The sequence below is a fragment of the Thermobia domestica genome, chromosome 11, assembly GCF_964235325.1.
Source record: "Thermobia domestica chromosome 11, izTheDome1.hap1.1, whole genome shotgun sequence".
Classification (NCBI taxonomy): domain Eukaryota; kingdom Metazoa; phylum Arthropoda; class Insecta; order Zygentoma; family Lepismatidae; genus Thermobia; species Thermobia domestica.
This window is the reverse complement of record NC_137464.1, coordinates 20,576,957-20,699,739: the sequence shown is the minus strand read 5'-3', so window position 1 is coordinate 20,699,739 and position 122,783 is coordinate 20,576,957. Positions and strand designations below refer to the sequence as shown.

Genomic DNA, 122,783 nt, shown 5'->3' with positions numbered 1-122,783 from the left:
ATGACGGACGAGAAACTAACCACGTCATAATGTTTCTCTTCCCCCCCAACATTGACCCCAATCGACTTTGGATCGACTGCATTTACAGTTTCTTAATATTTAGCCGATCCAGACTTTGTATTTCACTTTAAAAAACATCATCTTTCAATTATTTCGGACATTTTCCAATATGGTGAACGAAAAAGTTGTGGGAATTTAGTATATCATTTAGATAATCTTTGCCAACATCGACGTAAAATTTCAACTTGTTAATAATTACTCCCTAAGTCCAATAAAATTTTAAATCGGTTTGACGGTAATTTTCGAAATTTTAGAATTGAATGCTAAATATTTCTAAAAGTATGCGTTTTATGAAAACTGTTTATGTATAAAAAAATATTGTGTTATCTATGTTCTATAAAATAACATTAAATTTATCTCTTCTTATGTTCAACCAATCGAAGATACTGCTATTTTATCTGAGTATAGTTCATTTGACACTTCCAGGGGCCATTTTCCAATATGGGGGGCGAAGGTCAGGTGGGATTTCAGGGGACTTTTAGTATGTTGTTTGTAACATAATTCCCAGCATCTGTACCAATTCTCAGTTTGTTACTAATTTGTTCCTTACTTTTGGAGTGCACTAGACTCTTCCTTTTTGATTTAACATATTTTACCTGTACATTTCCCGAAAATGTCGCGCATATTCGCCACCATTTGTTTAAAAAATATAACACTATTTTACAAAAACCAGAAATATTTCCAAACAAAGAATCAACTATGGGTTTAAGAATCTGTTAAAACTATACTACGTAACTACGAACCAAAAAGGAACACTTTTTTTTAAAAGTAAATTTTGTGTCCCGTTTGCATTTTGTTTCTGAAAAAAATGGACAGTCCGTTGAAAACCGTACGTCTGGTCACGCTATCCTAATCTTTTTGTTTTCATGAGGTAAGAATTATTATCTTTAAGATCATCCATGAGTGTAATAAGGAAGGTGTTTAGTACATTGTTATAAAACTTGATATTATCGCTGTATATTTATCCAGTAATATAATTTCAAGAACTCGCATATCTAACAAGTTAAAAATAAATGCACAGAAAGAACTTATTTACAAAGAAACAAAGTATAATCACTGTCTAGAAAGAACTCATAACTTATTTGTCCAAAACAAACAAACAAAAAAATTACAAACTAAAATACTACCTGTTTTACATTATACTTTTGTGACGAATCGTTTTAATTTTTATTTAGACTTACCACATTTATGTCAAGTTTTGATTAAGATCAACTTTAAAAACTGGAATTCATTTTTGTTTCAGAGCTTCCTGGGTTCATCCGACAAGGATTCCTTAACGGTTTTCCCGCAAGTTGGAAGGATTTATTTAAACGGTGGTTGAAGACATTGCAGCCAGGTACGCTACTGAACAAGTTTTTGTTTTGTCCTGAAGATAGAAGCAACAAAAAACTTAGGAGTGTCACGTGTCAGACTTCTTTGTTTAAAAGTTACACTGTTCTTTATTGTTCTTTAGGGGGGACGTTGCCTCAGTGGTAGAGCGTTTACCTCTGATGTGTGGGTCTTCGGTTCGATCCCCGGTCAACAAGTTTATGATGGACAAATCGTGTCCGTGGGGATTTTCGGGGTACTCCCGTTTCGTCCTCATTTCTGATTATGCAGATTTAATGCGGCGCTTCGAGGAAACGGGAAGTGTAAAGAATCGTCGAATTCTTGGGCGACCAAAGTCATCAACTACGCCGAAAAACAGCTTGACGTTGCATTATCCTTCGTTGAAAATCCTCACCTGAGCACCCGTAAAGGTGCTCAACAACATATCAGTCGTATGGCTGTCCACAGAACTTTGAAGGCAATCAAGTTCCACACGTACAAAATTCATCTGACACAAGAGTTAAATGAAGATGACTTCGACCGTCGTATGGAATTTTGTGAACAGATGAGGCGCATTGATGACAATCCTAACTTTCTCACTAGAATTGTTTTTTCAGACGAAGTCACTTTCGAATTAACCGGTCACGTTAACTCCTTCAGTGTGGGTGGCGAGTTAACTCGTGTCTTCAAAACGCACTTGCTGTGCGGATGGCGTATATATACGCTTTGATTTTGCTTTGGCTATTTTGTATTGCGTATGGCGAATATACTTGCCCATAGTATGAGTAATGTTATCCTGACAATATTTAGCGAGTTTGCGCTCAGCTTTTTTCGATTGTTGCTTAATTAAAAGAAGAAGAGGAAAAAGAAAGAAATTAAAATAGAGTTTGTGCTTCGTCAAATACAGTTTTCATTCTTTGTTTTGTTTGAGAGCAGACAGCACAGTAATGGCTTCAAAACGATATTTCAGCGATGCTGACATCAAGGAAGAGTTATTAATTAGTGATTCTGATGTAAGTGATTTAGAATCAACATCCAAAGTTCTCAAAAAAAAAAAAAAAAAAAAAAAAAAAAAAAAAAAAAAAAAAAAACTACACTTTTTACAGCGGTTCGCAACTGAAAATTACGCACTGAAGGGGTTAAGAGACATAACTGTAGATTTTGGGCTGACAGCGATCCTCATTGGTCGGTTGAAGCACATACCCAATACCCTCAAAAATTGAATGTCTGGGTGGGAGTGATGAACACCTCTATAGTTGGACCACTTTTCATTGACGGGAATTTGAATGCTGGGAAGTATGAAGATATGCTGCGGAACAACGCAATTAAAGACACTCTAGCGGATAACTTAGTCGAAACGTGGTTCCAGCAAGATGGTGCGGGCCCGCACTATGGTGTAAATGTTAGGCAATTTCTGAATGAGCAATTCCCCTAAAGGTGGATTGACAGAAGAGGTGAAATTGAGTGGCCAGCTCGTTCTCCTGACTTGTCACCACTGGACTATTTTCTCTGGGGACATTTGAAGAATCGTGTGTACGAAAGGAAGCCTACCAACTTAGATGAGCTTCGGCAAAGTATTATTGACGAAATTGCACTCATTGAATCCAATGTCATTAGGGCTGCTGTAGATGGATTCTATCATCGAATAGGGAATTGTCAAATCGAACAATGTTCGCAGTTTGAGCACTTACTATAACACACTGGTTACTGGCGAATATCGTAGGCACCAACAAGCACCCCGACAGTGAGAGGCCCGGAGGGAATGTACATTCACGTAGCTGTTCCTAGCACTACAAGTAGTTAATTTATCGCCTGTTGCTATATCTGATATACACATTAGGCCTTTCCACTTCAATATGAATTTTTAATTTTAAACTTTAGTTGTTTCTGATTATTTCCTGATACGGTGACTAGAATAAAATATTTTCGATAACAATTCGGCGTATCTTTTGGTATCTTTTGATCGGAAGCGCATTTCGTGCATTACAGCGATAAAACATAGTTTTGCCACTACAGTGTCATCTCTGAAGAACGCAAAAGAACTTTTGATATAAAAGTTGTATATTTGTGTGCTTTCCATCTGAATCTGCAATCATAACTGCGGGGTCCTATTTCAAATTTCCAAATTGCCTCCTCTGTCTCACTACAATGTATCCAGAAGTTTTCATTTGCACACACGCACTTTAGGGATCAAACATATTAGACCCATATACTGTATTTTTGTTTAATTTCATGTCCAGATGCGTATTTCTCGAGATATTTTCCTATCCCAATCTTTCTGCTGCGTTACTGAATAAAACAAATTTTTCGCGATTACAGTGCCATCTGTCAAGAATACACAAAAATGTTTCAAGTAAAAGTTACGTATTTTTGTGTGTAGCATTTGAATCTGCACTGAAACCTGGGGGGTCCCATTTAAACTTTTCAAGTTGCCCCCCCTCTGCCCCCTTAGAGGGCACCCGGGTGAATTCTTGTTCCACCCTGAAATGAAATTTAAAGATATATTTGCCACGTGTTTTTGTATTTCATGATACTACGCGTATTTCTCGTGATACGACGTATATATAGGGCGTTTCAAAACAACACCGACAACATTTAGAAGGTGATTCCTGACATCAAGATAAGACGAAAAGTATAGGCCAACCTGGGTCCACAAATGCTTCCTTTCGGAGTTATAGACTGCCGAAAACATGAAAAAATGAACTTTTAAGATCCATAGCTTCAAAACTATGGGACCTACCGTAGTCGGGCCAAAACTTCAGTTAGGAACTAATATGTGTCCTGTCCAAATATCCATGTTTCAGAATCCTAAGGTATTTCTGTAACATTTTTTATAGAGATAGTTGGTGAGTACTTCAGATTATATTCCCGTAGCCAAACTCCCTCTATAAAAATATTTGCGTGAGTACCTTAGGATTCTGAAACATGAATTTTTGGATAGCCAGGGTGTCTATCGGTCACGAAAGTCACGAATGTCACGAAAAAGTCACGAAATCAGAATACGGTCATGAAAGTCACGAAATTTAGCTTTTGGGTCACGATTTTTTTTAACTGTGCAAATGTAAGTACAGATTGAAAAAAAAAAATGTTGTATAAAACGTCAAAATTCAGCACCAAAAATGTCTATGGTCGGCTTTAGACGCTACCAAATCGCAAGCAAAATACGTTTCTATCGCATGGATGAAAATTCGGCCTAATTCGCATCCAAATTCGCTCTTGAAAATGTTAGAAAATTTTATGATTTGGTAAAGAAAAGGTCACGAAAAAGTAACGAAATTTCATTTTGGAATTTTAATAGACACCCTGATAGCGCACATTTTAGTTCCTAAATGAACTCTTGACCCGATTGCGGTAGGTCCCATAGTTTTGGGGCTATTCACCTTCAAAGTTAATTTTTTCATGTTTTCGGCAGCCTGTAACTCCGAAAGGAAGCACTTGTGCACCCAGGTTGGTATATACTTTTTGTCTTATCTTGGTGTCAGGAATCAACTCCCAAACGTTGTCGGTGTTGTTTTGAAACACTATATATATATATATATATATATATATAAATCAGATTTGAATGCCCCGTCGTCCACGGAGTTGACACGAGAAGACGGTGTCACGAGAGATTGCAATTTTCTAGAGATACATAATCTACATTGATTTGAATACTGTTTTGATCACAATGCAGAACGTATTTCTTTTTGAGCTACGTACTCAAATCATCGTACTCAAATCAATGAAGATCATCGTACTCAAATCGATTTATTCTTTCTAAGGTTATTGACAAAATATCTTATAGAGTAATGAGTGCATTTTTTGCTATTGTTTGTAGTTTCATTGTTATTCACTTGCTCTGTTTGACAGTCACACAATGCTTTCCAGTGGTGAAGGTGCGGAATGTTGCATGCAGTAAATCTATAAGCAGTGTGAATAATATTGAAACCCAACCCTCTAAACCTTCCCAAAGTTTGATGGAATCTCACCATGTAATGCATGAAAACAACTTTAATATGGTGGAGGCAGATCGAGTTCTAGGTGGTGGTGAAACAGGTATAATTTATTTTATATTTCCTTTTTTATGTTTTACGTTAGTTCACTTTGTAATATAATTATATGTGGTATCATAACTATATATACTTGCTCACTTTATTTTTCTGTCGATTGCAACAGAATGACAGCATGCTTTCAACATGAACACAGACATTCTTGACCAGTTTCTTTAATTAAAAATTACAGATTTTCCTGTAATGAGTGTAGTTAAACCTTTGAAGCCTGCAGACCGATACTTTACTTAGCAGTTGCTCTTAGAAAAATACCTCTTTCTGCTATGTTTTGATATTTTGTAGCACTATTTGCAACATAATCTTGTCGGGGGAGAAGAAGTTCATTCCATTCCTAGATAGTTGCTCATAGTATGTGGTAATGCACGTAACATGAGCAAGCTAGAGCCAAGACTAAAACCCGGTAAAGCGTCAGAAATCCGCGCTCAAGTTCATGTTTGCTGTTTTCAAGTGCAAAGACAAAATATTGGCTGCCATCTCTGTCGATGACGGGAAAACAATGACATTACATATCTATGTGACTAAATCTTTGTCCTTAATGTCACGAGTTTGCGATATCGACCTTCTATTCTTTACAAGACTGGTTCCTCCACCACGACAGCATCTGGGCACATCGGTCTGCTCAAACCATTTAATGTAGTTTTGTATTTCAGAGATCCAGCTTCTGCAGGCACCGTCTTACTCACCGTACTTCCTCCCTATGATTTTCAGCTTTCAACAAAGATCAAAGCCACCGTGCGTTGCAAATGTGAAGTTCCTTTATTAATACATTCTGTATCGTTATAATTAAACTGATATTGGTTTGAATGCACTGAGAATTGTTTGAAAAGATTTAGGATTATTGGCTTCTACAGTGTTCTAGAAAATAAATTGAGAGTGAATGATTATTTTTTTTTTTTTTATCATTGTGAAGAAGTTTCAATTCCAAATGCTTACAATAGTCTTTACACATTACCTTACAGGTACGGGCAAAACAAGCCCAACTTCGAAACCTGCTCCCGAACCGGAATTTAAAGTTCCAGGTAAACCGGTGAGGCCGAGAGGCAGGCCATTAGCTAAACAGAAACGACAATCAGCAGAGAAGCCTATAACGCCAAGTGCGTCGCCTTCTTCAGGGAAGAGAAGCAAAGAAACCTCTTTCTCTCAGGTATTTGAATTAATTGTATTTTCTGTTTCGTATCTAATATGTTTTATGATTAAAGTTAATCTCACTGAACCTTTGTTGTTGTTTTTTAAAATTTATTTTACTTTATATTTTGTTGTTTTGTGCTTCTTTTAATTGTGAGAATTGTATTCGTTTCTTTCCTTTTCTTCGAGCAAGGCCGCCCATAGATTTCGTTAGCCCCCTACTGTTACCTACTCTGGTTTTATGAAAATAGCAATGTAACAAATTCAAAAGTCGCTAAATTCATGTATTATCAAATGAGAAGCACAGTGGCTCAGTGGTAGAGCGCTTACCTCTGGTGTGTAGGATCCCTGGTTCGATCCCCGGCTTAGTAAGTTTGTAGTGGATATCATCATGTCCGTGGGTTTTCTCGCGGAGTATTCCCGTTTCCTCCCAGACTTTCATTCCACCGATTCTTCCATTATCATTCATCCGCCTTCCGTAGGCTAAAGGGCATAATCGTGGGACGTTAAACGGAAGGCTGTATTATCAATGGACTAAACTTTATTCTTGTCAGGGAAAGGTATTTAGACGGTCCCCTAAATCCATATTTTTAAAACTAATTTTATTTTATTTTATCTTTAAAAAATTGTATCACTATTGAGAATTTCATACCTGAAAAAGTCAAAATTGATTATTAAAGACTTGAAAAAAAGCGATATTTTCACACGTTGCCTCCTCCTCCTTTCTTGTGGGCGACCCTGTTGCCAGAATATAATTCCCGTCTATAGTTCAGACACAAATCTCGCTATAATGACCAATTACAATCTAAAGAATGCAGACGTTGGCTGCACTGGACAGCTCTAACATAGAGCAGAGATTGCATTTTTTCTCAATAAACTCTGTCCCAGTGTAGGGATTATTTTGTATTGTTTTCAATTTGTTTTGTAAGTTGACCTGAAGCCTGTGTTTCAGTAACAATCTTTTTTTAATAGGCTGGAAAAGAAGCAGTGAAGGTATTGAAAAATTGGTGTCCGGTGCTAAATTCTGACAGGAATCTTTGTTTAAAAGGAGACGTAATGAAGTGAGTACATTGTAATTTTTTTTTATTTAGTATTAAGGCTCTATTTTAGGTTAGAAACCAACCAACAGATCTCAGTATTATTTGGATTATCTAAATTTTTATCTATCTAGGAATTTACAACTAATTGTAAAATCTATCCATTCGATTAAGTTATTGGCAAAGGAACAGTGTCTGAATAAAGATGATTGTACGTGTTTGTATTGCTATAGAAATTTCATGTCGATTAATTATCATGTTAGTATTCGTCGTAACTAAGCATCTTAATATCTTAGAAATCCAAAAGTTGATTGCCGCAGAAATAGAATTTTTCTGTACCAAGTAAATGTAGTCGGGGCTATTACCCTTCTTAAAATTTATATTATTCTTCCATCTTGGTCTATCCAAAAATCTTTTTTTAAGGCTTCTGAACTAAAACTATAATATCCCATGTGCCTTTGCATTATGAGCACGTGTTCTGATTGAGTATCACTATTTCAAATTCATATGAGCGATGTATCCTGTTTCTGTTCGTCTTACAGTTTCATATATTTTACTCCTCGTTGCTCGCTCTTTAAAATAAGAAAGATGTGCTAATCATCTCGAAACTTACTCGGAAATACGTTTCCGTGACCGTGGGTCGACAAAACTCTATATTAGTCAATTTTCAGAAAATAAATGTTTATTGTAAAACATATAACTAACTCTATGGCTTATGAAACTCGAAGGTTCAATGCCACGTTCACAAAAACTCTCCACTGACTTCTATCCTTAGCCAACTGGATCCAGTTTCTACTTTCTACTCCTCTAAGAGATCCCTCTTAATATTGTCTTCCCATCTGCGCCTAGGTCTTCCTAATGGTCGTTTTCCGATTGGACTTCCAGTTGAAACTTTGAAAGCGTTCGTACTTTCTTCCATTCTGGCTATATGACCTGCCCACCTAAGTCTCCTAAATTTGATTACCCTAACAGTGTTTGGTAAATTGTGTAGTTCCTCGTTATAAAGTTTCCACCATTCCCAATTCCTATTCTTCGTGGGTCCGAATATTCATTTCAGGATCTTGTTCTCAAACACTTTCAAGTCCATGTTCTTCCCTCAGAGTAAGCGACCATATTTCGCAACCATACAGAACAACAGGCGTGATTATCGTTTTATATATCTTAAACTTCAAATATATTTTATACAGGATGTTTCAAAACAACATCGACAACGTTTGGGAGCTGATTCCTGACACCAAGATAAGACAAAAAGTATAGACCAACCTGGATGCACAAATGCGTCCTTTCGGAATTATAGGCTGCTGAAAACATGAATGAAAAAAAAAAAAAAAAAAAACTTTAAAGGTCCATAGCTCCAAAACTATGGGGCCTACCGTAATCGGATCAAGAGTTCACTTAGGAACTAATATGTGCCCTATCCAAAAATACATGTTTCATAATCCTGCGGTACTTCTGTAACAATTTTTATAGAGGCAGTTTGGCTACGGGCATATAATCTGAAGTACTCACCAACTACCCCTATGCTGTAGAAGTACTACAGGATTCTGAGACTTGGATATTTGGTTAGAGCACGTACTAGTTCCTAAGTGAAGTCTCAACTCGACTACGGTAGGTTCCAGTTTTGGTGCTATGGAGCTTTAAAATAATTTTTTTTCATGTTTTCGGCAGCCTATAACTCTGAAAGGAAGCATTTGTGCGCCCAGGTTGGTCTATTCTTTTTGTCTTATCTTGGTGTGGGGAATAACCTCCCAAACGTTTTGAAACACCCTGTAGATATATTATAAATATTATAATAAAACATATTTTAGAAATATTACTAAATGAACTGATAAGATGCATATCTATTAATGAAATACGGACCTTGAACACCCCTTGGAATAAATTAATCATACGGGTGCTTAAGTTTAGTAGAATTCAAGTTTAGTGTTTCATTATTAAATGTTTATAGTGTAATGAAACCATAAACTAAAAATTAAAAAATCATCATTTTTATTCATAAAAATGGCAATTTAGTAGGTGAAAATGGAACGAAGGTTTTTGTAATATCTTAACTGTTGGATACGTGCATGACATTATTTTTAAAAATTACAAGGATAGTATTTGTAATCAAGAAAATTGTTGGAAGGAGAAGCGAAATAGTTAAGAATTACCTGTAGTTAAATAACAATGTATTTTAATAATAATTAACATTTAGATAAAATTACGAAAAAGACAAAAGCAAACCTCAAAGTAAATTAAAGTTTAAAAATACTTATTTTTACATTATTAGACAACAAGAAAATTTTGTCCAAAAAAAATTTAATTAGGACTTTCGTAAAATTTTGTAAATTTTTATATTGGCTTTTGGCAAAGTAAAAAGAAAAAATAATTAAAGCAAACAAGGACAATAGTCCATATAAAATAACCAAGTTTGCAATGATTCCGCATTCTGCATTTTGGATTCTGCATCCAGCATCGAAATGGAAGAATCCATACAAAATTACAAGAATTATATTGTTACAAAATATCCACTATACGACTATTGTAAGTCAGTTATTTCATTAATAAAATATTGTCACTTGTGACTAAAAAATTGCAACCCTTCGTTAATTTCACTCTTTTAATTTCATTTAAAAATTCACTGTTCCTTTAGTTATTAATTTAATATTATTTTAATTTAATCATTATTTCTTTATAATTCTTTTTTTTTTTTTTTTTTTTTTTTTTTTTTGACTTATGGTACAATAGATAATATTATACTTGTTTCTAATACAGTAACTGTAATTATTTACGTATTATTTCGTATTGCATGAATGAAAACCATTTGTACAATTTAAAAAATATTGTATAAAATAAATATCTGTCGAAGTTTGGAATACGCGCACTCTCATTACAATGTTTGTAAATCCAGCATACTAGTAATCTCCAAAACTCTACTGTATTGGTTAACATTCCGTTTTCCCGCCTAGAACGATAGATTTAGGATTAGGATTTAGATTTCTGGGCTTTCGACATCTAAGGTCATTTAGCCCTTCAAGTTGTGAGGGATGACGTCCCTCGGCGAGCACACAATTCGGGGAAAGGGAAGGAAGAAAGGATTGGGGAAGGAAGGAAACGGCCTGGGACCTATAAGTTAGGTACCACCCTGGCATTTGCCTGGTGTGAATGGGAAAAACCTAATTCAGGGTGGCTGGCCTGAAAAATCGTTTTTACACTTTTTCGACCGAGTGCCCCCACCGGGAATCGAACTCGGGACCGCTCGCACCTAGAACGATAGCTGTAAGTATATTTTGCAACATATATATCCGTTTGCCATTAGTTAGTAAAGTGATACAAATGTTCCTCTAAAGGAAAATGGTTTGAATTCATTGAGAATATTCCATGTCTGGCTTAATAAGTCAATATTGCAGTTTAAACTGCTATTTTATGAGATATATCTTGGAATTTGTTGGAAAGGAATGGAGAACAGACTCCTGTCTGTTCATGGTCTGAACTTCAGTGCGAGCCATGAATAAAGACAGCGTGTAACCTTGTTGAATGCCATGTCTCATCACAATATAAACCTGGAGTGATGCTATATTGTTTCGACATTGGTGGTAAGATCCCCTTGTCAACATTTGGTCATAAGCACAGTAGTAATTCTTATAAAAAAGAAAATATTAACTTTCATTAGAAAGTTAATTCTTAAGCATTTTGTATATGTAATTTCGGAAATAGTATGTTCCACAGAAATAGGGTCTAGCTAATATGTTTCACTGTACTTTGGTTTCTTATTTTTACTACTTGTAACTGTTGAATGTAAATTTCCAGTTTAAATGGATCAATTGAATCGGAATGCTGGGTGACGTCAGAAATCATTGAGAGACTGACGGAAACTCTCGTTATGTCGAAGCTTGAAGTAAAGTACAACTTGAAAGGAATTATAAGTGATATCGAAGGTATGTATTTTTTTAAATAGATTTATTCTTTTAAGCCTTAGTTAATAACCCACCAATGTAGATGGTAATATTAATTTGAGAGATCGTAGAAATTATACGAATATTTGACCACTTTGTAATTGTATAAACTGGTGTCAAATCCTACCGGCACTGCTGCATTGAATGCGTTTTTTTATGCTTTACACCTCTTTCGAGCGAATATTTTGTAAATTTTAGATATAAAAAATATTCCCTGGAAAATTCCCAGAAATAGGAAAATTAAAGGTTTTTATTTGCAACAATCTTCTGTCAAGGGCAGCATTTTTGAGCTATAGGAAGTTAGAATTCTTGTGTGTAAGTAAATATTTGTGTAATATGGTAAAAGCCATAATTACTCAGCGCATGCATGTATTTATTTTTTGTGATTCTAATTCTCTAGTTTTCCACTCCAGCTCCTATTTCCAGTTTTTCCATAATTACTTATATATATATATATACAGGGGTTGGACAAAAAAATCTAAAACGTTTGCAAAAGTGTGAAATTCATATCTAGTATGGTGTGGGGCCTCCTTTTGCGTCCAAAACAGCGTGACGATCCGGCGTGAAATGGACGTATACAACTCCTGAATCGTGGTGTGTGGATTTTTGTACCATTGTTCCCCCAAAACATTCTCCAGTTCCGTAAGGGATGCTGGTGGAGGGTAATGAGACCGAACACGCCTTTCTAACTCAGACCACAATGGCTCAATGATGTTCAGACCTGGTGATTGTGGAACCCTGGGGAGGTGTGATAGCTTCTGGTCATGCTCCTCAAACCATGATTTCACCGTTTTTACAGCGTGACAGGGTGCCAAATCATCTTGGTAGATGCCATCACCATCAGGGAACAATATTTGAGCCTTGGGTAGAACCTGGTCCCCAAAATGGCCTCATACGCCTTAGCATTCATCATTCCATGCAGGGCTATGATGGGACCTGCAGAAAACCACGATATCGCTGCCCATACTGTAACAGAACCACCCCCATGCTTTACAGTTGGGAGCAGACAGTCTGTATCATAGACCTGCGACGGTGTTTTCCATACGTAAATACGACCGGTTGTTGGAAACAAGGTGAAGGAAGGTCGATTCATCGGACCACATTACCTGTTTCCACTGCTCATGAGTCCGCGCCTTGTGGTCCTTGCACCACTGGATACGCCTCTTCGCATTTACTGCTGTGACCAGGGGTTTGGCGATAGCGGCCCTGCCATGAATGTTCATTTTATGAAGTTCCCGTCCCACTGTTTTCGATGAAACCGGGTTCTGTAGGCCGGAATTGAGTTCAGACATAATTTTCATTGCAGTGGTCTTCTTTTTAGCTACTACAATCCGTTTTAATGCCCTCCGGTCCCTATCTGACAGGATTGTCTTTCGACCACTGTTGTGCTTTGCAGACGTCGTTTGCACATGAATTGTGTATGTCCTCGTGACATTGGACACAGTGCCTTTCGATACCCCCACAATGTTCGTCACTGTTGTAACTGAAGCTCCAACCAGACGGACACCAACGATCATGCCTCTTTGGGAGTCTGTCAGGTAGCCCATTTTACCGTACCACTTTCACACCACGACACTCACAGGTGAACTGGTTACTGCTGACGGAAGATGAAGGTCCACATGACACATTGAAAAAAAAAAAAAAAAAAAAAAAAAAAAAAGATCGGCAACCGCAACACGTGTTTTACAGTGGAGGGCCAAACGTACATGTCCTGTATGAAGTGGTTTTAAATTTTTTGTCTATCCCCTGTATATATCCTAGCTGAAAACACCCATTCTTCACATGGGTAAGATAAAATATCTGTGTAACCAAACTGAACAACGAAAAAAAAATATCGGTCATTTTCTATTACTTTTACATATCCCGGTAAACGCCCCCTGATATCTGTTTCGATTTTTTTTAAATGCCTCTGGCCCTCAGCCAATGGGGGCTGTATTTGGAAGTGAACGCCTATGGGAGTATCACCATTCATCTCAGCGACCGCGAAAACATTGGATTTGACACTAATATCGGTCATTTTCTACTACTTTTACATGTCCCGGTAAACGCCTCCCCCCCCCCCCCGTGGTTCAAATTTTGAAGAAAGAAAAAAAAAAGCTTCGTCTTGGTCTGATGCCTAGACCAAGGTACCCGTTTTTCGTAACTTTCTGATATCGCTGGTTTTCGTCGTGGTTAGAATTGACTGAGAGATGTATGCCACATTCCCTTTATTTGACTCTTTTTCTCTATCTAATTTATTTTCCTCTCTCTTTCTTTCGTTTTTGTCTCAGCCGCACCTCGACAAACCACGAATTCACCCATACCTATACCCTCGCCAAACCCGGGGCTGGGAAGCGGTGGTCGGGGATATAAGTACCGTAAAATAAAAATAAAAGCGTGTACTTGTAATTAAACATAGACATGCACAACAAGTTAAAGATTAATTTCACGTGCAAATGACTAAACCTAATTTAAAGTGTATTACACATGTAATGGCATTTAGCAATAATAGATATATTACATTTAAAGTAATAATAAAATGTCAGACAGACGATTCTCTACCTTATGACGTTCACGGCCGTGTTTAATTTTAATTTGAAAAGTTCGTGGTGGCTTCGTAACAATAATTAATTCGAACCAAGTTCTACTCACAGTGGTCTTCGACCGGTCAATTAATCCAATGTAATCGCCGTCCTGGCGTCGAGTCCCGGCTGGATACCAAGGCTCAGGAAAGGTTCCACAAGTGGTGATTCGGGCTCGTTCGTGCTGATCTGCTTACAGTCACACCGTGACTATTCTATAGTTCCAATCGTGGGAAATCCAAATACCACACAATCACTTAACACAGAGGTGTATAGACGACTCGCCAAGCCTACGAAACAGGCGTCACATAACGTACAATATTGCCAATCATAACACTGCCAACAAAAGATAAATATGCTCTCTTTAATTTCGAGTTTCCTTTATATATAGGAATCGTAACTTAATTTTTAATTGTTAAGATAATTTTGATGCTCGACCCGTCTGAGGAGCCCGCTTGATACACTTCTTATAAATAAAGCACTTTTCAAGCGCACGGACGTCAATAGTGCGGCGTTAAGCAACGCAGAGGCGCGAAACAGCTTAAGATGGCACACCCGACTTACGTTCAGGGGCGGCCTACAGAGCAACGATCAACACGAATCGTGCGTCAACGCGAGCAGAAACACCACTGGAGAAGAGTCCCGAAAATCAGACACAAAGAAACAGTCACCAAAAATGCTGCGATCACGTGATCAGTTCCTCTGCCGTTTAACTATATACAGCCGTAGAGTCGAAACTAGGCTTACTAACACATATACAAAAACATACCAAACTAGTGAAAGAAGCTTCGAGATTATTCCTTCATATACAAGGCTCGGTTAATAAAGTTCAAAATTAACAATGTCTTTTCCAATCTCTTCCAAATTTGATAAAATGAACTTGGGGTCAGTGACATTTCTTTCCACTCGTCTGGTCCCCAGGCCACACGCACACAAACAGATAAACAAACAGAAGTTCGGAAAGACCTTTAAAAATATTGCAGCTAAACGAATAGTATTACGAAGTAACAAAGAATCATTTCAAAGAGTAATGTTGTATGTTTTTTTTTTTCATTGCAAAAGTGTTATATGTAGTTCCATATTACATCGCTAGGTGGTGTCATGATCAATATAGCGCAATCTGGAGCTGAAAAGGCTTTCTGGATGCTAGAATTTGACAAAATAAAGAGTGCAACGGATGACCAACAAAAACGGAAGCACGAAAAAACAGCACCAACCAGGAAGGTAATCTGCAATTGGCATGTAAAGTGTTTTGTGTGCCAAGAAGAGAAGCGGCCGGCCAGGTGTAAGTGCGAATGACATTGAACGAGTGAAAGAAACTTTCACAAGGAGTCGCAAGAAAATCTAGAAGCAGAGCTCTACATGAGTTGGAATGTCAACAATGACTATGTGGCGTGTTTTGCGTAAAAAATAAATATGAAACCGTACACACACTACAGTTAGTACAAAAGTTATATCCTAAGGAAAAAAGGCCAATGATTAAAATTTTACTGTGCATTGCAGGTCAAATATGATGATTTTGTAAATTTGATATTTTTTTCGGACGAGGCGACATTTCGTACAAATGGGAAAGTAAACAGACACATAGTAATATTTGGGGAACAGAGAGCCCACATAATATTATTGAACACGAGCAAGTTTTTTCCAAAGGTTAATGTTTTTTATGCGATGTCTTACAAGAAACTTTATGGGCCTTTCTTTTTTGAAGAACTGTAACTGGAGACTCCTTCGTTCAAATGTTGCGGAACTGGTTAATGCCATTGTTGCACACTAAATCAGAGACCTTTGTCTTTCAATTAGATGGACGTTCCCCATTTTCACTGTGATGTGATGGCATATCTGAACGCAGAGCCAACTGGTCGTGGTGGAGCAGCCAATGAATGTGTGCTAACATGGCCTCCTAGGTCCCTGGATATTATCCCTTGTAATTTTTTATGGGATTATGTATAGGGCCTTGTATATCTCCCTGGGGAACTCAAAAGGAAAATTGAACAAGTAACAGCCACAGACTCGGAAGACATGTTGGGCCGTGTATGGCAAGAGTTCAATTGTCGCGTCGGGTTACACATTGTTCCCACATAGAGTGTTTGTAAAGTAGGTGCTATTGAAAAAAAAAAAAAAGTTTGTCTTTAAAATGGTATACTTAATAATGCCACTTATTTGGCTACATTAATATCTTTTAAAGTGTCCCCGGAGTTTTGTTACATACTATATATATATATATATATACGGGTTATTTTTTTAAGTGAGGTCCGATTGTCAATTAGAAGAAAAACTAGTAAAGATATTGCCATACTTTTTTTGTTATTTCCTCTGTATACATTAAACTATTTTTCTACATAGTTACCAAGTTACCATGTTTGCTTAAACATTCCTTTCATAGCGTTCGACAAGTTTTTGTATGCTCACATCGTAGGAATTACTGGTTTGTGACCGAAGCCAATCTTTAACCGTTGTTTTTACTTATTCATCGGTGTCAAACCGCTAACCAGCGAGAAGCTGCTTCAGGTAAGAGAACAGATGATAATCATTCGGCGCAAGATCCATGCTTGATGGTGGGTGTTCCAGTAGCTACCATTCAAAAGATCTAATTAACTCATGAGTTTGAGCATCAGAATAAGGGCGCGCATTGTTATGCAGCAACAAAACACCAGATGTCATTAGGCCATGACGTTTATTCTGTGTAGCACGCTGAAGTTTTTTTTTTTCTTTCTTTCTTTTCAAGATTGCGCAGTACGCAACTGAGTTGATCGTTGTTCCTCGTGGTATAAACTCAACTAACAGGACACATGGTGATTCCATAATCTTGCTTGTAGACATTGTTTGGCTTTCGCTTTGACTGGGGATGTCGTGTGTCGCCATTCTATTGATTGCCGCTTCGATGGTGGGTCATGTGGAAAACCCATGTTTCATCCTCTGTGACAGTGTGATCCCACGGCTGATCTCCGTTCTCATTGTAACATTTCAGAAAGGCCAAAGCATAAGCCAGTGTCACTTTTTTTGTGTTCCTCAGTAAGCAGTCTGGGGCCCCATCACGCCACAGTTTTCGGTACTTCAAACTTTCAGAAACGATTGTATATAGCACCGACTGTGTGTGTGTGTAGAAATTCCAATGACAACGTGGAAATGGTGCAGCGTCGGTTCTCGTGGATTTTTGCGTTAACTGCACGCATTAACTCGTCTATAATTACCTGATCGCGGTTCATCATGAACATTAACCCACCTGTACTGACATATTCCTTACAGCCCAAGCCGTTTGGGTGGATTTTCTCGGGGCTCTCCCGTTCCTCCCACTTTATTCGTTCCACCGTTGCTTTCATTTCTCATCATCACCGTCTCCTTCAGCCTAGCCGGCATAACCGTGGGACGTAAACTGAAAGATTTCCCTTCCTTGCAGTCCAAAATCGAATCACAGACCTTATTTCACTCTTGGCGGGATGCTTAATTTGACGAAACATTTCAGCTGCCCACACTGAACCATACATATCAATGCTACGATTGCAACTGATGTCGCCTCATGCCAAACTCATGCTAGGAGACAGCGCGCGTGCGCTTTTCAACAGAAACAACAAACGAAGTCAATAGCTGCAGTGAAAACAAGGGTTGAAGATTGGCTTTAGTCGCAGGTTGGTGATTTTTACGAATAGGCATACAACAACTTGTCGAACACTATGATACATGTTTAAATAAACAACATAATAAGTATGTAGAAAAATAACTTAATGTGTACAGAGGAAATAAGCACAAATGTATGGCATTGTCTTGACTAGTTTTGTTTCTATTAATCAAAGATCATCCGAGAATTGGTTAACAGAAAGGTAGTTGTGTTCCATCATGACAATGCGCGGCTACACACATCTTTAATGACTCGGAACAAATTGACGGAACTTGGTTGGGAAGTTTTGATGCATCCACTCTATAGCCCGGACCTTGCACCGTCTGACTACCATTTGTTTCGGTCTCTGCAAAACGCTCTTGCTGGTTAAAAAATTGGCCGACCGAAGGGCCGCTGAAAATCATTTGGCCAAATTTATCGACGACATACCACAGAAGTTCTGCACTGATGGAATTATGAAGCTACTCGAAAAATGGCTAAAGGTCATAGATAATAATGGTCAATATGTACTTGATTAAAATTTATTTTCAATAAAGAAATTTTTTGTTCAAAAAATGTACCAAAAAACTGAGGAGACTTCTTATATGACCTTAGGTATATAATATAACTGGCTATCCCTACTGTACTGGTATATTGGCCCTGCCAATAGCTTTAGATTAATGAAGTAGAATGTGTCTTCGAGCAGAACCCTTAGTCATGATATCCAATAAAGGAACAGCAGAGTTTTCATATCTCAGTATTTATTATTATTTCTTTATGTAATAATTCCACATCACATTGTAAGTAAATTAAGGCATGGAAGGACGCAGCTTTTATATCAGATTCTTTGTAAGTGGACTTAAGTAAAAATGATGATACATATTGTTTACTATAAAATATTCCTGTATTAAAGGAAGTTCCCTTATTTGCTTTTTATGTTTCTAGGATTGCCAGAGTACGTCAGTCAGGAATTCCATTTTGGGTTTCCTCCTAATTGGAAGGAGATTGTAAGAAAATGGCAAATGGAGTTTGATGATAGAGATGTTTCACAACTTTCAAATACTAAAATTGATGATTGTGGTATGTATCAAATAGAATATGAGTAGTAGAAATTCAAATTTGTAATTGTATGGTGGGTTACTCGTGATTAAACATTGAACTTAGCCTTATAATACGTATCGACTTTAAAATATGGAAAATTTAGATAATAACTTCTACCATCATCGGTGGAGTTGGATTTTCGATTGTTTTGCAAATACCACCGATCAAGGAAGAAGTTACTATGAACAATTCTGATAATTAAAAGATAAAGTAATTTTTTGTTAATATGATTACATACTTGCCTAAGTATAATTATCAGCAGTCCAGAACTAAGTCTTATATTAATCTTTGGTATTTATTTTCTAAATTGTTAACCTTTTCTGACCTGAATTTTGTTTTGGAAATTAAATTTTTTACTTCAATAGATTATATGTTGAACTTGCGAAACCTTACACAGCTCCCATCCGTTGGCAAAAGCTAGAACTACGACGCACGAGACAACTTGGAATCATTCCGCACGATATATGCGCTGTGTAAGCCAAAAAAAGTTTGTATTTAGGGGTTCCTAGATCGAACCCAGGACAAATGAGTTTGTAGTGGACAACAAAGTGTCCGTGTTTTTTTGAGGTTCTTCCATTTCCTTCCACATTCTCGTTCCGCCAATTCTTTCGTTATCATCTGTCTCATTTAACTTTCACTAATCATCTGTCTCATTTAACTTTCACTAATCATCTGTCTCATTTAACTTTCACTAATCATCTGTCTCATTTAACTTTCACTAATCATCTGTCTCATTTAACTTTCACTAATCATCTGTCTCATTTAACTTTCACTAATCATCTGTCTCATTTAGCTTTTACTAATCATCTGTCTCATTTAACTTTCACTAATCATCTGTCTCATTTAGCTTTGACTAATCATCCGTCTCATTTAGCTTTGACTAATCATCTGTCTCATTTAGCTTTGACTAATCATCTGCCTCATTTAACTTTCACTAATCATCTGTCTCATTTAGCTTTGACTAATCATCCGTCTCATTTAGCTTTGACTAATCATCTGTCTCATTTAGCTTTTACTAATCATCTGTCTCATTTAACTTTCACTAATCATCTGTCTCATTTAACTTTCACTAATCATCTGTCTCATTTAACTTTCATCAATCATCTGTCTCATTTAGCTTTCATCAATCATCTGTCTCATTTAGCTTTCACTAATCATCTGTCTCATTTAGTTTTCACTAATCATCTGTCTCATTTAGCTTTCATCAATCATCTGTCTCATTTAACTTTCACTAATCATCTGTCTCATTTAGCTTTCATCAATCATGTCTCATTTAGCTTTGACTAATCATCTGACTCGCTTAGTTTTCACTAATCATCTGTCTCATTTAGCTTTCACTAATCATCTGTCTCATTTAACTTTCACTAATCATCTGTCTCATTTAACTTTCACTAATCATCTGTCTCATTTAGCTTTCACTAATCATATCTGTCTTATTTAGCCTACGGGACATAACTATGGAATGTAAAACTAGAAACTTCATTTCATTAATTTTTCTGGAGAAAGAAGAAAATTTTTCAACATTCTTTCGTATTATCGATTATGAACAATGTTATGAATGGCGAAATGAATTCAACATTGATTTTGATCAGCTATTTTCGTAGCATAAAACAACCTGAACACTGGGGTAGAGAAATTTGATTTTTTTTTAACATTAAAATATTGATAGCACATGAACTAACCATAGTTATCGGATATTGATGATTTTTATGCGTTGAGGTAGAGAAAGTTCAATCGATTTTTTTTATCATTAAAATATTGATTGAGCTTTTCTGTTTCAAGTGTGCCTGACGCTGTTGTCAATGTTTGTTTTCTCGTACTTCCCTTGAAGAAGGAGGAACAAGTTGTTTTGGCCGAGATCTTTCAATATTTGGATATGGACAAGGTTGCCAGATTGACTGACTTTCCTGTGCACCAAGACCAAACGACTGAGTGACATATTGGCAAGACAGCTGAAGTCACTCACTTCTTTCCCCGAAGAAAGGGAAGGTTTCTTCCGTAAGAGGGTTGTCGAGAGTGGGGCCGAAGTAAGTTTCACATATTTTCCGAGGGCACACTTGAAATAGAAACGCTCTAGCAGCTAAACTAACCATATATTGATGATTTTTATGCGTTTGCTTTTCATTTTCAGCTGAGATGTTGGAGGCTGTTACATGTAAGAGAAAAAGCATCCGGGTGGATGATCTTGTTGAGAAGGGTCTGTTATCTGTCAGCTCACGAGGAAGAATTCGTGTTCCTCCTTTAAAATCCTGGTTAGGTAGGTATCTTTCAATTTCTGCTAAAAGCAAATTTAGTGGCTGAGCAGTCTGTAAGTAGTCTGACAGTGTGCCAAAGATGTTATATAGGATTAAGTTTCTAACTTATTGGAACGGGTGGTAGGTCAAGCCAATACTTACTGATGTCGAAGGCTGTACGAGATGATGTGTAACATTTTCACAAGAATTGAATAGCCCTATTCAACAGAGAAACTCATACATCGTACACTAGCATCACAGGAACACAAAAACCGTTATACCAACAACCAAAATATTTACTAAAGAAAGGGAGAAAAATCTATTTTCTTATCATTTTATTGGAAAACTTGACCATTTATATTCTATCCAGTCTTAGTAAGTTTCACCTGTGCGATCAAGGGTTGTAAAAATTTTCATTTTAGTTTAAGAGCTTATGTGTTGTCAATAACGGGTCAGACGGACCGGGTGAAAAAGTTCCTGGTCAATACTCCGTTCTTTAAAATACTACTAACCAAAAAGAAAAAAAATGTGTGTAGATATATATATATTATTACAACACTTAGAAAAATGGGCATATAAAATAAATTACTTACAAACAAAACAACACAATACTAAAGTATACACTATAAGTATGATTACGAAACCTGCTTTTAGATACATATTAAATACTCAAATAAATTAAAATAATAATAATAATAATAATTAAAACCTCAAACGCCCAGCAAAGCTTATTTTTACCTACGGTTTCGAGATACAACTCGCCCCGTCGTCAGTGTAACCAGTTACGGCTCACTGTTAAACGAAATTAATATGGAAGAAATTTTCATTATGATAAATCCTTAAAATTAAATGTAAGAGAGCTAAATCTTTGTAAGAATTTTTCACTCTTTCAATTTTGTGAAGGAATATTATCGAGATGTAATACTCTTATATTTCGTTATCTTGTTAAGAATTTGCCGTAAATAATTGATAAACTAAAGACAAGTCGCATGATCTTTGTAATTGGAAAATTGTCAATAGTTCTTTAATAATAATAATAATAATAACGATAATCGGGAGCAATACACGCCGGCAATTTTCCGTCACAGAATTGGAAAACTACAAACCATCAGATCCTTTTCATTTTCAGAATTAATCACACTGAGAAGTTCTCTAACATGAAATTCGTTTCGCATCGAGACTTTACCAGTTACCCAGAGGAAGGGGCGAGATGTGGCCAGAAGCGATATGATAAGACAAGGTTTTAATAGATCTTTGAGATAGATCAGTATTTATTTATTTATTTATTCATTTGTGTACACTATGATCATTTTCCTAAACACTTTATTAGACATAAAGGGGAAGAAGTAGGAAGAAAAGAAGGACAAGAATTTTAGAAAGAAAAAAAAAAGGATAAACAAATTGCGATCTTGGCCAATAATTAGTTTTTGGATCAGGGGCCACAAAATTTTTGAACGGCCTCTTAAATCGAGTTTTCGAATTTTCTACGGAATAAGCACATCATACTGAGTTAACTGAAAGTTTGGACTTTGCTACACTGTATGTAGTTCTCCAGGCCTACAAAAAATGTTTTGTTGATATATATTGAATCTTTTAGACCAATTTGATCAGGGGCCACAAAATCTTTGAATAACCCCTAAATCGAGTTTTCTTATTTTCTACGGAATAAGCACATCATCCTGAGTTAAGTGATAGTTTGGGTTTGGCTACAGTATATGTAGTTCTCCAGATATAAGGTCTACAAGAAAATTTTGATTGAAATATAATGGGTCTTTTGATCCAAAAAGTTAAAGACCAAATGAATAACTGTGAACTGTCCAGGTTGGTCTCATACTGGAATGCAGTTACCAATAAAATATTTCATCTAATATTTGTAGTCTCAAAGTATAAGGAAGTGTTTTAACAAAAGAGACACTGACCAAAGCTTAAAACTTTACTTTATTTTAAATTATAATTTGTAACTGTTTCGGATATCTAGCATATCCTTCTTCAGACACGATCGAAATTAATGAAAATACAGACATATATATAAATGTTGTTATGACAGACGGTTAAAGAATTTAAACTCTGTCATAACAACATTTATATATATGTCTGTATTTTCATTAATTTCGATCGTGTCTGAAGAAGGATATGCTAGATATCTGAAACAGTTACAAATTATAATTTAAAATAAAGTAAAGTTTTAAGCTTTGGTCAGTGTCTCTTTTGTTAAAACAATTAATCCAAAGCCATGAATAGTCTTAATAAGGAAGTGGTTAAAAGTATGACATTCAGATGTAAAGCAAAATGCCGTCTCCAAGGGGAATCACTAAATGAAAAACGTCTGTAGATGCTAGACGAAATATTAGAAGATAAAACCGTTCTGTCAGAACATTGGTTCCCAACCATGTTTATCTGACGCTGTCTTATTGAACTCAGCATACTTCACACCCTCTCCTTTCTCTCCTTGGTCTGACTCCTTTTCCTTTTGCGATTTTAGATGCAGCGGTGAATTCTCAAATCTTCAATAATAATAATAATAACAGTAATTCTCACCAATTTATTCCTAGCAAAACTTCTGCATATCATTGTGGTGCAGTATTATTTTTTTTATTTTTATTTATTTTTGCCAGTTGTGTTCTTAATGAAACTACATTTCTTATTCAATAGTTGTTGTGTTTGTACGGTGTTTAAGTTGACATTTTTTTCGTACAACATTCGTAAATTTGTAATTACGAGTGTAGTTTAATTCTATCAGCACCCCCTCCTTTTCCTCCGCCCCACCAGGTTGGGAAACAGTGCGTTAGAGGGTAGTAAGAGCTCTGAAGCACATTACTATCAGCGGAAGTTAATTTGGTTCTCTAAGTATTTTTCTTATATTTTAAATATTTCAGCCAGGTAGGATTTTGACTCCAGAGCTGTTGTGTAGTTACATGATTAACACAACTGATCCCAGATTACATTCCGCCGATCGCAAATTTTATTTTATTTTATTTTATTTATTTATTTATTTATTTTTTTGACCTAACATCGTGAGGCAGTTGGGCAGCTACTTGATTTAAGAGTTATCGAATTCTGATCTAGGAAGCCTGAAATATTGATGTTTACATACGATGCTCTAACCAAGTGTCATACGGCTGGCCGTTAGCTGTCTAATGCGCCATTGTTCTTCATGGGCTCCATTCCAGGTTCTTTTAGATTTGTTTAGTTTAGTTTACAAGGGCTGTTCAGAAAGTCTCGAGCGATTTGGCCTGTCGCGGTAGTGGGCGGGGCTAGAGTCGCCATTTTGGTGTCAGAACGTTGCCACACTCAGTACGTATCCAACTGTGGTAGCGTGAGGACTGTGACACTCTTACTGTGTTTTCTGTGACGTGTTTAAATGTGCGCTGCAATAGAAAATCCCGCCTCTTGCGAGGTGCGTTCTGGGATTAGATTTTTGTTGGCAATAAACCCAAGCCAATTGAAATTCGTCGCCAACTGTATGAAGTGTACGGACATGGCCCAGTAAAGGCACGTCCACACACGGCCAAGCGTACCCAAGAGCTCTTGGATGGTTTTGGATGGGAGGTGTTCGATCACCCACCATATAGCCCGGATTTGGCGCAGACCACTATCAACTCCTCCCAGCGATGAATACATGGCTCGCTATACAATGGTTTGATATTGACGCCGAACTGCATGCCGGTATAAACCAGTGGTTGAAATCACAGGTGGCAGATTTCTACCGCGATGGTATTGAAAAACATGAGCCACGGTATAAGTGCCTTAATTTGCATGGCAATTATGTGGAAAAATAGCTTAAGAGTGTACCTTTCACATTTATATAATACAGTTTGGTTTGTTCATTCTTATACTTAAATCACGTCTGTTAAGTTCTGGATAACCCTTGTATTGTGTTGTCTTTATTCATTAATTTATTGTGCAGTTCTCAAAGCGGATTATAGGAGCCAATGATTCAGTGATAGAGCACTCAGCTGGGGTGTGGGGGTTCTTGGTTCGATCCCACCTCTTGCCAGGTGGACCTTGTGGTGGACAGACATTGTGTTGGGTTTTCTTAGGATTCTTCCGTTTCTTCCACTTTAATCGTTCCACTATTGCGTTCATTACCACTACCGTCTCCCTTCGTCTCGAAGCATAATCGTAAGGTTAACTTAAAGTTTATTATTATTATCTCACAAGAGACTTCAATATGTCATATCTCAATTTCATGTAATTGTAATATGTTTGTGCAAGTACAACAGTTCTCTTTTAAGAATATCGTTTCCACTAAAATTATTTAAAAATATTTATTACAGGTGAGAAGCTAAAGATTCAAGAAGGGAAAGTGGTATATTCTGCTGCAAAATTAATAGACCCAATGATTACTAGCCATAGTCTTACTTCACGTAAACCAACACTGGTTCAGCTGATGGTAAGTATATTTCTTGTTTATTTATTGTGTAAATATCGAGTCAATGATGTTAAGTGTATTCGAAAAATGTTTTTGAATATTTGGCAGTGAAAGCTCATAATCAAAGTGTTAGCAGGTGTATGGATTATCGAAAAATATAATCAGCGGCGGTGAAAGCTCATAATCAAGAAGTGTTAGCAGGTGTACAACTTTTGTATTTTTCTAATGTTGAGGTCGGATCCACGATTGAATACGGAGTCTTTTTGAAATTAGCACTGCAACTAGGAAAACCAAGTCGTTTTGTTTCTTGACTAGAGCTGAGGTTATACACTTATTGGACTCGTGGTGAAATAGTAAGTACGTGTTGCTACGAATATACTTTTTTTTTCCCCATATTTGTCAATGCATGAATTTATACGATGGGTTGTGTAAGATACAATGGTAACTTCAGTACTTGGAAACAAATGTAAAGGCTGAATTACAAAACAAGAATATTTAAGGTAATTAGAATTGAGTTTTGAAATATGCAAAGTCTTTTACTGTTTTTGTAAGTCATTTTGAAGAAGAATATTGAACTAAAACTATAATAACGAACAAAAATTTAATAAATTATTTTAACGTAGTCTGTGACAAAATCAATAAGTATAGTTTTTGAGTAAAATTACCGTTTTGTAATAGATAGTATTACCTCTTAGTGAGATTGAGCTCCCTCGTGGCTAAGCGGTTAGCATACACGTTTGACATGGGTTCGATTCCCGGCGGGAGCTCATGTGGTTCGGATTCCACGTTAATCAGTTGGTCCACGTCTCATATAGCCTCGCTGCTGAAAGAAACGCTAAACTTTAAAATCAGGTCAACTCAACTCTTCGTGAGATTTGTGAAAAACGTTTACTATTTGCACAACCACTCTCATGAATTCTAATTATCATTCTACTCACAGATTTGTGTAATTTCTAAATTTTTATAGTTGCAAGCTTTCGACTCTCCCCTGGAGTCTTGGTGACGGAGGTTAAAAACATGAAGAAAAAGAATAGAAACATCAAGGAATAAAAAAAGGAACCGACTTACTGTACAAAAAACACGTTGTCCAGTGTCACCGAACTCCAAATGAAATGAAGCGAACTAAAGTAATGCGGAGCGCGCCCTTCCAGTTCCTTGTTGGAAGGTTGCCAACTCATGTTATTATTTTTATTGCCTTGCCAATGTTGTGAAAATTTTGTGATTACCGCCTCCCACTCAATTTAAGAGTTATTACACGGATCCCAATGAAAAATCGGGTATTTACAAAATAAAATGCAGTTGCCAAGAGAGTTATATAGGTAAAACAAAAAGAAATTTAAAAGTCCGAGTAAAGGAACACATTAGATATTCAAAAGCGAAAAATCCGGTGACAAGTTTATTGAAATATTTAAGAGAAGGGTAACACGGGGTAGAAGATTCAAAAGTTCTATTTGGAGCTAGAAATGAAGTAGAGAGACTGGTTTTTGAAAGTTTATTTATTCATTTCAAACAACCAAAATTAAATCTAGATAAGGAATGTTTGAGTGACGAATGGGAGGTGGTAATTACAAATATTTCACAACATTGGCATGGCAATAAAAATAACAATATGCGTTGGCAATCTTCCAACAAGAAGCAGGAAAGGCACGCAAAGTGACTCTGCCATAGTTTAGTTCTCTTCACCTCATTTGGAGATCTCTGACGCACTGGACAGTGTGTTTTTGTATAACACAGTTCTTCCCTTTATAAGTCCGTTCGTTCTTATTCCTTGATGTTTCTATTCTTTTTCTTCCTGTTTTTAACCTCCGTGAGCAAGACTTTAGGGGAGAGACGAAAGCTTGGAACTATAAAAATTGAGGAATTACAGAAAATCTGTAAGTAGAATAATGTTTACTATTTGTTTGAAATTTCATTAAAACTCAATCTGAAATCTCGCAAATTTGTAATTCGTTTTGTAATTTGTGTACCGAGTAAATACATAATCTCAAGATCAGGCATGTAGTCAGTACTCTCGCTGCTCACATCACATCTCCTGAGATTCAACCAAGGATGCTATTAGTCATAACATATTATTAGTTCTGTAATTTTCTACAGTTTAAGAAAATTATATGGTTGAAATTTAAAATTCATATTTTTATGACCTTACAGTTACCTTCGTGTTTGATTCGATAAAATTTGTGTGCTAATTACAAACTCTTCTCGTAGAATCATTATAAGATCCTCAAAAATTTTACAGTGATGGTATGTATGATCGAATCTGATTATTCCCATCTCTTCTGTTTTGGAATTCTTCATAGCGTTCAACTTCAGTATCTTTCATTAGTTCATTTAACCTCAGAAAGCATGAAACACAATTTTTTTTTTTATATTTCTAATTTAACACATGGCTCTTTTTTCCTATGTATTTTCAGGAGAAAGAAACTCAAAACAGAGTGAGAGATCAAAGCATTCTTTCTGTGACTATGGATTCTGCAGGAAAGGTATATTTTGTCCAGTGCTCTTATGTGCATGTTGTTGTTTTAGTATGGACACAAGTGTCACTATCTTTTATGTACAATCCACTCAAAAGGTGCATATATGCTCACTTCATTTCTCTTGTTAATTTTTTTCGGAATTAGCATATAGCCTTTTTATTGTCGTAAAGATATGAGGTATAAGAAGAAAAGAGTAGATCTTAATCGCTTTATTGCCTGGTATGGTCAGTACCCTCGAAGTAGTTCCCTTCAGCATTCACATGCTTCTGAATTTGCTTACTCCACTATTGATAACAATACTGGAAGTCATTTTCGGGAGCGGATTAAGGGCGGAGCCAATGGAGCCCAGGCTCAGGGGGCCCCCAAAAATCCCTCTCTTTAATATTATAATATAGCAATCAACTTATTATATTATAGGCTTCAGATCCATGCTGATTTTTTTCCCCCGCTCGCTACACTCACCGTATCGCTTCAGTCTTCTTCCACTAGCGTCTTCACGGTACTCATTTTGTGAGGCCTATATTACAAACCAAATTATTAGCTTGTAGTGACAATTTTCCTATTCAAATCAATTTGGGCTCTGAGATACTAAAAAGTCATTTCCTAACAACATGTCTTGGGAAAAATTACTTAACACGCGAAAAGCGTGATGAAATTTTCTCCCATTAATTTTGAAACGTACAATTGCTATCTTGTTTATCAAAAGATAATTCTGAAGAATTCCTTTTATTCATGTGTTGATATTCAATATCCTAGCCTTAGGTGAAATTAAATCCTCTCTAATCATTGATATCTGCGAAGCAGAATCTAATACAGCATCAGCATTCTTATCTGTAATCAATAATGGCATTAAGATCACATTTAATGGCATGGAGCATATTAAAATATTACAACATAGTTCTCGGTGTTTCGATAAGCCTATGAGGCTGTGGAAAACAGCAAAGGAAATTTATGCGCTGGAATTATTCGTAACATAGGACCCCCTTGAAATAGTCGGCTCCAGGGCCCCAAAAGCCTTAATCCGCCCCTGGTCATTTTATGTGAGTTCACATAGGAGATATGCCGTTCCCAACTTGATTTTTTCAACTGGGGCAAAACGTTTCCATTTAGGACAAAGTTTAGTCTTGGAAAAAGAGTGTCACATGGTGCCGAATTCGGCGAATATGGAGATGTTCCATGATAGTATTGTTTTTACGCACAAATAATTATCTGACAGGCAGAACCCATGTTGTAGTGCAGAATCTATAAATTTTTCCATAATTGAGGTCTTTCTTATTTTTTTATTTATTTATTTTTTTATTTTATTTTATTATTATATTATTATTATTATTATTATTATTATTATTATTATTATTATTTTTGCATAATCTGATCGAAATCTCAATAAAGTTATGCTAATTGGCTGTCACCTCAATAAGAACCTACTCAAACATACACTTGTATGAATGTAAGAGAACATAAACAGCATTGCCTTAAATTTTGAGCGTGACATGCATGTTTTTTTCGTCTGGGGAACCAATGCATTTTTACTAAATGTATAGCTGCTTGGTCCCCCGGTTATAGGTAGGAATCTCTGTTTCGTTGAAGATGATTACAGATTCCCAACATGTTTGAGAGTTTTCTCGTGATCATATGATTAGCGTGCGCGTCTTTTGCGCGGGAGATCCGGGGTCAATTCCCGGCGGGGTATTGTATGGTTCAAATTCTACGTTAATCTGTAGGTTCACGTAGGAATTCCAGTATTGCCTCACTGCTGAAAGTGACGCTAAACTCAAATCAAAAAACACTCGCTGCTGGTCTAGTGGCTAGCTCTTGCGGCTTTCGTGCACACGGCGCCAGGTTCAATTCCCGGTGGGAGATCACAAAAATTTAATTTTAGAATCATTTTCTTTAATTAATCATCCGTCTCCTTGAGCCTAATGCGTATAACGCGGACGATTAAAAAAAAGTTATAATATGTCCGCACAGAATTCTTGAATCACTCATTTTGATCAGGCAAGAGATTTTTCGGCACAACCTTAGTACAGACTTTTCCTCATTTTAATTCTTCAGTGGTAACCACGAACAGATTCCCTGTTCAGGTTCAGTAGTTCAACCACTGCACGTACACTTAATCTTCGCTAACTTCTGATTACTTCGCGTACTCTATTAATGTTTGTGTCAGTAGCTAAAAACTGCAGCCTGCCTGAACAATCATTATGTTCAACGCTTCTTTTCTCCTCCGAGAAACGTTTATGTCATTGAAAGACCTGTACTCTGGACATACAAGGATCACCGTATGCCTTGATCAGCATTCGAAATATTTCAGTTTGCAGCTTTTGTAGTTTGGCAAGAAACTCAGTGTTATTCTTTTATTCCGCTTTCAAACTAGTCATTTTCCAACACAGCACTGTTCCAAGTATACCCGGAATGACGTCTCACCCGGAACTGCTAAGGTCGGGGCAGTTCAAACTACATGCAAACGGGGGGAAGAGATGGTACACTTTAACACAACACTAACCAATTTACTGCAACTGTTTCCATTTATGACGTATAAATTCAACTCTTTCTTCTTATCACAGCTCGTATTTCTATTGTCTTTAACATACAGTAAATTATCGAAAATCGATTTATCCATTCTGAAGATGTTAACACAAAATTTTCTCGGAAACTGCATGGATGAGTGCTTTTGAGTCGATTGTAAACAAGAATAAACTTGAGATAATTGAGCTGTGAGCTTTGAAATAATTGAGCTGTGATCTGTTTTTATGATTATTGATTAGTTTAGTGCTTTTTGCGAAACTTGTCGTAAGAATAATATCTGCTTATTCATATATTTTTTTACACTATTCTAGCTGAACATTTGCTTTGTACACAGCGCATCATTCACATATGAGCATGAAACTCCTTGTCATTCCTCACAACATCTGTACATGTCCCTTTACAGACATAAGTGAAGGACGCCTTGATAAAAATCGGCAAGGGATATCATAAAGGGGAGATTTTTCGATTACTTTTTTCAATATCTCGCACTGTTTGCAAGATTAAGCCTACTTCCCAGTTGGAGATTCTAATTCATAAATGATCAGTGTTTTCCTTCTTCTTGCATGCAGTATGTAATAAGCAAATACATTACATGCACAATTAATTATAATGTTAGTGATATATCGTGTTCTCTGGGCAAAACACTCCAAACAATAAAGATTCATAAATATAATTATGTGGGCGAATGGGAGGATGATCCAAATTAACAAAAAAATGGCTACTTACTAATGAATCCTCTCTTGGAATCCTTCCAAGAGAGGATTCATTGATAAGTAGCCAATTTTTTGTTAATAAAGATTCATCTTAGACTGGAGAAATGATTATCCGTTTTTCACTATCATTTGGCTATGAAACAAACGCCTGAGATATATACAACCCCTATATACAAATATGCGATGTTGGAATGCATAACTCCTAGGATATGATGCTTTATTTTTAAAAAATTTCAACACTTCCAATGTGCCCCTAAAAAATATAATAAAGAAGAAACAGCCATGTTTTTCTTAATCAATTAGAACTAAACAATCTACACAAAATTTGGAATCGATCAGTAAAAATGGCACGAATTTGCGTTCATTCACCAAAATGAAAATTAATTCTTACGGCCGACGTTTATGTCGGCTATGCTAAAGAAGACGGTGATGATGACAAATGAATGCAATGATGGAATGAATAAAGTGGTATGAAACGGGAAGACCCCAAGAAAACCTATGAACACGGTATTTGTTCACCACACAGCCCACTTGGCGCGAGCTGGGATCGAACCAGGGATTCCACGCACCAGAGATGAACGCTCTGCTATTGAGCCACCGCGTCCTCTATGTTCATACAGCAGTCCTGGCCTAAATGCACGTGGATGCTTTTTACAGTTAGATGTGTTGGTATAATGTCCCTGATTGAAGTCATTAAGGAAATTTACGTGTAATTGTGTTCTCCGTAGTGTACTTCTGTATGATCTTGGTTAAGAGCATACTACCTTTGATTGATGGGGGCATCCCAGCCTGTTTTCTGAACGTGTACAGATGATCGTAATCCATTCATTGGTTATGTTACAGAGAATGCTTTGTCACCGGAGTTGAAAACGGACATTTCAGTCACACCAATTCAGTCTACCAAGTTAAAGATCCCATTGATCTGATGATATACTTAATTACTACAGTGTTTTCTAAAGTAGAAATATTATGAATATTTGTTCTGTATTTTCAGTGTCTGATACGAAGGGCATCTAGAAAGTAAGTTCTGATAGACTGTAAAATGAAAGACAAACATCAGAAGAAAGTGATTTTTTGCAATGGAGTTAGTGATACATAACTTACTTATCAACATATACATACACTATCCTTGTTGAGGTACTTTTCGTAACACGAACCAGCTTTTGTACGCCGGTGTCAAAGAATTGTGCTCCCAAGGGCTGGAATCAGAATATCATAACCGTCTGCAATTCAGCTGCACTGTCGAATTGTCCAGTCAGAAAATTGCTTCAAATGGAGGAAAGGAACGAGTGGAAATCACTGGGTGCGAGATCAAGGCTGTAGGACGAGGTAATGTAGGACACTCATGTTTCGTCCCCAGTGACAGTGCGATCGAGGAACTGATCACCTTTCTGATGGTAATGCAGCAGAAAGGCCAACGTGGACGTTAGGCGTTTCTTCTGCTTCGCTGTCCGTTGTTTAATAACCTATCACGCACACAACTTACGAAACTGCAGTTGTTGGGTGGCGATTTTATGCAGCAGGAAATGGGAGATGTATGGAAACTCTCGTAAGAGTTTGGACATTGTGAACCATAGGTTCTACAGAATTGCTAGTTGTACATTTTCCATCAATTCAGGCGTAACAACGGATAGTCGACCATTACGATGTTCGTAGTACACATTGGTGCGGTCTGCTGTGAATTGTTTGCAGTATTGCTAATCATGCCTTCACTCATGGCATCCAATCTAACACTACTACCGATTTATCTCTGACACTGGCAGTTTCGTAGCGTGAAGAAACCTGATTACTGTGTGTACTTCACTCTCGGCGGGAGACTATGTGCGCAGCAATGTTAACTGTACCATGATTCCCTAACTACTGATTCCACATCATTATGCTCGCTCCAGGTTATGGTTATGTGTTTCTGTTCCACTACTGTGCAAGTACGTTCGGTTGTGACCATATATGCCGTCTGGGAGCACTTTCAGAACTTATTTTCTGGATGTGCCATGTAGGTAGGAGTGTTGGAATAACAAGAGAAATCATTGGCGTGGACGAAAACTGATCTTTCATACGAGGGTCACTACGAAAGTTTTGAGATGTGAAATAACTTACATACTTAAAATCAATTTAACACTTACATTTTCTCAAAGTATTCACCATTACACTTACACTGTATACACTTTTGCATCCTCGAAAACCACTTTTGGAAGCAGTGTTGCCAGTCTTTTGCTTCAAGTGTTGAAAGTTCATTCTCATAAGCCACTACAGCTTCTTCAGGGCTGCAAAATCTTTTCCCACGCATGCGATCTTTGATCCTGAGGAACAGAAAAAATCACACGGGGTCAGGTCAGGGCTATACGGCGGATGAGTCATAAGTTTGACCTCCGTAGATTCTAAAAACTGAATTGTGATGTTGGCCGTGTGTGCGAACGCGTTGTCATGATGAAGCAGGATCCCACGCAATCCAGTTCTTGGACGCCGTTCCCGAAGCTTCTGAAACACTTTTGTTAGGCAAACAGTGTTGTACCACTGAGCAGTAACAGTCCTTTGTTCTTCAAGTGGAACAGTTGCAGCATGGCCAGATTTGGAGAGGAAAGTTGCGAACATCTTCTTCCCCACATTTCGCGGTCGCTTGGAAGCATTTGTTCATACCATTCCACACGCATGCGCTTCTGCTGTTCACTCAAAGTGTGAGGCACCCAACGAGATGAAACCTTCCTGAGCCGAAGATGATCATGAAGAATTTTTGTTACTGCTGGCGATCCAATGTTCACTGTAGATTCAATGTCCTTGAAAGTTGTTCGGGGATTTTCTCGAATCATTTGTTCCACAGCGGCAATGTTTTCACCTGACACAGGTGTTGCCGGACGTCCAGCTCTCTCTTCATCTTTAAGCGATGTCCGGCCTCTTTTGAATTCACCAAATCACTGAAAAATTGTAACACGGGAAGGAGCAAGGTCCCAAATGCCCCCTGCAAACGGTCAGGGCTTTGTGTCTCGTTCAAACTACTTTTGAAATCGTAAAGGATCATTGCCCGAAAATGTTCCTTTTCGAGCTCCATTCTAGACAGCCGAATACTGCTCACATCAACAAACAAGTGAAGGCGATACGGCCACGCCGATAAGCGATGCGAGTTGAAACTTGCTTCGCTTCTTCGCTCTGGATACCACTACCGAACGCAATTGTTGGAATTCAAATACTGTGCCACAACAATGCGTATCTCAAAACTTTTGTAGTGACCCTCGTATGTTGGGCAAGTGATCTGCAAATTATGATTTTATTATTCAGTAATTATTTGCAGAGGCAAGCTATTATAATGAATATTTCGATTGATGTACATATAGTATATACCAGCAAATAAATTATTTTATTTTCATTTAATATGAGTAAGCGGACCCCCGCTTGCCCTAGTGGCTAGCACGTTTGCCTTCGATGTGCGTGGTCCCGGGTTCGATTCCCGGTGGGGGTACAGTTGAACGAAAAGAGTAGTTTTCTGATTCCACTGTAATCAGTAGGTCCACGTCTCCCTTAGCCACCCAGGTATAATCGTGGGACGTTAAACTCAAAATAGACAAAATACGAGTAAGCATGGAACAGAGCACCAAAACAAAAGAAAGTAGGGTTTGTCGCTGGTTATTCAGTTGATAGAGCATCCATTCAGCAAATAGAAGATTCAATTTCGAGTCAAGTTCAGTGATCAGATTTTTCATTTACTTTGATATTCCTCCGTATTTGTAATGCATAAGAAGTTACATTTCTTCATTTTTAATAATTTACTGCTTATAAACACAACCTTGAATCTATCTTTATTTTGTTCATAAGAATATGGAAGGACCTTCACAAGCAAGAAGAGTCACCAGAAAACGTCCTGCTCCAATGGAATTAAAAAAGAAAGCAAAAGAAACAAAAACTGATGGTGCTAATTTACAGAAATCGAAGATCGGAGGCCAGGAGATCGATCTCTGTGATGAATTGAGAGATGAAACAAGCGGGAATAGTTCTCAAGCTTTGAAGGTAAGTTCTAATTTATTTTATTTATTTATTTATTTATTTATTTTTTTAAATTTTCATTTCCCTCAAAGACAATCTTTACGATCAGCAGCGTGTGAGTCATTGATATTTTTGTATTTGTCAGTATTATCTACGAGCACCATAGTTAAAGTGTGTTTCTGCAGTTCGATGCGCGCGATACCTTTCGTAAATTTCCAATTTTGATAAAACTTTGTGCGTTTTTTATTTTTATTTATTTATTATTATATTTAGTTTTAGATCAAAGATTTCGTAGCGTAAATATATAAAAATCAAAATAATAGCTTCTTAGGAGCATTTTTAGAATTTATATATACTGGGATAGTACATGGAGATATTTATCTTTCGGATCACGAACAGCGCATCATCAGTATGTAGAGATTTACAGAGCATCCAATAGTATGTCACTCATTGGCTATTTTGGAACTTTTGGTGGAAGAACAGGTAACTAGGGTAGTTGGAGAGGGTTTCAGAGAAAGGGTGAAAACAATTGATTGAAAAATAGCTGGAGAAAATAATATTTCCAAATTTCGGGCTGTGTTTATACGAAGTAAAATCGAAAAGATTCTAATGAATATGGATCGATAAACGCATCCTTTCATATCAAAAAGCTGCCGCAAATTAAAAAAAAATCAATTTTTTAATTACCCTAGCTCAAGATCTAGCTGAAGTAGCCTGAAAATTTGTATAATTGAAGCGAAACCTGTACTATTCTGTTCGGTCAGCATTTGTGTGTCTGCCCGTCTGTTCCACGATAATTCTTGGGGAACGTACCCCATTTTAATGAAAGTTTGTGTATGTCTTCCTGTAACTTGCAGAAGTAACTATTATGCGAGGTTGCAATAATCAAAGATAAAAGAAGTTAAAATGTAGTAAACTGTATTCCTATATTGTACAGGGTGTCTATCGGTCAAGAAAGTCACGAATATCGCGAAAGAGTCACGAAATCAGAAAACGGTCATAAAAGTTACGAAAAAGTCACGAAATTTAGCTTTTGGGTCATGATTTTTTTTTAACTGTGCAAACGTAAGTACAGATTGGAAAATTTTGTTCTGTAAAACGTCAAAATTCACCACCAAAATGTTTATGGTCGGCTTTAGACGCTACCAAATCGCAAACAAAGTACGTTTCTATCACATGGATGAATATTCGGCCTAATTTGCACCCAAATCCGCTCTTGAAAATTCGCACCCAAATGCGCTCTCGGTAAAGCAAATGTCACGAAAAAGTCACGAAATTTCATTTTGGAATTTTTGTAGACACCCTGTTGTAAGTTTGAACATACACATGCAAAACAATTTTCCAATATAAACAACGTAAAATTATTGATTATGACAGAGGTAGTGTATAGGGCATTCTGATTAAAATTAGTTTTTTGAAATTTTCAACAAGCTGAACACAAGTTTTTGTTTAATTTTGAGGAAATACATCTTTATGGTTTGTATTGAGAAGAAATATTGAAAGTGGAAAAAATGATAAAAGTGTTTTGTTTAATTGTAGAATATATAAGACAAATGCGATCCGAACAAGGCATGTTCTACAGAGAATCGAATCTAATTTTGCATTACAGACAGAGGTTTTCCACCAAGGGGCTGCGGTGGCTCAGTGGTAGAGCGTTCACTTCTGGTGCATGGGGTCCTTGGTTCGATCCTAGCTCGCGCCAAATGAGCTTTGTGGTGAACAAACACGGCGTGCTTGGTTTTCTCGGGGTGCTCCCGTTTCCTCCCACTTCCTTCATTCCACCATTTCATTCATTTGTCATAATTACGGTCTCTAGTCTAGCCGACATAACCGTGGGACATAAAATTTAAAGATTTCATTTTGTTTCTCACCAAACTTAAAATGCGTAACTTCTTTTGTAGTAACCTATATATCTGTTCAATGAGGTCCCTTTAACCCGAGAAGCTCCAGTGATATACTTAATTACTACAACATTTTCTAAAGTAGAAATATTATGAGTATTTGTCTTGTATGTTTAGTATCTAGTATATAGGAGCGTTGGAGTAACTCAGAAAGATCTGGTGGTTCGGCTGGCCTGAGCGGAAATCCGATCTTCCATATGTCGAGTAGATGTTGTACAGATTGTGATTTTATTACTAAGCAATTATTTGTAGAGGTAGGCAATTATGGTGAATAGTTTGATTGATGTATAGTACGAGGGGGAGTCCAAAATAAGTTTCCCCAGGAGGACAGGGGTGGGGATGCAAGACCAAAAATAGCATGTGACATTAAAGATCAAACGTACCTTTATTTTTCCAGATAAGTACCACGTACATTGAGACCGGACTATTTTGTCATACCGGACTATAAGCTTCAAAAACCGTCCTTGAAAAATTCAGGGCTCAGCAAACGGAAGAAATGTCGAACAGCTTCTGTGACTTCATTAATGCTTCCAAAGCGCCTGCCGTCGAGAGTCGTCTTCAAAGCCGGAAACAGATGGAAGTCGTTGGGTGCGAGATCAGGACTGTATGGTGGATGGGCAAGGCACTCCCACCAAAGAGTTGCAATATGGTTTTGCGTCGTCGTCGGCGCTGAGTGTGGTCTCGCATTGTCATTCTTTCATAGCGGGCAACCGTTCGCACTTCCTCCTTTGACCACGTCTTCTATCCATAGCTACGAGAGTCAGACTGAGAGACTCGTCTTTACTTTGTGCAGGCGCTGCGACAGCGTCATCTGCAGGATCGCGGGCGAACGATACTTACTTGTGGCCGGGTGTGCTGCGCGTGCAACCGCTATCTTGCCCCCCCCTTCCATTGCTGTTCGCTTTCCTGGGAGAGGAGAAACTTACTTTCGGACTTCCTCACGTATATACCAACATTTAAATTGTTCTATTTACATTTAATACTTGTAGACGTGGAACAAAACACCGAAAACAAAAGAAAGCAGGGTTAAGCATTGGTAGTTCAGTTGGTAGAGCAATCACGTAGGAAGTAAAAGATTGATCTAGTCATTACCAGTAATTAGATTTTTTAGTTATTCTACTTGCTTCATTTTTGTATTGCATAGAAAGGTAAATTTCTTCTGTAATAATTAACTGCTTATAAACACAATTGTAAACCTATCTTCATTTCGTTTATAAGAATACGGAAGGACCTTCACAAGCGAAAGGAATTAACAGAAAACGTTCCGCTCCGGTGGAATTAACAAGAAAAGCAAAACAAACGAAAACTGATGGTGCTAGTTCAAAGGATTCGAATATGCGAGGCCAGGAGATCGATCACCGTGATGAATTGAGGGATATAGGAAGAGGAAATAGCTCGGAAACTCTAAAGGTGAGTTCTTGTAATTCTTTCTGTTCCATTTTTCCCTCGAAGACAGTCTTGTTAACTTATTTCCAGTCATTATTATAAGTTAAAATGCATTTCCAGTCGTCTGTTTTTAGTATTCCTAAGAGCGCTACAGTTTATGAAGTGCACATCTTCCGTTCAGTGTGTAGTGCATTTTTGTCTCCATTTCGCGACAGTTTCATAAATTTCCAGTTTTGATTAAGCTGTGTGTGTTTTCCTTGATGTTTCCTAATCTCGTGACTGTGTTTGTGACGAACCATTCGACGGATCTCGATCAAATTTCGACATAGATGAGATTCGGCCCTGGGATGGCTTTTATCATTTTACTTTGATGGTGCAACTTCGGGTTGGAGGGGGGATATATAAAAATGATGGAAAATCACTGATATTAGTTCCAAATCCATAGTTTCCGGAGTCGCTAAGATGAAAAGTAACACTTCCGATGCCCTTTTAATCCAAATTCAGCTCCACAGATTAGGGGAGGGGATAAATATATACACTCATGTGCAAAACTTAAGAATAATGTGGGAATACATAGACAGCAGTTTTGGAGAGCATGGAAAATGCATATAATTTATCCTATTACACACGCCTGACTGCGTAACACGGCTCCCGATGTTGTCGCTTGGTGATGCTGTATACACCCATTGAACAACGCTGTTTCAACTCGCAAGCACTTGTGTTCGAGACGTTAGAGACTTGTGAGTCAAAGCTTCATTACTTGACATAGTGCCAGTGTACGTGTAGAAGAATGGCGCAGAGAGACCATATTGATAGACCATACGCGTGGAAGAATCATCGGGCGACTCGAGAGGGGTCAGAACCAGATGGACGCGTCTCGTGAATTGGGTGTCCCACAAAGTGTCTTCTCGAGGATCTGGCGACGATTCCAAAGGGGTGAAAATGTTTTTCGGAGGTTCGGCGGAGGTCGTCCAAGGAGCACCAGTGACCAGGAAGACCGTTACGTCTAACTACCAGGCGCAACAGGCACAGCACCGCCTCAGATATCTCTAGGGACCTTGCAGCTGCTACAGGAACGTCAGTGTCAAGATTTACAGTGTACAGACGGTTAGCTGAGGGACACTTGTATGCCAGAAGACCAGCAAGGTGTGTTCCATTGACCCCACAGCAAAGAAGAGCTCGGTTGAATTGATCCAGAGTACATCACGCATGGACCCCGGAACAATGGCGTCATGTCCTGTTCACAGATAAATCCAGGTTCAGTCTCACCAGTGATTCTCGACGTGTGTTCATCTGGAGAGAACCAGGAACACGGTTCTTTCCAGCTAACATGACTGCTGTAGACTAGTACAGGGGCGGCGGAGTTATGGTATGGGGTGGGTTCATCCTGGGGTCCCGTACACCTCAGCATGTCTTCCCACGTGGTACCGTCGCTGGTGCAATGTATCGGGATGACATCTTGGACCAATACGTTCATCTGTTTCAGAGCGCACTGGGTCCTGATTTCATTCTAATGGATGATAACGCATGTCTCCATCGCGCTGCCATAGTGGATGAGTACCTTGAGCACCAGGATATCAGGCGATTCGATTGGCCCAGTTGCTCACCGGGCTTGAACCCCATCGAGCATGCGTGGGACATGCACGTCTTCAAATGGCTCCAAGATCCATTCCTGAGCTTCGAAAGGCACTTGTAAAGGAATGGAAAAACATACCCCAGCCACTTCTTGATGATCTCATTCTCAGCATGCAATCACGTTGCGGTGCATATGTTGCAGTGCGGGGTGATCACACACACACTATTGATGTCCTGTATCTTACGCTTAACCCTCGAAAACCACATTGGTCTATTTCCGAATTTTCCCGTGCCCATGCATTTTCGTGTCTGTTGCCCATCCTGTGCATTCTCTTCCAGTGTTTTCGGACTGTATCCATTTGCAATTCCACATTCCAATAATATTTGGCTGATTCACCATTCTCTGAGTGCAATAAATCATGCAAATAGCATTATTCTTAAGTTTTGCACATGAGTATATATGAGTATATATATATATATATATATATATATATATATATATATATATATATATATATATATATATATATATATGTAAAATCTAATAAACATGGGTCGAAAAATGTCTCCTTTCAGAGTTATGAACCTCCGAATATTAGAAAAATTACGTTTCAAAACGCCCTGGCGTAAGAACTATAAGACCTATCCCAAGCGGTTTAAGGAATTATACAGGAACTAATGTGCGCTCTGTCTAAATATCCATGTTTTACCATCCTCCGTTATCGGCGAAACGAACTGTAAAAAGGAATTTGAGGTATAGGAATACTCCTTTAAGTATTAATAATGCGTTGGTTTCGCTGGTACCGGTAAATTCTAAAACATGGATATTTACACAGAGCGCATACTGGTTCCTGTGTAATTCCTTAAACCGCTTGGGATAGACTATAAAGTTTCTAAGCCAGGGCGTTTTGAAACGTGATTTTTCGAGTATTCGGCGGTTTATAACTCTGAAAGGAGACGTTTTTCGACCCATGTTTATTAGAACTTTTTTTTTTCATTTCATATAAGGAATCACCCCCCAAAGTTTTTCAGTGTTGTTACCTTCCGCCCTGTATATATATAAATGATCGAAAATGACCGATATCAAAGAGCGCTACAGTAATAGTAAAAAGTGACTAACCAACGCAACATATTACCAATTTTTCTTATTTTAACCTAGTGTAGCGGGTAACGTACTATAGTCTGGTCTATTAGTTAGAATCAAAGAGAAGACTTGAAAAATAAAAAAAAAAAATAATAAAATTTTAGGAGCGTCATGTCTGTCTTCGAGCGAAAAGGAAACATGGTTGACAAATTGAAGAAAAATTAAAAATTTACATATGGTTCTGCTCAGGTTGCAAAAATTGTTAAAAAAAAAACTGAAAATAATAGTGCAGTATTCGAGTGTGATTGTGTATCAGTATTTTTTCGCACCATTCGAAAGACAAAGACTAAATCCTATTAAAGTTCAAACTTCAAATGTCATTTGGCGGTGACCTCGAAAGTCACCAGAGGCACCGCCGCGCAGTTAAATATATAAACACGTGTGTTAGCAGCAGAATCAAAATGTAATTTGTATTACTGTTTTATATGTAGGAAAATGAAGCAACAACCACCTCCGACGTGAAAGTAAAGACCAGAAATCAGCGAACAAAAAACAGTGAAACCAACAAAAGAAGAAAGCAAAACATGAGGGCTGCAGCTAAAGAACAAATCGTGAACAGGAGTGAAGTACGTTACTGTTATTATTATTAGATTTAGAACAAAGATTTCTTAGCGCAATTTTATAAAAATCAAAACAGTAAGTTCTTAGGTATATTTTGTTTATAATGGATATACCGAAAGCTGGAAACATTTAGCTTCCGAATCACGAATAGATCCTCGTCAACGTGTGGGGAGATTTATAAAGCATACAATGGTTGCCACTCGTTTCGCCTTTTGGGTATTTTGACGGAAGAACAAGTATGTAGGGTTACTTTTAAAATAAAAGAAGATAATCAGATGGTTAACTGTTGAAATATTGGGTATATGACCAGTTGTAGCAGTTGAAAATGAATAGCACCTAACTTGTATCATATAAGTTAGTGACAACACATATAGGTATCTTCTTCCAAATTACTTTATTTCTATTCGTCTGCGCGACTATTTCTACTCCTACAGTTTCTTAACAACGCTGAAGACTTTCTACAAACCTTACTTCTTTCGCAAGAGGATTGGTTGGTTTTGGATTTAACGTTCTTTCACCAGCGGGGCTATATGAGACGAAACCTACTAATTAACGTGAAATCCAAACTAAATGAGCTCCGCCGGGAATCGAACCCGGGTCTCCCACGCCAAAAGCGCGTACGGTAACAGCTTAACCACGAAGGAGCTCTTCTTTTACAAGAGAATACACACTCATTCACAATTCTATTATTTTTCAGAACTATCTACGTTACAACTGTAATTATTGCAGCTCAATATTTAACTGTTACTACAGAATATCAGTCCCTCAAACAAGTAGAGTGTGTGCCTAATTCGTAATACATTTTCTGTGCCTATCAACTAAGTTCTACACTGAACACTCTCTCCCTGTTACATCAAAGAAAATACGCTTTTCAAAAAAGAAAGGAAGAAAAAAATAAGATTTCTTTGTTAATTTTCAATTTTCTATTCTCTTTCCTTTTCTCCTTTCTTTCTTCTTAGTATAGCCACTTCGTGCTGAAGTTCTTCATGCTTCTTCAACTAGGCAAGCAGGACCCCACTTTTGTCCTATGGAAGTTCACAACTGTTCGCATAAGATAACTGTTCAAGCTCAGAATTACTTTTTGAAATACCAGACGTGATTTTAACGATCTTTTTGGCCGCTTTCCTTGTTAACTTTGCGTTTATTTTTAATGATCAGGACAGAGGTTTCACTTTTTCTGTTTGTTCGTTCAGACTCTTGTATTTGGTTTAAATTATCTTGTAGTTGGTGTATCAAAAAAAAAAAAAAAAAAAAATCGTGTTTCCATACTTCACTTTGATTTTCTTATATGGAAACTATATGTTGGGATACCTTGTTCTCATCGAAAATATTCTCAGGAATTCAATGCTATGTTTGTTTTTCCTTTATCACTTACCATAACGAAGTTATGACTGTTTTGGTTTTCACAACGTCAATCACATACCACACATTTTTCCCAATTAAAGGATGTGTTCGATATGTTGCCCATTCCGTTGAATTGTCAGTATTTTTCCCCCCATTCATCAAAAACCGTTCTCAAAGTGCTTTCAGGTATGCTTGCACACGCATTTGTTATGCGTACCTTTAGGGGACTGAAGTCAGGAGAACGTGGTAGCCACTTCAGAGTAGCACGTCTACCGAATAACGAGTTGGGAAATTGCACATCCAAATACGTATTCACGAATACAATTTCCATCATGCGGAGGGGCACTATTTTTTTAGAAGACAAGGAATATCCCACCTTCATGTAAGTGAGATGGCAAGATATCTTCTTCCGACATTCGACGATACTCAATTGCTCTTAAGGTACCATTGATAAACAAAGAGCTCACAACACGGGTCCCCCACACACCCCATCATGCCACTTTTTCCAGGAATGGCAGCAGATGCTTTACACCAAAGGGGGTTTGTGTCCAACTAGTAGCGAACATTCTGTTTGTTCACCTCACCAGAAACGTCAAAATTAGCCTCATCTGTGAGTAGGCGAAAGGGGGATTTTGGCGTATTTGCTCTATTGCCATTTCGCGAATTCCAAACGCCAATCGGCATCATCCTCTAGCAGGTGCTGATGACAAACGACGAGTACTTCTATTCAGACTCTAGCTAAATGCTGCCAACACTGCTTTTGACGTTTTTCGTCAGTCGCCGTGCATAGCCTGCCCGATTTTGATTTGTTGGCCACGGATTTTGTTTCCCTGAATTTCGTGATCCACTTGCTTACTGTTGTATGGCTAATGGATGTCCTGTCTGAGTGACAGTTGTGAAAATCATCAGCAGTGACCTTTGTGCTTCGCTCTCCTGACATCAAAATTATCTCAGAGCATACTGCCTACATCACAGCCATGTTATCTTAGTCACCTGAAACGGTACCGAGAAAACAAAAACAGTCATAACTTCGTTATGATAAGTGATAAAGCAAAAACAAACATAGTATCGAATTCCTGAGAAAATTTCAGATGAGAACAATTTTCCCCCACCTGTGTTACTAGGTAACAGTGTTACTTTTGCAGTTCTTTTAAAATCTTGCCTTTTATCTGGGAATTCTACACTTTTGAACCACCCTGTATATATACACACAGACTGAACCATTTATTCTGATATGCCCTTGTAACTTTTAAACTAATAGACAAAAAACACTGAAATTTTTGTACCATGCAGATATCGGCAAGGGGACACTGCTTGCTATAGTGTGTAACATTACCAGACTAACAGTGTTGCCAGTCCAACATTTTTTTCAAATGGTACTACGGCAAGTTATTACAGATTTCAAATCAACATGTTAAACGAAAACTTACAATATCGGATTTATTCAGTGTAAACCTGTTGCCTAAATTTCGTAGGGTCAGTATGGATCTTGAGTTAGCATTATTGATTCATGCTCCACTTAAGTTCTCTTGATTGATTGATCGACTGATTGGAGTTAACGCCTCTTCATAGCACCAAGGATATATGTGACAGGTCCTACACCTTAACGTGCGATCTCATCCCACTACTCGGATTTGTATCTGAGGCAGTCTTTCTCCCTCTTTCCTTCCATTGTGGATCAAAAGGGACAGATTATTTTATTTTATTTATTTATTTTTAACAATTAGGCACAGGATTCCATTTTCTAGCTGAAAATTCGACATCACAATACAAATGAATACCAAAGGGCTTCAAGTGTACATTTTCATTCTTATGTATAATAGTTTGCAACAATAACGTTTGTATACATTTGTGTACATCCAGCTTTAGGGCAAAAAGTGCTTTTAGATATTGATCTAGCTAGAAGAAAAAAGAAAGAGAAAAACAAAGTTAGTTTAAAATGTACTGATTAATATTAATTTTGTTTGTTGATTATTCGAAGTTTGAATGTTGACTTTTTTATTTTACTCGTTGTTATTGCAACGAATTACGGTATCTATATACTTATTTATTTGTGGTAATGAAGATATAATAGAACGCTTTAATACAAGGACACGTATAAGTTTACAGTTGTGTCTAAGACAAATATTTATAATATATTGGATACTCAAGCTACTTCAGTTAATGTGTAGTTATTTATACAGTAAATAGTGTTGAATAGTGGGAATTTTAACTATTCCAAAAGTGAAATTAAAGAACTTTGGGCAAAATAAGGTTGTTATAAATTCCTTTAATTTGTTTTCTTAGTATCATTCTTTCTCGTGATACTGACAGCTTAGCTAGCGAAAATATTTGATAGTTGATATATGTATTTTAAATTCATTAGTTTTATTGTAGTTGAAATTATATGGAGTATCATTTAAGGCACATGCAGTTTATTACATTTAACTGATTCTCTGTATGTAATATGTAATTAATGTGGTATGTATTATTAATAAGCTATTTTTAAATTCAGGTGCAGAATACTGATCACCCTCAAGATGATGCTTCAAGCACGAGAGACATCTTGGAATCCGGTCCTCCGTCTCCTAAAACAGGTACCAGATTTCGAACATATGATTAGTTCTTATAAACTTGAAGGAATAAGGAAATTGATGACCTATTTGCAGAGTGCTTTAGTTTATCAGGACAATTATTTCGGTTGCATTTTTACAATCACCCGCAAACCCATTTCAAAAATCGATGGGAATCCAAAAACTTTATTTCATTGCTTGTGCGTGTACAACTACTGCCATTGGTGTGTAATGTATGATTCTGAATTTATACAGTAGTTCTTAATAGGATTAAAATTAAAATTATCATGAGATTATTAATAATAGAAGTAAAAATGGTTTGGCAACGTCGATGTTTCGGAACAGGGCTTTTTATACATGTTACCTTTTACTAGTGTACGTAATTGTGTGTGAGGAGGGAGAAGGGGGTCTACTTATCTTGGTTTTTACAGTAATTATTTCTATTTCTTTTATTATTATTATTATTATTATTATTATTATTATTATTATTATTATTATTATTATTGTGTAAATTGAGAATCATACATTACACACCAACGATAGTAACTGTGCAAGGAGAGAAGTAACCTGGATTCAAGTAGGCTTCTGCAGATGGTTGCAGACTGTAATAAAACCACTGCGCAAATTGGTTAGCAATTTCTTTAGTTTTTCATTTATTAAATGATGCGCACTGCATGAACACTTAGTGGTACTTATTTCATTTGGCTACCTTTAGTTAAAATAGAAAGGAACATATATTGTATATATATATATATATATATATATATATATATATATATATATATACGTAATCTGGTCAAAAGCATGGTGGAAGAAAGTCATTTTTGTTTACTTTTTTGATTTAAATCGATTTTTTTATTTAAATCAGATATTTCTCCTCGTAAAATACAAGTCGCGAACTGATCAAAAAACATTAGGAATTAGTATTAAATGTTAATCATGCCATTTAAGTGAAAGTATTGGGGTTGAATTTTGAATTAATCCCCAATCGTTAACGTGTTTCAATCCCAAACAATGTTTCTTAAACATTAAGGAAAAAGAACAGCAACGTTTATCAACATGACACTTTTTTTTTTCACAAGAGTTACTGATATTTGTCAGGGGTATATTTTAAAAAAATCGGAACTAGTTATTATTACACGAAATACTTAAATTTCGCCTAAAGTTAAACAACCTAAAAAAATTAAGTTTCGGAGAGGGGATCGGGTTCCTTTAAATACTCCCCTGTTATCTGGGAACAAACAAACAGACGCGCACACAAAAGAATTTTCGTCTTAAATGTCCATGGCGATTTTCCCGTTGGAATAGTTAAACGATTTAAAAACCCTATGTTACGAAGAGAAGAAAGGAGGATTCTTCCGTTACCCCTTAAAACGGAAAATGAAATGAAATCTGTGAGTTTTACGTCCCACGGTTATGCCGGTTAGGCTAAAGGAGACGGTGATCATGAGTAATGAATGAAATGGTGGAATGAAGAAAGTGGGAGAAAACGGGAGAACCCCGAGAAAACCCACGCACACGGTGTTTGTCCACCACAAAGTTCACTTGGCAGGGGCTGGGATCGAACGCGGGACCCCAAGCACCAGAGGTGAACGCTCTACCACTGAGCCACCGCCCCCCCCCCTTAAAACGGAATTTTCCCTCATCCTCTGCATGACACTTGTTTACATACTGTGCTGTACATATATTTGAGTGTCATTGTATTACGATTATTATCTTCTATAATCAAAGTAACAGAACAGACGGGATTTCACTTATTTTCACTTTAAATTAATTTATTTCGGATTTTGATTTAAATCAATCTACCCTGGTCAAAAGTTCTGTCTCAGTGTTAGCACACCATAAAAATGAAACGAAGTATGAAGGGAAAGAAATGTGTAATGTAAGTGTAAATGTAAATATATAAAGTGTAAGTATTAAATCAATGAGTATAGTATTTATTCAAAATTTCGTCCCTTTGCCTGGACACAACAAAACGACGCGGCCAATCATCAATGGTAGCACGCACCACATTCATGTCTATGTCAGTCACTGCTTTCACTATAGCAGATTTCAAGCGGTCCGTAGACATGTAAGGTTGAGCACATACCTTCTTCTCCAAATAAGACCCAATCTTATAGTCGAGAGGATTTAAGTCTGGACTTGACGAGTGCCATTCTTCGGTGGTGATGAATGCAATTTTCTTGCACGAAGCCATTTCTACGACGTCTTCGCTTTGTGGACTGGTGCTGATTCTTGTTGGAACACCTAAGGCTTATTTTTTAACATAGTGGTGCCAAGGGATTTCATCATATTGTCGAGAATGTCCTTGTATACTTTGGCCTCCATTTTCATACTTCCTTTGACAAAAATGGACGTCAGTGGGGTCCAGGTATGGCACACTCAGTCAAACCATCACTGATGCAGGGTAATGGCGTCGCTGAACTCGGGAAAATTGTTCAGATGCTGCAGCACTGGTTGTAGCATACATTCTATCATTCTGCCTGTTGAAGTGTTCTTCAACTGAAAATTTCCTGATCTATGAACAAACTTTGTCAATGCGTGTTATCCGCGTACTGCTGCAGGAGCAACTTTGATCTGTCACGTCGCATTCTCATCAAGCGCTGATTTAACAGCTGTCCTGTCCTGCGATAGGTATGCAGTCTTAGGTCTTCATTGATCAACCAGTTTATGCTGCCAGATTTCGAACGATTCTTGCTTTCGCTGCCTTATTGACACCTGGTGGCCCAACAGAGCGAGGTCTACTAGTGGGAAGTTTATTCTCGACAGACGATGTTTCATTATAGTGCTGTATGGGGCGATAAACGATTTTCTGTGCAACCTTCAGTTTTTGCAGTAAATTAAAGGTGGTTGTTGGAGAGTGTCCGCACTCGATCTTCACTCTGCAAGAAACTAAGGACAACAATGGTGTTGTAAATTCAACCAAAATTATGGTTTCACAACAATGCTAGATTATTTTTATATACAGTTTCTAATTACTGACATTTTTCGTACATGTTTGGAACGTAGCTCGGCAATTTAAAAATAAATCGTTTGCAGTACAGTAGAAAAATAAATCCTTTCAACAGACTGTATTTGCTTTACATCAATGACCTGGTGAACCACCACAGAACAGTTGTAGGTCGAACTTGATTTTTTTTTTTTTTTTTTTTTCATCTGTCCACAATAAATTTTCAGTTTTTAATACTCATGTTCCTGTTGCATTAGTTTTGCTTTTAGTACACTCAGAATGTGAATTACGGAAGTTTACAGCGAATAAATGCATCCTTGAGTGATATTTATTTCTTGACACAAGTGAATATTCTCCTCATCGCCCTACTAATATGAATACTGAGTACAGTATTTCAATATTCACCTAAATTTACATTTATAACTAGAATACTGCATCAATTACTACATGAGCTACGGCCAAATAATCATGTTCCATCGGTGTCCGCTATTCAGAGGGTTTACTCAGTTATATTTGCATGGTTCCATGATATTAATCAAATTAAACAAGTGACAGACGTAACAGGTTTTACTGTAAAAACGTAATATTTGATACAAGAATCAAGCTGAAGATTTGATTTTTTTAAGCGTTTTTGAGAACATGGAGAAACGCACAAGTCATTATCATAAATCGTACAGATAAATATATTCTTTCCTCGCTCTCTTACCATTTTTCTGATTCCTCCTCTCAGAAAACATAACACTCCTTGTCAGCACAACCTTTTTGTCAGGTTTTGGAGGTACTTTGTCTGGGAAGTGCCTACATGTCAGTCGTTCTATCTTCTAAAATCCACCTGGTTGGGCAAACTCATTATCATTACTGAATGTGCGACGCATTTCCCACTAAAACACAGAGAGCAATTCATGCACCCTCTACCATCTGTTGTTAACAGTCTGAACTACAAGAACCAAGGGATAGTTACAGAACAATTTCAGTCGCAAATTGACGGCTCAGAGGTTTAGAGACTAACACGGGATGTACTTGAACCTGAACCCACAAAGTAGGTGAGATGTATATATTTCCTGAAAGCTTGGGTCAAGGTAAGATCAAAATTGGTTACCAAAATTGGGGAGGTCTCAAGCATTCCGCTTGAGGGCAGCACGTTACTTATTTTTATTAACACCTTTAAGCGTGTCTTAAAGTCCGTTGTAACCCCGAAAAACCTGAAACAGTGAGACAGATATGAAAACAGAAAAACATGTCTTTCATCATTTCAAAAGTATAACGTATCAAAGTAAAAGAAATTGTCCCAGGGTTCCCCACAAGGTCTCAGACGGGGTCCAACTCCAAATTTTTAAATGGAAACGGGGATCAACTTGCACATCGTATGAAAGTTGGTGTTAAATAAAAGAAAATAATTCAAGTCGCGACTCTCTACGATAAGCCTATGCAAAATAGCGGTGGGTCAAAATATCAACACAATCTTCATTGCAAAGTATATGGCCACTCGTATGTATCTGAAACGGTGGAATAGGTGTAGAAACAAAAACACGGATATGCCATTATTTCAAAAGTATAATGATTCAAAGTTAAAAAAAAAAAAAAAAAAAAAAAAAAAAAAAATTGTTGAAATAGGAAGGAAAATTGAGACCTCCCCAATTTTGGGAACCGGTTTTGATCTTACCTTGACCCAAGCTTTCAAGAAATATACACATTACCCCCACTTTGTGGGTTCAGGTTCAAGTACATTCCGCATAAGATAAATATAGAGCCGAATATACACGGTCATAACGCTGATGCCAAAAGGAGCATCGTCATGTATACATGATAGTAGCGCTATAAGTGTTAAAAATACTGTTATGTTCAAGTTTTTGTTTCTACCATTAACTACTTTAAGATACCTCAATTGGCTTGTTATTTACACGTGATATATCTAATTTATTATTTTAAGTGGTTAATAGTTTTAAATGTTTATATTTATATATATATCCTCTCCTCTTCGGTCCTTATTTATAATTTCTGTATTTGTTTCCATCTATAGAATTGGCGCGCATGCATGTGGTGGGAAGTAACGAGTTACAGTGTTGACAGTGTCGGGGGTCTATGTCTCCTGTAGGCGACATTGGGACTCAGTGAGTTAAAAATGTCTCCTACTGTGGTTATGTCTCGTACAGGAGACGCGGGGACCGAAGAGGTTATGTATAGGATGATGCTTATTTTTTTGACTTACGAGTTTTTTGGCTTCATCTCCTAAAATGTTTCTATATCAGTCAAAATAACCCATGAGAAAAACTAGCTCAATTGAATAATATATTAAATGGTACCACAAGCAATCTCAAATTTTCAATATATACACAATATGAGGCCTTGTAAGTTTGCAAAGATTGTGAGCTAACAAACAGATATTATGAAGGTAAAAATTATTAAATGATTAGAGATAAGTTGAAAATACCGTCAAATGTGTGTTTGTGGTGAAAAGCACTCCAAAACTTGTCACATGACCCTTTCCTATTGAAAGATTGGGACCTGAATCCAAGATGGTGGTCTTCAAGATGGCCGCCATGATAATACTATAGAATAATAGATGCGATTCTTCCTTCATTACCCCTATCCAAGATGTGGTGTCACTTTATCTAGCCATTCCAAACTTACAACGTACCTCTGCTTCATATTGTACAGACCGCAGTAAAAATCTTGCAACATGGGCATGAAAGTATATTGTGAAACGAAGAAGTCCTTTGCTCCAAAATAAGTGTGCAGGAGAGGACGCCAAGGTTTCTCCTGGCGTGATTCGTGCCACTTAGACGTTATGTTGATTCCCTGCGCTGTTAGGCATAGTTTCACAATGAACTTACATGCTCATGTTGCAGGTTTTTTGCTGCGGACTGTACATTATAAATATATTCAAAATTAAAGGTCGCTTGAGACACCGTTAAGCTAATTCTTCTCATGGATTACTTTGGCCTGATATAGAACTATTTTAGGAGCTGTGATTCAAAATAACTCGTAAGTCGAAACATAAGGACGATCCTAAGAGTATATATATATGAGCACTGAGTTTTCACATAAAGAACACAGTTTTTTTTTTTTTTTTTTAAGTTGATATTATTTTTTGTTTAAGTTCGTCTATCTACTAATGAAAGTTAATTGTGAATATAAAATGTTGATAAAGTTGAATGTTTAATAAAAATACGTTACATTAGTATTTAGGAGTGCTCAGAGAGAAATCATTCAGATTTGCGGGACAAATCAAAAATAAAATATTCAAAACATTTAAATCAACTAAAAAAAAAAAAAAAAAAATCCATAGAAAGTGTATAGTTTATGGATGAACTATACACAGTAAGCAAGACCATGCCCGAAAAGGGGCAAGTATTGTCGGTCAGAAGCACTGTATATGTTTAAAAATAGACATTGCTTTTAGGCGGAGATTTGGATAAAAATAGTCGAAAATGCTCCTTTTTACCCTATGAAGGATAAATACCACTCGACCAAATTTTTGCGAGGATACATGCTAAGAAGGAAGGTGTACAGCAAATTCTATAAATATTTTAGTGAATTTTGTCGAGTTTCAAACTAAGAAAATGTGAACAGTCTCCCATTCGAAAAAAATAGAATAGAACATAGTAAGAGACAAGCAAAAAGGCTAATTCCGCAAAAAAATAGCAATTTTCTTTTACATATAAAAAGTGCTTTCTTCAGCTTACTTAAAATTCAAAGAGGATTTTAAAACATGAAGGAGAACTTGGAAAGGAAGGGGAAAAAAAGATTAAAAGAATTAAGAAAACACAAATCTTCTGTCTAAAATTAAACAAATGCGAATAGTCACTCACTGCTGTTGTTCATTTTTTTTCCCCTTCAAATGGCAAAAGTATGCAATAAAAAGATTGCTCCAAATCATATTTATTTCTCCCCTATCTAAATTAAGTATAGGTTTCTCTTTATGGACATAATATGATTCTTTGATTTTTCGTTCCGTTGCTGTTTTAGCTTTCTCAATTAAAGATTAATCTGCAATGTTATGGTTATAATCTCTAAGATGCGTTGCCCGACCCGACAACTGTTGCAGGCTCCAAGATTTTGATGTACAAATGTGTTCAGTTATTCTAGTGCGAATATTCCTTTTTGTTTAACCCATATATACTTTATCACACTGACATTTTACCCGATAGACGCCACTGCTATTTTTTGCGGTGAATATTAGCCTTTTTGCTTGTTTCTTACTAAATATCATCACCGCTCGCAATTCAGTGAAACCTCTGAATAACGGGCATCAATGGGACATGAATTTTTGTCCGTTACAGAGAGGTTACAGAAATGTAATTTCTGAAAACGGTAATTGTATGCAGTAATATACATTATGTATGAGCGTAAATACGTAAAATTCAAAATGAAAAAACTCTATTTAGTACATATTTGAATTACGCAAAGAGATGAAGGAGAAATTCATTTCTGATAAATAAGATTAGATATATTACTGGGAGATATGTTAATATATTCGTATACTGCAATCGCCTGAACTTTCTGTTTAGCGAAAAAGGCATGCTTTTTCCTCTACAAGGGTAATAAAATTCATTAGCAAGTGCCCTCTGAGAACCCTCAGTACGGTTGTGGAAGAAACGTGTGTGTTTGTGTACTGACGCGGTATCTTCGTTGCCGAAATGGATGAAAAGGCAAGTTATTGGGAGTGCATATGTTTATTGACCCAGTCACAGTCACAAAGAATATCCTCTTAGAGAAAGTAAAAAAGGAAGCCGGGAAAACTCCAACCCAGACTTGTTCCAGTATCATAAGAAAAATGTTGCTTTTCCAAAAAAAAGTAAGAGAGGAAACATTGTTCGTTGAAAATGTAAAACAATGTTTGTTTTATCATCTATGAAATTGTCGGGAAACATGCAAGGCCAAGAGCAAAAAGGATTAAATTTGTTAGGGAAGGGAAGATATTTCGCATAGAATTCTTAGCCATACGACTGCCCCTGCATGAGTGTTATTGAAGATTTTCTAGGATTTCCACTAGAAAGCAGTTTCTTGCGGGCAGAAAAAAAAAAAAAAAAAAGAACGATTTCAAGTTCAGCTTGAAGCGGTTCTGGTTCACCAGGTCTAGACTCATGATAGATACACTTGTGGGGAAAAAAAACTTTTCTGTTTACTATAATATATCGCAGAACTGAGAATAAATCCTGTCCGTTATGAAGAGGATATTGGAACGTTTGGGGAAGAAATCAACTGTCCGCGTCCGTATCTGAGAGTGTCCGTAAAAGGGAGGGTTTTGTTCTGTAAGAGAACATATATATTTTTGCTGGGACATAAAAATCTGTCAGTATTATAGAGGTGTCCGTTAAGGGATATTTCACTGTATTGTGATATTGTGATAGAATAGAACATATGCATATAGGATCTTATTATTGTTGTTGTTGTTCAGAATTACTTTCCATTATCCTTACGACATTTCCTTGTGAATCACTCAGAATTCAAACAAGCTTTAGGCAAAGGTATTTACCTTTTACATTGTTCTGTGGGACAGTAGAAGAAAATTAAAATGGAAGATGGTTTTGTGTAACAGTGTAAAATAAGAATGAAAGATAGTGATAGAAATAAAGTTTTAGGAATTATATGAAGATAGTAACGAACCTTGTAGTACTGGTGTTGGGGGGTGAGAATCAAGTAAATAAAGATGTCAAAAGGTTAAATTATCGGAGGACGAATCTGAAAACGTCATTAGTAACAGAAAATGGAAAAGGAAATAAGGTAGAATTTGGAGAAAGAAAGTAAGATAGATATGTTTCTATATGATATGAAATATTGTACACGAAACAGAAGAATTACCGAGAAACTGTATACTGATGGTGATGATTTAGTTGAAAATAAAGCAAACATACAAAGATGTGAGGTTAGAACAATAAGTTTCATATCGCATGAGTGCAATATTTCAGGTATTTAATAGATTAGAGCAGCCTTTCCCAGCCTGGGGTCCGCAAACCAATCTGAGGAAGGCACACACAGTGGTGAGAAATACACCGTTTTAAGTTAAATGATCGAATTAATAATGACATGTCAATTTGCGTGATAAGTGGTATTCGATCTACAGGAATTTGCCTAGACTCCATTCTTTTCTGATAGAGACAAAAAGCGTGTAGAGACTGATGTACGTGTTTGTAAAATATCTTGAAAGGAAAATCCTCTTTGACATAATACGCGACTCGAAAAGGCCCATTCTTTCATTTGTCAAAAACCCTTGACTAAGCTGTTTTCTTTGGTTTATTTATACAGGGTTTTTAACAGCGTTTGGGAGGTGATTTCTGACACCATGATAAGACAAAAAGTTTAGACCAACCTGGGTGCACAAATGCTTCCTTTCGGAGTTATAGGCTGCCGAAAACATAAAAAAATGAAGTTTAAAGGCCCATAGCTCCAAAACTATGGGACCTGCCGTATTGGAGTCAAGACTTTACTTAGAAACTTATATGTGCCCTATCCAGATATCCATGTTTCAGAATCCTGTGATACTTCCGTAACATTTTTTATAGAGATAGTTGGTGAGTACTTCAATTTATATGCCCGTAACCAAACTCCCTCTATAAATATTGTTGCGTGAGTACCTTAGGATTCTGAAACATGGATATTTGGATAGGGCACATACTAGTTCCTAAGTGAACTCTTGACCCGACTACGGTAGATCCCATACTTTTGGGCCTATAATCCTTTAAACTTAATTTTTTCATGTTTTCGGCAGGTTGGTCTATAGTTTTTGTCTTGTCTTAGTGTCAGGAATCACCTCCCAAACGTTGTCGGTGTTGTTCTGAAACACCTTGTATATTTGCAACATCTTAGTCAAGGTCTCCGGTCCCAGGTTGAAACCTAAGACTAGCCGAGGCATCATAACACTCTAATATGATAATAAAATGATAATCATACTACTGCAAAGAAAAACAAAAACACTCGCACCCATACCCTTATAATATATATCAGGGTTGGCTGGTTTAAACCATGGTTTAAACCTTGGTTTAAACCAGAAAACGAAATATGTTCGTAAAAGTGTAACTATTCGCAAAATCTTGATGAACACACATTTGTGGGTTATCACGTTTCACTCCCATATATTATTCGTACTATATTCAGACCTAAATTCCCCATCCTTTACTCAAAGAGATTATATTACAAAAGCAACTTTTTTATGTAACTTTATGGATGTTTCTTTTGTAATTTTTTTATAGTTATTATTATTATTATGTAACCAAAAGAAAATTTTAAACATTGTTTCGTTTTAATGATGTTTACTATTGATAAAATGCATCGAATCGCCATACTTTTTTTGGGGAGGGGGTCATACAAACCCCACGAGAGGCAATTATTGAGGCAAGAATCTTTGGTGACTATTTATGTATAAATGGGTCAGAGCCAAAGTGGACTCAAATAATTCGTATCTTTATTCACTTTTCTTACTGATATGCAAAGTAAGTCGTTGTGTTTCTTTAACTTTGACTAATACAAGTCGTAGTGAACTGACTTAGACTAAATTAGTTCTTCTGTACCCTGTAGTACTTTGAAAGTGTCCATATGTAATTCTGTATAATGGTTCCACTTGTACAATTGTTTATCTTTTTGACCTTGTGTCCTAATGACTCTTGACGATTATATTAACAAATATGTAATCAGTCAACCTATTTTTATCAGGAGTCCTTCGTGAGTGAGTCGGCAGACGTATCGCATCTGTAGCCAATTAGTCCCGGTTCCGAGTTCAAATGGAGGACAATTTCTCTTGGATGTAAGCCGAGAAGCTGTTTGGATTACGCTTTAAGCTTATGTGACTCCTTCCAGCATAATCCGGTTGTTGCATACTAACACCAAGGCGAAACAAGATTATTTCTGTCCATATGTGATATAAATACATAGAGCAAATTATTTAAACCAAAAAACCTGGTTTAAACCAAAAAAAAAAACCGGGTTTAAACCAAAAAACCTGGTTTTTGGTTTTTTAAAAAAAATAAAAACCATTGTTTTTGCCAACCTTGACATATATATATATATATATATATATATATATATATATATATATATATATATATATATATATATATATATATATATATATATATATATATATATATATATATATATATATATATATATATAGATAGATAGATAGATAGATAGATAGATATAGATAGATAGATAGATAGATATATACTAACATGGAAAAGAAATATAAATACTAACCGTACATATTGCAAGGGGGCCTTCACATGTATTGTAGACTCTAAGGGGAGCCGCAGTGTGGAAAAGTTTGGGAAAGGCTGGATTAAGGTATGATGAAACTCAAGTGAAGAAATTGAAAAAAATACCACATTAGACTTAGTTTAAAAGAGAAAACAAGATAATAAACATATTAACAATAAATAAATCATTTTTTTTAAATGATACCTTCAAATATCCAAAAATACAGTATCAAGGCGCTCCTCACCTTGTCCTCGATATATACACATGATGTTCTCTTCCCTTCATTTTTAATCTGCAAGGCGGACAAAGAAATGCACACATTATGTTTTTTATGTAGCAGCAAGTTTTCTTCCGATGTGTCGAGGAACAGGTGAGGAGTGTCTGGATACCGTACGTAGATTTTGTCTTTTTGGTGTTTTCAGGTATGAGTTTTTTTAATTACAATTAGTAGATACACTGTGCGTCTCATCGAATGAATTAGTAATTAGTTAGGACATTATTTAAGGAAAAAATAGTATTAGGTAACTATGGTAGGAGATAAATGAAGAAGAGTAAGAAGATCTGGGTAGTCTTGCGTAAAAAAAATAAAAGATTCTTAGTGAAACCTTCAGAAGTGGATGGAAGGTTTTCAGTTCTCAGCAAGAGATCGTACATCACAATATTTCTGATCGTGATAATATTTTTAGAATATTTTTATTGTTAATATTCAGTTTAAACTGTCTGTTCGTAGATTTAATGTATTATTATTATTATTATTATTATTATTATTATTATTATTATTATTATTATTATTATTATTATTATTTTATCTATTACACTTTTTGGAGGGGCTGCGGTAGATCACTGGTAGAGTGTTCACCTCTGGTGCATACTGTCCTTGGTTCGATCCCAGCTCGCGTCAAGTGAGCTTTGTAGTGGACAGACACCGTGTGCGTGGGTTTTCTCGGGGTTCTCTCGTTTCCTCCCCCTTTCTTCATTCCACCATTTCATTCATTTCTCATCACCACCGTCTCCTTTAGCGTAGCCAGCGTAGCGTGGGACGTAAAACGTAAAAGATTTCATTTTTATCTTTCTTTTTTTCAGTGGGAGAAGCAAATGTAGACCAGGAGTCAACAAGCAAATTTTTCTCTGATGCTGTGGACCAGTGAGTATAACACCTTCTGCACGTCGTTTTATTTTATCCACACAGTACATTTGGAATCGCATGCAGCGTGACTCTCCTAGTCCTCTTGTTTGGATTAGGATTATTCAAACTTGTTTTCACTTTATCCAGTATCATACCTGCCTGTATTTAAGCTTTTGTTTGTAATAGTTATAATAATAAAAAAAGGATTTTTTATTAAGTACAGTGATTTAACTCAGCTAACAGATTTTAATTGAATGCTATACTATCCTATATCCTTTTGGTTTAAGTTAATCATATTGCACTAAAAGAGCTATTTGTTGCTTGCAGACTAGCACTTGGGCTTTTGCTTAATGTTGTCCTTAATTTCAGAAATTACAGTATACGAGAGAAATCCAGAAAATTAAAGACGTTTTGGTGTAGAAACGTGTAGAGCAAGAGGTAAGTGAGAAAGATTTGTTGGACCCACTACAATCCTAACTACGTATCCACGTAGGCACCGCAGCGCAGTATCAGTTGTATTACGAAGCGCGTTCGGAAAGTAACCTCCGATTGGTCACTGTGCGTGAAATAGTGGGGGCAGCAGTGCTCGGTAGATCAGTCAGTGATGCCAACCTGTGGGAAAAATTCCATATCGTGGGAGGTTTTGACCTTATTTTCTTGGAAAGGGATAAAAAGCAGTATATATATGGGATTTTTCGAGAAGTTCATTTAGATATTGTAAAAAGTGACTAACACAGAGAAATTTAATTTTTACTATTATAGAATACTTTTAATTAGTATAACGTGGGAAATTCATACGTAAAATGGGACTTTTTTGCCTCTCGACATGGGATTTCATAATGTTTCAGGTTGACATCACTCAGATCATCAGTCTGTATCCAGCCATGGTAGAGTGAAGGTGTCTGATCACTAGTTCCACTTTTCTAACGTCTCAAAATGTGTGCTGCAATAGGAAATCCCTCCAAGTGCGAGGTGCGAGCTGTTATACAGCGTGTTCATAAAAATACTATCACATTTTAAAGTGGCATTATGTCGCTTTGGATAATCGTATTTAAATGAAATTGATCACATTTGAAAGAAAAACTCACCCCATAGACATTGAATGTGGGCTACACGAGTGTGATGCAGACAGCAGTATGATATTCCCATTCACGCCACACACGCTTCAACATATCTGATGAAATGGACTGGATGGCAGCACTGATAAGAACTTACACTGGTATCACTTCAAAATTGACGCGTGTGTAGGAGCCTGATGTTGAAACCTTCGCCTAAAAGCACGCTAAACCCGCATCAGACTCTGCGTGGTGTGATATTCCAAAACACAGCAACTTCTTTCTTGTGAGGTCGCCATAACTCCGTTCTTTAATACCGGTAACAACACAACACAACACAACGAAAGGAAATTTAAATTTGCGTTAGCACATTACAGCATAACAGTACGGAAACATAAAAACTTCCCAAGTGACCTCCTTCAGAAACAGCAACTGCCTGCTAAATATCCAACAATGAAACCATATCACAAACTAAACATGAGTGGTGAATTTACTTTTTCTGTTTGATCTCATCCATTATTGGCATTGTTGTCCATTGTTGACTTGCACAAAAATGTTTGAGTTTTTCTTTCAAATGTGACCAATTTTATTTAAATACGATTATCCAAAGCGACATAATACCTCTTTAATCATAGTATTGACAGTATTTTTACGGACACGCTTTACGTTTTCTTACGGCAAAGTAATAATTCGGCAGCAGCTATTCATCGGGAACTTTGTGCCATGTATGGACCAAGTGTGATGAGTGAAGGAGTTGTTCGTGAATGGGTTCGTTCATTTAAAAGTGAACGAACGAACATTCATGACGAAGAGAGGAGTGGCAGGCCATCAGAGGTCACTGATGAGCTCGTTCAGAAAATTGATGGAAAAGTTCGTGAAAATTAACATTTCACAATCTCTGAGCTTTCCGATGAATTTCCACTAATTTTTAGGACTGTGTTATATGAGGTCGTGAAAGATACGGTCACAGGCTGGCTCAAGGCACAGGCGGGAGACTTTTATATTGATTGAATTTCTAAGCTAGTACAGATATATGATAAGTTCTTGAATGTTTATGGAAGCTATGTTGAAAAATAGAGCAAAGTAGTTGTTTTCAGATGTATATAATAAATTATTATTATTTACTTTGGTTTCTTTTTTAACCAGTCGGAGATTACTTTCCGAACAGCCCTCGTATATATACTGTAGTTGAATTTAGTTGCTGCCAAATATTTAACCAATCTGTGACAGCTTTCCGTTCGTGTACGTGTTTAATAAATTTCGTGTGCTTCTAGCTGAGTTTGAGCGAGGCCGTAAGAGAATGCAGTTGTTCGTCGACTTACAAGTATCTCCTTGAATATTGACAATCCCGCGAGCTGTGGTACAGATTTAGAATGCGAAAAGACTTATTCTATTAAATCACATAAGCAGATAATGAAAGTGACCATGTTAAGAAGATAGCATCTATGAGCTGCATTTATGGCATGTGCTTATGCTGGCCTTAGTAGCTATGTGCTGCGTGGATAAAAGGTTTTAAGGTTTGTAGTGTGCGTCTAATAAATATTGTACTCATAACTTGTTTTATACCAAAATGTTCTTTAGTTTCTGGATTACGCTCTTATATGCTACTTGGGAGCACGATCGCTCAATGATACTGTGTTCGTCTCTGGTGCGAGAGGTCCCTGGTTCGATTCCTGCTAATGAGAGTTGTGGTGGACAACACTGTGTGCGTAGATTTCCTCGGGGTTTTCCTGTTTCCTCGCACATTCTCATTCCTTCAGTTTTAGAGTGTGCCCATTCAGGTCTCTTTCAGGCTACAAGGCATATCGTGGAACGTAAAATACAAATTTTGTAATAGTACAGCTATCTCTAAAGTTTGGTATCTATGTGAAGTGATTGTATGGTTTGCTTAAAAATTCTAGGAAATCGGAGTTATAATCACAGTATAATCCAGGAGAAGGCCAGGAGTAAGGAATGCCATTATAACCCGTTTTATAGGATTACCCGTATTTCCTCTAAATGAAACATGTTATTCTTTGTGTATGAGAAGTCAGAGGCAATAGTTAACCAACGATATACTTCGGAGAAATAAAACTGACAGCGATCTAAGCGTTTGGTTTTTCAGTTAGTATCCAGAAGTTGTGTCCAGACCTGTGTTGAATTCAGACTTTTGTACAAGGGAAGGGGAGCCATAAAAAAATTAAGGGGTATATGAGAAAAACACTTCCGTATTTGGTCCGGCAAGGTCATTCTAACTCAAAATTTTCCAAAGAATTTCCTTAATCCCACCAGGTGAATGCCGGATAAAAAGTACAAAACACAAAAACCTTTCTTTAAAAACAGTGTGGAAAACCCTCACATTACACCTCCATGTGAGAGACTCTCTTTCGACTTTTTGCCTTCCTCCCTTGCTCCCAACAGTACAAGAAGGCTTCTAAAACAGCACGTCTCGAAACCTACGCAATACATATGTGAAGAATGAGTCAGGAGTATGAAGGCTAACATGGGATTATACGAGAACGCAGTTTGTTAATTAGAACAATAGTATGGGTAAAAGAAAGAAAAAAAAACTAATTCTCTTTAAAACACAAAAGTTTTTTTTAAGACTCCTTTATTTCCGAAAAATAATAAATAAACAGAAAAAGTAAATATTTCAATGCATGCGTAACAGATATTGTGGGGTCGCATATATATTTTAGGGTGGGCTGAGCCCCCGTTAAACATGTCTGAATTCAACCTTAACCCAGACTCTTCTCCTTTTGAATGCACTCAATAATTGTTTGAGTTAATTTTAGTTCGTGAAATGCAACTATACAAAATACACACTTCATAATGAGTTACACTGATAACTGTAATCAGAGCAGCAGCTTTCTTTGTTGTTATTTGTGATTTTCTACACCGAACTTCGTTACCTCTCGATTAAAGTATTTCGTTAATTGACTCAAGGCTGGTGGTCAACACGGAATTGTTTGTGTCCGTATAGGCTCGGATTGACCTCTAGGCGTAGTAGACTGGACCTTAGGGAGCGACATACTTGCCTCCCTCTCCTACCTCTATAGAAATATATTACAGAGTAAATTAATTTATTGTACTAGAGATTTCCAGTGTGGGCATTTCTTCATTACAGATTACAGTATGATTTTTTTCTTTTTTTCTTCGAGTGATTCTCTCGTGTAAAGTGTATTGAACATTGAGATTTGTGTAGCTGCGGCTGAGTGTTCGACCCATTATCAACGGTTCCCGAGTGTGACTAAGCAAGAATTTCAGTCAGGATGATTGGCTAACAGTTCAGTTTCGTCGCTCTGATTAATTAGTTTACTTCCCACATGATTTCGCTCTATAAGATAGTAGAAAGAATGAGAATTACAATTAATGATTTGGGGAGGGCAGACACTGTTTCTTAAAATAGAAAATTCCGGAGTGAATTCATGCATAAGGTGTGGTCTAACCATCAATCCCTTCACGGTTGAACCTGACATTGAACGGTGCATTCTGTTCTGAAGTAGTCATTCTGACGACAGTTCCCCTCAGTTTGTTACTGTATTTAATTTCAATTTAATTGAGAAACAATGTTCGTTCATATTTTGCATGTAAAAAGATCCAAATACAGGAATTTCTTAAGTAACACGTTTCTTATTATTAGATACAGGGTGTCCGAGAAGTCCTTCCCTGATTACAGAAATTGGTAACTCAGGCTAGAAATAAGATAGAAATATGAAACTGGTGTTGAATTGTTTACAAACTATAAAAGTTTTGGTCACATCAGTACACTTCCACATGAGCACCCTTGGTAGCACGTAGCACATCTAGGCGATATTCAATTTCCATCCACACATTAGCCAACATCACTGGAGGGATCGATGCAACGACTGTGGTTATTCGTTGCTGCAGGGTTTCAAGATCTGGTACACGTGTTCGGTAGACCTCATCCTTGACATAACCCCATAAAAAGAAGTCTAATGGGGTTATGTCAGGAGAGCGTGGAGGCCAAGCTGTTGGTCCATCACGACCAATCCATCGCCCAGGAAATGTCTTATCGAGATAGGCACGGACGTCCAAACCCCAATGAGGTGGTGCATCGTCTTGCTGAAAAACGACATCGGGGCGATACTGAAGCAGCTGAGGAATAACATACAGCTGCAACATATCCAGGTACACTGCAGATGTGATGGTATCCTGAACAGGTAACCATCCTGAACCAGGTTGGCATGGCTTCTTGGGCTTCTTACTTACGTACTACAAACCTAAAACAAACAAAATTGAGACTTGGTAAAACAGAACAAACCTAACACAGACAAAAAACTTTTATAGTTTGTAAACAATTCAACACCAGTTTCATATTTCTATCTTATTTCTAGCCTGAGTTATCAATTTCTGTAATCAGGGAAGGACTTCTCGGACACCCTGTATATTTACGAATTGTACATAAAAATACTGTGTAAGTCGAGTATTGGCTTCTGGTACGACGAGGAGCAAGTTAATGTAGTAAATAAAAGAAACAAACCACGTGACGTAACAGCCCATTTTGTGGGCCTAAGCCTGCTCCAGCGCCATCTTGTAGCTACCGGTTGAACTACGTCCAGTCTATTGGCGAGCATGTGGTCAGTGCGTTGTGACGCCCTTTCCCTAACATGCATCAGGAGCTTTCTATACTTAGTGGCCGCCATGTCTTGTTTTCATATAACTTCCCAGTTTGCCTCACGACGCGGGGTGGACGCCGAAAATTGAGAAAGCACCGGCCGGGAATCGAACCCGGGACCACGCGGACATGAATCCAACGCTTTAACCAGTGGACTACGGTGTTTACTTATGTAATAAATACTCTACAAAAACCTATTGGAACAAATGAACAAGAAAATGTCAGTTCGAACAACTGTATTAAAAAGTAAATTAAACAACAATTGATTTAAAAAAAAAAATTAAAATCACGGCTAGTCGACTGAAATGTCTTAGGATTTCATATCAGCGAGTTTAGTCCTTAGCCGGACACAGCTTATTTTTAAAGGTACAATCCCAGCGTTTGTCTGATGAGATATGGAGGAAGGGAAACCCTGTAAAAACTTCAATATTAAGAACTCAAGACCTCACGATCTTGAAACAAGGACCCTAACCGTTCATCCGTGATTGGTCTGTTGATATAGACATAAACAGTAACATTGGTTGAAATAAATTAGCAATTTTGACCGTAGCAACTTCAATAATAACTTCTAATCAGCATGTAATGTTTGCAATCTATGGTGATATTTTTTTTTTTTCTGATTACAACTAGGAAGTTCTTTTGAAAAAGTTCACAAAATGACGTACAAAACCTTATTTGCCTCGTGAGATTCTATTTTTCAATATAGTCTCCCTTGATGCTAATACACTTGCTCCAACAGTATTCCAAAACCCTTATACCATCATGAAAAAAAAAAAAAAAAAAAATATCCTTCATTGATGCTTTAAACCCTGCGTCTTAAGAAAATCAAAGGCCAGCAAAGTATTTTCAAATGGGAATCTGGTGAAACCAGATGTTTAAAAAAGAAGTCGGTATGGCAATAAATCGTACCTCAGTTCATTAATTCTGGCCACTACATCAGTATCCATATGGAGACGAGCATTATCGCAACGTAAGAGGAGCCCTCGTGTTTTATATATAGTTCACAAGACTCAATTGGTGGAAGGTGATTGCCACAGTCACCTGCCCTAAATTCTGGAGACGACTTCCGTTATGGAGAAATCTAAGCTGTATACTATGTAAAATCAGGACCTGAAGCATTTTCGAGGAGTAGTAATAGAACAGCTGCTCTCGATTTTTTTTTTTTTTTTTAAGCAGGGTATCTGGAAAACTTGAAAAGCTAAACAACCGTAACTGGAGTTTTTTTATTATAATTTTAGCTGCGTCTATGATCTCAAAAACAGAATTTTTCTGATAAACAATTCTATTATTCTATCTTCTTTATTTTAACAATAATATGAATCTTACATTTTATTTCATTTTAAGATACTGCAAATTTCTCTCAGTTGAGCATTTTTAAATCTCTTCACAATGTATGTTTTCTAATATATAGGTATGATTTTATATCTAATGTAGAAGAATATATTACTTTTAGAGGAGCCCTCCCCGATGTTCTTGTGGTTAGCACGCGTGTCGTTAATGCACAAAGTCCTTGGTTCGATTGTCGAACCTTGGAATTTGAATGCACTATGATGGTTCAGATTCCACTTTTTTAAAAAATGTAAGTTCATGTCTTACTTAGCCTGGATGCTAAAAGGATGCTAAAGTCCAACTAGTCAAATCCAAAAACTTTTAAAATTGACAATTTCAAGTAAACAATTCTTGTTTCTGTGAAATAAAAACACCATCAACATACAGGAAATATTACTGCACCGATTAAACTTAAATAATCAATGTTAATAATATAGTCAAATAATGCAGTGAACGTAGAAAAATGCCAATACGTAGATATAAAATGATTCTACCGTAATATACCACTATTCCATTAGCCGTCTTTTGTATTAGTTACTGTACAATTCTCCACCAAGACATCAGTTTATTCAGTATTTATAATGATATATGACAGTATGTATTTAAATGCCTGTATACATAATTACAATATTAATTTGATCAGCTGAGTTCTCGATGATCGTATCAACAACAGCATCTGTTATAATTTATAGAGAGATACATACAGTAGCCCTCATCTTTCATTCTTATGAAAGTTCTTGCTAATTGCATTCATTTTCGCTTACTAACAAAGTATACCTAGAAAAATTAGGGAAAAGTAGTCTTTGAAAATACAGTAGACATCCTGAAAGGATAATTCAAAAATAAATAAATAAACTTCTGGTGGAACGTTTGAGAATGATGGCAGACATGTGGATGAGTTTTAAAATATAAAGCGAATTACTGTTCTTCAATTCTCATCTTTTTTTTCTAGACCTGATATCTATCCATTGTTGTATTTAATCCTTTTATGAAGTGATATGAAATGAAATCTTACAGTTTAACGTCCCAAGATTATGCCCTTTAGGCTGAAAGAGACGGATATTAAAGCAAATGAATGGTAATGTAAGAATTAGTGGAATGAGAAAGTGGGAGGAAACGGCCGTACCCCGAGAAAACCCACGGACACGATGTTGTCCACCACAACTTACTTGACCGTGGATCGAACCAGGGACCTCACGCACCAGAGGTAAGCGCTCTACCACTGAGCCACCGTACACTTAATTCTTTTAATACCATGGCAGCATACTATTGCCAAAGAACTTGGAGATGCATACCAAAATTACGTTCCGTTTTCCCATAACTTTCACAGTTTTCGAATTATATATTTCTGTCATTTTTTTTTTTTTTTTTTTTTTAATCTCAATTTCTATCCAAATCTACACACATGCTATCTTTGTATTCTACTACCAAAATTGTCTGAGAATTCTTTATGTTTTAGACGCTGGAAAGTAATACTTTCAAGAGCACTTCTGGACTCAAAACACCTAACTTGAAATTAATCCTTCAGTTTTGGAAACAGACAGAGGTATAGTTAGTTCGTGGTAGCAGAATGGATATGGGACCACCTCGATGTTCATATCCCGTAAGATGCTAGATTCTTGTCTGAATGACCTTTTTCTTTTCATCCATCTGTAGCGGGACCTAATGTGAGGCAGCTTGGACAACTTCAAATGATCTGCAAAATTCTTTCCATGATGCAATGAGAGAATCCTGTAAGAATTCATATATCCGAAACAGTTAATCTTCTGTCCTCCATGAACAACAACAGTGTTTTCATCTGTGTATGCAGTGGTTACACAAAATTGGCTTCCGAGCGTTGGCAGACTTTCAGTTAACCTCCCCATAAATTCACGCACGCACAGTACAGTCAGCAAGGACAGTGTTTCCACAAACATCCTTTAACTGATGACTATCGATACGTTTTCGACAACATATAGACAGAAGCCTCATTAGTCACCTCAACGCTGAAATCCATCATTTCAGGTCACTATCAAAAAAGGGCTTTCCTTTACAGGTGAATTATAGTTCTCTTGTGGCTAAGCGGTTGGCGTGGGAGACCTGGGTTCGATTCCCAGCGGGAGTTCATATGGTTTGGATCCCACGTGAAGCAGTAGGTCCACGTCTCATATAGCCTTGCTACTGAAAGTGACACTTAACTCCAAATCAAATCAAAACTTTACAGGTGAATTTATTAAAAGGGAACATAGGAGGTCGAAATGTTGCACAGTCAAGCCATAAGTTAATTTATGTATAATTATATTAATCTGCCCTTCCTAGTTGAATGAACGGCAAAGCGAAACGTAATTTTGGTACGCATCATGTTACATACTATCTCTTTAGAAATTACATTTTATTTTAGGAAGAAGCCAACTTCGCGTCAGGAAGACAGAAGTTTGAAACCTCTAGCAGAAGCGTATCCGATAAACCAAACAAAGAAGGATCTAAACAAAAGTAAGAAGCAACAACAAAAACAGCCGAGTACTAGAAAGTCGAAGAGGAAGAGGAAACGAGCGAGTGATGGGAAAGATGCAGATTGTGTGGAACGCGACCAGTCTTCGGTTAAACCTACCGGGAGGAAGAGAGAGGCTGCACCAACGAAGAAGGATAAAGAAAATATTGCTGTTCAGGAAAATAAACTTAAGAGTAGTCAAATAGCAAACATTAGTTTAAACACTTCAGTTGTATCCCTTCAAGAAGTAGGTAAGTTACAAAAATAATTTCTTAAATCAGTATAGAGTATATACAGGGTGTTTAAAACAACACTGACAACGTTTGGGAGGTGATTCCTCATACCAAGATAAGACAAAAAGTGTAGACCAACCTGAGTGCACAAATGCTTCCTTTCGGAGTTACAGGCTGCCAAAAACATGAAAAAATGAACTTTAAAGGTCCATAGCTCCAAAACTATGGGACCTACCGTAGTTGGGTCAAGACTTCATTTAAGCCCTATCCAAATTTCCATGTTTCAGAATCCTATAACTCCGAAAGGAAGCATTTGTGCACCCAGGTTGGTCTATACTTTTCGTCTTATCTTGGTGTCAGGAATCACCTCCCAAACGTTGTCGGTGTTGTTTTAAAACACCCTGTATACAGGAATTTAGTTTCTTTTTTCTTTCTCGAAATTGTCCATAGTTTTATTTTCTAAAAGTCATCATCATCACAGGTATTCTGCCTTTATTGGCAGGTCACTTGCCGCAGCTGAGAAGCTTCCATGCTCCACGGTCTTCCGCTAACCTCTTCGTCTTCACGTACGATTTTTCTGTTTTAATATCATCCATTAATTGTAGTCTCCTTCGCCCCCTCCCTCTCTTTCCCGCCACCATACCCTCTAGGACGTCCCTCATGATACAATCCCTTCTTAGGCAATGTCCCAACCAGTTTCTCTTCCTCTTCCTAATAATATCTAAAAGTGTTCTTTTCTCACCCACCATTTCTAACACACTCTCATTCGTTTTCCGCTCTACCCAACTAATTCTTTCCATTCTTCTCCACACCCACATTTCGAAGGCTTCCAGTCGATTTTCATCACCTTTACGTAATGTCCACGTTTCCGCCCCATACAGTACAACACTCCACACGAAGCATTTTATGGGTCTTTTTCTCAACTCTTTATTCAAGGTCCCACAAAACAGACTTTTCTTCCTCCTAAAGGCTTCTTTCGCCATTCCTATCCTTGCTTTTATTTCACGTTCGCATTTCATGCCATTACTAAGAATACTACCCAGGTATCGAAAACTATTCACTTGTTCTATTTTCTCCCCTTCTACTTTTACATTTGTCACAGGCCCCTTCGTTCCAATCACCATGGCTTTTGTCTTTCTAACATTTATTTTCATCCCATATTCTTCAAAGCCCTTTCTCATTTTTTCTAACATTTTATTGATTTTCTTTTCAGATTCTGCAAGAAGCGCCATATCGTCTGCAAATCTTATGCATCTAATCATTCTACCTCCTACCGAAATGCCATCATTATCATGTAGGCTCTTTTTCACTATCTCTTCTAGATAGACATTAAATAGTGTTGGCGATAGGCAGCATCCTTGTCGAACTCCCCTTCCCGTTGCACTCTCTTCCGTCAGTTCTTCCCCTATCCTAACACTTACTTGTTGGTTCATGTATAAGTTTCTTATAAGTCTTCTATCTTTCCATTCCAACCCTATCTTTGTTAGAACTCCCAACAACAATTCCCAATTCACGCGGTCCAAAGCCTTTTCTAGATCAAAAAATACAACATATACCTCTTTCCCTTTTTCTATAAATCTTTCACCGATCGCCCTTAATAATCCAATAGCATCTCTTGTGCCCTTGCCTCTTCTGAACCCGAACTGCTCCTCCTCAACATCTTTATTTCTTCTTCCATATAACCTTCTGTTCAGTAATCGGAGCAGAATTTTAGCTGCATGAGATATGAGACTAATAGTTCTATAATCCTCACATCTCTTTGGGTTCGATTTCTTAGCCATCGGTATCATGATCGTTTTCAGAAAGTCTTTTGGCCATTCTCCTGTTTCATATATTTCATTGCATAGTCGCAACAATTCTTTCTTCCCCTTGTCTCCTATACTTTTAATGAATTCGATTGGTATGTTATCTATTCCGGTTGTCTTTCCATTCCTAATCTCGGATATAGCCTTTTCAAACTCATCCCGAAAAATACTAAATCCTTTATCATCCTCGCCTACTTCATTTTCTACTTCAACATTTAGGCTACACGGTCTATCCCTACTCTCATGCAAGTCTTCAACGTATTCTTTCCACCTTTCTATGACCTCATTTCTCTCACTGACTACCTTCCCATTCTTATTTTATACTGCCATCATAATACTCCCTTGTTTCCTCCGAAATTCCATAGATTTCACCTCCTTGTACATTTCCTCATATTTCCCAACTCTTTCTAATTTTTCTATGTCCTCGCATTTTCTTTTGTAAAACTCTTCCCTCGCTCTGTCTGTTTCTCTTCGTAATTCATTATTTAACTTTCTGTACATCTTTCTGCCCTCTTCTGTATCAACCTGTTTCCACATCTTCCTCTCCCTCATTTTCTGTAACATCTGCTCTGTAACCCATGGTTTTTTTTAGCAGTTTTGTGTTCACGGTAACTTACTGCTTCTTCTGCAGCCTGCTGTAAGCAACGTTTAATATGTTCCCACCGTGCGTTACTACCTGAGCCTATTCTTTCCTCGTTTGAACATTTTTCTTCGAATTTTTCAACGAAAAGATTTCTTATTTCCTCGTTTTTCAACTTTTCAGTATTCAACACTTTGTTACCTACTTTTCTTCTGCCTACATTTTTCAGTTGAATATCTACTTCGGCCAGCACAAGATTGTGATCAGAGAAAATATTAGCCCCAGGAAGGGTCTTCGCGTTCTTTAAGCTATTCCGATACCTGTTCTGAATCATAACATAGTCTATCTGATATCTTCCGCCGTCTATTGGTGATGTCCATGTATATCTTCTTCTCTTGTGCTGATTGAACCAAGTGTTCCCAATTACTAGTGAATTCTGTCTACAGAAATTCACCAGTCCGTCTCCCCTTTCATTTCTTTCGCCTAAACCATATTTGCCTACGGTTTTACCTTCCTGTTTTTCTCCTACAACTGCATTGAAATCTCCCATTAAGAATTATGCATGCACCCTTCTTCTCCCTATCTATAATTTCTTCTATTTTCTCATAATTTTCCTCTACTTCTTCATTTGCATGCGAAGTCGTCGGTGCATATGTCTGTATCACCACTAGATCCTTCGTTTTCCCTTTAAGTCTTAACATCTTAACTCTATCATCAATAAATTCTACTTTCACTACCTTCTCTTTTAAGCGCTTTCCAAGAATTATTCCTACGCCATTATGACCGCCCTTTTCATTACCTGAGTAAAACATTCTATATTCTTCGCTGTTCAATACCCCATTATCTTCCCATCTAACTTCACAAACGCCTACCAAATCTAAATTATTTTGTTTCATTTCTTCTTTTAAGATTTTCTAATTTTCCTCCCTGTAACATAGTACGTACGTTCCATGTCCCTATCCTAAACCTTTTGCTCTTCCCTGTCTTTCTCTGTCTGTGTTCCCCTCATTATTACTTTCTCGTCCAATAGTCCTTCCCAAGCCATCCCCCTCCCGGAGATCCGAATGGGGGGATATTTTACCTCCGGAACTACATTGACCTGCGAAAGACCATTGTACATATGTTCTATTTTTGCTGCCAGCAAACTAGGGAAAATAGAGTGGTGGTTTCCCGTTGCCTTCCACCCCGCAGTATCCCAGCCGTTAAAGTCACTCTGACCACGCCTGGGACTAATATCCAAGTTGCCGTACCAATCACTATGATTTCCGCCAACTTGGCTAATGGAGAACTGCTGCCTTCTCCCAGAACACGCTTCGTCTGGCTACTCCATTTTGACCAATTCGGTAGGGGTAGCCCTTCTGGTAGTGAACTACCACCGACACAGCTCTAAATTTCACTGTAGCACGCAATCCTCCCCACCCTAATTTTCTAAAAGACTGCATTAAATTTCTTCCCTTTTTTGGAAAAAAAAAAAACTAAGTTTGTGATACATCTACCAAAAAAAAATTCGCTAGAGACAAATAAAACTGGAAATTTCCGAGAGTCTTGCAGAACTTATGTGTAAAAGATACCGTTTAAGTTTTCACCTGATAGATGAGGAGGAGGAGGAACGGAAAGAAATCAGTTAAAATGTCATACTGCGATCTGCGAACGCTAACGGCACACTTAAACGTGTGTTCGGTTTCGAAGTAAATCAGCTAGAGTTTAGAAAACGTAAGCTGGCTTTAAGATCTGTCGAAAAGACATTTGTAAGGAGAAAACTATTTATTTCTGTAGCCAGCTTCCAGATAGAGTCTGCAAGGTCAGTGTACATTGGACATATACAAAATATACACTGAACAATCAAATGGCATTTTTGGATCAAAAGATCAAATATATTTCAATCAAAAAATTTTCTTGTAGGCCTTATATCTGGAGAACTACATATAGTGTAGTGAAACCCAAATTATCACTTAACTCAGTATGATGTGCTTATTCCGTATATATATATATATATATATATATATATATATATATATATATATATATATATATATATATATATATATATATAAACTCGATGTAGGGGCCGTTAAAAAATTTTGTGGACCCTGATCCTAAAACTAATTATTGGCCAACATCGCAATCTTTTGATTCATTTTTTTTTTTAATTCTTGTTTTATTATTATTTATTTATTAATGCCCTCCACTTTCTCCTGCAATTGCGCTTTGCTTAGCTTCTTCCAGCAGTCGCTGCTACCTTTGTATCTACAGTTAATTTCTCTCTTTCTATCTCTTCGACATCTTGTTTTCCTCAGCAGTTAGGATGAAGTTACAAAATTTAGTCTGATACCTTATAGTTACTTGTTTTATGTGGTTTGCTAATTAGATATTTTTACACTTGTTTTTAATTAGTAGATTTGATACACAATATACATACGTGGGTACACACACGATTACATACATGAGTAGGCGAATGGCAAAACCTGTTAAATCCATATTTTTAAATTTTTAGCGAATTGACAAAAACTGTTTAAACACGTCATAATTGTAAAATACAATTAGCAAGTTTTTTAAAAAAAATAAAGAATAATGTGAATGTTGGTCTGTCAAGAGCTGTATAATCACACTAGTCTCTGAATTGAGTTATTGAAGGAAATAGTTTGGATGTAACAGGTTTTGTGTATGTAAATACAAATAACAGCTTTTGCATCTGGTTGAGCGGCAATTTTTGTTGAGGTTCAAGATGCAAAACCTGTTAAAAACAAGGGAATCAGAGTCAGAAATCAGTATTATGTATACTAAAATATTGAAAAAAAAATTATCAATTATATATTGTACAGACTGGCAAAAATGAATATTGATAAATAAGTGCTACATTAATGTTGTTCTGAATTGAAAACAGTTATCCAAATGAGCAAAAAATTGAGTTATATAAGCTCCTCTCCGTCATCTTCTACTAAATGGAAATCCGTATCGTCGTTGTCCTCTGGTGCAGCACCATTCCCTCGGTTTCGTATTTCTGCAAAAACCTCTTTGTAAAACGTAAGTTTTGAGCTACTTTCCCATTTTTCACCAAAATGTAACAACACATCATGCAGTTTCTCTTCTTTGACATAATGCCTTTCGGAACCGTGTCGATTGGGACATTTGTTAATTATTGTCTTTCCTCGCTTGCTAATTGGTTTCTGGATGGCTATGTGAAAATTGAAAAATGGTTCTCCTTGGACCAGAACTGTTGTACAGCTATTCCGTATTGCCCAATACACGATCTGGAGGAATAAATAAGTGCCCCACTACTGGAAAATACAACAGTTTTTACGTGTGGAGGTACTTCATACAAAAGCCATGAACAAGATTGTAGTGTTTCCGTTTTGACCACCACAGCCGTCGGAGAACAAACCGACTGAGGTAATACTGTAATATAACAAAAATCATTAAACAGGATCTATCGAAGATATTCTAAAAATCGTTCCAACTATGGTAAAACAGACAAAAGTGTGACACTTTTAATTCAAATTTTAACAACAGTAATTATCTCCGTTAAGATCGGTCCTCACAATTTAGTGTTTTACCGAAATACTGAATATTGCTTTCCAGAAAAGCGCCTAGTTTGCGGAAAGACTGTTTCATACAGCGTTACAATGATCATACTCTTCGCAACTACAACTGGAGTTAATTATACCAATCCATACACATTTCTTAGCTGAATGACTATATTTTGGTAGAATTTTTAAACTTTTATGGATATGAACTTGAAATATAGCAAAACAAAATGTGGAAATCTTTAGTTTGAGCAAAACAGTGGCAGAAAGAGAATCAGAATTGGTAAATACGTGGCAAAGTCTTTGAACATATTGTACCGGGATGCATATTATAATTTCGAACATTAATTGACAAGAGTATTTTTTAAGGAAGAGGTTCAACTCAAGGTGAAGAGACTGTTTAGAGAAGAACCTCACCCAACAAAGTAAAACCTGTTCTGCTCAAAGTAAAGAGTTACCCTGAAAAATAAAACAAACGACTTTAAACCATAGGATAGTCCGCTTACCTTGCCTTTTTGGCTACATTTCATTTCCAGTTTTCTGGGTGTCGTGCACCTTTTCTAGACATATTTCTTCACGAACAGTTTGATTAAGACGTTTAGTGTCTCAAATCTCATTCCAAAAAAAAAAACAAAAACGAAAGCACAGACTGCCAAATGAAATTTCAAATGATTTACCAAAAATTGCAATAAATATTCAGACTGCTAGACTAATCCTATACAGTACGAAATTTCAAATTGTTTTAAATATGGAATTAACCGGGTTTGATTCTGTTTTTCTTATGACGTTATTTGCAGGTTTGGTATTTAACAGTTTATGAAACTGAATATGGATGATGGATTCAACTGGTTTTGCATTTGTAGCCATGATGGATTTAACAAGTTTTGGAAATTGGCACATATTTCAATGTCAATTTTCAACTAGTTAAAATGGCCATTACTACTGAATACTATTTGGAAATAAAAAAGCTCTCCAACTGAAAAAATGAAATGAAATCTTTCAGTTTTACGTCCCACGGTTATGCCGGTTAGGCTAAAGGAGACGGTGATGAGAAATGAATGAAATGGTTTAATGAAGAAAGTGGGAGGAAACGGGAGAACCCCGAGAAAACCCACGAGCACGATGTTCGTCCATCACAAAGTCCACACGGCGCGAGCTGGGATCGAACCAGGGACCCCAAGCACCGGAGGTGAGCGCTCTACCACTGAGCAACCGCCCCCCCCCCCCCAGCTCTCCAACTGAGATATCCACAGCAACCACTATCTCATTTTTTTTTTTAAAAAAAAAGTGGATTTAACGGGTTTTGCCATTGGCCTACTCACATATAATAATAATACAATAAATTATTATTATTATTATTTCTAATGATTTTCCTTCTATCCATGCTGGAGTTCCTGGATCGATTTTTCTTCTCTTATATTCTTGTCCATAAATGGAATTCTTCTTTTGTACTTCTGTACACACTAAGTTGTTCCCTTCTAACACTGCATTTCAAACTTTTCACTCGTTTCTTAATACTCTGCCACAACCGGATTTCTTGGCTGGCATTTTGTCACTTTTACCTTTTGTTTTATTTCTTTGAACTCATATTTCCTCACACAGATTATTGCCTCTGCACTACACAGCACACTGACACTTAACTCACTACAATACACTTCGGGACAAACTGGTCGGAATTCCTGATTTTTACCACGACCAATATCAACAACTTCACGTATGCACTTAACAAACACACTAGTATTTGGATCAAAAGATCCAGTATATTTTAATCAAAAATTTTCTTGTACGCCTTATATCTGGAGAACTACATATAGTGTAGCCAAACCCAAACTATCAGTTAACTCAGTATGATGTACTTATTCCGTAGAAAATACGAAAACTCAATTTGGGCCGTTCAAAAATTTTGTGGCCCCAGATCCAAAAACTAATTGTTGGCTAAGTTCGCAATCTTTTGATCCATTTTCGGTTTTGCTAATTTTCTTGTTTTTCCAGTTTCTTCTAATTCACGTTATGGACATTTGAGAGTTCTGTTCAACTTAATTTCTTCTTTTTCAGTACCTTGTTACAGATTTCTTCTTATTCTTTTAGAAGGTTTTCATCCTGATTATTTCAAATAAGTTGTATTTTTTAGTGCTGCCCTCCGTTGACATTCTTCTTCTAGGTCATTAATGATGCATTCAAATATTATATGTTCTGATGTTTATCGTTGCACTATGACTGCTACATGTTTTCAGGGCTCACTGTATTCATACTTGATTAGTATTCACACAACCTGTGATCAATTCTTCCTTGCACCTTGCATTTTTTTTTTCTCTCATTAATAAGGTAGAACAACAGCAAAAAGAAAAATATGGTTACAATTTTAAATGTGATTCTACTTTTTTTTTTTTTTCCCAAGTGAAGAGGTTCTTTTTTATATCTTTCAGTTCAGCATCCCACGATTCTGCCTTTAGGCTAAGGAGACGATGATTAAGGCAAATGAATGATAATGGAAAAATTGGTGGAATGAGAAAGTGGGATGAAACGGGAGTAACCCAAGAAAACCCCCGGACACGATTTTGCCTATAACGTCAAGATTCTGAGTAAGCGTTCATTTTAGCATGAGTTCGAATCGTGCTCGTTCCAGTAAGCGTGCTAAAATGAACGCTTACTCAGATTCTTGACGCTATAGGCACGAGTAGTAGACTTCTATCTGTATATCTTACTATTAGTATCGTGAGATTCTGCGCTCACTACAGGCTTAGATCATGTATTACCTAATATTCCAGCTTTTAACTTCTTTTATCTTTTATTGTTATCATGTATGACCGTTTTCTATATGCAAATTATATATCTACTTGGCGGCTATTGTAGATTCTTCTAGACATTTACACATGTTACGCTGTAACAGAAAGTACAGACCCTAAGGATATAAGGATCTAAGTTCTTTTTCATTTTATTTTATTTAATTTTTTAAACTTAAGTCTCTGGAAAGCAGTCTAGAATTTTGTGACTAAAAGAGTACAAAATTTGGTAGCTCTAGTCTCTGGAAAGCAGTCTAGGCTTTTGTGACTAAAAGTGTACAAAATTCGGTGGCTCTAGTCTCTGGAAGGTAGTCTGGGCTTTTGTGACCAAAAGTGTACAAAATTTGGTGGCTCTAAATTATGCGAAAATTCAATGACAGACACACACTGCCTATATTCACGTTACACTTTATAGAAATCATGCTTTAATCATTGCTTTTATTTTTAACTCTTTTATCCGAGAAGCATGTATGGGCCCTTTTTTAGGGAAACATTTCGCCTTAAGCTGCCGTCCCCATTAAACTTAGTCAATCTTGCTTAGTGGTCTATACGTAGCTAATTACACTGGATGCATATCCCAATGTAGTTGAGAAATCATATTAGTAATTTGAATGCCAGTTGACGTAACTTTTCTCTGACTGGCGGAGGCGCGTCACGTGACCTGGTCACATGGTATGACGTCATAACGGTAAATGCCGTCTTGATTTTGGCAAGAGTACTATTTCCACCCGTTAAATTTTGGGTGTGGTACATAGGACCATCTCCTTAAATTTTGGAAATTACCAATTTTAAAAATTTGGTGTAGTAGTATAGCACCAGGTTATGCATATCTAAGTTTGGGTAGCCAATCTGTTCCCTTTCATAAGTGAAAAATAGCCAAAAGTATAAATTTCCGAGGTTTTTAACCCATTTTATCGTCTTTGATTCAGTTTTATTACCTTATTTAGTTATATTGGCAAGTACAGCATCCCTCTTAAATTTTGGGAAGGTTACCTAGGACCACCCCTTAAATTTGGGAATTGTTAAAAAGGCAAAATTTCGTAAATATTCACTAGGACCCAAAGATATACCATTGTTAATCTAGATAGTCCATCTCGTTCCCTTTCATGGCTATAAAATTGCCAAAAATACAAAATTTTGAGGTTTTTGACATCATTTATACCCTCTCCCGAGAGTTTATACGTCATACGATTATATAGTTGGGTATAGAAGTCAATTTTCTTTTATAAGATATGTGTATATTGATATACTCTCCTAAATTTTGGGGGAGGGGTACATTGGACAGCAAATCATACATGACAACGCCGCATTATGGATTGGCGAACTCGTTCGAAGATTCCTGGGCCATGGCGAACAGTTGCACAGACGTTATGGATACGCTGTTTCAAGTCATTGAGAGGAATATCTTACACTAACCTTTTCATGTGCCCCCGCAGATAAAAATCTAGTGCATTCAGTTCCGCATACCGGGCAGGCCAATGCACTGGACCGCCATGTCAGTCTTGCGAAATTGTTGTTCAACTGCTGGCGGATATTCAGACTGAAGTGCGCTAGAGCCCATTGTGCATGTACCATATGTTGCAGCGAATCGGTAGGGGAATATTTTCCCGTAATTCAAGCGGTGTATGCTGCAGGAAGGTCAAATACTGTGCACCATTCATTCTTCGGCCTTACATGTATGGACCGATCAGTTGATCATGGACAACATCACACCATACATTGAGTCCAGTTTGGTATTGATGAGTGACAGCCGTACCATAGAATGTGAGGAGATGGGTAAATAGCCAAAGCCCTGATTCTTTTGCAAAGGTCTGGATAAATTGGTCCAACAGTGAGACAAATGTCTGAATCTCAATGAGGATTATTTGTAAAGGTGAGGAAGGATCCACCTACACATGTATGCATAGTTTAGAAATGTATCTTAAAAAATAAATATTTTACAGTTTAGGGAAACTTATATATTGAATGACCTATGTATATAAAGGAGTTGTAATAAACCAAACTCTTTAATAAAAATATTGAATAATGGTGATTTCATTATCACAATGCCCATGACTCAGACTTCAAGGCAAGTTGGGGTAATTTTGTGAAAAGAGGCGTGCATTAATCTATTTCTGTACTAGAACTTCCTGTGAAGTTTTTAAAAGAAGCCATAACAAATTTATGGCAGAATTTATTCCACATCATTTTAGATAAAGAAATTAACTTCTGCAAAATTTATTTCATTAAATTAAAAATTAAAATTTTTAACTGAGTGATATAATCGTTAACTTAGTAACGGATTAATTGCAAGCCTGTTCAAATTCTTGGTGCAAACTCATACGGTTCGGATCCAGGTCTCAAATAGCCCCAGTGTTGAAAGGGACGCTAAACTCCAAATCAACCAACAAGCCTTTCAGATCCCAGTTTAAGTGGTAGGTTCCGCCTCATATAGTCCCGATGTGTGAAGGAGATATTTAACTCGACTCAATCAGTGAACCCAACAATGCGAAGGTCAGTAGTTCAATTCAAGACCATGTGATTTTCTCCATTGTGAGCGACAAAATCAAGTAACTTAAATATGTGGTTGGTGTCTTTTAAATTGAAAAAGAAAGATCGAAGTGTTTGAAAGATGTTTTATTATGTCTTTTGTTTCATGTGTAAGTGTTTCAAATTATATGGGGGGCGCGGTGGCTCAGTGGTAGAGCGTTCACCTCTGGTGCTTGGGGTCCCTGGTTCGATCCCAGCTCGCGCCGTGTGGACTTTGTGGTGGACAAACACCGTGCTCGTGGGTTTTCTCGGGGTTCTCCTGTTTCCTCCCACTTTCTTCATTCCACCATTTCACTCATCTCTCATTGTCACCGTCTCCTTTAGCCTAACCGGCATAAGCGTGGGACGTTAAACTTAAAGATTTCATTTTTGTTTCAAATTATGACCGACCAAATCCTCAGAGTGCCATTAAAGACATAACACTTTATGAGCCAAGACTCACCTGTACTCAGTTGTCTTGTTTCAGGATGCTCTTTAGGGGTTTCTGCGGTGATGACCCTTTTCTCAATATAAGACGGTTAAGTAGTCTAATAACAGTCTGATCTAATATCGGTGCTGTCACATGTAGAAGCTGTAGTCTCTTTATCTTCCTCAGACGTGGTTCCAGCTGTAACCCTTGGCGGAAGTCTCGGTAGTCCCCGGAGCTAGTCTCGGTCTGACTTCTCACAGCTGATTCTCTCCACCTAACTCTCCTAAATCATTCCTACTCCTTAAATCACACTCTTTCAAATCTCTTAATAATCGTATTTATATGGGGTCGTTGTCTGTCGTGTCATTGTACTACCTCACACGTGGTTTTCGTTCCTTCCATCGTGTTTTCTAAAGCTGAGGCTTTCACCTTAGACTTAGCTCGAGATGTACTAGTGAGTTAAAATTTTGACAACTTGTGGATTCTACTCGGCATTTCTTCAAGACATCTAAAGTTACAACGTTTGCATTTTCTTTCTCTTGAGAAATTAACTACCTTTCTTTGTTTCTTTTGACTCTCTACTTTTTCCTGATTCTAAGTTGAATGTCCTTACATTATGTTCTACGTGAATGTACATTTTAATTATTTTTTAGAAATAAATCAAAGTTATACCTCATAATAACTAGAATAGATAACATCGTTGCTTTGTTTTGTAGGGTACTGATATTTCGGTATCTTTGGACATGGTTATATCACCATTCTTTCCTCATCATGCAGTTAGTTGTATTCATCTTCGTCTCCTTTAATCAACAGGTAATAAAATTGGGAGTTGAATTTAAAAGTTATTTCATTCCAATGTTACACGCAGATAAAAGTTGGTCCACGTTCAGATTGTTTTATATCCTCAGGTGTGTTTACTATCCTTATGTGTCCCTTCTCATCTTGCCTGCCCTAGGTTGGCTGTTATACAGAGGTCTCTTGTTCACAGAATACCAAACTATTGTAATCATCTATCAACTGATGTGAATATTTTTTCCGAGCTACCTAGTATTTGACAAAGTAATTAAACCCGTGTTGGTCAAATACTATTATTTTTGCACCCTTTTGTTGACATTCCTGTTGTTATTGTTGTTGATACTTTTTTTTTAATCTGTTTGTTAACGTTTCCCTGTGTAAAATGGTAAAATTATGCTGTATCTGGGAACTTGTTCAATAAATAAATTAAATAAAACATGGTAGTAAGCAACGATTGTTTGTGCGAGTGTACTATTGAATAATTCGCAACAGTGATATTTTTTTGAATGGGCTTTTTCGAGCAGTATTTGTCTTTGAACCCGTTTTTACACACTTTTCAAGCCATACAGCAGTTAGTAGATTCACTCTAAGTAGTTGGATCAAAATTCTATTTTAGAAGTAACTTGAACGAATACCGAGAACATTTATTTCAGCCAAGAAGAGAAACGAATATGGGATGTATCTTTTGAGTTTTTGATGTATCTGAACCATACGTCTCTCATTGGGAATTTGAACCTGGCAACAACTTTAAGTATCTAGTGCGGCGTTTCTGAACTTTTTTTTTTTTTCCTTTAGGGCACACCAAAGTACGTTTCAAACTTTCGCGACACTCCTGCATTTTTTTTCCTAGATGCAGAAAAGCAGACACACAAAAATACATACAATGCATTTATTATTATTATGGAACGACTATGAGATATAAATCTCAGCGTTAAAAGCAAATTATCCAGCTTTAAACTTGGAAAACAAGTGTGAAATCAAGTGGATTGGTGATTTCTTCTAAAGATGATTTCTTGCGAAAGATCTTAGAAGACATTAAAAATCTCGCGACACAACGGTTGAGAAACGCTGATCTAGTGGCTAGAGTAATCTCCTGTGATGCCTCCAGACCTGGACTAGATTCGAATGGGAATATAGTCTGCATTTTTTAAAAGGGAATCGTTGATACAGTAAATATCCAAGAATAGTGTTGGTAATATTTCCAAATACTCATTGAAGGTAATTCATATTTGAGCGGATTTTATTATGCAGTATTTTGTTTGTTTCTTTCTTTCTGTTTTTATTTATTTATTAATTATTTGTATTATTATTTTGTTACTTAGTTGCTGCAACTTCAAAACCTCGGAAACTTACTTTGAAAGATCGTGCTGCTCGGGATAAGCAGTTGAAAGAATATTACTTCTCCCATGGACATGTGGATGCGTTCGAAGATATTTCCCTTCGAATACCAAATAGCATCAGCGATCAAGTAAGTATTTTCAACTACTCATGTACGTGACCATAAATTAATTATTGCGTTGCTGCGAAATGATGGTTAGTGTATTTCTGATCGATTTCACATCGCTACTGCCACGTATGTGGTGGTGCCAGAAACATAAAACCGTCGTCGTTATCTCAGCTTGCAGATACAGGAGTGTTTTTTCGGTGCTATTGAAATGGGGCTGAAAGTAAATTGTTGATATCAAAGCTCTTTTTACGCACATTTTTTGTATTACCGAATAGAGAAACAGAGTCTGGAAAATTGTTAATTAAGGGAATTACCACAGCTAAAGAGATTGTAGCCAGGCAAAGATAAGAAGGCTCCATTCAAAGTTAACAGCGAAAGTGTCGCCTGAAGTGCTTCATGGAGTTTGTAGACTGGGAGATCAGAATCCACCACCCCATTGTGACATGGCCCGGAGATTAAATCTGGCGCAGTCTACTGTCAGTCAGGTCATTTATCATCGTCTTTGCCTTCAGTGTGTACATAAGGCTAGCCGCAGGACAGGATAGTCAAGCTGAGGCACAAGAGAATGCGGAGAGATCTATGTCTAGCATGTGCTCGGGTGAGTACGGATACAAGGCTTTGTTCCCAGTTTCCTTACTTTTTCTGGTGTCCCTGTACTCTGCTCAATATGCGGCTCTCCTAAGGCAGGGTTCACAACGTCTTCACGCGCTACACTTCTAAACGTACGGCAAACTGACTCAAACTGTACGAAAGACAACTTGGAAGGAAAGAATAGATCAAAATGAAGATCGTTATCACAATGGATGGGGCCTTCATTTATTTCACACATAATGGTAACGTTTGGGCAATTACGTAATGTGACAGCTCTGGCAAGGGACGTCCCGAGTTTTACAGCCAGTACTGACAGAGACTCTCGCAGGGAATCGTGGTGGTCGTCGGATACAGCTATGAGGGGAATTTGGAGGTCTACACGACTCCAACAGTCGTACCACCTGCAATTCTCCTTTTCCTTCAATAGTAGACAACCCAAAGAGCACGGTCGTTGGGTTAGTTGAGAATTAGAAAGGCGTTGGTGAATTACTGAACTTATACACACTGCATAAAAAAAGTGAGACAGCTAACACCTTGCAGCTAGGCCATTCAATACACTTTCTTATCCCATAATTGTGTCTTGTATAGAAACTTCCTCTCTCTCTTCCTTTCCTCTCCCATATTAAAATCAGCAAGAAAATAAGCACAATTCCAATTTCAAAATTACATGTATTAGTGTCAATAAAGTGAAAGAATAAAAATGAAACGAAAGGAGATTGATAAGTTGACGTAGGGAGAAACTTAAACATGTCTCAATGAAAAATTGAAACCAATAGATACCTGTTAAAAGCACGGAAATGAGACGGAGAGAGAAAAGGAGATAGAAAAAGAAAAAGGGAGTACAGATAAAAATATTGGATTTAAACGTAGTGAGAAAAGAACGTAACATTATAAAGTTCCGTTTCCAGAAATCCAACAGTAATATAGAAATAACGTTTTTTAAAGATTTTTTTCAGAACTTATTCAAATATATAGAGGATGCTTGAAAAATTCATTAAGTCACTTTCAAAATGAATACCAAAGTTGGTAGTCAAATTAAATATTCAATTTCCAGTGAAACTGTAGAGTTCCGAGACACATCTAGGATCATGCCAAAAGTTTACCATACATCCTGTCTTTCCGCGTGATTCGGTTGCAAATTCGGTAGTGTTTATTGAACATACTGATTTGAAATACATTATAATAAACCTAGTAGGTAGCATAGGCAATACCTTCCATTCCAGACTACTAATGCAAACTGAACAAAAAAAGAAAGAAAAAGATAGAAAATAGAAAGAAAAATTGAATGAGTACTAACTTATTGCTAATTTCTATCAGAAAGAGTCTACATTGAAAGTTCGAGTTGTATTATAAAGAAAAGTTACAAATGTTAAAAAAGAAAATTGGATATTGGTTCCTTATAGACGTAGCAAATCTTGCATATTTCGCATTTCATACGTGGATAAAACAAATTGAATTATAGGATGGAAACAAAATTTGTGTCAAATTAACATAAATAAAATCTCTCTTCAAATGACCAAAAAGGGGGCTATTTTCTAATCATTTTTAAACATTTGTCCGTTACGAACATTTAATCTCGATTTCACCTATTGCGTTTATAATAACGGAATTCACAATGGTAGAGTGAACATGCTAGAACTGAACCGGGTCATCGCAGTGGCACGGTGATTCGATTGAGACCCCGTAACATACAGGAAAAAAATTATACTCTACTTATTTCCTTTACATAAAGTGTGTATTTGTATGTGAGAGAGAGAAGAGAAAGATGCAAGACATGATAAGGAAACGTCAAGAAAGATGAATAGAGAGAGAGAAAGAGATACGAATATAAAAACTACTTATAATTACTCTGTATGATAAAGAACGCACACCCTGTTTATTCGGATTCTCGCCAGTGATGCCTTGTAACTTCTCCAACATTGGTATCGAATGTTTTATGAAAAAAAAACAATACTACCTGATGGGGGTTCGAACCGAGATTTTCCGTTTGGAAGTCTAAGACGGCACCAATACACCAACGGTTACTCCATCCCGAAACATATTTAACAAAAGGTATAGTATTTGTTTCTAAGAACAATAACACGAAAAGTGGACACTACAGATCAATTAAGTGTTTCGAATTGTCCTAATAGCCCCCATAGTTATTTGCCCTTTCCCAACTAACATTTATAAATTGTCTCTATCATGATACAGGTGTTTGCTTCCACATTCTTACTGATTGCTCATTTAGTATGAGAAGTCACTCTTCGATTCTGTACGATTACTTTGTGAAAAAAACTGACTTGACCAGGATTTGAACCTACGTTTTGAACTTATACTACTCGTAAGTCCAAATAATTACCCCTTTACTACTCTGCCATCTGAAGCTGTAACTCAGATCTTACTAAGTTTAGTTCTGCTCTTTGGGACGAACCGGATTCTTTCTGTAAGGTTATTTACACCAAAATACACGCTGAAATTCATTTATTCGACGAACTAAAGACAAATTAGTGCCCACTAATAATAAACGAAATAACATACAATCCAGGAAAACTTAGAGAAATAATAACATACTATGCAGTAATTACGCCGTGCAAGTTCAAAGGTACGCTTATAATAATATATGTTCAGCTTCACTGTGAAGTTCCATCGTTAGAAGCTCAGCTGTTCGTTTTAGTCTTTCGTTGTAGAGTATTTTTTTATTCTTTTCTTTATTTTAAAAATATATTAAAATAAATGCCACCATAATTACTCTTATTTTGAATGTAAACGCCATTTACAATTGATAAAGCACAAAAATTTATTATTTCGACGTAGTTGTAAAAATTAAAAAACAAAAAATTGGAAGTATACTCCCAATAGGGGCAATACAGTACTTGAATACATTGCATATTACTGAGCGTAATCACCATAGCCAAGCGGTTTTAGACAGCTGGTTGTAATAGTTTTGATGTCCATGAGTATGGGTTCGAACCCCAATACTGCCACCTTCGTTTTTTACTTTTTTTGCAGCTACGTCAGAACGTTCAATTTTAATTCTCTATCAATTCTAAATGGCGTTTACATTCAAAATAAGAGTAATTATGGTGGAATTTATTTGGATATGTTTTTAAAATAAAAAAAGAATAACAATACGTAAAGACAAAAGCAATTACCGGTACTAAACATTATCAATAATAATTACTACGAAAGACTAAATCGAAAATGAAAATGAAATGAAATTTTTGAGTTTTACGTCCCACGGTTATGCCGGTTAGGCTAAGGAGACGGTGATGATGAGAGATGAATGAAATGGTGGAATGAAGAAAGTGGGAGGAAACGGGAGAACCCCGAGAAAACCCACGCACACGGTGTTTGTCCACCACAAAGTTCACTTGGCGGGAGAAGGGTTTGAACCCGGGACCCCAAGCACCAGAGGTGAACGCTCTACCACTGAGCCACCGTGGCCCCCAGACTCAATCGAATAGTAAACTCCTAACAAGGGGACTTACACTTTTTGCTAAAGTTTGTTAAGAACCACTGTGTTCTATGGCCCCAACGGACTTAAACCTATGTTCATATGCACAAGACGTAAGTAAATATTTTTGTAACGCTGCACACAAGCTTGAGTTATTCGATGATAACATGTGTAGTACTGGTCCCGACTTTATGTATCCATAAGATCGATCCCATATCATGTCATACGGATGTTATGGTAGATAAACACCACGTGTGTGGATTTTCTGGAAACGGAAGAGTAAATGAAACAACTGCCTATCTTCAAAGAATTTCCGTTAGATTGACTCCTCATATAGATATTATTATTTATTGGAATGACAACTACAGAGCAAAGCTGAACATTTATTATTATAAGCGTCTTTTGAACTTGCACGGCATAATTACTGCATAGTATGTTACTATTTCTCTAAGTTTTCCTGGATTGTATGTTATTTCGTTTATTATTAGTGGGCACTAATTTGTCTCCAGTTCGTAGAATAAATGAATTTCAGCGTGTATTTTGGTGTAAATAACCTTACAGAAAAAAAAAACCGGTTCGTCCCAAAGAGCAGAACTGAACTTAGTAAGATTTGAGTTATAGCTTCAGGTGGCAGGGTAGTGTAGAGGTAACGATCTGGACTTACGAGTAGTATAAGTTCAAAACGAAGGTTCAAATCCTGGTTAAGTCGGTTTTTTTCACAAAGTAATCGTAAAGAATCGAAGAGTGACTTCTCATACTAAATGAGCAATCAGTAAGAATGTGGAAGCAAACATCTGTATCATGATAGAGGCGATTTATAAATGTTAGTTGGGAAAGAGCAAATAATAACTATGGGGCTACTAGGACAATTCGAAAAACTTTAGTTGTTCTGTAGTATCCACTTTTCGTGTTATTGTTCTTAGAAAGATACACTATACCTTTTGTTAAATATGTTTCGGGATGCAGTAACCGTTGGTGTATTGGTACCGTCATAGACTTCCAAACGGAAAATCTCGGTTCGAACCCCCATCAGGTAGTATTGTTTTTTTTTTTTTTCATAAAACATTCGATACCAATGTAGGAGAAGTTACAAGGCATCACTGGCGAGAATCCGAATAAACAGGGTGTGCGTTCTTTATCATAAAGAGTAATGATAAGTAGTTTTCATATTCGTATCTCTTTCTCTCTCTCTCTCTCTCTCTCTCTCTCACACACACACACACACACACACACAAATACACACACTTTATGTAAAGGAAATAAGTAGAGTATAATTTTTTTCCTGTAGGTTGCAGAGTCTCAATCGAATCACCGTGCCACTGTGATGACCCGGTTCAGTTCTAGCATGTTCACTCTACCATTGTGAATTCCGTTATAACCGCAATAGGTGAAATCGAGATTGAATGTTCGTAACGGACAAATGTTTAAAAATGATTAGAAAATGACCCCCTTTTTGGTCATTTGAAGAGAGATTTTATTAATAAATTTGTTTCCATTCTATAATTCAATTTGTTCTATCCACGTATGAAATGCTTAAGAGTCGGAAGAAGTGAAGTGACCTTGACAAATCGAAGATTTCGCAGTGCAAAGTGTTTCCTTATTTTGGCAACAGATGGGGTTGTTGCTGAAATGCCGTCAAAGCAAATGGCACCCCTCCTTTTCCTTCGTTTTCCCCTGCATGTGGTCAAAGTTGGACAGCGCAGGAGGGGAATGGTTACGGATGTAAATGGGACAGAGGAGTGAAATTCCTTTCTTTTGGCTAAAAGAGAAACAGAACTGAAGAAAAAATAAATACAGAGATATTGTAAGAGGGACCAACATGATATCAGCCGTCAGCCACTCAAATATCTACAACGGTCACAAACATACCATAGAGAACTAAAGCACTTGTCGCCTGTCTCTTTCTCAAAGGATTCTACCTATGGTAAATAACGCGGGAATAGTGCAGGAAGAGTCTGATATAAAATGAAGAATTATGCAAATATTAAAAAAAAACAAAAAAAAACGGGAGAGTCGATATTCTAATTTATTTTGGGCCTTCGTGGTTTAAAAAAAAAAAACTTGGAATTGAAAGGCAGAAAACCCAGACAAAGATCTGAAATGTATTGGCAATGTGACTCTTTTTTAGTGGAATCCATTTCTTTATTTTCTTTTCAAAATATGATCACCAGATTTACCCTCTGTCTCGCCTTCACATTCGAATGGTCCTGGGATCGATACCAGTAGCTGACCATCCTTAATTTTTCCTATTACAACAGGAAAGGGACCAATGTTACATTTAGCCTTGGGTACCGGCTTAGAAGGACAGGAGGGAGCATATGCTCTGCTTGGTATTGGTTTTTATTTGGGGAAATATACCACTTCATTAACAATAGAATTAAAAGATGTGTCATCTTCTTCAGGAAGGTACACTCATGTCCAAAATTATTGTCGCATGTCTATAAATATGTTGTTGTAGGAATATAATTTGATAACGAATTCACCCGGTATTTCCTATAATGTTAGTATGTGTACAATCGGCAGAGACATGTATGCAAGTTTCATGTCAAAAGAGGAGTAAATAAGAACAATAAAACGAAAATAAAACTTTCGTATCCATTTAGCAACATTATGATTTACTCATTCTAATTTTCGTATTTATAAATATTTTCCTATGAAATTTACCATATATACATTTCCCGATTATACACATAGTATCAGTATTAAAAGTACCCAGCAAATTCAGTATTACATTATATTCTTACATGAAGACAGTTATAGATATGCGACAATCATTTTGGAGATGAGTGTACAAGGACGTAACAGGTGTTTGTTTCAAACATTGAATAAGTGTTCGTATACATTGAACTTATTTCCTGACGTCATAGAACTAAGAACTGTCACAGAGCGACGTAAGTCCGGCGACAATACAATATTTCATTTTTACTTTCATACTTTGCAATATATCTATTTATTTTAAAAGCAAATTTTAATATGTTTTTATTTTCAACTATTTTATCCTAAAATAAATACTAGCCTTTAACCAGCCCTTATTTCCCTGGTTGCATATCACTTTAGGATTTGGAAAATGTGTCCAACGAATAAAAAAAATGATAAAACACCTTTTAAAGACATTCTTTTGTTAATCAATTCGCACTAAAAAGTTAAAAATAATCTTATTTATGCAAGCCTAAATAAAAAGAATGGGGCGCGTCATTTTAAGAATTTATAAAGTAACTGTATGTAAGCCTATATTAGAGCGCATCCCATTTTTTTTTTTTTTTTTTTTTTTTTTTTTGTTTGTTTGTTTAGTTATGCATAACCAAAATTGTTTTCTACTTTTAAGTGCGACTTGATTAATGAAAGAATGTCTTTAAAATGTTTATTAGTATGTTTTTCTATTATTATTGTTAATGTGTGCATCCTTGGCATAGGATGTTTATTTTGTAAGGTACCGTATGGTGCGTTTCTATACTACTAGGGTATATAAAAATTTAGTTTCCTATGCGATACAGTAAACAGCACTTTTTTTTTAAAAAAAATAAAAATTACTACCGAATATAGAGTATTTCTCCGCTAATAAGAGGGAGACAGATTGAGGATACCAAACACCCCTACCATTGATTGAGAAATATTTCGGTGTCGACACTGATGAACAACATTTACATTTGAATTTGAATGTTTTATGGGCTTTAGGCAATTGATTCAGACCGGGATACATGGGGGACAGAATGTTGGAAGCAAGTAGTCCAGTCCCTAGTTTGAATGCCTGGAATGAATAAGGACTCTTCCCTCCTTGGTAAAACCTGCCGGAATCTGAAGCAATATCAAAGAAACACTGCTTCGAAAAGAGAGGGAGCAAACATGCATAAATAGATAGTCAGAGTCGGATTTAGGTTTCGTGGGGCCCCAAGCTGTTTAAGGTAATGGGGTCCTTTATGTGTCCAGATGAACATAGGCACCCTACATACAGAAATGAACAAACTAGAGATAATTTAGGAAGCAGACTAGCAGAAGGAGCCCCATTAATTACATGAACGTAGGCTACACAGCAGGAAGCATTGTTGCTACGTATATATACATTTTATTTTATTTTTTAATTTTCTTATATTTTAGAAATGTATATCCAGTTTTTCTTTAGATTTTTCGGCCCCAAGAGAGCAGGGCCCTAAGCTATAGCTTGTTTAGCTTATACGTAAATCCGGCACTGTAAACAGTATACACATACAGGCGCGGATCCAAAGGTGGCTATAGAGGCTATAGCCCCCCCCCCCTTGACGTTCAGGTATACACTGGATAAAATGGGCTTCAATCCTGTTTACTCTGGATAAAGAGACAAACTATGGTTTAGCTCCTCCCTTGATCATATCCTAGATCCGCCACTATATATATATATATAATGTTTGTGTTTAGTATGTTGTACGATGGAAGCTGATGAAAGAGCTTTATATTATTCTTGATTTTTTGACAGGTAAACAAAGAATATTTCGGGGATTACTCTACTCGATTATTATAATAATGTATTTTATTTTTTCTCTTGTATGTATATTCTCAGTCCTGCAGGAAGTTTTCATTTCTTTCTTGGAATAGATAAACGAAGACTTTGGTTCAGCTTCTCCTTCACAAATCTCTGTCGAAAGGTTGACTTTATCGCTACCAACACAAATTACTTCTTCTCATAGAAACCATCTACAAATACACTGTACTGCTGAAACAGAAACTATCAACTAAAGAGGTCATAAATTTTGCTATTCCTCGTGTTTGAAGTTCCCGTTCTTCACAACGACTTCCTTTCTCCCGCCCCTGTTAAGAAGTTCAAAGTAGGTTTTCAAAAGGACTGGCTCCCGCTGAGAAGGAAAGTGGGATGAGGAATGACTATAGTGCCATCTAGCAGTTAGACGGCCAAGTACGTGAACACGAAAAAATCTGATTTCTGATTTCTGTAGATTCAATAATGAAGGATATAATTTCTCATCGATTGCGTAATGAATGTCATTGGAAACAGCGAAAAAATAGTACAGTAGCGCACAAATACAAAGGTAGTACTCCATTCTCAAAAAAAAAAAGTCCGAAGTTTTTAGCTCTTTTCCTTACTGTAAAAAAACAAGACTTTTCCCTCTAATTTTGATCATTTTCTTATGGGAATTTGGATTATAATTATCTGTATTTATAAGAAGAAAATATCACGCACAGCGTTCAAATTGCACCTTTAAAATGAGATGCATCATATTGAGTGAGCTATTGAGACATTTTTGCGAAAGAACGAAATGAAACCATGATTTGCCTAAAAAATGGTTGAGATCCCATGTTAAATTGAACACCAATCTTCCGGCCGCTGTAGCGCACTCCTTCTCCCTCTTAATATGCAAGATTTGCTACGTCTGTAAAGAACCAATATCCAATTTTCCTTTCAAACATTTGTAACTTTTCATTATAATACAATTCGAACTTTTAATGTAGACTCTTTCTGATAGAAATTTAGCAATAAAACAGCACTCATTCAATTTTTCTTTCTTTTTTTGTTCAGTTTGCATTAGTAGTCTGGAATGGAAGGTATGACCTACGCTGCCTACTAGGTTTATAATAATGTATTTCAGATCAGTATGTTTAATGAGCATTACCGAATTTGCAACCGAATCACGCGGAAAGACAGGGTGGGTGTTAAACTTTTGGCATGATCCTAAATGTGTCTCAGAACTCTACAATTTCACTGAAATTGAGCATTTAATTTGATCACTAATTTCGGTTTTCATTTTGAAAGTACCTTAATGATTTTTTCAAGCGTTATTTCTATATTACTGTTGGATTTCTGGAAACGGAACTTTATAATGTTAGGTTCTTTTCTTACAATATTTAAATCCAATATTTTTATCTGTTCTTCCTCTCCTTTTTCTTCATCTATCTTCTTTTTTCTCTCCGTCTCATTTCCGTGCCTTTAACAGGTATCTATTGCTTTCAATTTTTCATTGAGATATGTTTAAGTTTCTCCATACATCAACTTATGAATCTCGTTTCGTCTCATTTTTATTCTTTCACTTTATGGACACTTATACATGTATATTTTGAAATTGGAATTGTGCTTATGTGGTTGCTAATTTTAATATGGAAGAAAGGAGGAGAGAGAGGGAGCCTCTCTACCAGACACGATTATGGGATATGAAGGTGTATATTGGATGACCTAGCTGCAAGGTGTTAGGTGTCTTTTTTCATGTGGAGTGTATAAGTTCAGTAATTCACCATGAATAGAGTCAATCAGAAGTAATTTGTAACGAAGAGATAACAACATGAAATGTAAAATCTCTTTTAACTGTCGGGATTTGGGAATCGACAAACTTTACTCTTTCCTGGGCCGATTACCTCAAAATCCCGGTAGCCAAAATCAGCCCGGGATAGGGGACTTATATTTTAAAAAAAAAAATGACAATCTCGGCAAAATGCAGTAGTCTTTTAGTCTGAGAGAAAAAAGGAATTAAATCTCTCATTTCTAGTTCTATTAATCTTGTAGTTCTGAGTCTATGTGAAAAATACTAATAGAAATAAGAATAATGAATTATGATTATTTTGTAGAACATTCCACTTTAACATCACAGGAATTTCATCTTCCAGTTTGCTTAGTTGTGAAAAATTACAGAGTATACTGCTATTCTATGTAAAGTAGTGTACTGTCGCTGATTTTTTATGACAATCAGGAACAGAATTAAAAGATAAATAGTAATAGTTTTCTATTAAGGGGGAAGTATAAATACTTTTATTTTATTTTTTATTTTTATTTTATTTATTTTTTTATTTTTATTTTATTTTATTTATTTATTTTATTTTATTTATTTTATTTTATTTTTTATTTTTTTTTTTTTTTTTTGCTTAAAATGTTTGTTCGAGTTCACCCCTTCCCTCCTCAACCTTAAGTACGGAAATGGAAGAACACATTTAGATTTTGATTGTTGATTCAAGTACATTCCATATCCTAAATTTTCGATATCGATCTTCGGAGGGGGGAGCAAGGTATTAGGGGACCGTAAGACTTGCGATAGATGAAATAATAAAATTTAATTTTTACAATAATGTAATCTAATGACAATTTCTTTATTACTACAAATTGCAATGTAAATATATCCACTTGCAATTTTGCAGTATTATATACTGTAATTTCTTAGGTGCCAAAAATTTTCTGTTCCCGAAAACAAAAAAGAAGAAACAAGAAAGAATCTGTTAAAAGCAAGTGCTTCGAACTTTGACCTAGAATTTATCATAAAGTTTTTTTGTTCCTCTCTCTCGGAGAATTCCATCCCTTTTAGCCTTTAGGACCGCTCATTGAAAAAAAGTGCACACATGACCGCTATATTCAGACATGCTCTTAGTCAGAGTCAGAGATTTTGAAAAGGAAACGAGTTTTCAATAGAATAATAATAATATAACAATTAAGTTTACAACTAGGGTCCCATCTCTTTATCTTGCATGGGAGGCCCGCAAGTCTGCTACGCCAATGGTGTCCCTTAGTCTGTGTTTGTCTCTCCGTTTCTTGTGTATGTTTGTTGTGCTGTTATGCTTTTATATCAAACCTTTACATTATATAATCTTTTTTAATTTTTTACGAGTTTTTTTGAAGGAAAGAAAGTGTTTTCCACTGATATCTATTTCTTACCATTCATCTTGTTTAAACTGCTTAAGTAAGATCATTTTGTAACTTTTTATATCATCCATTTCCGTCACAATAATAAAACCGTCATTCTTAACATTTTTTTTTATTCTTTTATTTGTAGTTTGCCTCACTGATATATTTGTAACAAAATTGAGGTGTGGTCCAACGCCTTTCTAATTCTCAACCAACTCAACGACCGTGCTTTTGGGTTGCCTACTATTGCAGGAAAAGGAGAAATGCAGGTGGTAACGCACTTTTGGAGTCATTCATACATAAGGTTGGCAAAAACATGAAAGTGAATGAAGTTTACTTTTCAGGAATTCACATGACTCAAATTTGTCGGAAAGACTTCGTATGTATGAAGCCATCAAGAGCCAGGTGTAGAGCTACATGAACAGACCATTCACCAATGGCCACCAGTCTTCTCTTAATGTGCAACAGGAAACAGGAATCGGTGTTATTCCCTTGCATGACGTTGATGTAAAAAGCTCTGACGACAGCTCAATGAATTTCTGTGCATTTGGTCTGTTAATTCGTTGTTTACATCGCCCTCACGGCCTATAGAAAATCCACTGATATGAATGGGTTGTTGGAATATCTATGGCTGTGCTCCATTTTTTTCAATTAATAACATTGGAATGACATCGGATGATTATTGATAATGGTGCTGGTTCGATAGAACTCAATCGGTTGTTAGCACGGCTCAGCGGTTGAAAAGTCGGTCGGATTTAATCCGATCAACCTTCTGTATTATAAAGTAAAATATTACTACTACTATTAGAAAACTAATGTTTTAATACTATTAGATAAAAGTAGCAAGGTTTAAAATGTCGTATACGGTGTTGTAACGAAAGTATATAATTTTAATTTAGTTAAACTTCAAAATAAATATATTTGTGTATAAATAAATGTAGTTTACTACTCAGTTAATTTTTAAAAATTCATTATGAAGAAATACTTTACATATCGTAAGTTTTTCTACCACATGATGCATGAGTTCCTGAAGGTTTTGTGCTAGAATGAAGACACTGCAAAGACTCAATGTGAGCGCCGTGTGTGACGTAACAAACAATGATGCGGTAATCTAGCTCTTTCCAGATTCTGGTTAAATGTCTGGTGCGACTGTAGCTGCAGGTTCTTCAGTCTTTATTCGCAGTTGATGAAGATCTTGTGGAAGACATGGCACTTAAACACGGTCCTTAATGTAACCCCACAAGAAAAAATCAAGTGGCGTTAAACCTGGTGATCTTGGAGATTATTTCAGAGGAACATTGTCCGAAGGGCTTGTTCGTCTTATTCAACGTTCAGAAAGCATTTCATTGAGGTACGCACGAACTGGTATGCGATAATCGAGGTTATGCTCTATCCTGTTGGAACAGATAACCATCTGAATCTTCATTTAGTTGTGGCATTAACCGAAGCTGGAGCATGTTGAGATAGGACATACTTCTAACAGTCCTCCGCGAAGAAAAATAGGCCATACAGTTTCCGATGTGACATGGCAAAAAAACACCTTAAAAATAATGTTCAGTGACTGCGTGGATTTTCTGTTGGCCAAATTCGACAGTTGTGTCGATATTAACCTTTTCACTGATGTGGAATGTGGATTCATCACTAAATATGATAACTCGGAAACGCCGCCTGACTCTTGAAAATGGCAGGCAAACTGAAATCATTCTTTAGGCTGCTGATAAAGTTGCAATGTGTATGGCTTAATGTGGAGGTGTTTTCTTACAAGCCTCCCTACTTTCTGGTGCGGCATTCATATCTCACGAGGAAGTCTGCACGTAAATTTTATAAGACTTCGTTGGAAGACCTTTTGTACTCGCTGGACAAGCTTATGAGAATGTGCTGGACACCCAGTTCTTTTCTGTAGACATAAACAACCAGTTGTAACAAATTGTTGGTGCCATTTCTTGATAGACTTCCTGAAGGGAACTACCTTACTATTTCGAACTTTTCAAGTACATTTTCATGTTGTTGTTTTCTCTTGTTTTTTTTTTTTTTTTTTTTTTTTTTTTTTTTTTTTTTTTGCAGGGAAGGGGATGTACCCAATACAGTGTATTTCTCTTGTATCTAAAGTTACTAGCATTTAAATTTGTAGTAAAAGTTTGAAAACAAGTGTATCTATCTTTGTGATAATTGAATGAGTGAAATTTATAGGATTGTTGTAATTAATTCAGTTATTTGCCTCCTTCCTGATCACAGCTTGCAAGATTAGCCTCTGACAGTGATGACTCCTTTGATCTACGAAACCTTAAAACACCACCGAGAAGTGAGTGGCAGAAGAGGATGCACACTCCAATAAGTGTATACTTTGGTACATTTGCAGATGCTCAGGTGAATCAGACGCCTTCTCAAAGCCCACTTCTTGAAGAGGACCCCAAAAAGGAAAGGTTTGTTCAATTTACAACTTCTATTTCGTGTTTTCTGGAATCAAGAGATGGCGATACTAATACTCCCGTAGAGTTGATAAAATTTTCAAGTTGTGAATATTTTTCTCGCACACATTTAAGTAATGCTTGTGTCACTTTAATAGAATTAGCCCTGCCCGCTGGTCTAGTGACTTAGAACAGTATGTGCGTACGGCTTTAGTACACGGGGTCCCAGGTTCGAGGTCTGTGGGGAATCGAGGCCGGGTCTCCGCATCCGAAGGGGCGTACACTTACCGTATGGCTAAAATGGAGTTTCTTTTAAGAGATAATGTTTGTTGTACTTGAAACATGAGTGAAAAATATGTCAATATTATGCAAGACAACGTTATCTGTCCTGCTGAAATACTATGCATCCCTTAAGAAAAACATTGGTTATATCTCTTTTTCTTCCATATTTCATATTCTCTTACCAATAACTATATATATAGTTCTCTGTAACCCATCGAAAAACTGATCCACTCTTTGAATTTTTAAGCATGAGAACATGTAGGGGAATGTGAATGTTCAATTATCAATATTCACAACTAGCAGAATACCCGTTCTTCTCATGGGGAGAATATGTTCCATTTTGGACATAAAGGGCCGAAATTGAATTTAAACGGCATCGGAAGTGTCACTGTTCGTCTCAGCGACTCAGCAAAGTAGGGATTCGACACTAATATCGGTCATTTTAGAACATTTTTATACCTATATCCCCCCTCCCCCAAGTTGCGGGGCTAAATTTGAATTTAAACGGCATCGGAAGTGTCACTGTTCATCTCAGAGACCTCGAAAACTATGGATTCGACACTAATATCTGTCATTTTCGATCATTTTCAAATGTCTCTCCCCCTTCCTTAAGTTACACGTCAAAGTGATATGACAAAACCATCTCAGATCCGAACTTCATCCAGGTTGATGAAAATTTGATTGAGATCGTTTGAAAATTTGATAATCTCCTCCTCCCCCTCCCCTACGTTGAATCGTCAACGTTAAATGATAAAAATTATCTGAGGCCCAAGTGTCATTTATGTTGAAAATTTGATTTTTTTTTTTTTTTTTTTTTTTTACATTTGTCTCCCTTTCCCCTCCCGTAAATTGTGCCGTCAAAGTAAAATGATGAAAACATCCCAGATACGAACCTTGTCTATGTTGAAAGTTTAATCGAGATCGGTCGGGTGATTCAAGAGTTATTAAGTTTTATTCATTTTCATACATTTACGCTCCCTTAAGTTCTACCATCAAAATGAAATAATAAAAAACTTCCCAAGTTCGAACTTCATATATGTTGAAAATTTGATTGAGATCGATTGGGTGGTTCAAGAGATAAAGAAAGAGTCGCAAACATAGTCACCTTCAATTTATGTCTGAAGTTTTTTGTTCACAGACACTGCTATTAATATATCGATTGCAGATTCTAGTATACTGTGGAAATACATCCCATAGTAGTGGGAATATTGCAGAAAACTTTTGTTTGTTTGTTTGTTTGTTTCTTAACAGGATATGAAGGTTTATAAAAAGAAAAAATGTAAACGCGAGATTTCATACAAGAAATGCTTATTATTATGATATTATCATTATTATTGACTGAGGAATATGTCTAAGTATTTATCAATGCTAAAATTTTGAATCGTAATCCCCACGTTCGTCAGCGGCTTATGTTTTTACTTAAACAGGTGCTGCTGCTCTAATCACATCGCATGGCTTTATTATATAACGGAAAAACATTCCCGGTATGATTAAGCTTACTTGTAACATTCTGAAAAGATAAACTATACCATGATGGATAATTTATAACAAATATAAATAAATAAAAATAGAGTTTGTTTGTGTATCTGTCTGTCTGTGTGCGGTCTGGGGACCAGACGAATGGACCGAGAGTTACCAAATTTTGGTCACGGGTACTTTGGTCCAGACCCCAGACCAAGACGAAGCTGTTTTTTAATTCGTCTCAGGAGGGCGTTTACCGGGACATGTAAAAATAGAAATTGTCCGATATCAATGTTAAATTCATAGTTTTCGCGGTCACTGTGATCAATAGTGAAACTCCGATCGCATTAACTTCCAAATTCACCCCATTCAGCTGCGGGTCGTGGTCACCTTGAGGAGGAGGGGGGGTTACCGAGACATGTAGAACTAATCCAAAATGACCGATATTAGTGTCAAATCCATAGTTTTCCTGGTCGCTGAGCTGAATGGTGATGCTCCCACAGGCGTTGACTTCCAAATACAGTCACCATCCGCTCGAGTCAGAGGTGTTTTGTTTTCAAAATTCGACCCATGGGGTCTCAGGGGGCGTTTAACGAGATATGTAAAAGTGGTAGAAAATGGCCGATATTATTTTCTTTCGTTGTTCAGTTTGTTTACGTATATATTTTATCTGACCCATCTAAAGAATCGGTATTTCAATTAGTAATAAATATAATAGCTTCAAATATAGTAATGTTCGTGTTTGGTTAGCTCCCATCGAAAATTTTGACATTAATAAATATTTAGACATTACTGAGATTAAGTTAATAGTTATAATTATGCGTCTGTTCAATTTGTTTATTATTATTAATAATAATAACATTTATAATAATAATAATAATAATAATAATAATAATAATAATAATAATAATAATAATAATAATAATAATAATAATAATAATAATAATAATAATAATGCTATTAACGCGCTTTGAATGTGTTGCAGGTTTGTGCGCGAATATATTCACAAAAAATTGAATGAGAAGACTGGAGTAAGAAGGCGAAAACAAGAAGAAACTGCTGAGAAAAAGGCGCTTGTAGGTGAATCGTCGGGACTGAACGCAAGTGTCGTGCAGAAAACTGATCAAGTGTACAATGCTCTTGTAAATAGAGACAAATTGTCTGTAAGTATGGAATTAGTGTTAGCTAATCAAGAAGAGCCAGAGGATCCACATTCTAGTGATAATTCAGACGAATATTTTCCAGGAGACGAATGAACTGAAATAGATTGTATATAATTGTTTGAAAAATCATTATTTTAACTAATTGATAACTGTTTTGTGTACATAGAGTATATTTTTAATAATTCCTAGTATAATACGAATCTCAATAGAATCAAGATGGTAACGATTTATAGTATGTTTTCATGTTAATTTCACCAACGGAAAAGTTTGTGAAGGCCGATCGATCTACCATAGCGTTTCTCAAACATTTCCATTCGCGGAGTATTTTTCAAGTGAAATTCAGTGTTGCTACCCAGGAAGTAGTACTTCGAACTCATTGTACATTGTTCTCTGTACTGTTTTTTTTTTTTTTCAACTACACATCTTTTGTAATAATTTTTTGGGAGCATTTATATTGACTGATAGAGCGCATGGAATAATAATATATTACAAAATAAAAATGGTAGTCGTGTAATTGTATTCCCACAAGCTGAAAGACTTTCTGATATTTCAGATACGTAAGCGAGTATCCCGTTCCAAGGATCATAGAAGCTTGACACATGTTATTCAAAAAGTTCTTTACATCCTACTAAACTCAATATCACTGAGCTCCTTTACGAAATTATGTCTTTTTAAGCCTGCACATAAAGTTAGTTTAGAAAAAGGGTCATTTGGTTCTTTTTTTTTTAAATTGTTTTGCTTTTTTGCTAGAAATGAAACTGTACTGTTTTAGAATTGACTAATGTTAAAGACAAGTTTCCGCTTAATGTATGTTTTACTGTATAATGATTTGAATCAGGACAATAACACTTAGGGATAGAAATAACCTGGATCTGTGGAATTTTTTAAGTGTTTGAGCACTATGCTTTGAGAAACGCTGGTGTTTTGTGTAAAGTTTCTTTGAAAACTATTTTAAAAAGACCGAAGAATGCGTGTTTTGTGCCTCTTTTAACCAACCAGAATTGCCTTATTCTTTGCTTTTAATTGTTCTTAATGCATTTTTAATTAGTCGAACATTGCACTTGCAAAGAAAAAGTGATTTTTGTATTTTATATATTTTTATAGAAAATAGTGTACAATATGAATTTAAAGTATTATATACTGATATCTTATTATAAATATACTAATTTTATAGTAAAATATATTTGTAATCAGTAACAATCCAAATAAATATTTTTATCTCGGATAACGCGAAAAAACGTTGATCGTTGTAAGATTTTTATATATATTGCAGGTTAAAGCATTCCCAATCAATACAGAAAACTGATTTGACACTGGCAGGAGATCAGGATTCCCACCAGTTTTAACGATCAGATTTCTTTTATACCTACTGATATTTTTAAAGGTCAATATAAAAATATTAAATAATCTTGTTTTAACTTGTACATGTAAAATTCCAGAAATGCTGTTTTTAATGTATTCTCTAGTTTTACCATAGAAATATAATTACTTTTTAATTTCATTCTGTTTGTTTGTTGAATTGTACATCTCCTACTAAATAAACTAGAACAGTCTTGTGATCTAATTTTACACTTCATTGAACATTGCAAGAGAAGGAAGATCGGGCTCGAATATCTGTATTTCATGTTCTCTGGCGGATGCTTCTATTACAATGTTGAAAGTAGCTGATTTGACAGCACCAGACTCCTTATCTTTTCTCTGACTATAAATCAAGATCTATCCAAACGTTAAAAATCAGCCAAACATATTGCATTAAAAAAAAAAAAAAATGTATCTCAAAATCTATTTAATTCTATCTATGTATGTCTAAGTTTAGAATAACATTTTTTTTCTTCAATGATGCTCATAAATGAAATTGTACATGTATGAAATTCAAGAAATGTAAAAGAGAGACTAAATCGAGAATTTAGTACCGTTCTCCGGCTTACCGTATCACTGTGTTCAGTACTATGCTATTCAGTCCACTGTCTGGCGTACTACATATTTTCACCCGTGAAGTCGATACTAGGGCCCCATTCTGTATAGGTCTTCGCAAAATTGTAGGATTGCAAGGCAACCAAAAAAATAAATAAACCATCATAAATGCTATACCGATTATCGCACTGTCCTAATTGCGTTGTTGCGTTGCGTTCACCCAAACCGGTACCGCTAGCAACAGTAAGAGAACAAAATTGGATGAATATGACACTCAGCAAAGCAGTTAGGTGTAATGTGTACATGGACGAAACCTGGGTTAATGCTGGATATACAAAGTGAAAGGCATGGGATGATACTAACGTAAAAACAGCTGATCAAGCTCCGAAAGAGATTTTGTCTTCAGGCTCAAGGTATCTTCTGGAAAAGAGGTGGGGAAGAGTAAATTAAGTGTGACAAGTAAAATACATTTACTTTATTGTTGTTATTATTATTATTTTACAACGTCCTTTATTTCTCGTGTGGCTGACCCCCATTGAGAAATACATATCATACAGCGAATTGAAAGATCATGTGATATTACAGGGAAAAGTAGAGGAAACAATCTTTATAATAACGTAAGATAATGTTGAAAACGGATCAGTTGCATTGATACTATTATCAATATTATTGTGTCACTATTTCTGTTCGTATGTATTGCCGTTTTTCATTTCTTAAATGGTATTTTTTACCACTAGTAATTATTAGTGGCAACGTTGCACTGCATGACGTCACGTTGAACGTCATTTCCGTTTTCCTATTTTCTAAACTTGAGATACAGTTATGGTCATATTATTATTATTTCCTTTTTCTTGACGATTTTTGAATGTTTATATACCAGGCGCGTCACTTGAACTGTTATATACCGGCTATAACACTTTGAAATGTGATAGAAAGCTTATTTACCAACGTTCAAAGTTAAATTTCTGGAAAAAGTAAGGCTACAGTCCAATTTGAAAAATAAATGTACTTACTGGTCAAACTGAATGTTTAAATGCTGGTTAAAATAAATGTTCAAAATGGAGTCGATACATTTCTGAGTACTAGTCAGTACTTTGCACCAAAGTATCTAATGGAATTTCTGTACACACCGTTTGAATTTCATCCCAAAGTGTCCAGGTTACTTTTTTTTTTCGACGATACACCTCATTTTTTATTTCTCCCATAAGAAAAAAAAATTCGAGCTGCGTAAGCTTCGGAAAGCGTGCAGGAAACTCGATTGGTCTCCTGCGCCCTATCAACTGCCCTAGCATATTTTGGTCCTGGTATGCTTGCACATTCTTATGATAATGCGGCGGGGCACTATCTTTTGTTAATAAAATCTGTAATTAAAGTCTATTGCACGAATGGCAGGAAAAATTGGATCAGCAAGCATTGTTCGGTACTTTTCTCCAGATACAGTACCGTCAAAAAGGAAAGGCCCACTGAGCCCCCTAGGTGATACCACATCACACATTTACACCAAAAAAAAATCGCATTCTTTAACAGTATATGGGAATTATCTTACGTCGACTACTCACAATTCTACCTATGGACAGTTCCATTAAGTTTTAATTATGTTTCATCCGACTGAATAATGGTGCCCATAAGTTGAATGACCACTTCCTGAGCCCTTTCACAAAATTGTATCTTGCGATCTAGGTCGTGGTCACGTAACTGTTGTATTAGTGTTAGAATGTACAGTCCGCAGCAGAAAAAAAATCCAAAATGCGCATGTAAGTTTATTGTGAAACTATGCCTAACAGCGCAGGGAATCAACGTAACGTTTAAGTGGCACGAATCACACCAGGAGAAACCTCGTAGAGTCCTCCCCTGCACACTTATTTTGGAGCAAAAGACTTCGTCGTTTTACAATAAACTTACATGCTCATGTTGCAGGTTTTTTGCTGTGGACTGTACACACGCAACTTAACTTTCTTCAGTATGCATAGCACCGTGCGTTTCTGTATACCACACACTAATCATTTCTGTATACTACACACTGTTCATGAACCTCGAATTTGTCTAGTAGACGTGTGATTGTTACCGTTCAAGGTTGACCAGTCTTGTATTCAACGTGTCCACTGTTTCTGAACCGTAGCAATTTTCTCAAACTTCCAGTGCCAGTTAATAATATGCTTCTGCTCTTAAAAGCTCAAACGTTGTCTGTCATGGGCTTAATCGGGCAAAGCCATTGCTTGAAATGGTCGAGTGGTACCATTCCAAGTACTCGAGCAAACTCCACACCAGCAAAAGACATACAGTATTTTGCAATGCGTGTGTAAGGAAACTCATGAAGCTTCCATGAAAAACAATTAATTCGGTTTGGAGAAGGCGAAATGTAAGAAATATATATATATATATATATATATATATATATATATATATATATATATATATATATATATATATATATATATATGAAAAGCAAACCACATTTATGTGAAATTAGATGAGCGCTCGGTTCTCATCATTCAGTGTGATTCACTCATACTACCATGTGATGCCTTCTAGCTACCACTATTTTATTATTATTGGCTCACACTATTATAATGTATATTATTATTAATAAAAAAACAAAGAAGTGTGTCGCGATGTCGTGGCGTAATTAAAGTATGTTGTCGGTCAAGAAAGGTTAGGAACCACTGCTATAATCTACGAGGCATGTCCGGAAAATAAGTATCGTTTTGGAGAAAAAATACTAAAGCAGGTTTGTTCAAGTCGAATTTATTTTGATATGAAAGAGCCCATCTTAAACCATTTTTCCGACATAGTTTCCACCGATGTTCAAACACTTACCAGAGCGGGTGACCAATTTGTCCAAACCTTCCTGAAAGAAACATCCCGCCAGTGAAGACAACCATAACTCCACAACTTTTTTTTTTTTTTTTTTTTTTTTTTTTTTTTTTTTTTTTTTTTTTTGCGTCGTCGTCACTTTCAAAGCACTTTACCACTGAGCTAACTCTTCAAATGCAGGAACAAGTGGTAATCAGTCTTTCACCGTAAGTCTGTACAATTTGACGATCAATTTCGGCCGGCGTAACGTTCCTTGTATTAAAAAACCGGATAGTAGAACGAATCTCACAGTTGGCGGGTTCAGCAATTGTTTTAAACATTGTAAACGATCACAGGACAGTACACTGTGATCACAACTCAACCTTAGACGTCTGTGGAGAGTCAATGAACCAATCAAACTAGCGTGCATGCACGGAGTGCATATACTAGCGTTGCAGTGGCGTTCAAACGAAACGGTGCGTACGTGCTGGACACTGGCGGGATGTTTCGTTGAGGAAAGTTTGGAAAAGTTGGTCACCCTTTTATGACAAGTGTTTGAATATTTGTGAAAACTATGTCGAGAAATAGTTTAAGGTGTGCTTTTTCATGTAAAAATAAATTTGGTTTGAGCAAACTTGTTTTACTATTTTTTTTTCAAAACGGTACTTACTTTTCGAACTCGCCTCATATAATCCAAAATTATTTTCCTGGTGTAGAATTTCAAAGAGGAACTTCGCTTCTGCCAAAATAAATAAATAATAATAGTAAACAGTTAAATTAGTATAATAAACTTTTCCATGTCCATAAATAAGAAAACTCATTCTCATGTTTAATCTGAATCTTTAGTGTCCACTTTTAATTCAGCAGTTACACTTCAGAACAGATACACAACAGTAGATGGTACAGGCCCAAGGCACAGTAGAGCTTTATACTTCCATGACCTCAGTATTAAGATAATGTGCGTGATCTTCTGTGGTGAACACATCAGCCAAAGAGGAATATAACGACGAATAAATGAGAAACTGCAGAATTTTAATTTGAATTTTGATCTGATTAGATTCTCTTTTACTGCTATCAACTGTGTTATGTGGAATTAAATAGCGCTTTCGGTTGATTAGAGTTTAATTGTATAGGCAATACTGAGACTATATGAGACAAGATTTATTGCTTAAGGCTAGTTTTAGACGGAAGCATTTATCGCAGCATTTCTCGTAGCAAAAATCGTATCATCGATATCCTACCGTGTAAAGTAGCGAATGCTATAGCATTTCCCATGCAATGGCATATCCTATGGCATTTCTTGTCGATAGAACCTGCTCTATTTCGTAGTATTTTCTCCAGCATTTCTGCTCCGATTGCAGCGCCGTGGTGTTAAAAGGAAGCGAAAGATTTTGTGTCAAATATCCATGCTCTTTGTTTCGTGTGGGAAATAGAATTGTAGTAAAGAAAAATGAGTTGGAGTAGGGATACTATTATTATGTTGATTAAAAATATGAGGAACATCCTCGTTTGTACAAAGTTAAAAGCGTGCAGTTTCACTATACGGATCCACACAGAAATTCATTTTTTAAAAAATACTTTCTCGTTTCATTTATTGTACCTTCAGCAATCATTTTTGAGGTGTGCTCTTGGGAACGGGTTAGAAGCTCCGAAGGTGTTGATTGGGTTCTGTTCTCGATACAAAATGGGGAAATTACAGACTTGCCAAAATTTATGGTAACTTATTGAAGATTACGTGCATTCAGGTTCGACTTTAATTTCTATATTTCCACGTAAATACGCATCTCAGATGTAGGTGCACACCATATTTCCATTACTTATACACTACTTTATTAAAATATTAGAAATTTTTTCTGTAAATTTTAAAATCTATGGATCTGTATAGTATGACTGCACCGTTAAAAATCCTTTGTATCATAATAAGCATATGCGAAAAATGGCTTTAGAAGAAATAGTGACTGAAATATCTGTTTTTTAGTTTTGGAGCCATAATTGCGCTCTTCTCCAGTGATTTGTTTGCTACATCACGACAAAATGCTTATCAAAATGCTACCGTGTAAAAGCACAATATACTTTTGATGCCATAGAATATTATACGAGATTTTTGGCAGCACATCTGCTACGATAAATGCTTTCGTCTAAAACTAGCCTAAAATGGGGTGTGAATCATTCGTCGGGTTTTATTCAAGGCTTGATACACTTATTGAGGATTGAACCCGCAAACACTTATATAGAGCGTTAGCCATTTAACTATGGATAAGTACGTGACCCACAATAGAATGAAAAGATATAATGAAAAAGTGCAAACAACGAGCTGTAAGATCATTCTAATTACACATTTCTATTTTTATTTTCACATAATTTATTTCGAGACTTGGCCCTCGAGACAGCTATTTGTCAATCGAAACAAGATCGAGAGTATGAAGTCTAGTCTCGATACCATTCCTAATTGTGTTTATTGAATGTGGAAAATCGATAATAATATTTGTGTTAACATTGAAAAATAATATGATTGTATCCTACACCTCCTCGCTCACACCCAACGGATTATCTCGATGTTTTCTTTTGTATAAAATTCCGGATGGAGTCTTAAAGAATATCTCTGCAACGGTTTGCGTAATCAAAACAAGAAATCTGAGTTTTAATTGAATATAATTGATTCTTGTGTTTTGTGTTGCGTTATGCTTCCCCTTTTGAAGGCTTATACGAAATACGACCATTCCATAGCCATCTTCGCAAAATTCTGCGTACTGCAACGCAAAAATGCAAATCGCAAATCTTCGTTGCATTGTCACAAACCGTTACGGAATGTGCCCCCAAAACAGTTGAGTAACATGTATCTCTTTGTACCCCAGACTAATCTTAAGATTTTGGATCTGTTACTTGTACCCAGTATTTTCCACCCAGTAAAACTCGTGGTGTGATCCTTGGTGCAAGCATATATAAAATCTTTCATGTTTTATTTTTTCAAGTGAAACTATGTATGATTTTTGTATATACCGATGTAAACCACTTTGCCCGAGTTTGGAGGCAACACACACAAATACACGGAATACAGTTTACACATACATACACGCATACGCACAAACAAAATCTTTTCTTCTCATTTAGTGTCGCCCAGGCACCTTGTTGTAAACCAATCTTGATGTTAAAAGCATGACGTGTTCCAATCACTACTCTCTCCGCCCACGGAGAACTTTTCTTAATCGACTTTGTTCTTAGTGTCGTGCGCAAACCAATCAGCTTCCTTTTCAGGGTGCTAACTACTTCTTAGTTCTTCCCCAGGGAACTTTTAGAATACCACGCATGTCCAACCATTGACCTCACGGTTCTAGTGCAATGTCTGCACATGTTACATCTATGCACCTGACATGTAAATTGGTGCTGACTACATGGCCCAACGAGCCCCTTAAAAACCCCGGTTTTGGGCTCGTTCGTCGGACTTGGGCTCCTCAAGGTCGTACTATTTAGACTGAGTCCACAATGTCTTAGGTACGACCTATCCCAGGATTTCCGAGTAGTTTCTAGTAATCCTTGCCGTCACTCTGCCTCTCACTTTGTGGGCTTCTCCCAACTCTCTTAGTTACCATTCATATCTTGTCCCAGTGGCTAACTTGGCAATCTGTTTTTGAAAGCTTGACGGCAGCCAGGGGTCTGTCCATAATTGCTGGTCGGCTTGGGAAACTGACGGTCAAAGTTTGCCTCCTTTGAACCTGGCAATCTGTTTCCGCAAGCTTAGCTACAGCCGGAGCCTGTGTACCCAGAAACTGCTGGCTAGCTTAGGAAACTGACGGTCGAAGTTCTGTTACTCCCCTATTTAATGTGTGTTTAGACAGACTCTAGGTTCATTGCCTATCTGGCCTTAAACACAGCGGTAGATTCGAAAAGATAAGACAAAGAGCATAGACTGACCTGAGTGTGGAAATACTTCCTTTCGATGCTATGAGGAGCCGAAAATTTGTCGGAAAAATGCAAAAGCAACCATAACTTGCGAACAAAATGTTGGATCGAGATCGGGTAAAACGAAATATTAATTATTTTTAGTCATAGATCTACTGATGCACAATTGCATGTGATTCAGGAGCGACGCAAGGGCATCCCCAAAGAAACTGGAGAATTCACAGAATATTTATCAAAAATTGAATAAGAAAAATGAAATGAAATCTTTGAGTTTTACGTCCTACGGTTATGCCGGTTAGGCTAAAGGAGACGGTGATGATGAGTAATGAATGAAATGGTGGAATGAAGAAAGTGGGAGGAATCGGGAGAACCCCGAGAAAACCCACGCACACGGTGTTTGTCCACCACAAAGTTCACTTGGCGGGGGTTGGGATCGAACCCGGGACCCCAAGCACCAGAGGTGAACGCTCTACCACTGAGCAAAAATTGAATAAGAAAAATAAACACCAATCAAATATAATATTTCAACAAACAAAAATCATAGTATATTGTTTAAGTAAGAAGGAAAGATGCATATGTTTGATATACTTTGTTTAAGTTGAGAATAACTCACAGAGAAAAACTGTCCCTCTGATGAACTTCCTTCCCCTGCACCACATCAAATTGTGCATCAATAGGATCTAATAATGGAAATAATGTCTAAAAATAATAGAGTTCCCTTTTACCCGACATCTTGTTCCCGAATTATGGATGGTTTTGCATTTTTCCGACAAATTTTCGGCTTCTCATAGCGCTCCGAAAGGAAATATTTCTATACTCTGGTTTGTCCATACATTTTGTCTTTGTATTTGGAACTACCTCTCATTTGTTGTGGGTGTTGTTTTGAAATACCCTGTATATATATATATATATATATATATATATATATATATATATATATATATATATATATATATATATATATGTGTGTGTGTGTGTGTGTGTGTGTGTGTGTGTGTTTGGTGCACAATAAACTCGTAACAGCATAAAAACCACTAAACTATTGGCCATGTTCTATTTTATTAAGCATGCTTGCGCGAGGGAATATTTATTAATCCCCCGGCTGAAAAGTAGCACTGATTGTTAGGGCGCTTATGACACTGTTGCGAAGTAACTTAGGAATTTCACTATTAGCGATATCAGCAACTTACAAGAGCGTTAGAACACCGAATGTACTGACGGGAGAGAAATTTACAATAGTGTGGCTCAAAACTACTTTTGGGAGAGAGTTCATATTGGGTAGAATTGCCTCCTGTACGGTAGGTTACACAATGACACTGTAGTTGTCGTAGTTCTACTATATTGGTCCAATTACAGGCACACTATTTCTATTTGAACTATTTCTACGATATTGCGCTAATAATTAAGTTGTTTGGATATGTTACTATTTCTTTGTGAATCTATAGATTTTACCCGTAAATTTTCGAAATAGTGTCTCCATATTCTTAATCTACATAAAAAGTTCATACTTACAATGATGACAAGGAAAGAAGTGGTGTAGTTGAACAACATGGGTACCAAAATTTACAGAAAAAAGCTATTATGTCACTATGAATACCAATTTATAAGGATTACATGTACTCAAGGTGGATATCCCTAATTAGAGTAATATGGTAAAAATTACAATAACTGTAAGAGCACTATCTTATAAGCCCGCTTTAACGGAGTCATGTACATTGTATACTCTCCAAAACTTGCCTGCACTTCACCATGCTTTCGGCGCCTTACATCTCTCTTGATATACACCTGCTGTTTCTCCCGCATGCTTCTCACTGCGAAAATGGTTACTCAGTTAACGACACAATCTCCTCCAAGTATATCCATTAGAAAACACTACTATACAATAAGAATTTTATGAAAATTAAGAGACGGTTTTATGGAAAATTAAAGTAGATATATTATGTAATGGCTCTCATTGTTCATCTACACGGAAGGAATTATTTGTTCATAATCTTTTCATGTGCGTACAGTACTGAGATTATATGAATTAAGAGGAATTTGTGAAATCTTTGATAAATGTGTAGAAATAAATTTTTTATCTGTATTTCATTCTTGGTCAGTTGTCAAAAATGTAAAATGTGCTGTAATTGGCATATTGGCAGGGGTGTAGCCAGCAGGTTTGTGTAGGGGGGCCCGTCGTTTTTTAGGGGGGGGCAGCTACAATGTACAAAGCCAAAAAAAAGTGTTGCTGCTAGTGTTTTTGAGGCCTGAAAGAAAGGAAAATTTTGGTTTCCTTCTGGAAAACTAAAAACATTATTTTAGCTTATTATTATTATTATTATTATTATTAGTATTATTATTATTATTATTATTATTATTATTATTATTATTATTATTATTATTATTATTATCCATAAATTATATTCAAAATAATTTTTATTATGCTTAATCAAGAACTACTGCCCGGGACCAAACGCTATAGTTTTGTGCATAACTATAACCCAGATAGCATGTAAGCTTAAATCAAGGGTCGCTTTCCCTTGATTTTGGCTTAGCAATGTACAGTTGATGCGACAAGCGACAATCAACGTTTATTTTAGCTTGTTTTTAACTTGAAAAGAAGCTTGAATGCGACAAGCGACAATCAACGTTTATTTTAGCTTGTTTTTAACTTGACAAGAAGCTTGAATTTATCAACTTTCTACTAAGCCTATTTCAAGCTTGATTCAAAACGCTTGACGTTTGTCGATTGTTTAGCAAATGGAGCCATCTGTAGGATTGGTGAGTAGTTTGATTTCTTCCAAAAGGTAAACAAAGGTAAGCTATGTGTATGAAATGTAATAGTAAGCCCTACTTTAGTTTTAGTTACAAAATAAAAAGGTAATTTTTATTTTAGACTGGTGCGCTGAGCGCTTTTAGGATAGTATTACTTCATTACTTTTCAAATATGGATGGAATTTTATGTTTATACCTTTTATGTTTTCTTTTTTTTAAGTGTGTTCATCCGTATAATGTATACCATATTTAGCCATTAGATTCTTTAAAGTCAGTGATGGCTCTTGACAATTAGCATCAGCATAGGCGCCCGAAGGGGAGGGCGGTGGGGCCCGGGCCCCCTTTGGCTTACGAAAATGTATACATAATATAGGAAACCATGTATATTAAATACCAGGCGTAATATAGCAACCATGGAGATGGGCCCCTCCCTAGAAAATATTCCTCGGACCCCCCTGAATATCAGTACAAAAATTAGAGGGTTAACTTCAGCAGACGGCTTTATCATATTAAAAATTTATAGGTAGAATACTTGATAACTGTTAAGGCATTGCTTTAGCAGACGGCTGTACCATATTTATATCGATTTTATGGTCATTTTTCACTAGATTTGAGATAATACTGTTACATATAGAGAATTTTGGAACTTGGAGGCCAAAATCAGGTAAAACCACCGTGTTTACAGGAGAAATGAGTTGGTGTTACGTAACCGTATTTACTAACATAACTAACCAAACCTAACCTAAATCATCAAAAACAGAAAATATAGGAAGAAAGTACGAATTCAGGTAAAATCACCGTGTAAAAATTATTGCGGATATTTTATGTATTTTTCCACTTTCCTCGTTTATGTGCATGTCCTCCGTCGCTGACACGCCTGCTCTCTACGGACGCATCCCCTCGCTCCGCTCGGGATACCCAGCAACACCCCTGCCCTGACTCGGTTAGATGGCATTCGTGCTTTTTTTGTGGCCACCTAGCACAAGTTGGTTCGTGGTTTATGCACTAGCTTCTCATTTAGTAGATATTCTACAAAAAGGAACCCGGAAATGCAATGTGTGAACATTTGGTAGAACCATCTGCTCGAGTAATGCCCAAGTATCTTAACCCAGCCTAACCCAAACTAACTTAACCTACCTAAACCATAAAAAAAAAAGAAAATACGAAATATATACCAAGATAGTACAAAATTTAAGCAAAATATTGCCCCCTCCCAGTTCAAAAAATATGCCGTTACATAACACTTTACGTAGCATAGCTGAGCGAGCGAAGGGGAATAGATGCCCCGCAGGGCTCGTTTTTTTTTTTTCTACTTTTTAAGTTACACGCGTTTGGTATTGCAACCATTGCAGACGGTCATTTTCAAAAGCTTCATATGTACTTACTGCCATCTCATTCCTTGCTTGTATTCGTCTGCCTACCGCCTTGTCAATTAGATCCACCATAACATACTTAATTTTCCATTTCGTAGGATTCTATATAACAGATACGATTTATGAAGTCTAAACACATTAAAATAATTTATTTAATTAGGTAGAGCCATCTGCTAAAGTTAACCCCATATTAATAATGAAGGTAGTTAAATGATAATGTAAGTGTTTTAAACTCAATAAATTGTATGTGCAAATGAGTATACATGGGAAAGTAAGTATGTTATGGTGGAGCTATTTGCCAGGGCGGAAGGCGGTTGAATACAAGCAAGGAACGAAATGCCAGTATTTGTATGTTAAGTTTTGGAAAATGACAGTCTACAATGGCTGCAATGCCAATCGTGTGTAACTTAAAAGATAAGGGGAAAAAACGAGTCCTACGGGGCTTCTAATCCCCTCCGCTCGCTCAGCTGTGGTTCGTGAAGCGTTTGTAAAGTAGTGCCTTAAATCTAGTGAAAAAATCGATTTAAATTTGGAGAGCCGTCCGCTAAAGTAATGAAAATTACGTTTTATCTCTACAATCGAGGAGAAAACTGCTTTGAATTAATACATTGCCTAAGCTTTCTTGTTTTAGCTTTCACCGATACACTAAAAATTTTAACCGATGTGGCTTCCCCAAGAATCGGTACGGATGATATTTAAATGCAGCAAGCAAGCCTGGACATTTCACTCATTTTAGAATGCATCATGCTTATCTTTCGTTCCTTATGTTCTTCCATATTTATTCGGAGGTTGGGGGCAAAATTGAAGAATATAAATACTTATGTCCGACTTTATTTAGTAACAATTACTTATTCTAAGGTATACTTCATCAATCTTAGATTAAGTGATATCACTCATTTCATCGCTTTACAATAAGTGCAAGGAAAGGTTCGATCGGGTATGGACTTTTGGGTTTAAGGTAAAAGAACGATGAATTTCGAAAAATTAGTTATTAGATATTAATAATAATTCAAAATGGATTATTACGCGAAAATAAGTTGGCATATTAGTTTGAAGTTTGTTAGGTAAGAAGTCGAGGGTGTAAGTTTGAAGAAAACTAGGTTTTTCGTTGCTTACATTTTTATCTTTTTATCCTCTAAAAACAGTAACTTCTGTCTCTTAATTGATTTTAGTGCTTTTGTTTACTTTTTTTTTTTCTACCAGGTGAATGAAGTCTGGATCTAAAATCTCAGAAAAATATTTGCAATCTGAACGGATGTAATAAAGAAGTAACGCTATTTTTCAGGATTGGCCAAAACCGTGTTTCTTTTAACTTTTTTTCACTTAAACCGGAATGTTTGCTTTATACCAGTTTTTTTTTAATACGTTTACCTTAGATTAAAGTGGAGTAACCGTTGCCCCCTTTTTTTTGAGAGTAAAGGTAATTTGAGGCTGATGATTCGATTGAACAAGGTCGCAACCTCGAGAAATGAACGCAACTCGCTCAAACTATAGGTCATAGGTCAACTAGTTCTGCAAATGATTTGCCATTACATCATAAATTATTCAGCAGTCTACTCCTTCAGCATTGGTTAAGCTTGAATTTTCCTTGTCAGAGGCATGATAGTCCACAAGTTGAGTGGGGGTTGGATTCGCGAAAAATACTTTTTTAACTTGTCTCTTTAATTGTGATTTTATTTTATCAAGTTTGGAGTTCCCGCCGAACTGCCTGTAGTGCGCTGCCACACTAGCGGACGGTCAACAAAACTTTTCCACAGAAGCTGAATAAGTGTCTAAATTTATAACATTGGAAAGTAGATCGACGAAACAGATATTTCTATTAGGTTTGACTGGTTTGTTAATAATAATAATAATAATAAAAAGTTTTATTTAGAAAGATAGTATGAATGGTCCAGAACTATTAGTCACTTCCTGTATTGATTAGCAAATTAAATTAAGCCTATATTTCTGACTGACTAAATTAGATCTTCTGTACTATATAGTCTTTTAAAATTGTCCATTGATTTAATCTGTATAACTATAGAGTGATTCCATTTTGCAGTTCTTTCCCTTTTGGTTCTTAAGTGGCTCCTAAAATATTCACAAGTATGCAAGATCACTGCAACGTATTTCTATCAGTTGACCTCCGTGGATGATGGGTCTGTGGATTTATCGCCTTTGTTATCAAGGGATTCTAGTTTCGAGTTCAAATGAAGAACAATATCTCTCGAGTGCAACTGAGTAGTGGTTCGGATCTCACTTTAAGCTGTAGGTCCCGTTCTTCATAACCCCGCTGTTATGTCCTTAACCATAGAAAGACGAAGGTGGGTCAAATTTGCCCGCACTTTCTTTTTCTCTTTGCCCGAACAAATGAATTTTACAACGTTTGAATTTTTTTGTATTTTCTTCTGTAATCTAAACTTAAATTTAGTTTTATTAGAAAGCACATTATTGTGGTAGTTTTTTTTTTTAGCGCAGGAGACTAAGTACATTTTTTTTTAGCAACTTAGAAATGTTAAGAGGAGTACAGTTTTACTTTGAAAGGATCATGTAAACTTATCTATTCTTTGAATGGATGACTAAATTAACATAATCTACTTTTATACATTGAGCAAACGTAATACTCTCAGGTTTAGTATAGTAAATTGTCTACACAGGCGAATTGTATTTCAAGCTACTTCATGTCTGCTAACCAAATGCGGTAGTAGTCTGTACTGGGACTTGTAATATTTCCTATTAAAATAAAATTTCACAAGTCTTAAAATAGTTTTACAACTCACATTTATTAGTAGCAGTCATTAAATAACTTTAAAATACATTAGTAGGGTTAAAATTGGAATTTACAACCACGAGCAAAATTGACACCCCTTAGTCTTTCACGTGACCAATTATAGTTTAGTCTTCCTAGGGTTAATGTTAAGATACACGGATGACTAATGATAGTGAATGATTATGAAGGAATTAGTGGCATGAGAACGGGAAAACCCTCACGAATATGATATTGTCCATCATAAACTCATAAGGCCGGAGATTGAACCAAAGATCCGTCGCACCAAAAGGCAACGTTCTACCTCTGAGCAATCAACCCTTTCCTTCCGCAGTGCTGATTTATGAAATCATACTCTAATGACCTGGTCATAATTCTGCAACGTAGTGGTCTTCTACACACGTCTTCCTAATTGTTCCCCACTTTTCCCCCCAAGATTTCTGATTAAATGAACAGCGAAATCATATTTAAATAAAATCTTTGAGTTTTGTCCCACGGTTATGCGGGGCAGCCTAAAGAAGACGGTGATGATGAGAATGAATTAAATAATGGATTGAAGAAAGTGGAGGGGAACGGTAGAAAACTGAGAAAATCTACGCACACGGTGTTTGTCCACCACAAACGTACACCCATGTCCAAAATTATTGTCGCATGTCTATAAATATGTTGTTGTAGGAATAAAATTTGATAACGAATTCGCCCTGTATTTCTTACAATGTTGGTATGTGCATAATCGGCAAAGACATGTATGTGGCAAATTTCATGTCAAAAGAGCAGTAAATAAGAACAATAAAACGAAAATAAAGCTTTCTTGACCATTTGTTTTACTCATTCTAATTTATGTGCTTATAATTCTTTCCCTATAAAATTTTCCACAAATATACATTTCTCGATTATACACATAGTATCGGTATTTAAAGTATCCTGCAAAATCATTATCAAATTATATTCTTACAAGAAGACAGTTATAGATATGCGACAATCATTTTGAACATGAATGTACATTTAATTGTTTCAGTGGTTTGTGAAATAATATATTTTCTAGTTATATTAACACCTTCAAAACAATATTTCCTAAAATTTATTGCAGATATCAGAATGGTATTTGGCCAAATGCAATCTACTTTAGCTGACCTTAGTGAAAGAGTATCTTCCGTCGAGAAGAAGGTCGACACACTTCTAAGTAATGGTGTGAGTGTGAAAGCAGAGTCCATAAACGAAGAATCCGAACTTCTTGGCCTTCTGCCTCTGCGAACGTTGAATGATTTTCAAACATTTGAGAGAAAGCTTGAAGAACCTAACTTCGGAAAGAAATATGTAAGTATCCTATCAAACCTGTACAAGTTATGAAACAGGTTTCAAATCTTTGTTATATCTTTCAATTTACGTCTTTTTGGAACATCTCTCTTTTGACTCAATGTTAGCATCAACTCCATTTTTGCCAATTTAGCCATTATCATGTGCATTAGCTATGGACTATAATTTTGGTCAACTTGCCATTCATACTTGCTAATATAGCGGCAATTACATCTTTTGCAGTCAATTTTTTTTTTTTTAGAAAATATGAAAAACCTAAAAAAAAAAGTAGTTTATCTTGGTATTTTTCTAATTCTTTTGTTTACAACAGCACTTACATTGTCACAGTAGATTAGATATCTTTTATCAGTCTCACCTATCCGTCACGGTAAATTGGGATTCCTGGATCTGGTTTCTCCATAGTCAATTTGTTTGATTAGTTTCTAGTGTATTTTTAGTTTGGGTGGAGTTTTTCTTGTTGAGATACGTGCATGTGCATGTATATATTTTTGTGATAGATCAATAGTGTTATAAAGCCATACCCAGCATTAGAAGTTGAAAATAATTCAAGAGATTTTATTACTTCTAGTCAATGAAGGAACAAATTGTATTGTGAAACTGTTTGATTTGAGGATATCAAAAGATAAATAATATTAGAACATCTTTGTAAACTAGTAGACTTAAAGTACCAAATATTTAGTTCCTTTATTCCTAAATTCTGTTACCTATAATTTAAGGTAAGTTGAGCCATTTTTAGCTAGTTTTTGTGCGTCATTTAGCTATTTTCTGACACTACTTGTTGGCAGCATTGATTAACCCACTGTTACTTGTTACTTTTGGAATGTATGTAATTTCCATATACATACACACACAAACACACACACACACACACACATACATATATATATATATATATATATATATATATATATATATAGTATTTTTTTCTAATTCAAACGGACAATGGTCCTTTTAAATAACCGCTATTCCGATATAAAGCTGAAAGTTACCAAATAAATCCCAGGCAAACAGTTTTTGTTAGTCACGTAGCCCATTTGATACGGCCTTCCGTAAAACTCAGAACCCCACGCTTTTTTTTTCACACTTCACATTACGGTATCTAAAAATTAATCTAGTTTCATTCATGCTTCGTTTTTTTTTCCACTGGTAGAAAAACATAACAATACGGACCCTTATATATATTGCTTTTCTTTTTGATTTCAGCATGCATTAGATCTAAATACTTTCCTTTCTTTCAGGTAAAAGTATTACTGTCAATTGGTGGTAAGGATTTTAAAAGGTTTCGCTCACAATGCAATAAGAAGAACTTTGTGCGACAAACTCGCAATGGAATTCTCCTACTCTGGCAGGAAACCAAGGATCATGAAGCAAAAAAGCACACCTTTGGGTCCAACCAAATGTGCAATAAGATCAACAGTAAGTTGATTTGAAAAGTTGTACTGAAATATTTAACTTCATTTATTTATTTATGCTAGTAACCATACAAAATTCCAGTTTGCTAATTATTAACTCTTACTTCTCTCGTACTGGACGTGTGTTCTCATATTAGTATGTCCCAAGCAATCAGAAGTAATTCTTCATGATTAAAGTATGCTTTGAGTACTTTAGGATTCTTTTACTGTCAAGTAGTAAAATATGTAAATGTGTTCACCCTTACTGGGTGAATATAACATCTGTGTAGAATGTATAGGAAATTCAATAACTGATCCAACACTCTATGTTGTAAACAAAGCTTTACTGGCAAAGTACATATTTAAACAAATCTTTGCTTGAAAAAGCATTCAAAAGAATTTGTAAGGTGTACGGAAAATCTAAAACCAAATAAAATTCCAAGGTAGGAATGATTCCAGGGCTAAATAAAGTCAATAGTGTCAACGAATTTAAATTGAAGTACAGTGTAGGAATCACTACTGTGAAGTATAATTTTGCACCAGACTTTTCGTGTATACCTGTAAATTTGATACTGTCTACCACACGAATATAACTTTGTTGGGTTGGCAACACTATTAGTCTGGTAGTATTACATAGTATGCCAAACTGTCTCCCCTGCCGATATTTTAAAGGTGCAAAATTTCAGAGCTCTTTGTCTAACACTGGAACGCAGATAAAACACTAGAAGAACATAGCTTTCGATGTTACCATAATTCCAGTATAAAAAGAGAAAAGTTGCAGGCTTTCAAGACGGCGAATAGTCAAACTTTCGTCTTTCTGTCGACTTCATCTTTCAATTTTTCGTGACAACGAAGTTAGCCAAAACACATGTGTTTTTTGTAGTGTTATTTAAGGTGACTTTAAACGTTGACTCAAAACCATATCACCACTAAGGGCACCGGAAGAAAGTCTTGTTACACTTGTATCGAAAAATGTAACTTTTCCATTATATAATATACCAAAAGTGTGGTGGAAGATAACTTTCTATAGTACCCTTACATAAAAATCACAAAATAGGGGCCTAGCTTAGGTGACTTGAAAAATAATATAGGAATTAGTTTCAGCTCTAGGTATCCATGTTTACAAACCATACCATAATTCCGTAAAGCTATTTAAGAGGGAAATTTATTTCAAATGACAGTTTTTTTTTAAAGAATAAAAATCGCTAGTACTTGCTTGAAATTCTATCTTTCTTTTCAGCTGCTGTTCGTAAGATGTACACCGTCGCAACAGAAGAAACGGTGAAGGAAGTATTGGGTGTTTGGCTGCAGCAGGCGGAGCCTAGACTACTGCGTAGGTAAGTATAGTTTTACCTATTTTCCTTACAATCACGAGAGATATCGGAAAGTTCTTACCATCACTAAATAAGCCAGGGATCTGCAACTTAGTCCATGGACGCGTTCTTCTCTACATATACGTTTTGTATTCACTACATTTCTCGCATCTATAGGTCACTAGATCAATATCATATGCATAGAATTCTGTGGATTTGGAGGAAAAAGAGATTTCCACCGTTTCAATGCCTCTTACTTTCCCGGACCCCAAGATATGAACATCTTATTATAATAATTGTAATCCTTCCCTTTTTCTTCCTTTTAGGATATGTATCATAAAACGCTTTTGTAATAATTTTAAATGAGAAGTTACTTCCATATTTCAAATCTTAAAAGATTTAGAGATACCGACATTTTATTAGAATAATTGTAATCCCCACCTTTTTTTTCTCCTCTCCACATCGTTTCTTTCCCTTTTTACTAGCATGTCAAAAAAGAAAAAAGAGGGCCGAAACACGTGGCAAAGTATTTTAAATGAGAAATGGAAATACTGAACTTCAAATCTCTCACCTTAAGGAATTAAATACTTTACTATAATAATTATAATCCCCATCCATTTTTCTTTCCACCCCCCTTTCTTACCTCCGAGGCATATTTCAAAAGCGCTTAAATTCTTATCTACTTATTTTAAATAATATGAAAATACCAAATTTCATGTTTCAAACCTTCATAAATTCAGAGATTTTGACATCTTATAATAATTGTAATCCTCACTCCTTTTCTTTTCTTTCTCACCTTTTTTTTTCTTTTTTTCCTTTGTACTAAAATATCAAAAACCGCTTAAATATGTCAAATTATTTGAAATGATACATCCGAATATCAAATTTCAAGTCTGTAACCTTAAGGAATTCGGAGATATGGTCATATTTTAAAAATACGTCCCACACCTATTTTCCTCCCCTTCCTGTCGAATTTGCAAAAATCCTTCCTTAGTGGTATCCTACGTAACAAATCCCATGTACTGTCCATATTTAACTTGTCTATCTTAAGCGATTTGGCCTGTGCAAAGATCTGTCGGTCACTCAATCACTTAGGTCTTTGTATTTTATATAGCGAGATGAGTTCATTTTTACGCACTCATGTATTAGTACACAGTGAAATGAGATGAAATGTTTACCTTGTATGTATTTATTATTTTATTATCCTTTATAATTTAGCAACTTGCCTGTTACTTTCCTCGGAGGATGGAAATATTAACTAAAATCGAGATTCATTACTGTTTACATTTTTATTTTTTTGTCTTCTGGAAGAAAGTACCTCTGTTAATTTTATTTTTTGATTACTCCTATCTGCTGAATGAAATCTTTTTTTTTCTAAGAATAACTTTTATTCCTTGATTAATTTTGGTGTTGATTACTTCTTTTCTATACTGCGGGAAATTTCATTTTTTGAAAACTGCGATGTCAGAGTAATAGAGAGATAGGCACTTACTGTTATATTTGCCTTCTAAAAACATTTCCTACCTGCTGCATGAAAAACAGAAAGCAACTAACCTCTTTTTTTCTTGACTAATTTTAGTGTTATTTTACATCTTTTCTATCTACTGAACGAACTCATCTCATGAGAGAAAAACTACAATACCACCCTCTTTCTTGATTGATTAGAGTTAATTACTTCTTTTCTATAGTAAATGAAATCATCTTACATTCTGGAAAACTCTGCAATGCCATTGTAATAGAGAAATATGCAATTGCAGAATCTTCCAGACGATAAGATTATTTCGTTTATTATAGAAACAAGCAATAAAGTACTATAATTAATTAAGATACAGATGGTATTCTAGTTTTTTTTTTCCTTCTCAGAAGATACGGTTTCATTCAGGAGATAGAAAAGAAGTAAAATAACATTAAAACTAATAAAGAAACAGTTTTTTTTTTCCTAGAAGATAAAGACTTCAGCAGTTAGAAAATTTTGTTAAAAGACAAAATAATAGTAAATGCACATTTCTCTCTTACAAAGACATTCCCGAGTTTTCGGGAAGATAAGACTTCATTCAGTATGAAAAAGAAGTAATCAACACTAAAATTGAACAAGAAATAAAGGTTAATGTTTTATCCACAAGATAAAGACTTCATTCAGCAGTGGCAGTAATAAAAAATAAATTTAAAAAGTAAGAGTAGTTTTTTTCCCTCAAAGACAAAAAGATTTCAATAGGATGGAGCACGCCAAAGTATGCGTATGCGTAAACACTCAACAACAAATTACCAGGAAAATGAATAGGGAGACATAGGTCTTAAAATGCATTCAGAATTTGACTGGATTGAAGTAAATGAAGTGATTTTCCTGCCTTGTGCCATGTACACTGAGAAATGTTTCTGCTTTCAAAGATGGGATATAAAGAACTAGGTCGATAGGTCGCAGGAGTATTTATTACTTCTCTATAATGAATTGTGAAACGACGCTAATGACTCCGACACGACGTTCCATGAATATGGGTCAAATAAACTTAGTGTTACATTTACGGTAATGAGTCATCCCTTCTTCATTTGATATGTATGATGAAGGCAATATGCATGTCTTCCTATCAGTGATTCTTGTGTTTTGAAAGAATGAAACGTTGCAAAGATGTATTCCTCCGCTGTAAGGATCAGGATTAAAATCCGTTTGTTTTACTGTCACAAATAATTCCAGTGAATTGTTGTTCAACACCTCTTTACGTATTAGTCACCAGTAATTTTTTTATTTTTTTATTTTTAAAGAGAAATATTTCATTGAACCTCTAAGGTATGTTCTAAACTCGTTGCAAAATGGTACGAAGTTGTCCGTGTACACGGTGCCTACTTTAGTAAATTCTACACGTTTCCTGTGAATTGCGAACTACACTTTCCCACGCGTTCTGTTGTACGTGACGCAGGATAACGCCTTGTAGGTCATCATCTGTCATTTATGTTGCTCCGTGAAGAATACAAGGTATATAGGTTCACACACTTATGACCTATCTTTCCTGTGAATCGTGAGATCAGATTGCATTTCATACAAGGCATGGAGAGAAAATTACAGAAATAAGTAAATATTTGTTCTTCCATCTCTCAGTGATTTCTTATATCAGTGATTACTTCGTTTGTTTTTCGTAACGCCGTGCTTATACAACAGTATCGAGTGAGTCAATATGACATTTTCTGGATTTATCTCAATTGATGCTCTCACAGAACAATGCACATTTTCAGCTAGGAAACAAACAAAAAAAACTGTACTGAAAATTTACTGGCACTAGAACATTGAAATAGGTAAAGTGAATAAATACCATGCAGTGGTACCAGTGATGAAACGAGTAACATACTTCGTGACTCGTGATCCCGAAGTAGTCAGATCCCTGACCCTGTAGACCCAGACAGATTCGTGCGATCCCGAGATGACTTAATATCAGACTGTGGGAGAGTATGTTGTAATTGTAACAAACGCGATTCTTTCCTTTCAAGTGTTTCTTATAAGTGATCGTCAAAATTTAATCAAATAAGGCTGTAAAACGTAAAATGTAGAATATAAGGGATGCCACTAAACCGAAAGAGTGTTTGGGTAATGTTTATGTATAGTAGTGTTTAAAATTACTTTATTAATTTTCAGTATGGGAAGATGAATTATATTGTATTTGACATAGTCAAGACACTTTGAATAAGAAGTGTCACACTACAAATCTAACATCTGAATAGGTGAGCTCGATTAGGGAATATTAATTCACTATAAAAAATTCTACCGTAATGCTATAGAGATCATATTTGGAGTGCCTCCAAGCCATGGATCACCAGATCTGAGAAACGAGTGCCAGACTCTGTTGCCTTGTGTAGCACTTACTTCAAAGAATAATAATTTATTTTAATGAGAGCGTATTTATAAGGTAAACAATATGAATGTTTTCTTTTAACTGTGCAATCAATTACATGTTTTTCAGTACGTATTTATGGTCGTTATTTTGCAGAGAACGAAGAAATTCAAAACCTGTAGTGGAAGGTCACACCGTTGAAGTTGAGGAACCCAATTAAGGAAATAAGTTAGAAATAATACAAAATATGTAAATAAGTTCAATAAATAACATTGTAATACAAGCTGGTTGTTTTCATGGAACCTTATATCAGTTGTTGTGTAGAATATAGGGATAATTTATTTCAAATATGTAGCAGCAGGATGCGAAATCATAACAGTTATGATCGGGGAGAGATAGGAGTAAATAAATAAGTAAAAAAAAAAAAAATTGCACTGGAAAGTTTTGAAATGAAGATTTCATATATTGAACATCCAAAATTATTGATATATGTAAGGTTAGGGATAATGCTTATCCACTAGGTTGTCCACTAACTGCACAGATTTACTGTAAATAGTTTGTATACTTCTGACAGTGTCGATGTCACCTTATCTCTCCAGTAAATTATTTAGGATGAATTTTCTTCCAAAATTTTGAAGTGTGGGAATGGCCATCCTCAGTATTTCGCACCCTGTGTAGCAGTGGTTCTAGGATTTAATTTATATTTCTTTCTTTCCTGAAATCTGATAATTTAAAAGTTTGCTTAGCCCTTGACGCTTGTCTAGTGGTGTACGTCTTTGGTGCACCTAGGGTCGTGGTCGATTCCCAGTGGAAGACCTTACAAACACTAAACGCATTACTGTTCGGATTCTACAGGTCAGTGTCTCATGTAAAACTTCGTGCTGAAACGGGACGCTCAACTTCAACATCAAACTGTGGTTAATGGTAAACTAATTGGATACTGATCTGCCAGGTCGCATAGTATATTCACCAAGGAACTCAGGAAAAGTGTTGCTTTCTATGTTGAGATAAGATACTAATCTCAATAGACTGGAGTATGGGGTATATATTCAACACCAGTGTGAGACATGGATTTATAATTTAACATGATATTTCAATAATGTTACTCAACAGAAGTAAACCTGAACCTCGTGCTGCAAAGACGCATAATGGACG

The 122,783-nt window shown here is 36.3% G+C and overlaps 2 protein-coding genes across 2 annotated transcripts; both read left to right on the top strand.

Moving 5' to 3' along the window:
- Nucleotides 1-1,303: 1,303 nt before the first annotated feature.
- On the top strand, nt 1,304-99,807 carry LOC145663963 (uncharacterized; the record flags this gene model as incomplete). The annotated part of the gene is given in 18 exon segments (XM_081730196.1): nt 1,304-1,396; nt 5,218-5,403; nt 6,377-6,561; nt 7,515-7,603; nt 11,369-11,496; nt 18,616-18,750; nt 20,903-21,028; nt 25,283-25,398; nt 27,789-27,857; nt 34,895-35,086; nt 38,182-38,373; nt 41,500-41,634; nt 45,468-45,549; nt 57,755-57,815; nt 67,180-67,520; nt 81,250-81,395; nt 95,228-95,415; nt 98,129-99,807. Coding segments are annotated over 17 exon segments (2,535 nt in total). The 3' UTR covers nt 98,400-99,807.
- A 9,810-nt stretch (nt 99,808-109,617) lies between these two features.
- On the top strand, nt 109,618-121,911 carry LOC145663962 (uncharacterized). The gene is made up of 5 exons (XM_081730195.1): nt 109,618-109,673; nt 114,877-115,103; nt 116,342-116,519; nt 117,735-117,831; nt 121,785-121,911. Exons 2-5 carry the CDS (start codon nt 114,885-114,887, stop codon nt 121,846-121,848), a joined length of 558 nt encoding a protein of 185 aa, XP_081586321.1. The 5' UTR covers nt 109,618-109,673; nt 114,877-114,884; the 3' UTR covers nt 121,849-121,911.
- The last annotated feature ends 872 nt before the right edge of the window (nt 121,912-122,783 follow it).

Bases quoted from the DNA above. Each gene is read 5' to 3' on its own strand.
- LOC145663962 (XM_081730195.1), top strand. From the start codon at position 114,885: ATGGTATTTGGCCAAATGCAATCTACTTTAGCTGACCTTAGTGAAAGA. The intron at 115,104-116,341 runs GTAAGTATCCTA...CCTTTCTTTCAG, and splicing joins CTAACTTCGGAAAGAAATAT to GTAAAAGTATTACTGTCAAT. The intron at 116,520-117,734 runs GTAAGTTGATTT...CTTTCTTTTCAG, and splicing joins AATGTGCAATAAGATCAACA to CTGCTGTTCGTAAGATGTAC.